General features: G+C 45.1%; 3 protein-coding genes and 1 non-coding gene across 4 annotated transcripts; 3 read left to right on the top strand and 1 right to left on the bottom strand.

The window, feature by feature from the left end:
* The first annotated feature begins 34,868 nt into the window (after positions 1 to 34,868).
* Positions 34,869 to 35,004, top strand: LOC111758201 (U8 small nucleolar RNA). The gene has a single exon (XR_002792423.1). It is a non-coding gene; the product is annotated as a U8 small nucleolar RNA (small nucleolar RNA).
* A 10,960-nt stretch (positions 35,005 to 45,964) lies between these two features.
* On the top strand, positions 45,965 to 99,836 carry Ppp2r5a (protein phosphatase 2 regulatory subunit B'alpha). The gene is made up of 13 exons (XM_003474251.4): positions 45,965 to 46,430; positions 70,099 to 70,295; positions 74,049 to 74,150; positions 86,038 to 86,130; positions 87,758 to 87,888; positions 89,057 to 89,116; positions 90,059 to 90,167; positions 90,944 to 90,997; positions 95,518 to 95,568; positions 95,792 to 95,911; positions 95,992 to 96,119; positions 96,853 to 96,954; positions 98,685 to 99,836. The coding sequence occupies exons 1-13, from the start codon at positions 46,247 to 46,249 to the stop codon at positions 98,815 to 98,817; spliced, it is 1,464 nt and encodes a 487-aa protein (XP_003474299.2). The 5' UTR covers positions 45,965 to 46,246; the 3' UTR covers positions 98,818 to 99,836.
* A 1,076-nt stretch (positions 99,837 to 100,912) lies between these two features.
* On the bottom strand, positions 100,913 to 123,735 carry Pacc1 (proton activated chloride channel 1). The gene is made up of 8 exons (XM_003474211.5): positions 123,550 to 123,735; positions 120,769 to 120,865; positions 111,887 to 112,096; positions 110,752 to 110,903; positions 107,021 to 107,163; positions 106,233 to 106,377; positions 103,660 to 103,767; positions 100,913 to 102,222 (listed from the first exon to the last, which is right to left on the bottom strand). The coding sequence occupies exons 1-8, from the start codon at positions 123,583 to 123,585 to the stop codon at positions 102,061 to 102,063; spliced, it is 1,053 nt and encodes a 350-aa protein (XP_003474259.1). The 5' UTR covers positions 123,586 to 123,735; the 3' UTR covers positions 100,913 to 102,060.
* A 10,147-nt stretch (positions 123,736 to 133,882) lies between these two features.
* On the top strand, positions 133,883 to 141,558 carry Nenf (neudesin neurotrophic factor). Its single transcript, XM_063236743.1, has 4 exons — positions 133,883 to 134,092; positions 138,829 to 138,889; positions 139,715 to 139,818; positions 141,039 to 141,558. The coding sequence occupies exons 1-4, from the start codon at positions 133,913 to 133,915 to the stop codon at positions 141,213 to 141,215; spliced, it is 522 nt and encodes a 173-aa protein (XP_063092813.1). The 5' UTR covers positions 133,883 to 133,912; the 3' UTR covers positions 141,216 to 141,558.
* Positions 141,559 to 142,969: the final 1,411 nt, after the last annotated feature.

Below are 142,969 nucleotides of genomic sequence, written 5' to 3'. Positions count from 1 at the left end.
TAGACTGCCCAAGCCTGGATAATTCAATTCATAAGGAAAAGAAAATTATTTTGCTTCATGATTTGGGAGACTGAGAAGACCATGAGCAAGAGGCCAGCATCTTCTGTGCTTCACTTTGCTGCACAAAGCAGAAGGGCAAACAGGTGCACACGGAAGAAAGGAGGGGCCCAATCCCCAGGGTCGTGTGCCCATTCCCGCGAGGACGTGGACTTGTGATGAGCCCTTCCCCTGTGACCCACCTCAACACCTTCCAGCACTGGAGAAATAAGGGACGCATGGGCTTTGGGGACACACCCAAGCCACTGAAGGTTCATGAGGTGAAGGTAGCACCCACAGGACCAAGACCACCTCTGCTCTTCCAGGGGGAGGAGCTGGGCAAGGCATCCCATCTTGTCGCCTTACAACTTACACAATGGTTGTTTACTCTGTAAATGCTTCTTGAGCACCTGCTGTATGCCAGCTGCTCACTGAAGGCAAACTGAACTAGGGATAGTCCCTGTCCTTATGATGCCAGTCATTCAACACCTGCAAAGTCAGTCCTGCCCAGATCTGGGACAGGCCTATCCCAGGGAGAGGAGGAGGAGACACCTCAGCCTGCAGCCCCCCATGTGGCAGCTTGTCAGCCAGTGAGTAGGATTTGATGGCAGAATCCTGCTTGCCTAGTAACAAATCTGCTTTGTAGTACCAGGACCAAACCCCTGCCTTGAATAATTTAGTGTTCCCTCTCTGAGCTCCAACATTATACTTCCTGCCCCCAAACACAGACACCTCCAGCCTCCATCCCCAACCTTGCCATTGAAACCCTTGTGATGCCGTTAGCTGCTTGACTGTACCTGCCTCTGACCTCTCAGGGCTTTAGACTTGGTTTGGATCATCCTTGGTTAACAGTGATCTAGTCGCATTGGTCTTCCCATGTGTGTCCACCTTTCCAGTGACAGTCCCTGGTCTTGCCCTCATGGCCTAAACACCTGCCGCCCCTTGACCCTGCATAGCTACATGGATTTAGATTTCTGTTCCCCCAGCACTCAAGTTTGGAATCTGAAGGATACAGGCCTGGAGGCTCAGGAACCTTTACCAATGATGGTCTAATGGGAAACCAACTCTTCCTTGAACTACCAAAATCCTTGAGCCTCTTTCAAGGCTTCTGAGGGGCAGTTTGTAACAGAGTGGCCATAGGAAGGCGAGGTAGGGTCTTTGGGGTGCAGGGAGAGTGATGGATGCAGACAGAAGCTTCTTTCCTCTTGGCCAGCTCCAGCCCCAGGGCCATTTTGAAAGCCACTCCACTGGCTGGCTGGGCACAATGCCTCGAACTCTGCCGTCCTGGCTGAAGGCACCGGTGCACCTGGACTCTTCAGGCAGCTGGCGACAAAAGTGGCAGATGGGAGGCTGAGGGAGAGTCTTTTATACATCCTGCTTCTTCACCAGCTCTGCATTTTAGAAGTTTTGAAAGGGTGACACAGGGGGAAGGAAAAAGTTTTTCCAAGTTTGCTTTGCAAGAAGCCATGCATGTTCATTTCCCCCTTATGGTCACTGAGACATAGAAATTTAGGGAGCTGCTGGTCCTGCTGAAGAAATAGAACAGCAGTGAGCCAGGCCCCACATGGGTTACACCAAGAAAACGAGGAGGACTCCAGTGTGTAAACCTGGGCTTGCCTCTGAGTCCTTCGGCCCTGAGAAGGGAGTGCAGAGCCTGGCCTGGGAAGATGCCAGGCAGGAGGACAGACAATGGGGATGGTGGCCAGGCATGATGCCAGACTTTTATCCCGTTGGGCCATCACATCCTGGCAACTTCCAAATATACAACATCCATCTTACGGAGACTCTCGGCTTCTGAGGTGGGCACAAGTGGAGCCAGCCTTTAGGCTAAAATTTTTATATAAACTAAGAGATTTAGAAATAATCCATATTGACATCTTAAAGGAACAACCAACTGATTTATTAATTAGCAATTACTTTTTTTAAAAAAATCAAAGGCCAGTGGAAGGGAGGGACAAAGTAAAAAGTATCAATGTCTAAAGCACATTATAGTTTAGTAGAACAAAATTTTAAATTCTAGGAGGGAAAAAAGCTCAAGAAGACAGAAGTAATGATTGATAGGCAGTAGAGGTATGTTGTTCTGAGGCACTGACATTTTTCCTGTGCAGAGCTGAAGAACACTTGGAAAAAAGCAGAATTTGAGGTTGGCCTGACTGGTTGGTGGATTTAGACTACGGGGCTCCTGCTGCCTGAAGAAGTGGGAACACAGAGATGAACACTTTACAGCTCTGTCACGAAGGAAGCGCTCACACTCTAGCATGGTGAGCTGACGTGAGAACGGAGAACAGAGGAGGGCCCCAGAAAAGGGTGTGTCAGTCATGTGACTGAGGAGATAAGCAAGAGACGTGGTGTGTGTGTGTGTGTGTGTTTGTGTAGAGAGACAGACAGACAGACAGACAGAGTTCTGGGTCGATGCCACTAAGGTCGTAGCATTTGCACTGCATCCAAAGCCTCAGTTCTCTGCGGACCTGGAGGAAGAACATTCCAGACTGGAGGAACAGGCAGTGCAGAGGCTGAAGGTCAGCATGCGGATTCATAGATTCCGTGTGACAGGGACAGAGGTGTGGTGACAGGCAGGTCTGTACCAAGTGGGCAGGACGAAGATCACCAGGGCCTGTGCGTGTGCTTTGTCAAGTTAGAAACTGAGAACTGGGCACGGTTTAGAAAGCAATGGGACGATGCTTTCACTTTGGAAAAGTTACTCACGGGAACAGGGGCCAGAGGAAGCGAGCCCAGCTGTGGAAGGAGGTGAATTAGCTGGAGGTGAACAAGCAGAGACTTTTAAGCCAGGAAATCAAAGCAGCCCTGGACGCTCCCAGGCGCACGCTGTGGTAGAGACAAAGTGGTGTTTAGCGTTAGGGAGACCTTCGAGAGCAAATGTCCTGCAAAAGCTGTTTACGTTTAAAATCCTCGTCCACTACTCGGTTCTCCCCTCTCAGAAGCACTTCTCATCCTGGAGCTGTGAAAATGGCTGTTGTTTCTGTGACCTGCTGAATTTAGAGGAAGCAGTTTCCTTTTCCTCTCTATCAGAATGGATTTTGCCTCATGGGACTCATCAGCGTTGACGGCAACTTTCTGTCTTCCTGTGCTCCGAGACCAGCTGCAGATTGTGCCGTCCCTGGTAGCCGGAGGGAAAGTCTGCGATTGTCACAATACTGTGACTTTTCTGTAAATATCTGAGATCAGCTGGCACAGTTGTGTTTGTGTAAAAAGAAAATTTCAGGGCCATTGGCTCACTGCCGGCAAAGGGACACTTCGGCCACTGTATAATGGTTTGTCCTGGCCTACTCAGGTCTCTCTACATGGAGGTTTTACAAAGTAGCACTGTCTCCCAGAAAAAGGGCCCCAGGAGGAAGTGTTGAGTGTTCTAATGCCTAGGGGCTGGGGATTTAGCTCTGTGGCATAAGCGCCTGCCTTGTAAGCGTGCAGTGGTGAGTTTGATTCCTGATATCCTCCCCACCAAAAAGTGTGTTCTAATGCCCAGTCCCTGGGAGACTGACACTAGCAATACCTGCACCCTCCTGACATTGCATATTTCTCTGATTTTTGTACTTCACACACCGAGACCAAAGCACAGTTTAGTCTGGGATGGATGATTCCACGGAGGATCTGCCAGGCTGGCTGCATGGCTTAGATTTGGCCAGGGGCACAGGCACCAAGGGCAAATGAGGTGAGGTCCCTCTTGGAATTCCAACGAAGTCCAGCTGGCTGGGCACACCCTGCCCTCTGCTCTCCCTGGCCCAGGTCAGAAAGGGAACTGGGTGAGAGGACAGATAGCTCCCAGCAGCTCCCGCTCTCTTAAATTGCATCTGTGCATCAGTACTGGGGACTTCAGATGCAATGAGACTTGCTAAAGCAATTCTCTGGGAAGAAACACCACTAAACCTTTCAGCTATGATTTCTCTCCGGCCCTCACCAGTGAGTTGGAGCAGCAATGGTAGTAACTTTTATACTAAACAGAAAACATTTTCTCAGCTGCTCCTGTCAAAATAACTGGCCTTGGGGTGGGGGTAGCTCAGTGGTAGAGAACTTGCCTAGCATGAATGAGGCCCCCTCAGACTGCCTTGTGGCTTCAGTTTGCAGGCCCATAAGATGAGGCCACATTCTTCTTCTCCTCTTCCTGGTTCAGGGGCATTTCCTGCATTCTCTGGGCCTCTTTTCCCCTGGAAGCCATGGGAGGCCTTTTATTCCCCTAGCAAAGTTGAAAAGGTCCTTGTGACAGTTGTTTGATGGTCCCTGTCGCCATCCTTTCAAGTAAACATTGCATTTTAAGGCTTTCCCTAGAGGCTCTAAGTGGAGAGTGGCAGTTAAGAATGGTATGTTGGTCAGCTTTTTGTCACTGTGACAAAATACCTGAGAAAATCAAATTAGAGAAAATGTTTATCCGGGCTAGAGTTTCAGAGGGTTCAGGCCGTGGTGTATGGCTCCATAGCCCTGTGCCTGAGATAAAGCAGAACATCACAGCGGAAGGCAGGGCAGAAGAAAGACGCTCACCTCGTGGTGGCCAGGAAGCAGAGAGCAGGAGAGCTGGGGAGGAAGAGACGGATAAGATGCAGCCCCAAAGCGCACCCCCAGGACCCATTCCTTTCAGCGAGGCCCCACTTCTGAAGTTTCATCCCCTCCCTACAATGCCGCCAAATTATGACCCCCTGTTGGATGAATCTATTACAGAGGTCACAGCCCTCATGACCCAGTAACCTCCCAAAAGTCCCACCTCTGACACTGCTGAGCTGGGGACCAAGCGTTCCTCGTGGGAATCTTCGGGGGACAGGCCAGATCCAAATCCTAATACACAGGGACTCTAGAACAGATCAAAGCAGGCTGGGATCTGGCTCTGCTGGGTACTAGCTGTGTGCCTTGGGGTAAGAACTTCGCCTTAGGGGGCTGGGGATTTAGCTCAGCGGCATAAGCACCTGCCTTGTAAGCAGGCAGTCGTGAGTTCGATCCCTGGTACCGATTAAAAGGAAAAAGGCAAAAAAAAAAAAAAAAAAAAAAAAAGAACTTCGCCTGGCCACGCCCCAGCTTCTCCCTCTGTAAAGGTCAGGAGGAGGGCAGTGATACTCTGCAGACTGGGGAGAAACCGCACAGTAGCTCCCAGCACCAGCTGGCGCATGAGCAATGTTATCTATGGTTGTTTATTATATGTGATGGGCCCACATATATCTTCACACCATGCTCACAAGTTGTCAGTTTTTGGGGTGTTTGTTTATTTTTGGTCCCAGGGATCCAACTCATAACTTCGAGCTTTCCTGATAGGTGCTTGTGCTGCTGAGCTAAATCCCCAGCCCTCTCAGTTTTTTATTATAAAAAATATCAAACAAGGTAGAAAAGTTGAAAGAAATGCAACACCTAGATTGTACACCCATATAGATATATATCATAGATGTGGCGAAACTTCGAAGACCACATTTTACTGAAATCAGTTGCACGAACCACTGGCTGCCAGATAGAAATGACTCCAGACTCCCCCAGGCCACACCAATAAACGCAGGCCCTGTGATCTGGTTGCATCATTTGGTTTGTTAATTAGCTTTGCTACTTAATTACTTGAGGTTAGGAACACTGCTTTTATCTATTTGTCTGGACACTGCCCTTAATACACAGGTGACTCATAAATGGGACGTACCCTCTTTGATTTGGGGATGGTGGCTCTCTTCAGTGGCCGAGCTGCCTCCTTCCTGCAGGCTCCTTCCCCACTTCCCATGAGGTCACAGCCCTCAGGACCCACTGCCTCGCCTGCCTGAGGACTGCGGGGCCCCTCACACTCAGCTAACTTTGATCTTCTCCCCCTTATTCCAGAGATGAGATTGACATGTGACATTATTAAGAATGCAATCTAAATACGGCATAGTGACACAGGCATGTAATCCCAAGACTCTCAGAGGCTGAGGCAGGAAGATAGCAAGTTAGAGACCAGCCTCAGCAAAGTAGTGACTTTTTGAGACCATGACTCAAAATTTAGAAGGGGTTGGGGTTATAGCACAATGCAAAGCCCATGGATTCAAACCCGAGACTCACACACACAGAGTAATCTGTAGCAGATTATGTTTTCCTCCAAAGTCACAGAATTTCCCAATACCCTGGAAAGCAGTTCTCACATGGCTTCTACATGTGGTGATGAAATTCCTAACCACAAAATACATGGTAAGAAACGCACGCTCTTTGTGGAGAGGGCTGGCGAGGCACCTTCAGGGCACCATCTGCTATAAGGAGAGAGCACTGGTGGTTTAAGCCCAAAGCCTCAGGAGCTACCCTTCAAACACAGCCAGCCACGGCCGGTTCAGGCTTCAGGGTCAAACGCCTGCTTCAGTTCCCTGTAGAGAGAACAATAGCTAGACTGGCCGGCACATGGTTTATACCATGAACTTTCTCTATGCTTTGTCTCTAAGAAGTCTCTAACATTTTGAGTTCAACAAAAACGTGACTCACACAATGAGTTAAAAAAAAAAAAAAAAACCTGAGAAGATGCAGAGAATAAACACAAGAATCTCTAGCTGATTGGCGTGGTGGACCGGCTCTTTTTCATTCCAGGCTGACCGCGTCTGTTTGTTCCTCTGTCACCTCTCCTTGCAGAGCCCTTGGCTTCTGTTCAAAATACACAGGGCTATTTAATTATTAAGCTGAGCAAAACATTATTCGGGAAGTTGCACCCTTGTGCTCCTGTGTGTATGCGTGAGCACACGTGGATACTTTCTTGATTATCTGGCCGTGTTGCTTCACTGTTTATTTTTCTGGACTCCCGATCCTCTCCACTGGAGGAGGCGTCTACAGGGTGATTACTCCCAGTGAACCCCTGAGGCCTTTGGGGCCTGGCCCCTCCTGGGATGGGAGTGGAAGTGTTTGTCAGCTGTGCAGGGATCATGCACACAAGAAGTCCCTGACCTTGGCCATGGAGTGGAGCCAGTATCTGTGACCAGGAAAAGGTTGAGTGTTTGTGTTTGAGGTCAGTTTTATGCCCAGCTGTCAGCAGGGAATACTTTATAGGACTTGTTGATGGCCCAAGGCTCCAGGAACTATCACAATTATTTAGCCAACAATTTTAATGAGTCCAAATAAACTCATTCTATTTTTATATTAATAACAGAGAGAGGGAAGTTGGGAGATTAAATACAGAGGAGGGTGGATTTTAGCTTCACTGCCCAGAGCCACTGGGAATTTTTCTGCAGAATGAGGTCCAGCTTATTATTATTCCCCTCTTCCTAAAGTTGTTATTCTTCCCTCTTCTTCTTTTTTCTTTTCTTCCTTTCTTCTTTACTTTCTCACTTTCCATCTTTCTCTTGTTTTTTTTCCTCCTGCCTTTCCTTCCTTCAGCATGTATTTCATACTCATTGTGCACCAGACACAGCCCTTGGTCCTAGGGACACAGAGATGAACACGTGGCCTGGTCCCCCCTGGAACTCAGTGTAGTGGGGGCAGGGGGCAGAGGGAGACAGATCATTACAATATAATGAGCAAGGACAGAAATAAGCCCAGGCTGCAAGGTGAGGAGGTGACCCTGCCCCCAGGAGGGGCCCCTAATCCAGCTTGGCTTGGGAGAGAAGGTGGGAAGCTTCCAGGAGGGGATCCTCGGCTGGCTGACTGGGGTGGAGCTGCAGGACAAGAAGGGCCCAGCCGGTCAATGTACTCAAGTGGTGTAAGAGAACCAGACCGAGGGAACAGCGTGCGAGGCCTGGGAATGGGGTCTGCAGGTGGAGGACTTCAGATGTGGACGTGTAGCCGGGACTCCTGGCCTCCTACAAAACGAGGTCTAATGTGTGCTGTAAGTCTTGCTGGGAGCTGGAGACCCTGGCGGAGTTCTTTGAGCCAGCAGAAATGCAAGTGACCATGAGAGTTCTTATACCCTCTGAGGGCAGAGCCCTGACATTGGCTGCCCCCCAAATACTTAAAGTGGGACCTTATCATCTCAGGAAGGTGCCAAGAGTCTATCCAGAGAAGCTTAGTCCCTGTTCCTAGGCAGTCTCAGCCCTCCCGGAGAAAGGGCATCGATGTCCCAGAAAGACATGAGTACCATGTCTGAGAATACCGGCTCCACATTGTTAACCGCTACTGTGTGTTGGTTGCCTGCTCAGTGACAAGGCTGTTCATGTATTGTTTACTTTACCCCTCGCAATGACTACAAGATGGTACAGTTTGAATGGGGACATCAAAGTTTGGAAAAGTCACAGGTGCCGAGCAGAGAGGGGGAACTGGAGAGATAGAGACAGAGACAGAGACAGAGACAGAGACAGAGACAGAGACAGAGACAGAGCTGGACCCTCTAACTGTGTCACAGAGCCACATCTGAGCCCAGTTCATCCTGTCTCTTGGACCCATGCTCTTAAGGGCTCACTTTGCTTTGAATCCCCAGGGAAGCTTGTCTTGGACCTGACTTTAAGACCACAGCCCCTCAGAGATGGCAACTTTGAGAGGCCCTGGAGAGCAATGGACTGCGTTCCTATCACACTATTGATTGTGAAGATGCATAATTAAAATGTTTTCATTCCTACAAAGTATAAGCATAGTGCATTTAAACAATTTTAGCCAAGAACATAAAACCTGGGAGGGAAAACCACAGATGAGGAAACAGATTCTTTGAAGTCTGCTAGTTTTGTAGTTGTTATGGACTGCATATTGTGTGTCCCCAAAATTCCTAAGTTCAAGTTGGAGCCCTACCGTGATATAATGTGGAAGGCCTTTGGGAGGTAACTGGGTTCAGATGCAACCCTGAGGTGGAGCCCTGATGGGTGGATAAGCATCCTTTTAACAGAGGTAGAGACCAGATCTCTCTCTCTGTGTATCTCTCTGTGTCTCTGCCTCTGTCTCTGTCTCACTCTCTGTGTACAGTATGCCAAATTGATCAGGAGATTTCTGATCTCATTATAAAAAATATTGAGTTGGTAACAGTTTTGAAAACTACAACCAGGCTTGGTGGTGCACTTCTGCAATCCTAGCACTCAGGAGGCTGAGGCAGGAGGATGATTGCAAACTCGAGACCAGCCTGGGCTACACAGTGAGCTCAAGGCCAGTATGAACTGTGTAGCAAGATCCTGTCTCAAACAAACAAATAACAACAATGAAAGGGAGTCAGGGAGATGCACTGCAGGCACCCAGGTGTATGTGACGGTGCCAAGCAAGTTCCACCTAGTTTATTCTTGAACTATGCTTTCTTCCTGCACCTGCTCTTTGCACCTTTGCATGGCTTTAAATCCATGTGCTTCCTCTCTTGGAGGCACTTGTATTTCCAAGTCGTTCTCTCTGTGGACAAGATGAGACGTATTCTTTGTTAAAGAGGCTAACTTGTCTCCTGGTGGCTGGTTCTTTTATGTACCTGGCCGCCAGAAAGTCACAGCCGGGCAGGTGTCGCACCACCTGCCACTTCCAGGCTCACAAATGACACCCCGGGGGGGGGGGAGGAAGCACCCGGAGAAGGCCACCAGGAGAGCCTGCGGTGTTGGCAGGGGACCAGCCCAGCGGCCTGCAGCTGCCTGGGGTCCTCCCTTGGCACAACTTCCTCGGTGGCTTTGGAAAGTAAAATGAAGCAACCGCAGCCTGGGACGTGCTGGTGACTTCTGCTTCTGCTTCGTGGAGGGTGCCCTGCGTGGGAAGTGTGGCTCACAGAGTTGGTCAGGACTCTGGGCCCAGGATTCACAGGTTTCCAAAATTAGCAACTGGTGCGTACACCCATGAAGCAGTTGGACACTTCCCATTCAAAGCCCTCGATGAGATAAACACAGAAAGAAAGAGAAGGTTAAAGAACTGCTGATGGTCGCAGCTTTTCTAGGTAGTCTGGAATTCGTCTTCCTCTCCTTGATTTCTGTTTCTCTTTGGGAGAATAGAGTCCTTCACCATTAGTACCTGTGCATTCCCCTCATCCATGCAGGGTTTGGGGGTTGGGGTGCTGGGGCTGGAACCAAGTGCTCCACCTCTGAGCTGCACCCCAGCCAAGAACTTTTCCTGGACTCCCTCCTTGGCCTGCTCCTGGGAGACGCCCAGGAGAAGGTGATCTTTACTTCTGTGAAGCTCCCCACTTGGTGGATTGCACGGCTCAGGGACTTGGTCTCTCGTTCTGTGATGTTCTCATCTTCGAGATGGAGATAACATTCCTGATTTGTTGGGTAATGTGTACTTGGCTCTCTTCAGGACAGCTGACCCTTGGTAGACATTTAATTAATATTCACGGTTAGCTTCTATGGAGAAACAACTAGTGTGGGTCTAAGATTATCAGTGTCCTGGTGTCCCCGATGGTGCCACCGTCACAGAGCTGTTCCTGTGGGCTTAGAGCCCCACTGGCGCCACAGCTGGCCTTGGTCAGACCTCAGTCACCCAACCTAAAAGGAGTTGGGCCATCATTTAGGGACTAAAGAGGATTGTAAAGATCGATCGGAGGCATAATTCAAATTTATAGTCATCTTTCGTTTCCTCTTCAGGGTGGGGAATCACCCAGGCAGCTGCACAGTGACATAAAGCCTGGGAACGTCAAGGTGTGTCACTGATTGTAGTCCAGGGAAAGCCAGATAGCAACACTCACACGGCCTGCCTTTAGTGGAGGGACCATGCTACTGCCCAGGTCTGCAGCTTCCTGGGCTGCTGTTCCCTGCCGGGGTCTCCTCCTTGGTGAGGTTTCTGCTCCCCACAGGGTGCAGGTAGTTTCTACTTTAAGTGCCTGCATGAAACTCCCTGCAGGTGCCTGTCCCCGCAGTCTCGTAGTATTGCCCTTAGCTGTATGTGAGCCCCGGAAAGATGCTATTCATTTCTGTACTCCTGGTAACCTTCCCGAGAGCTCCTGTGGGTTCAGGAAAGATGGGCAGACCCCTCCATCCTCCCCAGTGAGGAGCTGGGTTGCTCTTCATGGCAGCAGGAGCCAGGGCACAGGGCCATCTTTAAGTGGCTTTAAAGCAGACAGCGGCCACTGGATCCTCAGAGTTCTTTCCAGGTCTCTGATAGTTGGGTCCCAACAACCTGGAGCTGAAGACAGCTTGAAACTGGGCTGAAAACCTCCTAGAGGGAGAGGACAAAAGAAAATTAAACATGAGATGGCTTAGAAGGTGCACAGGGAAGGTGCCAAAAGACTTAAAATGTGTCCAATTGACACTTGGTGGTGTTCAGAGTTTTGTCAGCGTTACAAGGTTCATCTGTCTAAAAGGCCCTGAGAAAACAGCTGCTCTAGGATTTAAAGCAGCCAGGGTGGCTAATCAGCGCAGCTTGGAAGCAGCAATGTGGCAGGTGACCAGAGGTTTGGCTCCTGAGCCCCTGCCCTTTGCCGTCCCTGAGTGCCACCTCCAGCAGACCTGATTCGCACAATGCCGACTCTTGAGGTCTTGCTATTGTCCCCTTTGCTAAGTCCACCAGGCTTTTCTCTGTCACTCTGCAAGGTCTTCTCTCCACAGCGGGGTGGAGTGGAGCCAGACAGGCCTGGCATGGTGTCCACCACCTGTTAGTTATGCAACTTAAACATGTTTAACCTCTCTGGGCTTCAATTTTTTCACCTCTGAAATGGGGCCAAGTTCTCCCCACTTATTGAGTTGCTCTAAGAATTAAACATACACCTGAATACACTATGCTTTTGCAACTTTTACTGAAAAGTTTTCGAGGAAGGACAATGTGCATAACCAGATATCCCATTAGGCTACTCTGACATCTTGGACAAGAATGGAGAATATCACTACCCATCTCAAAGTTCTTTTTATCATGATGAACTGAGTTTATATGTGTAAGATGCTTGGCATAGCCACTGGCAGGTGTGTGCTCCCCGTCTTGGCTGGAAGTGTTATTACTCAGCAAGCAGGCTCAGCGGTAAGTAATGCTAAACAGAAAGAAAATTGAGCCCTTGTCCCCTGGTACCTTGAGTTCTAGCTTTGCTGCAAGTCTGCAAGACTAGGAGGGGCACCTTCCTGTCCCTCTTCCCTATCTCCTAGACCTCTCTTCAGCAAACATGAAACTGGGGTACTGGTAGATGCTGGGCAATTAGGCCCAAGTTAGGTCGACAAGTGTCCGGAAGAGACCAAAGGGATAGGAAGGTTCAACAACATGGACAAGCTTCATTCCTTTACTTAGCTCGGGGTTCTAGGTTCAAGGACATCAAAGAGGGAACTCAGAGTGGGCAACCATCTGAGGAAGCAGACAGGCATCCTACCCCCTGGAAGGAGGTGTCCCCCACCCTGCCACCACAGAGTGCACCTCTACATTTTGTCAGCTCTGGGACAGGCCAAAGGAGCTCTAAGTTAGTGCTAGGGGTCAGGGGGGACATTTTCCTAAGTCTGCAAACCCAAGAGGGGGCCACAACCTCCGGGCCCAGGATTTGGCTGTGCATACAATGTTTGCTTGCTGCAGAGGCTGCTGGTGCTTTTCCCTCAGGGAAAGCGGCTCAGGGAAGCCTGCCAGGAGGAAGCGGAGCCAGGCTGCTGGCCTGGCTGCCCGCAGCACCAGGCCAAACCGGCTGTGCTGGGTGTTCAAGGAAAAGGCATTCATGAGTGTGCAGAACCCATCACAGACCGAGCACCTGGTCTGTGCAAGGCATGGTGGCGGGCACAGTGGGGTGTAAGACACGGGCCAGGCACTCTAGGGTTTCGCCAGCCTGCTGGAGGAAACGACAGTGCTCACACAGCAAACTAATAATAGGATCTCTGAGGTCATCAGTGTGTCCTTGCAGATAGCATTGACCCCTGAGACTCGGAACTCCTGAGTTCTAGGTGGAGCCCGCTTACTAGGCAGGCATAACAATGCCTGCTCTAGACTAAGCTTCTGAAGGCTTTCACTTATTCACTTGGCATTTATTTTGCACCTTTTGTACTAGGGATCTCATTTGCAGCTGGGGAGACTCAGGAGCAGGAAGGTGAGGGCTAAACCAAAGATCACACAGGTAAAAAATGATGGAGCCAGCTCCGGGCTTCACCCAGAGCCTTCACGCCTTTACCCACCCGAGTTAACCACCTGGGGCAAGGGAGGGGGCTTTGAGAATAACCCTGGGAAAGATTCCTTCCTTTCTCAGATTTCTGGGGGACCACAGGTGACCTCGGTGGGTGGCATTTAACCCACAGCATGCCCCGTGCCTGCTCCTACCCTTGATGGTGGCCCCTGGGGGGCCATCTGCTCAGCCTGCCTGTTGCCCTCTAGCACAGGAAACTCTCTTAGGCAATGGGTGTCCTGCCAGACCCCTCAGAGGCTTTGGCTGGCTTCCTGCTGGCTGCCTTGCAGGGAAAAGAGGATGCCAGCGCAATCAGCTGTGACCGCAGAGGTAGGGGCTGTGTGCAAGAGGAGAACCAGATGGATCCCTGTGACCCAGGAGCGCTTCTGAGCCCAGAGCAAAGGGGCCTGGTTTCTTCACGTCCCTGATCAGCTGAATTGTGGCTGGTTGTTCACCTAGAAGCCTTAAAAAACACATTTGTTTGCATGAAGTATATTTATAAGATTATTGATACTACTGAACAATAAATCTGGCCAACTACCCAGCCATAGGGAACTGGTTCTATAAATTCAGGTGCACTGTAATATCAGATTACCACATAGCTACTAGAGGTGAAGCTATATATGTACAATTTCATAAAAATGTTTGTAAAGTGTCTAATTTTAACATAAAAAGATGTTAAATGTGAAGATCAGCTTGAAAAATAGAATGGACAGTATGACAATTTTATAAGACAAATGTGTCTTATTTCATTTTCTGTTGCTATAACCAAATACCATAGACTGGATAATTTATAAAGATGAAAGGTTTATTTGGCTCATGGTTCTGGAAGTTTAATAGCATGGCTCCAAATGTGCCTGGCATCCCACTGAATCATTACATGGTAGAGGGCATCACAAGGTGAAACCAAGGAATAACTCATGTTAGCTAGCTTGTGACTCTGTTCTCTCTCTCTCTCTCTCTCTCTCTCTCTCTCTCTCTTCTCTCTCTCTCTCTCTCTCTCTCTCTCTCTCTCTCTCTCTCTCTCTCTCTCTGTCTCTTGAAACAGAGTCCCTTTGTGTAATTCAGGACAACCTTGATAATAATCCTCCTACTTCACCCTCCCACGTGTTGGAATTACAGTCACCACACCTGACTTCTGTTTTTCCCTATAAAGCCACTAACGTAACATGGGGGCCTCACCCTCACCCAGTGCTAATTATTTCTCAGAGGTCCTGCCTCCAAATGTAATTAATATTGGACTTTGATAATTAAATGTCTAATTCATAAAATTTGAGGGATACATTCAAACCATAGCATGCATATAGAAACATATCCTCATCTATGCACAAAATATTAATACAAGTTATCTTTCCTAGAAAGAATTATAGGTTCTTGAAATTTCTTTTTGCTTATTTACATTTATAATTTTCTACAGAAAAATGTGCATTTCTTATATAAGAAGCCTGTCTTTTTCAGTTCCAATGACATGTGAGAAATAACCTTTATTTGTTAAAATGGGCCAGCTCCCCTTCAATACAAAGAAAGAAATGGAAGGCAAATACTCTTCACCTTGGAGAATGATTCTTGGGCAGCAGTTTACCTTCGAGTCATGAGAAGAGAGCTGCAAGGGATTTCCTAGGGTCTCCAGCCCAATTCTCTAAGTAACAGAAGATGAACTGAATGCAGAGTCAGCTCGTTCCAGGGCTTTGCACCTGCCTGGACGACACCAGACAGGACAGGGGTCACCAAGCGTGGAGTGTCAGCTCGGCACAGAAAGGTAGACAGCTGGTCTGCCCCAGGCTCTGCTGAGTGGGAAACCGTGGATCTGAGCCCCTGCAGATCGCTGTGGTTGGAGGTGGCAGGTGATCGCCATAGTCTTTTCAGGAGATCTGCTCCAGGGGAGCGTGCATGGCACTCTCGGTGAAGACAGAGGCCAGAGCGCAAGCCTTCACTCTTCTCCTCCTCAGCTCTGGGATCCCAAGGACTCCTGGGGTGCCTCACTCTTCCCTCCACTCATCTTTCTGGAAAGTGGAGTTGTAAGTCCTAAACCCTTGCAGGACTGAGATGCTACTCTGATAACATCTCCTGGTCCGCGTTCCCGCAGAACCCCTGGCCCCCACGGTGTCAGTCATGACTTTAGTTGCCAGCATCTGAAACCCCACTTGACTTAGTGTTGGCAAAAGAGAGAAATCATTAATTAGTTCATGAAACCCATGGGAAAATTGAGTTTACCGACTAAGAGGAGGTAAAAAGCTCAGGAGGCAGAGGCTTCCTGTGCTGAGCTGGGACTTTGGCCTCTTGTCTCCTGTGAGAACCATCAGACGGTGAGAATTCTGAAGAAATCAAAAGTAGAATCCTGGCCAGGCACATTCTTCTTCTCCTTTTCTGCCAATGTTTTCACATCCACTGGAAAAGAATTGCAGTGAATCTCTCCTTGGCTGGATCCCTAAAGTGTCACACCTGGGTATTTTAAGGCCCAAGTCAAGTTTGAAGAGCTGTGTTCCCTCTTCCCAGCCCTCTCGTCACAGAACTAAGCCACAGGATAACAATCCTGTAATTTTAACTGTATTTATAAATTCCCGATCCTTTATGTAGTGCCTTTTCCGCCACTCTGTGCTTAGCCCGCATGTTGCTATTTTCACAGAGGAAATCAGAGAAAAGAAGCTGTAATTACAGGTCAAACACTAACTCTGGAAGCAGCAAAAGCAGCAGAAAGTCCGGGCTCCCTGCCCTCTTCCGAGTTACACCCCAGCACCTCCGCCTCTTAGGTCAGCTCTGCACCGCTGTCCCTGTATCTTTGCTGGCTTTTGTTTGCCTGTCCAGCATAGCACAAGACAAAAAGGGAAAGTTAGAACTGAAAGCCAAGGAGTTAAAACTCCTGATCCTCAGGGAGGCCTGCCTCTTGGAGATAATTCAAATAGAAAAGAAAAAAAAAATTTCAGGTCATTGGCCTTTTTAAACAGACCGCCGGCAATATTTACTCCTCCTGAAATAGCACAGTCACATGAAATCAAGCCGAGCTCGCTAAAGCCTGCAAAACAAAAGGATGGTTTAGAGGCCGTTCAGGCTCTGAGAGCCCTCTGTTCGGCAGGGCCTCTGCTTCCGGGCTGCCTGGCCACCTTCTGCCGGAGGCCCACAGGAGGCCTGCGGGTCAAGGTCAGACCGCCATGGAGATGCTGCCCAGGTCCCTGGGTCCACGCTTGTGGGCACTGCAGGAGCCGCTGCCAGTGTGTCCCTCACTCTCCAGGATGGCCACCTTTCGGTCTCTCATTTCTGCTTTCCATTTGCCTTCTCCCCAGCAGCTCAGCTCTGCTAAGGACCTTCTGCACCTTTATTGATTAGTCCTGCTGGGACCACAAAGTTCTGCAGCATCTACTAATGTCCGGGTTCATGAAGGCACAGTCACAGACCAGGTCTGGTGTCACGGTGAAGTCCTCCTTAGGACTCAGACTTCCCTGAGGGAAATTTCTCAACCTCACTCTTTAATCTCTTCTCAGTGGTCCCTGATTTCTTCTAAAAATTCAAAAGGTGCCGGGTGCATGCCAGTATCCCAGCATTTTCAGAGGCTGAGGCAAGAGGATCATAAATCCAAACATTTGTTTGACACCAGGAGTCGAGCTCAGGACCTCATGCTCGCCAGGCAGGCACGGTGCCACTGAGCTACGTCCCCGATCCCATCCAAGCAATTTAGTGACTTAGTTACTTGAGACTGTTTCAAAATAAAAAGGCACCGGAGGTGTAGCTCGGTGTGAAGCCTCTGGGTTCCTCCAGCCCAGGACTGCAAAATAAATAAATAAATAAATAAACAGTCAAAAGTCATTTGCAAATACATTATATTCGTGAGCTCCTTGTCCTTCTCCAAACCCTTTCACGTCCACTGCACCATTGATGTCAACTTTCAAGCACCTTGGGAGCCGAGCAGAGCAACTGAGGAAACAGAAGACCAAGCAGGGTCAGTAGCATGCCCAGGGCAGCCGGCGAACTATGAATAAGACCAGGACACCAAAGGGGATCCTCTAGCAAGGGCGACACCAGCCTGCACCCCGGCTCATCAGACATTGAACGCTTTGCTGACAATGGAGTCGGTAACCTGGAACTTCAGGGAGCAGCTTTCCCCGAGGGTCTAAGTTTCCTTCTTTTATATAAACAATCAAACTGGTTTCATTTTCTTTTATGCATGCCAAATGGTATGCTAAGTGGAAAACAGTTTGCTAGGCATTTTTTTTTTTAAGTGATGACCATACAGAAAACAACTTTAGGCTTGCAGGGAAGTCTGTCTGTCTGCATATGTTTGTCTGACTGTCCATCATCATCCTCTCTCTCTGTCTCTCTCTCTCTATCTATGCAGATACTGAGCGCTCAGCCCTTTGGGAAGCTATGCTGGAGGTGACAGATCAGATGTTAGGTTTGTGGGAAAAGAGACCCTAAGACTGACGTAGCAGAACTGGTGCCTCACTTCTAACAGCCTCATCCAAACGCCTGTGTTCAAGGGCCACTCTGGGCTGCGAGGACCCCCTTCACCTCGGGCCACAGAGAGCAAGGGATCCAGGGCTCAGCCCTGACCAGTGGCTGACAGGTGCAGAGGACAGACAGGCACGCTGACGTCTGACTTATGCTGTCACAGCCCTGCGGGGCCGAGCTCAAGTTACCCTCTGTGGGATTTCCACGGAGGCTACATCCTTTTTTGGAATCTGCTTATTCTCTGTCCTACTTTCCCACTCCCCTACTGGTTTTTCCTGGAAACATCCTTAAAAAGTCACGTTCACAATTCCTGTCTTAGAATGTGCTTCTGGGAAAGCCAGCCAAAGGCAAGGTTTCATTCTTAGGCTCAGCTCCCAGCCCAAGGGGATCAGAGTAAGTGGGAGACATAGAAGAGTGGAGACCAGGTTCCCTTCAGGTGCCAGAGAGCTGTGATGAAAAGCTGAAGGTGGTGCCTTCCTGAAGACCAGGAACAAGGGCAGTGATCGGGCAGGGAGAGAGACCACATCCCCAGGTCTGCATGGAATCCGTCCCCAGAGCAGGGAAGAGAGGACTGATGGGAACTGGATGCCATTTGACAATGGGGTTGCAGAATCCCAGAGGATGAGATAGAGGAAAGAGAACCAGAGAGCCAGCAGCTTCTCCCCGGTGGCTTTTCAGGAGCACATGTCCACGGCAGACTCAGTGTCTGCGCCCATGGGAACCACCATCCGGGACACCAGAAATAACTGGGGAGGAGAGAAGCACAGGCCCACTCTCCAGCATGGATGCGGCCTGGCAGCATCCTGCTAAGGGAGGAAGCCGGACACCGTGGGCCACAGCACCCATGGGCCCATTTATATGAAATGGCCAGCCGGGGATACAGCTCAGCAGCATGAGGGCCTGCCTGGCAAGCTCAGGGTCCTAAGTTTGATTCCCAGCACTCACATACATACATACATACAACAAAATAAATTAAATGGCCAGTGCAGCAAGACCAGGACACCAGCCACAGTGGCCAGTGGCTGTGAGGAGTGATATGGTGGATATGAATTTTTTTTTTTAAGTGATAAAAATGTTCCAAAACTAGATGGCGGTGTTGGTTGTATGACTTCATGAATATACCAAAGTCACTGGCTTCGTGCTTCAAATTTTGTGATACTTAAAAAGAAAGAACTGGGGCTGGGGATTTAGCTCAGCGGCATAAGCACCTGCCTTGCAAGCAGGCGGTCCTGGGTTCGATCTCTGGTACCAATAAAAAAAAAAAAGAAAGAAAGAACTAAAGCCAGGTGTGGTGGTGATGCATGCCTGTAATCCCAGCACTCAGGAGGCCGAGGCAGGAGGAGTGCTGCAAGTTTGAGACCAGCCTGGGATACAAAGTGAGCTCAAGGCCATCCTGAACTGTATAGTCTCAAAACAAAAAAGAAAAAACAAAGAACTAGAAAACCTCAGGATTGTAAGAAAAGGGCTGAGGTCCTGAGTCACCAGAGGAGCCTGCAGGTAAGTGAAGTGTTGGCTGGTCGTGTCACTCCTGCACCCTTGTTTGCTGCCAACATTGCTCCCATTAGGTGGGTGACAATGGGGCCTCTGGTGCTATGTCAGGCAGGGCGAACCAGTGCTAAATTGTGCCACACAAACCCCAATGCTGAAGGAAACCCAGCTGTACAGATTATGCCCGGTACAACCTCCATGTACATGTGCCATACATGGTGGCCTGGGCTGCTTACGTATTTTTTGAATTTCTTCAACCCATAGGGTCTCCACTGCCCATGATAGAATATTGGAGACTTTCTGCTCATTGCTTTCCCAGTGCCCATCTCATTCCCTCAACCATGATTAAACTTTTTGAGAGTAGAGATCATGTCTTTTTAGGCAAAGAGATTCTTTCTCCTTTCCTGCCCTAACGTGGGTGCTGTCTGACACTGTGACCTCCCTACCTGACTCTGGACGTAGACCAGGGTCTGGTACCAAGCTTGCCCTGTGAGGGTCTTCGAACTGGTGCATAGTTCTATTCTATCCGCTCCTAGTCTCCCCTAGATTCTTCCCCACACTCAAGCTTGGTTCCTGGCTCCAGAAGTTTATCTCACTTCTGTCCTAATTTTTCTTAGCATCATTTGATCCCCTGCACAAGAAAGCAAGTTTGGTTTCTGAGATCAATGTGACACCTGATCTTTCTTGGGTCCTGCAGGCTCCAACATGGAGTTGGCTGCATGATAACAGAGTCGATCTTGAACTCCAGCAAAGCGGAGGCCTGAATACCCAAGGCCTGGTCAAAGCCACTGCGAGCTTCCTTGGCTCATGGAAGTGAAAGGAAACTTCCAGTAAAAATGTAGGCTTCAGCTCCCTGCATCCAGTTCCTCATGCATTTCCTAAACTTTAGGGCTAAAATTAAATCGTGATCTGATAGTGGTGAGTTCCATTTCCTCTGAAAGCCACGGTCAGGGAGGCAGTTGGCTTCCCAATGCTTCCGTGTGCTGCTGGGTGGAGCTCCAGCCCCAGGTTCCTCACCTCCCAGCAGCATCTGCATTTCAAGGGGGGGCCTGATCCCACCAGGCTGTGTCCCCAGGCTGTGTGTACACGGAGGCTGCAGGAGCAGGAATGTCACTTCCTGGTTCCAGAGCTGGCGGGGTGCCTGCCCACTCCTCTGCTGGCCTTGCGCAGAGATGGCTGCGGTCTCAACGTGCTCTCCTCACAGGCACATTCTCAATGTCCCCAGGGTCGGGTGGCATCTGGACCAGAGTGTCTGCCTCCGAGGGCATGTGTGTGTGTGTGTGTGTGTGTGTGTGTGTGTGTGTCACTTTCTGTAGGACTCGTGGGTTTGCACGTGTGCCTTGGGGCTGGGTGTGTTTGTGTGCGTGGATGGGTGTGTGTATTTTGGCAGTTGAAATAGTTGTGTATATATAAAAATCTGTATCTATAGTGAAACAGTCAAGCCATAAAGAAACATATAAGTAAATATTAGTAAGAAACCACCCTATCATCACTGTAGTAAACATTTTCCCTAAATCTCTACACAAACATATATAGTTGTAATTTTCCATAAGTGCTACCCATACAGCGGAGGGCTGTTTGGTAAGTAATAATACTAATGTAAGAATGCACAGTTACTGGTCTCAACACGGATCAATGTCACTTAATTGTCTATGGCCACTCCGTGATGCCAGCGCTATCCTGATTCCCATTTTTCAGATGGGGGGACTAAGCCCTAGAGAGAGGTGATAATGAGTCTCCAGAGAGTGGCCATGTACTACCAGGGCAGACCAAGATTTGGGCCCAGCCAACTCCAGGGCGTGGTCATGACCACTGCCTCATAAGAGATCATGGTGCTGGGACTCTGGAAAGAGCTGAGGGTGCACACTGAGCAAGGGGGGCAGCACGACTGGGCAACGGGCCCAGAGTTCACCCTCATTCATTCATTGTCTACCGAGCACCTGGCCTGCCCGGGGCATGGGAGGAATTATGAACAATATGCGGATCTTCTTGAGACTCTACAGGTTTGGGGGAGATAAATATGGAAATAGATTCCTATAATTCAGAGGAGAAGCCATTCATATTACCTGGGAATCTGTGGAGGCACATTTTAACAAGGCAGAGAAAGGCACAGAGAGAGAGAGAGAGAGACAGAGACAGAGAGAGAGAGAGAGAGAGAGAGACAGAGAGAGAGAGACAGAGTGAGAGAGACACAGAGAGAGGGAGAGACAGAGCAGATAGACAAGGGTGGGAGAAGGGAGGGAGGGAAGGGAAGAGAGGGGAGCAGAGTTTGCTTCAGCCTTCGAAGCCCCTGGGGTTTACCATTCCCAGCCACAGTGTGGAAAAAGGGTGGAAATAATACATAATTTTTTAAAAAGCAGTAAGAAATCACTAGTTGATAATTACATATTGTCCTCTTACAAATAGTTGTTGAGGTTACAAAAGTGAAGCATACAAAGTAGACATTTAAACAACAAGACTGCAAACACTTCTGTACAATGACCCAACAAAAACTTAGTAATATGATTATCAATCCTACACACTTAAAGATACATGCAGTTATATCCTTTAGAGCACTTTTTTCCCTCTCTTTTTTACAATAGCAATTACACACTTCGGGTTTTATTACTCCTAAAGTTCTTATTACTTTTTACACTAGAGATACAATGTGATATTCATAAATATGATTCTTAATTTATTTCACTTATGTGGATAGTCTCAAGTTGTCTCTGTTTACCTATGAAGGCCTCAAGATCATCCTTTTTATAGCTGAGTAATATTCCATTGTATAAAAATACCACATCTTTTTCATCCACTCTGTGGCTGATGGGCATCTTGGTTGTTTCCAAGATTTAGCTATTACAAATTGTGCTGCCATGAACATGGGTACACACATATCACTGTGATCTGGCCTTTTCAGTTTTTCTGGGAAAATACCCAGGAGGGGAATAGTTGGGTTGAATGGAACTTCCAAACCTAGTCTTCTGAGAACACTCTATACTGATTTCCATAGTGGTTGCACCAGTCTTCTATAAAATGGCAAATAAATACATGAAGGAATGTGGTTTTTAAAGAACTGTTTCTATCTGTACATGTCTGCGTACATGATTCCATTCCTCACGGGGAGCTGGTGCATACACACACCAGTTGGAAATTCTTTTTATTTCTCCTTCCTCTCTTCCCTGCCCTCCTCCCTCCCTTCATCTCTCAGTCACCTTCTCTTTTGCAAAAGGCCCATCTCTTATTTCCTATTATAAGTCTCTTATCTTGCTCTGTAACTTATTACTATTTTGGGTTTCTCATCTGTGAGAAACCACACAATGTTTAAGCTTATGTGTCTGGTTTATCTCATTTAAACTTATGGTCTCAAAGTGCATCCATTTTCCTAAAACGACTCAAGTTAATCTTTCTTTACAGCACAGGAGTATTGTGCACTGTGCACAGTGTAGGCTGTGTGTGTGTGTGTGTGTGTGTGTGTGTGTGTGTGTGACAGAGAGAGAGAGAGAGAGACAGACAGACAGACAGAAAGGCCTCACCTTATAGTTCAGGCTGGCCTTGAGCTCATTTGTAGCTCATGCTGGTCTCAAACTCACAGTGATCCTGCTGCCTCAGCCTCCAGAGTGCTGCGATTACAGGTGTGCACCACCATGCCTGGCCACGGTGTAGGCTTTCAAAGCTCCACAGGTGATTCTGGTTTACCACTCAGATTGGGACGGCATAGTGGCTAAGTACACTGGCGCTTGGCTATTACCCACAAGTTTACTTGTCAGTTTACTTCTCAATGTTTAAAGCCCTCAGTTTTCTTCTCTGTAAGATGTGCTTATGATTAAATCAGGCAAGGTAAAAGTTTGCTCACAGTTCTGGCAAAGAGTGAGCGCTCCCCGGATAACAGAGAGCATTGCAATGCTGCGGGAAAGACATGAGGAGGCCTGGAGCTGGGCAAAGGCAGGGAGATGGCGAGGAGAGCACAGGTCACAAAGCTGTTCCAGGAGTGAAAGGCTGGGGCTTGGTGAGCAGTTAGAGAGAGGGGGGTGAGGAAAGGAGAGCTGGAGAGAATTCCTGAGGTGGAGCTGGAGCAGCTGGAGAGATGGCGGTGGTGTTCACACCGGGTTTGGGGATGCGGAGAGAGCACGGGGATAAAGTACCCGGTGAGGGAAGGGGATAAGGGGGCAGTGCAGGGCTGGGCAACAGGGGATGGGTGAAGGGGACTCAGTGCCAGGAGCCCAGGGCCACAGGGCAGATGCGCCCAGCAGGAAGTTAGAAAATGACAGGGCCATTAAGAGCGGGGTCCGGCCGGGCACCAGCAGGGCAGCCTGATGGCACCTGTGAGAGGGAGGCTGTGGAAACAGACGCCGCTTCTCACAGCAAGTGTGTTGGTGAGAAGTGGGGAGGCTGAGTTCCACATCTGGATGGCAGACACTGGAGCAGAAATGGTGGCCAAGTGCCTCCATCACATCCGGTCCCACGCCGGTCCTTGGACAGCGTGAGTCACTCCCAGGGGCATGGCTATAGGCACGCTTCACACCCAGAGGCCCTTTCAGGACATTCGGGGACCCACTCTGAGGAGGTCCCCCTGCTGTCCCTCTCCTCAAACTCTTGGTGACTCAGGAAGGCAGCTGACCCCTCTCCTGGGCAGAGGAGCAGCTCCTGGCCTCACTCCCTGCATCAGGAGGACCAAAGGGGTCCTCAGAGTAGCTCCTTCCCCATGAAGGGCTGTGACCCAGCTCCCCACCCCCCACCCCCAGACCTCAGCTGGGGAAGCCTTGGAAATCTGTACAGCATCAAAGCTGCAGGCCATGTACTGGAGCTCCCCTCTGACGGTGACGATTCTCAAAGATTGATTCTTGAGCCGGCCCAGCACCTGGGAAACTGCTAGAAGAGGACACCCTCAGGGGCACCCTAGCCTTCACTGCGGGGTGGGGCCCGGCATTCTGTGTGTGCAGAAGTCATCCAGGTGATTCTGATGTGTGTGTGTGAGACTGAGAGCTCCGATCCCACACAGTTAACAGGACTGGAAACACCAAGGGTGGGAGCCTTCCTCTGGATGTCTGTCTCCCTAGAATGCAAGCCTGCAGACTGCAGAGCTCCATAAATGGGTTTAGCAGGTGCTTGTTGAGAATCTAGTTTGTGGAAATCTCATTTAGCAAGAAGTCACAGACACACAGAAACATATACAGGCACACACACACACACACACACACACGTGCATACACGCACCAAACTTCTCTGGGAGTCTTCCACTGTAAGCAGCCACATATTCGTGTACAAAAGTCAGGTCAAAGGCAGGGCAAGGCGAGGCATAGGGCTGCAATGACGCAGCTATAAATGACACAGGCAGCAATCCACCAACCAGGACACAGGACACGACAGCACAGCTAACCTGCTTTATTGTTAGTCAATAGCATCAGAGGAAAAGTAGAAGAGAGATGATTCTAGTTTAAAAGGAGTCAACAGTGGGCTGGGCTGCATCTCTGGGGGAAGAGGCTTGCTTAGCCCTGGGGGGACAGGGCTGGGGTCCATTCCAAACACCCATGAAAAGAGAACAAAACCAAACAAAAAAGTTAAAAGAAACCTGACATCACTGAATGTAAAGAATAAGAGTCTGATTCTGGATCCTAATTAAATCCTCACCTCTAAAACTGATATTTTAAAAAAGATAATTTGGGGAAACTTGAATAGAGACTAATCAGAGTTGATAAGAAGGGCTCAATATCATTTTTGCAGAATGTAATAATAGCAGTGTGGCTGTGTATGCAAACGCCCTTTGTTTATGCTAAAATATGTGGGGTAAATCGAGTCAATGTCTGGAATAGAATTTGCTTAAAGATACTCCAGCCAGAAGAGAGAGTGTGAGAGAGAAAAATAAATGCAATAGTTATGGTGAAGTGCGATGACTGCGTGTGTGTGTGTGTGTGTGTGTGTGTGTGCGTGTGTGTGCACATGCATGCGTATAAGGCTGCAACCCAGGACCTCACCCATGTTAGGCAAGGGTGTATCACTGACCTACACCCTCAGCCCCGCTGATGGCTACTAAAGCTGGCCAGTGGTCCATGAATCATTTCTAATGTAAGTTGGAAATGGTTGTAATGAAAGGGTTTGGCTTTGCTTGGTCTTAATGAGCACCGCAGACACTGATGGTGGAGGAGTTCATAGAAGGTGCCGTGATGAGGACCGGAGCCCTGGTGAAAGTTCCGTGCAGGTGATGGAGCTGTGCACTTCCTTCCTCCTTTCCTCCCTCTCTCCGCTCCTGTGTCTTAGCTTCTCCAAACTTTAGAACCAACTGCAGAATTGAAAGCAGCGAGGCAGAGCTGCAGAGCACTTAGGGGTTTTGGTAGGGAGCAGGGTGGTTGATGGGGGAACCGAACAGGCACACAGCAGAGGGGTGAGGGCTCACAGGGCGGCCTGGCTGCATCTTAGACTTCGGCAGCCCTGAGGCTTCTGTGCATGCAACAATGAGGCAGGCTAGGCTGGGAGGCTGAGTGTGAATGTGCTAAGCAGGAAAGCATAAATTCCAGAGGTCCGATGAAGGGCTCTCAGCCTGGTCCAGGCCTGGGGAGTGATAAAGGCCTGCACTGGGCAGGGGTGACAGCTGATGAGTGTGGCGGTTCAGATGCACCAAGCATCAGCAGAAGCCACTGGTGGTATTTATGAAGCCGGCAGGGTTGAGGCATAGAGAACTTGAAAGGCTGTGTAAACGCTGAGAGATTAGGGTGAGGGGTTAGTTTTGAATGTGCAGAATCTGGAGAGGCCAGAACAACCCTGCTGAGATACTTCCAACAACCGACTGTTCCCCACAATGGCCATTTCAGGGGGGCGATGAGGAGACTCAGAATCAGTGGATACCTAGTGAGATCTTTTCTCCCTTCCCAAAATAAAGCCTGATGAAAGCTTGAAGAAAACAACAGGGGAAAGCGAGTGGTCAGGCAGAGATGAGGGGGAAGCAATGGACAGGAGGCAGCCAGGTACCCCACAGGCCCTGGGGAATTCTGGCTCTGCTCTCCCATGGCTTCTGCTTCCTGCTGTGCTGGAAGACTCTCCTCACATTGCTTGGAGCGCTTGCACAACTGTATAGCTCACGAGGGACAGATGCTTCGGTCTCAGCCCCTGTGGGGGTGGCCCAGCTCTATGACCCTGTCCCAAGGGCTCAAGATGGCCTCGGTAGGTACCTCTGACTTCCCAGGTTCATATCACTCAGAACTGGGAAGCTGTGTTTCTGTCATGACCATTTAATCACTGAGCTAACAAACAAGAGAAAAAAACAGTTCCATAGGGCAAGATTTCGAGAGCAGAGTTACTTCAGTTGCCTGTGGAAATCACACTACATTGTGCAATCAGGCTTCTGGGTGAAAATGGACATTCGATCTTGATCTGATGGTCTGACCCGTCTGTAAGAAACCCCATTTTTCCTTGCATGGAGTTGCAGATCCATTGATGATCTGCACCCCACCATCACCACCACCACACAAACAGAAACCAGACAAAGGGCCGATGCTTTGTGATCTTCTAGAAACCATACCATCGGCTCTTCTTCCTGATTTGTTCTTTTCAGAAAAATGACACCAACAGGCCAACAAGACATAAGGTGGGTTTTTTCTCAACTTCCTTCCTTCTGGTCGAAAACCTCTCAAGTTCTGCCCACTCTTTATTCTACCCGCCACAAACCACTTCCTCCCCAGAGTGCTAGCCTCCCCACCAACAGCCTACTCCTCCTCTGCCCTTCTCTCCTCATCCCACAACCTGGCACCAGTCCAGGGGTCGTGGTCAGGCAGCTGGACACTGGCCAAGCTTCTTACTTCAGTCCCCAGCCCTGGACAGAGCTGGCATCGCCACAGTGGGTCACCTTGGGAGAAGGCAGGCAGGAGTCCCTGGTATTGTGGTCCAAGGTATGGCCAAAGTGGGGCCTGTCTTGTAATTGCTTTACATATGGCTTTCTCTTGTAAGAGACTGTAGGAAGAACAGATAGATACCACTGAGTGAATGTCTGCTGCCTTCCAAGCACAGAGCTAAGCTTATTCCATGTAATTCATTCAATTTTCTCAGTGAACCCCAGCGAACCTGTGGAGTGGGTGCCATCACCATCCCCTCTGAAACGTGAGGAAGTATGGTTTAGCGAGGTCAAGCAACCTGCCTGAAGCGAGATAGCGCCATGACAGCGTGGGAAGGCAGGTTCTGTCAGCCTGAGTCCCAGCCCCTGCTCTGAACCATGCTCACACCCTGCTTGGAAGGCATTGGTCGCTCATCATCACCTGTGGAAAGGGAAGACCATTTCCAACAAGAAGGCATTTTAGAGGGAATCTGGTCACCAGGGCCCAAGGGTCAGGCTGCCCGAGAGCCATGGGCACCTGTCCCTGGTCATCTGCAGTGCACTAATTCTTTCTCAATCCACCTAAAAGCCAAGCTCCATGGTCACCAGGCCTCTGGGCCCACATCCTACTTGGTTTTGTGGTAATAGGGCGAAGGTCATAAAGCTGATTCCTTCTATCCCAGCCTCACAGGCGGTGTTCCTAACAGCCAGCATTTCTCAAGTGCAGGCCACTGGGTGAAAAAATAGTTTAGCACAGCCCTCTAATTATTACTTTAAAGATAAATAAGTACCCCATGAAAGCACATGCCATGTAGATAGATGGTGAAGAAGTATGACCTTTTCTACAAATGGCTTCCATTTGCAAAGCAGAGAGTGATTCAGTGAATCCTCATTCCTGAAAAACCAAATTCCAAATTTACTCCTCCTCCTGCAGGAGGAATTTAGGATGACGGCAGACGTGCTCCAGCTGAGTTGAGATATCACTTTCTGTTTTCCTGTTCTGAGTTTGCGGCAGTCAGGACAAACCACCTTCCCATCACTTCTGTCTCAGAGACAGAAGTGAAATCTCAGGGGTGCATAACTCAGCGTGGTACAGAGCTAAGGAAACAGTGGGAATCTAATAGCTACGCAGAAAAGCTGTGAAAATTGGCCTCTTTCACAGTGGCTGTGGACAGTAGGAAGTATGAATGAATCCAAAACAGGCTCTGGGGAGCAAAGGAAGCAACCGCCAACGCACACACAGCACTGTGGTGGGCTTGGCGCAGTCCTGGGGAGCACACACCCATGCATGCGGAAACAGACACGGAAGCAACACATCTCCAAGACACCGCACAGATTATGATACGGGGAAGAGAGAGGAAGGGAAAGAACCACGTGCATTCTAAAGGGTACAGACCTGAAAAAGAGGGAGCGCATGGAGTTCAGGGTTGAACAGTTGAGTGTAGGTGGAGAAAATAATGTGGGTCTGTGTGTGGACGGTGCCCAGCTCCTAGGGTGCCTTTGGAGCTCCGGGGCATACCCAGGAGAAGCCTGGAGATGAGGCCTGTTATATTCCACAGCGATATGCTGATGCCATTTGGTCGGTGTGGTTCTATCCCTGCCTATGCCTATTTAACGAACTCTCCAACCTTTATCAAGCTTTTACAAATGACTGGCATTGTGCAGGGCAGCAGAAATACAACAATGATTAACATGTAGTCACCACTTCAAAGAACTTAGGGTCCAGTCTAGCTGGGGAGACAGAAAAGAAAAGGATGATGACAGTGCCCTGTAATAAAGGCTACATAGGGACCTGTCTGGATGGCTGAGAGGTAATGGGAGGAAGACCAAGCTCCAAAGGGCATCAGAGATGGTGGCACCTGAGTCATCTTAAAGAACATGGAAGGTAAGGAAAATGAGAGAAGGTACTCAGAGAGAGAGAGAGACAGAGAGAGAGTTCAGTCTAGAATGTCATTAAAAGGAGAGAGCACATGGGGAACTCCAAATATTTAGGTGTGGCAGGGGATTGAGCAAAAACATTTGAAGATTCAGGAAGGATCTGATTTAATTTGAATTTCAAACCAAGGATTGAATGGGAAACATCCTTGGTATGAAAGGTTTTAAGCAGAGAAATAAGTCTGTGCTTAATCCTGCAGGGTGAGAAGCTAGAGTCTTTTATGGAGTCTGCCCTTTCTCCTAGTCCCCCACTACCCCAGAGTCTCCCTTTCTCTTGCACCTTGAGCTGTTCAGGACACTCACCAAGCATGTTGGAAGGCAGCATGACCCCACTCCAGCAGAGGAACACCAGCAGGCCTGGCGTAGATGAATTTCTATAGTTTAGTCCAATTCAAGGTCCCCAAAAGTCACCCAGGAGACCAAGATGTGACTCGCAAGGAAGATGCCACTCAAACTCATCCAGACATCTCTGGCTGAGCATTTCAAAGTCCAGGAAAATGTCAGGCACTGGGCTGGGGATGTGGCTCAGTGGTAAAACATTTGCTTAACATTATCTGAGGCCCTGGGCTCCATCCCCACCCAGCATCAGAAGGAAAAAAAAAATAAAATGAGGCAGTAGGAGTCAGCATATTGGTGGCTTTTTAATATTAGCTCTTAACAGCTGAGGACAGGCAGGAAGAATAGCTTTAAAGGCAAACAGGTCATCCAGCACTAGTGTAGGTTCACAGTCACGTCCGACTGCCAGTCACTGTCCTTACTGTCTCTACTGTAAGGACTTCAGCCTACTTGCATCCTTGCTTTTTCTTTAAAATGGTTAAAATGCTGATTTGGTGGCCCACACAGTAGGTATTAGGGGACAACGTCAAAAGGAGATTTTTCTCTTTCCAAACAGGAAGTAACACTGCCCAAGTTCATGAAAAGTCAGCATCTCAGAACGCTTACGGAGAGTCTAGTGATGCAAACAGATATTGGCTTGGGAACTGAAATGAAGTTAGAAGAGACAGACGGGGTCCGACTACTTGGTGAGATGGAGAGAAAGTCTGAGCGAGTGGGGAACCAGGTGGGTCTGTCCCCGCCAGTGCTGCTCTGCCAGACCCTTGCCCTTGAGCCTAGGGGCCAGGCTGGCCAGCTTGCTGTGTCCTACTTCCCCGAATCCAGTTAGTGATCCTTTCCCCCAGGATCACTGTGGGTGCACTGTGCCCAGCGACAAGAGGTTAACTTCAGAATAACAGAATCTTGAGGTGGGAAGGTACCTTCGTAATTTGCAACCCCAAGTGAGTTGATTCCTGGCCCAAACTCACACTGTGGCTGAATCACACCTTTCCAGGCTGTCTCCTTTTCTTCTTGCCAATTCACCAAAACGTGGGAGCCATAAAAATACAACACAAAGTTGAATCTTGTGCATGAGACTCAACCTCATGGTTGGGCAGTAGCTGATTTCTCTCCGTGTTGGATGTGGTTTTCCCTCCAAATGAGAATGAATCTTGTGACATTCAATCAGTTAGTGGTTACGGGGTAGGCAGTGTGCTTAGGGATGGCATTGACCAGATGGTAAGGTGTCTTCAGGTAGAGCACCCCGACTTCCTGTAGGAAGAAGCACTGCCCAGCACTCTACATACCTAGGTATGGGGAAGGCTCCAGGAAGGAGGAAGGAAGCCCTGGGAATAAACAGTCTGAGATCAGCAGAGAACTGGCTGAGGTCTCATGGCAGATTCTAAAACTGAGTGTGGCCAAAAATAGCTGTCGGAAGGAGCGGCCAAGGAGGAGCTCTGCTCTGAGTTCCAGGACAGTCCTGCAGGCAGGTGTCCACTTGGCTCTCTGACTCTGTCCTTACCCATCACCTTTGCCTGTCTCAGTGTCCCTATCAGCCCCTTCATGAGCAGCTCAAGCTTTTACATAGAATTTCCTCTCTTCTGTGATGCTTTTTGTTCTTTGTAGAGAATACCAGGATCTCACAGGTCAAAGTCCTCTCTTCCCCCTTCGTTTTTCCAAATGTTCCCATGGCTGGCTAAATTTTTTTTTGAGCAATTATCATGTGTCATTGGGGAGTTTACAAATTTTAAAACCCTAATCTGAACAGAGAGATGGACACAAAAATTCTATAAACAACCATACAAGGAAGCATAGGACTAAATGCCTTGTACCTGCAAGGGGCAGGAAATGTCTCAGCTGCTTAGTGGAGAGAGAGATGCCCTGGCTGGAGTGCACGGAGCAGGCTCATAGACAAATAGTAGGAGGGGAGCTAGAGAGACCCCAAGCAAGCTGAGTTCAGCCAACATGTACCCACGAGAGGAACTGCACCATGCAGAATGGTAACAAACATTTAGTTACCAAAGCACCTCGTGGTTGACCATTTCTTTCCCACACACTATTGAAGAGTGGTGAGCTGAGCAGGACTATAGAGATGTCCAAAGGGCAGTGACCATATGCCAGATTCCCCAAGCTTCCAGAGGTAGAGTATCTCATTTAATTCAAGGAGTGATATTGCAAGGTAGATGTTATAATTTTACACCTGAGTTAATTAATGGTTAAAGAATCTCTCGAGATTAAATAATAATAACAAATAATAATAATAATAGCAATTATGTACAGTAATTACTATGCATCCAAACTAAGCGTTCTTTATTTTTGTCATTCTTGCTTTTTCTTCTTTTCTTTCTTTTTCCTTCCTTCCTTCCCTCTTTCTTCCTCTTCTCATTTTGTTCTCTCTTTCTTTCCTTCCTCCCTTCTTCCAGTAATGGGGATTGAACTCAAGGCCTTTGCACTGTGTTACATCCCCAGTCTTTTTTCATCTCTTAGTTTGAAACAAGATCTCACTAAGTCACTAAATTACCCAGGCTGAGCTCAGACTAGCTGGACTCTTGCCTCAGCCTCCCAGAGTGCTGGGGTTATCAAGATGGGTACCACACACACACCCCCAGTTAAAAATTCTGTAAGAATTATTCTTAGCCCCATTTTCTATGGGAAAAAATGGATATGTTTTTAAACTTGTCTAGTATATACAACTAAGGAATGTCATAGACCAGACCAGTGATGGCGAAGCTTTTAGAGCTTTTGATGATAACAAACAGCCCGCTGGTACACGTGTGCTGTAATTTCATTTTCACTGTACTAGACCTTTGATTCAAGTTGTCTACTCTCAGACCACAGTCTCTGAAGCTCTGAAACAAAACTGCCAACAGAAATATAGTGTGAGTACACACCTAATTTAAATGTTCTGTTATCTATCCACATTAAAAGGTAAAATTCACCTTCAATAATACATTTTATTTAGCCAAAAACCCCAAAATATTATCATTTCAACATATAGTCAATACAAAAACTATTAATTACAAACTTAATTTACATTCTTTTTATGTAAAATATTCTCTTCTAAATTAATGTATATTTTTAAATTGAAAGCATATTTTAATTCAAATACTAAGTTTGCATCACAAACCTTGATCTATATTTATATTTCGCATAACTTATAGTTGAAAAAGTAGATTCACATACCCAGTTTACTCCAAATGTACTTAACAGTCTTCCAATAACTGAGTCAAGTACCAAAAATAATTTTCTTGTCTTAATATTTGCATCCATACTGTCAGATCCAATTATTTTAGAATTGGCTTAACTTTGAAGCTAAATGCTATCATTTTAAAAATTATGTTTAAGTAATTCGCTAAATTTTGGACCAAGTCAGTATTACTAACACTGAATTCAAGAACGTGTTGCGTAAGCTGGAAAGCAACAATAAATTCATCAATACCGTATGACTAATGTGTCCTTCCTACATTTTTGTCTTTGCAACTAATTTGCATAATGGTCTTGACTACAGTGAAAACCTGCCAATTAATTTGTGCTAATCAAATGTTTGAAATTGAGACTGGGGATATAGCTCAGCAGTGCAGTGCCTGCCTAGCAAGTGTGAAGCCCTGAGTTCAATTCCTGGAATCAAAAAAAGAAAAAAATGTGTAAATCTGATAGCAATGGATAGTATTAAAAATTTCAATTTCAACAAAAATTCTTGTACCTATCAGCTAAGTCACCCAAAGGCTTTTCCTTCTCTTAGAACTTCAAATTTAGCTCATTCATATGCAGTGCGAAAGTAGTGAGAAAACACAAATCACACTGCTGTCTTTGGTTATTGAATATTTGGCAAATACTCCTTTGTTTGAAGAAAATCTTAAGAAGTAACAGGATAATAAATCTTTGTCAAAATTCCTCTATTTAACCAGTGAACCTTGGCAAAGAGCACAAGATCATCATATTAACTTTCTTCTGTTTCCTTTAACAATTCCACAAGGGGATGATTCATAGCATTTGCATGTCTAGAAAACAATTTTAGGGCCAGGGATGTCGCTCAGCCACATGGCACCCGCCTGGCAAGCACGAGGTCCTGAGTTCGATCCTCAGTACCAAAAAAAAAATTAATGACCATAGCTATAGCACTGTTAAAACATCTGAATACAGATATCTTCAGTATGAGTCACTTAAGAGGATCAAAGCAATAGACAAAAGATCAGTTTTGTGGGGGAGTTTGCTCCAAAATTACAATAAATACAGATTTTTTTTTTTTTTTTTTTTTTTTTTTTTTTTTTTTGGTACCAGAGATCGAACTCATGACCTAGCACTTGCCAGGAAGGCACTTACGCTGCTGAGCTATATCCCCAGGCCCTGTGTGTGTGTGTGTGTGTGTGTGTGTGTGTGTGTGTGTGTGTTTTAATAAATCCAGATTTTTAACATACTTACAGCATTCTTCCTTATGATGGAAGTTACATTTTTCATGTTTGGCTTAAGATTTTGACTGATTTTTTAAAAGTGCCTACACGGATGAGTTCAATTTATAGGCTGCAAAATTATGCTTTTTGAGAAAATTAATTTGAAAAAAAAGTCTTCCCCAATAAAACACATTCCAGGTATTAAATGAGCAGTATCTCAGTAACTAAGCTGAGGAAAGTCCTTACGAGTTTTCAACCTTAAATCAATTGAACTTTGATATCGATGGTGATTTTGCAATCCGTGGACAATCGTTCAGGTGCTTACAGGAAGAGCATTCAGCTTTATGGAGGTCAGATTGACAAACACAAATCACATATATTCAAGATGTGCATCGTGATGATTTGATACACATTGTGAAATACAATGATTACCAAATAAGTAAAATAGTCATCCTCTCACTCCCCTGCCTTTGCCATGTGTGCGTGTGTGTGTATGTGTGTGTGTGTGTGTGTGTGGTGAGAATACGGAAGATCTAGTCTATTAGCAAATTTCACGTCTACGATATATTATTAACTATAGTCATCACGTGGTACATCAGCTCTCCAGAATTTAATCATCTGATAAATGAAAGCCTATGTCTTTCCACCAGTATCTCTAATTTCTCTTACCTCCTAATCCTCAGGAACCACACTTCTTTCCTGTTCTCTGCGTTTAACTTTTTTAGATTCCAGATATGAGATCATGCAGTATTTGTCTTTGTGTGCCTAGCTTATTTCACTCAGCATAATGTCCTCCAACTTAGCAAATGGCAGGATTTCTTTCTTTTTTCAGGCTGAAGCATATATTTTTGATACGATATATAATCACATTTTCTTTCCCCATTCATCCATCAAGCGTTTTAGGCTCTTTCTATATCTTGTCTATTATGAATAACGCTGTAATGAATGGTGTCCAGATAGCTCTTCGAGACAGTGTTTCACTTCCCATGAATATATACCCAGAAGTGAGACTGCTGGACCATATGGTAGTTCTACTTTTAATTTTTTGAGGAACCTCCAAACTGTTTTCCATAATGGCTGTGCCAAGCTTTCACTATTTGTAAAATATCTTTCGAATTTTTTCTTATACTTTTCCAACAAAATTCCACAGCTAAAATAGTAATTTTTTACTTCTTCTCCATTTAAAAATGGTTGCTTTTTTTAAAATATAAGAATCCAAGTTTTCTTATGCATAGCTTGCCAACATTACAAGCTCAGATCCTGCTCAAGTTTTTAAAAAATAATATTTGTTGGGTAGCTAATTCTCATCTCAGGCAACTAATATTGAGTCTATTAACTACTGAAAAGAAACTTCTTATCAAATTCATGATGTATTTGCTGAAAATATCTCCTGTAGTTATCCATTTTATGTCTAGGATTTTTAAAAATTGCACTTGCCGTTTGTCTTAGTCTGTTTGCTGTTGCTATAACATAATATTATGGACTAGAAAATCTATAAAGAAATGTATTTCTTGCAGTTTGGGAGGTGGGGATGTCTGAGAGTGTGGCACCAACATTGTTTACGGCACAGTGGAAGTGGAACAAGAGAACACTCACAGGGTCAGATGCAGTAATTCTTACCTGTTCCTTCTTCTGGAAGGCAGACCAGAACGTGATCACTGGAGTTCCCATAATATGTAATTAAAATCTCCATGTAATCAAGAATTGCAATACCCTGATGGCTCCTATCTTCTTCCTGGGTAAAGAAAAGAAAAGAGTTAAAAAGGAGATTATACTTGGAGAGATTGCTTTTACAACAAAGACATTCCTGGGATAACTAATCTACTTTCCTAGCAAATGTAAAGGTCCACTCCAGGCTCCTTTATTCCCTTGAGTTTCTTTTCTTACTCCGCAATTTGTCTGCACATTCCAGTATTTGGTTCCTCCAGATGGGTCTCTTCTTATTCTCTATTATTTTTCGTGTTTGGGCCTCCTAAATTTCTACTTTTCCATACCCCAATTTGTATCCTTCCCTATATTTTGCAAAACATTCCCTTTCCTTACTGAACTAGTGCCATTCATAAAATCTCTGTATTACGAGAAAATTCTGAATGCACTTTTTGTGTGTGTGATGCTGGGGATGCAACCCAGGGTCTTGGAAAAGCTAGGATCAAATCCTCTCTAGGCAAGCATCCAACCACGGAGTCATGCCCCTGGCCTCTGGAATGCACTTTCTGTCTCAATTGATTTTTACCCTATTTAGGGTTGGTTGAGTTTCTTCAATTTAGGTGATTATAGTTTTCATCAAGTTTGGAAAATATTCTGTTATTATTTCTTTATCTGCTGGCCTTTAGGATTCCAATCAAATTGTGTTAATCTGTCATATTCCCATGGGTCACCATGTGCCTATTAATTTTTTATGTTTAGTATTCCTTTCTGTAGTCTGGGTAGTTTCTTTTCTTTCTTTCTTTTTTTGTACCGGGGATCCAACTCACAACCTTGCACTTGCCAGGCAGGTGCTCACACTACTGAGAGCTAAATCCCCAGCCCCTGGATAGTTTCTGCTACTGTATTTTTGAGTGCACTGGTCTCTTCTTCATTGTCCATTTAGTAAATGTTTCATTTCAGATATTGTACTTTTCAGTCCCCAAAGTTCCATTTGGTTCTTTTTTTTTTAGAATTTCTATTAGATTCTTCTACTCTTACGGCTTTTGTTACACTCTTTAGCAATTTATAATAGTATGGTTATGACCTTGTCACTCAATAACATACTCCGTAATATTTCTGCTCTGTTTATATTGACTGTGTTTGTTTTGTTTATAAACCACATTTTCTTCCTTCTTTAGATTTCTAATAACTTTTGCTTGGATGACTCCAGCGTCAGGAAATGTGTTAGGATCCAAATGATCGAGAATAACATAAAAATCAGTTTTTGTTTCTAATAATGGGTACTTGAACTTTATGGAGGAAAATGATGAAGCTCTGGTTGCTAGATTTGGTCACAAAGGTGATGCTTTGGGGGCCATTTCTGGAGATCATTTTAAGGCTTTGTTTTGTTTTTGTTTTTGTTTGCGAGTACTGAGGATTTAACTCACAGCTTCATGCACGCCAGGCAGGCACTTGTGCTGCTGAGCTAAATTCCCAGCTCCTTAAAGTAGCCAGTGTATCTCTTTTGGCTCTTTACAAAGGCAAGAAGCAAAGATGGAGATCATAAATTTTGATGATGAAAAGACATTAGTAATAAATTTTCATATTTAAAAAAAAGACTTTGAGTCTTTTTTTCTGCATGCTTTACAAATTCCAGCTACCTCAGTCTCCCCAAACTCTGATACTTTTCCCCATATCTCAGCAAAACATCTTTGTCTACTTGGATTTCCTTCCTTCTGGCCCAGAAGTGGCCTCTGGGCAGAGAGCCGGGAGTACTGTAGAGTTCATTTCATTTATTTTCTCTTCTTTGAGGATCCCAATCCTGCAGCGTGTGTTGTCTCAAGAAAGCAACTATTTCACACATTTTGCTCAATTTTCTAGCTATTTAGTGGTGAAAGGGCAAGTTCAATTCCAGGCAAAGTTCATGTCTGGAAGTAGAAGTTTTTTCACAGAAATTGCTTTTTTTTTGGTCCTGCCAAATTTATTCTCGCTACGATCAGTACAAATATTTTTCTGGACAAGTCAAACTGTCTTCTCTTTCTACTTTCTTCCCTGCTGTCCCTCACAGGCGATTACTTCCTCGCTCATGCTTTCATTCTCCCCAGGAACCTAAGAAATTGCATTTCCTTTGTTTTCATTTTTAGCAACCCATCTGTTCCTCTAGCTTTTTCTGCTGCTGGTGTTACTTCACTGTCACTTTTTTTGTAGTAGGTATCCTCTAGGGAGGTGCTCAAGACTGTTTCTCTTCCTCTACCCAGCTCTTTTTGGGAATCCCTATTTAGTACTTGAGGGTTGGCAGTCTGTCTGCTGGCTGAATCAAATGCAGGCAGCAAAGGATTCTCTCCATAGCTGGTTTCCCTTTGGGCAAGAGCCCAAATAGCTCCTCAAGCTCACCGTTTCTGAAATAGAGACCTTACTCTCTGCATTTTAAAATGTAAAAATACATAGGTGTAGAACTATATGATTTATTTCCTACATACAAATGTGTAAATGATAACATAATAAATATCTACCCATCCTATATGCAGCTTAAAACATATACATTACAGATATAGTTGGAACTCTCAAGGCATCTCTTCCATTTGTATTTGTCTTCCCATCTTCCTCCTAGGAAGTAACCAGTTTTCTGAGTTTGATGTTTTTAATTAATTCCCATTCTGTGTGTGTGTGTGTGTGTGTGTGTGTGTGTATGTGTTGTTTGGGGACACAGACATATAAAGTTTTACATGTATGTATCTGTACACATATTTATAGTCTCCGTATAACCTTAAGTAATAAGCAGTATTTTTACGTATATTTAGCTCCTTTCATTTATCCATCTAAGGTAGTTGCTTTTCTGAGCTGCTGTGTCTGGACACAGAAAACAAAACAAAGAGACATTCAAAAGAGCTGTAATTACCAGGATTACAGACTCTCCCAGGAGAGAGGTTACCTTAGGGGGAAAAGTAGTCCCTATGACCACTTGTCTCAATATACAGCCTTGTATATTGTAGTATATATAGCACCCGGTCGCCTCAGGGGAAGGGTGATTCTGGCTACAGTAAAACTTTGCAATTTGGTTTGGTTTCCTGAACTCATGGCTAAATCCCGGCAAGAACAAAAGAGCTACAAAGAAGGACTATAATAATCCACCACCTTGCATGCTGCTACTCTCAATTAACTGCCTTGTGCCTAGTAGGAGTCGGGTTCTGTGTGTTTGTAAAGCGTTCTCTCTGGTCCCCCACATGATCCTCAAAGTAAGCATTCAAGTTCCTGTTTCACTGATGAAGAAACTAAGGCCACAGAGATCTTAACTGTACTTTCTTCCTGAATACCAGACCCTCATTCCGAATTTTAATGAGCACTCTCACCTGGAGAGACATAGAAATGTTGAAACCCACATGGCTAAAGTTTTTCTCTGCCTGTCATCCCTCCCAGTTAACACTGCAGGATTAAACCTCTTAGGGCCAGGTCTGATCCAGGCCACCCCCTTCCAAGCCTTCCATAGCTCCCCAGCACCCAAAGTCTTCACCTTGGCATTCAAAGTCCTTCTTCATAGCCCCCCAACTTATGCTCCTAACTTTATCTCCTACTGCTCCCCTAAACCCCAGCCAAACTAAACTATTTACTGTTCTTCAAATGGCCACGTGCATTCCTGTCTCAGTGACCTTGTTCTGCTTCTATTGTCCTCCCTCAACATATCTACCCACTGAGAGTTTATGCACTCTTTGAAGCCAAATTTAAATTTTCAGCTCTTCCCTGTGACTTGTTCTCTATTCCTAAATCAGAATATTATTTTTCTTCTTTGACCTACCTTTGTCTCGGTGCATACCTTCTTGAATTATCCCATGAGTCTCTGTGTGTTTGGTTTTTCCACCCATGAAACTATAAACTCCAAGAGCACATAAACCATTTCCTTCTCACCATTCGTTAACTTCTTCCTAACACCTGTGAGATCACTGAACTGCTGTAGCCCTCTCTCTCTTTAACAAAACCAACATTCACATAGTTCTTGTTGAAATACAGAGTCCAACATGCAAGGAATTGAACTACATCTTACACAGAGCGAGGTCATTGTCTGCTTTCACTCCATACCCTCGCCCCAAGTCAGCCAGAAAGACCCTGACTGTAACTCAGTGTGGGAGGGGATGCAGTTACTGAGCTCAGCATGAGACCTGAGCTAATCAAGAGTCTGGGAAAGCTAGAGTTTGCTTCCTCTGTAAGAGGATCATGAAAAGAATGTTTGAATGGTGGTTAGGAATTAGGAATACAAGGAAGGTGAGTGAACAGGGTGTGTGTGTGAATGGAGGTGTTCATGTGTAAGCCTGTGGCATATCCAGAGAGGTCACTCAGCCTTGTTTGTGTATAATGAGGGCTGGTTGCCTTGTTCCTTGGCTCTGGCCACTGCCACAGCAGTGGGTAGATAAGAGGTGCTCTGGGCTCGGGGTTTTCTCTTGTGCAGCCTTACTGACCGCTAGGCGTGATAAAACCCTCAGACTCAGTGTCCACACATTTGCACACATCTATTTGTAACTTGATTTTTTTTTCCTTAAAGAGGAACACGAAGCTCGTATTGTTTGTATAATTTCCTTCTCTGCTCTGGCCTACTCCATGCTGTCAGCCGAGTCTAGTCTTCTTCTCTCCCCAAATTAATATACATGTCATCACTTCTTTGTCAAAATAAAGATTCTGTTCTCCAGCTTTCCCGACCTTAAAAAGTCTGTGAACTCAACATGTATAACCTTGGCTTCAGCTTTGCTCGCTTTTCCCCTTTCCTCTGATATCCCTCTCCTCTACCTCCTGCAAAAGAAACCTGTCTCCACATTCGGGCTTTTTTGTTCAAGGCTTCCAATTCATTTGATCTTCAAAACCTTGGTATCGTTTCTAATTCTTCTTGCGTTTCTAATTCTTCTCACTTGCCTCCTCCAACCCTATCTTTAATCAAAACTCCCTAGTGCTTCTGGTGTAACATCTCCTCACATCTATTTCCAAGGCCGGACTTAGCTTAAGCCCCTCCTCACCAAGGAATGGGGGATCGATCTTTCAGGGTTAGGAAAAAATTTTTCCCCAAAGTACTCATTCTGCTTTTTCCACCTCAAGATTCTTATTTTCCTGAGGGATTTAGGGATGGAGGTGGGGCAAATCTCCGTGAGAGGCTGGGCGTGGTGGTCTGTGCTTGTCATCCTGGCACTCTGGGACGCTGACACAGGTAAGATCACAAGTTTGAGCCCTACCTGAGTGACTTAGGGACTTAATGACAGACTGTCTCAAAATGAAAAAACAAAAAGGGCTAGGGGTGTAGCTCAGCATGAAAACTCTGGGCTCAATCCTCAGTACGAAAAACAAAACAAAAGAAAGCTCTATGGGACCTGCTGAACACACAGCTAGCTACTCATTCCACACCCTGGACACCCGCACCATGGAATCATCTCCAACCAGCCCCTTTGGTTTCCATTTCTCCCACCCAATGTTCTTAAACCAAGACTTTGAGCATAAAAGACTTTGAGCATAACATCTTTCATTCAAACATTCATCAGCATCTCCCCTCTCTCCTCAGGACCAGGTACAACCCTATCTATGATCTCGTACCACCTTCATTCTCTGCTGCTTCCACAAACATGAGCACCTGGAGGGCGGAGTCTCTCAGTCTTCCCTCCTCCTCCTACACACTTGGCCAAGAGAGCAATAGTTTTCTTGGAGCTCCATTTATTCTCGGTGTCCTGATGACTACCAAATCACTACCCTCCCTCTGATCTCTTTCCTGCCCAACTGCACAATCCAATTGCTTTCTGTGCGTCTCTCAACTGTAAAGTGTCCACCTCTTCTTCCCTTCTCTGAATGGCAGTGCTGTCCACTAATCACTTAACGCAGATACCACAGAGTCATCCTTTCCTCTTCTCTGTCCCTGCCACCTATGCACAGCCAGTGACTCGCCAAGTCTTTTACCCGTCTGTCCTAGCTCAGTTTGATCTCTGTACACCCTTCCAAAGATTCCTTCTGCCAGTGCTCACTATGCCTCACCTGGCCTGCTGGTCCCCAGCCTCTGGCCTCAGCTTCTGCAATCACCTCATCCTCCACAAGGCAATAGTGCAAGTGTCCTAGAATGCAAATTGGATCACACCACTCTTGGGCTGAAAGCGCTTCCTTGTGGCCCCATTGCCTTGAAGATAAAGTCCCACCCCTGCTTTAAGTCTTGCCCTGTCCTAGTTACTTTTCTCTTGTTGCTGAGATAAAATATTCAATGCTCAAAATTAAGGAAGGAAAGGTTTACTTAGCTCAGTTTGTGGAGGTTTCAATCTATGGTTAGTCTCCGGCTCCAAGGCAGGGTGGCACATGACAGAGGGCAACAGTCCATGGAGGCCAGAAGACAGCAAAAATAACAAGAGCAAAAAGGAGAGAGAGAGAAGACTCCCTGTTCCTTATATTATAGGTAGGCCACAGCCACTCCAAGGTGGGTGTAGCACTCACACTCAGAATCCCAGAACCATGAATCAATCAAAATTCCAGAAGCCGGCCCCCATGACTGCATGAGGCTTTGGGGGACATCCAGACACAAACCATAACACATAGCTTCTTAAAATGTGAATTTTAAACCTGAATGATTATTCATATGGATCATTAAGACACTGATACAATTGGTTGCCATCAAGGTTGGGAGTAGAGACTAAACGTTAGGATACAGGGGTGGGAGTAAGACTTTCCTATTACCTCGTTACTCCTTTTGAATTCTAAATAATATGAATATATTCAAATAAAAATGAGGCAGTAGCATTAATATTATGATATATCGGATATTACCTTAATTTAGATTCTGGTATAGTAAAGTGGCAGTAAAAACCAAGTATTTTAAAACAGATACAAGGGAGAAATGCTATTTTTGTGTATTTCAAAAATGCTACTTTTTTTGTGTGTACTAGGAACCAAACTCAGGACCTTGCACTTGCCAGGCAGGTGCTTATGCCACTGAGCTATGTCCCCAGCCCTAGTTGGTTATTTGCTTCTACAGATAGCACCTTGGTTTGATGTTTGATTGGAGCTCAGTTTTGGATTCATCACTTTTTTTGAGTGTTACTAGGGATTGAGTGTTACTCAGGGCTTGTGCACAGAGTTACATCAGTAGCTCCTTTTTATTTTTATTGTGAGATGAGATCTTGCCAAATTTCTCAGGCTGGCCTTGAATTTGCAATCTTCCTGCCTCAGCCTCCTGAGAAGCTAGGTTTACAGGCTGTCAATGTGCCAGACGGGAATCCCAGCACTTAAGTAAAGAGAATGGCGACAGTGTGTTTTGCTTGGGTACATGTTAGAGAAATTCACAGTGATCTGAGTGGAACATTCTCTCTGACACATTCTGTAAAACCATGAAGGGTGTTGGAGATGTGGCTCAGTATAGTGCTTTCATGAGGAGGCACTGGGTTTGATTCCCAGCACAGCAAAACAATAAAACATTAGTAGATCATCACTTTGGTATTATGGATATTGTGACTTTGTGAACCATTTTCCTACAATAAATTTAGCATCATGAATAAAAAAGAAAATCACAAAGTATGCATATAAGTGTTTATGGAATGAGGAGGTGAAATCTTGTGAGAGCCAGTCAAGGACTTTGTCAGTGGCTTCATCTTGCCTCTGAATTGCATCTATGACAAAGATCCTCATAGTGGACTTGTGACCCTTTCTGCCTCCGGGAAACACATAGGTAAGCACTGATCAGGAAGTTCTCTATTAGACAGTTCTTGAGACCAGATGTCTAAGATCCAGATACCTTAGTTATTTAAGGTAGGGGGTAGAAAACAAGTGTTTGACAAGTAAATGTGCATAAAATTGTCATCTGCATAATTTTCACTCCTCAACTATGTCCTTCATTTATTATGTTTAAAGCCCAAGTCAACCTTGTGAATAAGTCTGTCCAGCCCCCACTGTAGAAATGTGGAGAGTAAGGCTGGCAGGTGGAGTGATGTGATGGGTCATACTTGCTACATAACTCAAAGTCATACTTTTTGAATATCGGAGTATTCTTTCCTCTCTAAAAGATCTGGTGATTTGAATTTGGAATGCCATTCTCTTTTTGGGTTTTGATTCACTCCTTATTTAAAATTTTGCTCATACTGCTTCCCCAGAAGGCCATTTTAGACAAAGCCCAATAGTTTTTCTAATACCTCCCAAAAGTTTATTTCCAGTATCTATTTGTGTGTGTGTGTGTCACTGGAAATCACACTTAGCTACATCCCCAGCCCATTTTTTTTTTAACTTGACAGATTCTCCCTAATTTGGCTAGGCAGGACTCAAACTTGCTATCTTCCTGCCTCAGCCTTGCAGAGTCCTGGGATTATAGGTGGACTACCATACCCAGTTCCAATAGCTATTTTTTCCATTATCTGTTTTCTAGTGCCCACTATTTATTACATTGCAGTATAAATTTTAGTTTTATTGTATTGGTTTATTTCTTACCTTTTCTTGTTATATATAAATTATGGTTATTACAAATAGTACTACTTTCAGCTTCTGGACATTTGCCATATATTTTAATTATATTCAGATGACTATGAAATTATGCTTTCAGACTTCTGTGTATGAATAACCTAGGTTAAAAATAATCTATTTTAAAAATAGATTTTTTGCTGCTTTTCTCATATGTTCAAATTCAACATAGCAGGGGCAAAGCCCACGACTCTACATTTTAATAAGCACTCTGGAGGATTCTGATGCAGGTGATCTAATAACCACACCTCTAGAAACTTTGCAATTCAAAGATGAGAATCAGATTTCCTATATGAGATATCTGTCCTATGCTCAGCAGGCAGTACAGGTGTGCTAAATATCTGAGCTCATGATGTCTTGGTCTTCACAAATTTTTAGGGGAGAAAGAGATATTGCCTAAGAGCCCATGGACAGAAGACCTCACTTTCTGGCCAGAGTATCATGATCAGTTTCATTACAGATAGATTGAGTTAGATTTTGAAGAAAAAATAGATTTTAACAAGCTGGAGGGAGAGGATATTTCAAATGTTGGAACAGCAAGGGCAAAGTTCAAGGAAGCTTTGGGTTATCAGGAGTGAAAATGCTGCGTCTGAGTTGAAAGAAAAAAAAAAAGAAAAAAGAAAAAGGAGAGAGGGAGGGAGAGGACTATGCAGACACTTAGGATTTATACCGAGAAAGACAATTAGGCCTCAGGTTGAAGCCGTGATTTGGATGGTATTCTGTAGGCTCTGGGTGGTTCTTCAAACTAGGTGGTTCTTCCAAACGACCTTTGGAAAGGCCAATTTGGCAGTGACTTTGAAAGTCTGGCACCATCTTTGGGGCTCCGCTACCCAAACTGTCAGGAAAGGCCGCTTTAAACCTTTGTGAAGATCAATTCAACATGACTTGCAGTTTGACCAGGCTGCTGAAGTTTGAACCTTCTAGATTGGGAATGATACATGCTGTATAAGAAGTGTTTTAAGTACTAAGTATGTGTAAGTCTAGAACACTGGAATCTTCTGAGCACATGCATCCAGCCGCTTTACTTAAACACACAGCATTATTTTTATTATGTCGGAAGGAATAGACCTCGTAGAAGAGGACTACAATCTTGGGACCAGGGCAAAGGCAAACTGCTCAGAGCACTTAAGGTTTAAGTACAATTACACGGGAAGCACAGACACAAAACTTAAGGTGAATAGTAGTCCTTGAGAAGTTTAATGTCTAGACGGCCCCTCCAAGGAAGAGAGTCCCAAGAAAAATCTAAATTTTTTAGATCTAAAATCTACAAATCCTCGATCACCGAATTTGTACTTTGTACTGTTGCTGGAGTTCTTACAGGCCTTCTGCTGAAGAAGGGGTGAAAATTAGTTCGCGACTACTCTAGAAATGAGAAATCTGTTTTTGGAGGGCATGGACTTGCAGACCTTCTTCAAGTAACCGCTAACCTGCTCAAACCCTACAAGAGTTGCTCTCAGAGAGTTGCAATGCCTAAACTAAAAATTTGTCCCTGAACTATCAATCATGAGGTTTAGAGCTAGCAAGGCTCCAAGTCCCACCCAGCAGAGCAGCACCTCGGTCTGATTGGGTAAACTCACTTCCTTGCTTAAACCCGAGACTCCTTCGCCTGTTAATCACACTGCTCCTGGGCCCGCCCCGCCGCCCCTCCCCCTGTGACGTAACATGCGGTGCTCGCTCTTTTGCACTCTACCCCTTAAACTCCCCACCCGTCGCTTCTGTTCCTCATTGACCAGCAGGGATGAGGAAAAGGGAAGGATGGTTTATTTTGCTCTTTGTACTGCCCCCTCTAGTTTTTCACTCTTCTCACAAGCTGACAGGAGAGCAACTATAACCGCAGCTGCGCGCAGGCGTGCAAACGTGCCTGCTGCTGGACGAGCTTTTCTTCCCGGGAGAATTCATTACACGGTTGTGACGCAGATGGCACCCGCTCACCGCCTTCACTTGCGATTGGTTGTAGCTGAAGTCCGTCAATCAAACAGCCACGCCCCCTTCTTCAGCCTTCACCTCGCGCCTCCGGACTGCCCTAGAGGCCACACCTCACACGGCTTCAGCCGCTTAGCCCTGTGATTGGCTGAGGCTGCTGGCATGCTTTTCCATCCCCTGCCCCCTCCGGAGCCTTGAGAGGCGGGCGGGACCCCGCGGAAGTTGTCAGTCAAACTCCTCCCGCCCCCCGCCAGGCCTTTCCCCGGGTCGCGCGCCCTGGAGCGCGCGCGCACACGCACACCCCCCCCCATCCCGCGCGCGTACCAACCACCTTCTCAAGTTGTAGCGGTCGCTCGCCGGGGGCTCTCCGTGGGCGGCCGGCGGGCGCGCGGGGGAGGCGTTCGCACCGCGCGGCGCTGCTCTGAGCGAGTGTGTGCGCGCACAGCGTTCCGTGCCGGCGGGGGTCGCCGTCCGGGACCATGTGGGGCTGGCGCTGACAGGGACCGGAGAGCACCGCGGCGGAGCTCCGAGCTGACCCGCGATGGCAGCGCGCCAGGAGGAGGCTCCGGGCCGGGCACACGGCGCTGCCAGCGGGCGCTGAGGCGCTGATCGGCGGGCGAGCGGGGCCGACGGGACGAGAGGGGCCCCCGCCGCGGCCGCCCCAACTTCAGGCTCTCGGCTACCCGCCCCGCGCACCCGAAGTCAACAACTTCTGCCCCCCTCTACCCCTGCTCTTCCCGTCGTCGGCCCCGGACGCTCGGCGCGTGGCGGGGACCCGGAGCCCCGGGCGAGCGCGGGGATGCGGCGCTGAGGCGCTGTCGGGCGGCGAGGACCGGCTCGGCGGCGCCCGGGGCGCGGGGAGCGGGCGGGGGCTCCGCGCGCCTCTCCCCGCCTCCTCCTCCTCCCGCCTCGCTGCCCGCGCGGTGCAAGCAGCAGCCGGAGCCGCCGCCGCGCGCCCGGCCCGCGGAGATGTCGTCGTCGTCGCCGCCGCCGGCGGGGGCTGCGAGCGCCGCCATCTCGGCCTCGGAGAAAGTGGACGGCTTCACCCGGAAATCGGTGCGCAAGGCGCAGAGGCAGAAGCGCTCGCAGGGTTCGTCGCAGTTCCGCAGCCAGGGAGGCCAGGCGGAGCTGCAGCCCCTGCCCCAGCTCAAAGGTAATCACTGGGTGCGGTGTCGGGCCCTAGCCCGGGGAGGGGGCGCGCGCCTGTCCCCAGCCCTGACTCAAACAGGTTCCCTGCGAAGTCTTGTTTCGGTCTGCTCCCTGGTTCGCATTAACTCTTAGCGTCTCGGAGGCCAACACCCCTTCCCACCTGCGCGCTTGCCTAACCTGCCCTTCCTTTCGGGACTCCTGCGGCCCGGCCCGCGAGGCAGAGTTCTGCACTTTCCCCCGGGCCTGGCTCTCTTGCTTGGACGTCGCCAGTCGTCCTCCGACCCTCGCTTTCCCGAGTCATACCTCCTGTTTTCGATCGCTCTTAATCCTTCACTTTTTGTATTAGACTCTGTGCACCCACTCCCCATCCCCATCCCCACTGATTGTTAAAAGAGTCAGACCAGAATCCACATGCAAACAACAGGCAAGAGTTAGCTGGTCTGTAGATGTGTTTATTAAATTAAAAAAAAAAAATTGGGCCAGCGTAGATCAAACTTACAGGATCACGAAAATACTCTGTATGTACACACGGGTCACTTTGGAGGCGTGTGAACCATCAGAGAGTGTTGTTTTGCAGTGGGATGGGCATTTACCTCACTTGTAGGGTTTGCACAGTAATTCAAATTGTTATCCGTGCCTAATGCCTTGCAGAAGAACTTGGCACTCTTTGGCGCACTTACTTTTTCCACTAGGTTGAAAGGCTTTTCAGTAAGTTGTTTCCTGGTGTTCTTGCTTATTCTGCAGGAAACACTGGGTTTTAACTTTATAATTTTAACATTGTTGCTTTTTATGAGGTAGAAGTCATTATGGAACGAGATGATTATGTCTCTAGACATTTAGAGTCCTTGCAATAAAAGAAATCTGATAAAAATCTAGATCATCTGTTTGACAAGGCCAGGAAATAGAAGGATCATGCAAAAATAGATGAATGTCAAGCAGACTTTTCAATCCATTTGAAAAAGATCCAACATCCCTTTCAAGGCCAATCTGGTTCTGATTTGTCTTTAGGTTTATGAATCCAACCTCAGTTTGGCACGGAATCTAAAGAAAGCCCCAGATCAAATCACGGTTGACGAACAGTAGTTTTGGAACCTCATTCACACCCTATATTACACTGCCTCCTGGGGTGCTTCCAAATCAAGGACATCTCATAGCCAGAATCAGACTGGTTTTTGAAAAGAGGTTTTAAGATATATTTAGTTCGTGCTATTGCATTTATGATTTGATTGCTCTTTAGCATACCAAAAGTATTATAATTCATGTGGTATAGTCTATGGTAGATTACGGTGGTGGGCATTGCTAAAGACTTTAATTCTTTAGGTATATTGTAGCTATAAGAGAATATCATCTTATCTGTAAGGATATTGAACTACATATTCATAGATATAAAATTTTACACTTAAAGCATAATTACTTTGATGGTTTTGGTTTTTTTGTTGAGCATCAAATTATTTTTCCTTTTGGTGCTTGCATTTTTTTTTACAATTTTTAGTAAGACATTCTGGTTCTCAATATTGTACTATTAATATTCACTTCTGTTTCAGAAAATAATTCAATATCAAACATTTTAACCGGATGTGTCTTTAATACATCTTATTTTTAAAAGCTTGTCAATAATATGTATAGAATTTGTAGTCATCTAACTTATATAGTGTTTAGTTCAACAAGTGGGAGCTGCCATAATTTTTATTTACAGTGTCTGGTCACTAGAAAAAAAATAAATTGGAACTTTAGGTTGATTCTAGATACTTATATGCACATGTAGTAGTCTTCATAAGAAAAATTATTCAAGATAAATTTATTCAGGATAACTTATGTAGATTTAATTAAGGATATAAGACACCCTTGCTTGTATTACCCACTAATGGGAAAAACTACTTGTACTTCAAGTCCCGAAAATGCTTGAAAAGTGCTTTTTTTTTTTCTTTAAATTCAGTTGCTTCATTTGGTCCTTGACAGTGTACTTAATACCACAGTGCTCTGTGTGTGTGTGTGTGTGTGTGTGTGTGTGTGAGTGTGTGTGTGAGTGTGTGTGTTTTTGCTGTCAGCAGTAGTTTTTTCCATTTGTGGCTTTGACAAAAAACTGTAGACTGCCCTTTAGTATGTGTATGAAAGAGAATTTTTCTTCCTGTGCTGAAATATAATCTTACTGTGGAGTAATTCGGATATCTCTGGGCATCCAAGATCTTTCAAGTGTTTATACCAACTTGCTTATGTTACACTTTGTCCACATGAGTCTAGGCTGGGAAGGTGCCAACTAGTTTTCCTCAAAGCATACTGTGAGTAAGTATTAGCAAAATAATCCAATTTTTTCCTCTATAGGAGGTTTATTTTTGTAAAATCATTTAGTAAGTGAATCACAAGATTTTAATGGTAAAGATGTTGAAGATAAATTGTTTTGTCATAGTATTTAACAAACAAGCCTTGTTCAATTTTGTTTTTTTAAAAGAATTTATATAGGTCCTAAAATTAAATTAAATTATATTTTAAAGCTTAGATTCCCCCCACAAAGATGTTGTCTTTCATTATGTTCATTATATAAGCTACTCTGAGAGCTAGATGCTAGAAAATAAAATTAGGAACATTGTGTCAATAATATTTTTGCATAAAATTTTGCACCTTAAACTTTTCATCTGATGAGCAACAAGTATGAAAACTTAATCTTAAGAAATCTGTTATAGTAGTTTTTAGTCTAACCCATTTTAAGTTTTTGGAAGGTTTGATTTGGAAAAGTAGTTGATAACCTTGTATTTGTTCAGCAGTTTATCATGTTCAAATTATTTTACCTTTTTATTTTTAATTGTAAAATAGTAACCCTCATGACAGACCAAAGACATGTAACTTGGTATCTGTAATCTGCTTTTTCATACCTGCTAAGGAATGCTACTATATCCCATGTCTCAGTGTGTTGTTATCAATATTGTATTTTATTGGGTCATCCTAGTATCTTCTTTGAAGACTAATATTACTCCCATTTTATTGCTGAGAAAGCTGAGGTTCAGTTTGGTTTCAGACTTGTGATTATTTGTTTGGATGGTTTGCAACTGATACTGAGACTCAGTCAGATGATTTCAGTATTTTTGCTGTTAACATGTTTTACATAAATTTGAAGCAATATGATAGAAAAAGTTGGGTCCCTGGGGTTAGTCCTGGGTCAAAGGTAAATTTTTAATCTTTTTGAGTTGTTTTCCTTATCTATAAAAGGGGATAATACCTTCTAACTCCAGGATTGAGGGGATTAAGTGAAATAATTTGAGTGTCTAAAAATAGGTAAAGAATGTTAGTTCCCATTCTGTTTGATATTTGGAAATCCAGATTTAAAATATTTTAAATGAAGCATTGTTAGTAGGATTACTTAAATAGGAAACTTTCCCAGTGTATTTGAAGTAGGATTTTATTGATAATGTTTTCAGATGTGATTTCATGAGTGAGGTAGAGCTATACCTTTTTTCAACCTGAGTGTAGAAATGAAGATAAAGTCAGACTTGGTAATATTAAAAGCAGCCATAAGAATTTTTTTTTTTTAAACCAAGCAAATTGTGTAATGGGCTTGTCTCCTCGGGTACAGCCAGTCAGTGGTAAAGAGCAGGCTGAACTGCTTTTGAGATTGGAGTCCTCGTCAGAGAAGGTAAAGAAGTTCCCAAGTATCACTCAGCTCCTTTGCTGGCCCCTGCTTGGAAGCTGGGTACCAGTGCTGCTGACTGAAGTGCCGTGCTTAGCACTGGGGGGCCGAGGCGGGATGTACGTGTGTTCAACGGAGGTTTGTGTTCTCTGAGTTAATTGTGGAACAAGAGCACAGATAACATCTGAAGTTCTGTAACTTTTTTTTTTTTTTTTTTTTTTTTTTTGGCAGGACAAAACACTAGTCCACTTAGCTTTTAAGGTTCATAGATGTCAAAGTTAGTGTCATTTCATCTAAACACAGGGCCATGTTTGTATTTTGGATGGGATTAAGGGAGAGTTGAAATTCATGTTAAGAAGTTTATTTCTAGCCAGATGTGGTGCACACCTCCAGGAGGCTGGATCACAAGTTCCAGCCAGGGTGGGTAGTTTATTCTGCCTAACCTACCACAGTGGGGTGGAGGGGTGGGGAGATACAGTAGTTCAGGAAAGACTGGGGTTCAGTTCTCATGGGGGGTGAGGGGAGGGCAAAGTAAAACTTTTTAGGACTGTTTTCTTTTAGGACTATTGTTGTAGCTCTTCTGGGAGATTTAATTTTTTCTTTTCACTTTCTTAGTATGTACTTCTTCGAGAAATTGCTAAATATGGTGGCTAATGTTAGTCTTTGCATGAAGGAAAATCTTGTGCTTCCGTCTAACATTTTCAGAGTTCCTAATTTAGGGTCGTATAGTCACGCATTTACCTGTTTGTTTCTTCATTTAATTTTGGATTGTTTAATGAAGTGTCTAATTGAGTAGAGTGATAATCCAGGAATGTGTGTTGGCATTCTGGTATGGCTCTTGGAGTGGCACCCAACCCTGTGAATTCCTACTAGTAGGCTTACACTATCTTCTTCCTTCGTGGTGACTCATAATGGCTTTGGGCTGGTTGTTTAACCCTTTTGAACTTCTGTTTAATCATTTTCACCTACAAAAATAGAATTTTTTCCCTTGATAAAAATCACAAAGGTGAATTAGCCTCTAATGAGTTATTGCCCCTTTGGATTTCAGAGACAAGCTTATCAACAAAATTAATAACAGTTAAAAATAATAGATTTTTGTGCTTTTTTTTAGTTTAGCTTTTTACATTGTAACATCTGGACATAAAGGCCATGGTTATTTTTATGTGGTTGGCATTCTGATTCTACTTGCCTTACACTTAACGAACTTTGAAAATATCCATATGTGGGCCCCACTCCAGAAAGATTATAAGTTAATAGCTGGAAGGTAGAATCCAAGCATGTGTAGGTTTAACGGCTCCCGGGGGAATTCTGGCGGTCAGTTCAGAATCATGGATTCAGCGTTATCTGTCTCTTGATTTAATTCATTAAATGAGAAGTCGTCCTTTTCTCCCTATTCTCATGGTTCATTACCCAGCTTATTAACATTTCCTGCCCTTTCACCTGCAGTATTTACACTTCACTCTTTACTTTGCTGCCCCCTGTGGCTAGTCAGTTGCTTTCCTGAAAGGGACAGTGCTGCCCATTCTTGGAGTTTAGGTATGATGAGATGCTTTTGTCTACTAGATTTTGTTGTATTACTGTAGTTAAAGCCCAGCTATTATCATTGAAGGCCAAGTGGTCTGGTTTTTTCCCTGATTTTTAGAAATGAGGAACGGGGCAGGTAACTTTGAGAACATTTGGTAATGATTTGCCTGGTTTTAAGCCCATTATTCAGAATACAGGTGTTGACCACAACCACTTTGGAGAGTAAAACTGATGTCTTCAACTTAATGTATTCTACTTCTTGCCGGTGTAGACCTATTGGATATACTGAATAAAAGCCATTGACCAAATAAACTATTGAACTTAGCTGTGGTTTGGGCCACGCCTTATATTTGCTTTGTATCAAGAAATACTTTCCTCCACAGTGTTTGTATGTCTTAATGCTGACTACAGGTTTTTATTGAAGGCAGGGCAGTGAGGACCCAGGGTTCCTGTCATTCCATGCTCCGATTTTGTCTTTGGCTTTTCTTTTCATCAGTTTGAATACTGCTGGTATTTGTTGATGTGTTGTTTGGGGTAAGTTGTTCAGTCCTTGATGTAGTTATGTTCTTGCTCCAAAAGGAAATGTGTGTGAAGACAGCTGTCTGCTTTTTCCAAATTCATTATACCATAGTACTAAATACAGCATTCTGGGCCTTAGAGCCAGTAACTTTGGGGGTGGGGTGGTGGGTGGTATGGGGATTGAACTCAAGGCCTCTGGCTTGCTGGATGAGGGCTCTTCCTTTGAGTTACATCCCCAGACCCTGCCCTCGAGTCCTACTTTTTTTGAGACAGGTTTGGTTAAATTGCTCAGGCTGACCTTGAACATGGAGTGTAATCCCTTTTGGCTCAGCCCTTTGAATACAGGGATTATAGGTATGCAGTTTAGTCCTGGTCTTACTTTCCAGTTCAGGTGGGCTTGAACTCTCTATGTAGTCCGGGCTGGCCTGGAATTTGCAGTGATCTCCTTGCCTCAGCCTCCCCAGTGGTGGGATTACAGACAGGTATGCACCGCCATACACAGCTCTAAAATCACTGTTTTGATGAAATTACCTATTAATTTAAGTCAACCTTTACCTCTCATTGATGGTGCTTTTTGCGGTGATGTTTGATGCTATCTATTAGAGATTGACTCTTTTCTGTTCTATTTGTTTTAGTATGTTTATGCCGGAAGCTGGCTCAAGCTTATTTAAAGTAAATGAATTTTGAGTTCTTAACACTTTGATAGGAAATAGTAAATGTGGGTTTAAAACAAAGGCTTGTTTGCTCTTGTATTTCTCCAGTGACTAGTTTGAGTGATAGTTTACATTATTGATTTGTTTCTGGGGAATAATTAATGTATAAGGTTTGTGTGGAAGAGTTATAGCAGGTCGATTCTCAGACATGGACATGTGTATATTTAAAACTGAATAAACAAATAATTAGTTTACATTAACTTTTAAATTTGAGGTAAAGTCTTTATTTACAAGGATGTCCTTAAAGGAGATGAAGGGAACAGATTTAAAATACATAATTACTTTTAGTGCATTATTATATAACAAGGAACCTAATTGCTGAAAGAGTTTTACATGACAGGCTGAGTTTATGTAAAATAAAGTCTGCTTGTCTGGGCAAGATAATTTACTAATAAGCAGTTTCAAGATTATTTTTCATGTATGTCTTTTTGAACTCTCCCCTGAAGGAATTTGTTCGTGTGGGCTTTTTGGTGAGTAATGAAAAATTTTAGAAACCCTATAATTTTGATTCAGATTTCTTAAAGAAACCCATTGGAATTTTGTGTTTGTTTGCCGGCTATGGTAGGCTTAGGAGACTTTCAGAGAACCTGTCTTTGACTTCTGCTTGCCTGCTGCTAGGCAGATTTCTGGGGAACACACTCCTCCTGCTGGAATGGTGACTCTCATTGCACCTAGTGTATTTGACTTTGGCTTCTGATGCTTGTGACCTCAGAAGTCATTCTGTGTATCTTCTTTTGGACATTTGTGTCACTCGCTGTTCTAAATAAAGAACTTTCTAGTAATTTCACTGGAGAAGCTTGCTTTCAAGTAAGGAGGAGAAGACAAGGTGCTTAGCTCTTAGCTACACTCAGGTTTTGCTTAGTTGTCAAGTAACAGCGCAGAAGTGGCCGAAGAGATCAAATGCCCAGAATAAGAGCTTTTTGATGACTAGGCCTGGCTCTTGCAGTCAAGAATACCAAATGGTAATATAGCTTCAAAAATGGTTATTTTGTCTGTTTAGTTTTGTATTTGTTTCAGTTACTGGTAAAGGGCACTCACTATCAGAAATCAGATTATTCTACCTCAGTGTTACTTCCTGAGCTTCCAAACTTGGTAAAAGTGAATGTGAGAGAGATCTTGTAACCCTGTACAGTATTTTGATTAACAAAACTGGATAGGTTTTTATAACTTGACCTTTTAATCAGATTTTTCTAAAGCTAAACATCTGTTGAAGTTACAAGTAAAACAGTTTCTTTAGAAATGTGTATCTTGCACTGTTGTTCTTTTAAATGGTCAATGGAAAAAAATTTGTTTTCCCACTATGGAGTTAGGTGCATTCTTTACTTTGAAAAATGTTAGTACTTTGGTTTCCTTACTGCTTAAAGTTTAGGTGAACTGTTGGGAGATTGAAACTCTACTCACTTAGTAAACAAAAAGACAACAAATGCTTTTTCATTTGAAAGTAGGTGTATTTAGCTTGTAGTTGATAAGGAGTACAGATTTGTAAGCAGGCAGTTTCAGTTAGTGTGGTAAGTGTTTATAAAATTTAGGAGAGGCTGTGAGAGAGCCAACCTAGTTTTCCTCTAAAAGGGAAGGAAAGCTTTCCTGGAGAAAGTGATAGGTAAACTGAGACCTAAAAGGCCTGCAAGTGTCGGGCCAGAATGTGAAGGGGTCTTCGTGTAGACTGTGTAGCGTGTTGCCCAAGTCAGAACTGCCTTGGCCTTGACTGTCAGCAGTTCCCACGCTGTGATGTAGAACGCAGCAGGAGACGGGCTTCTCACAGTGTTCCACGCTGAGAATGGGTATGGGTGCGTGCTGCACTCTGCGGAGCAGTGGCCCTCGGTAGGATGTGGCCTGCAGTCAGACAGGAGGCGAAGGTGGCTCATCCAAGAGGGGATGGGTGGGTGGCATCACAGGCAGGACTTCGTAAGAGGAAGGAATCGATGTTAATGCAGTTCTGAGTTGGGCACCTGGATGTGTGATGGTTAGTTGAAAGGGAAAAAAGGTTAAATGTTTAGGAAGACAAAATAATGATTTTTTTTTTTGTGAGATAGTTTACGTGCATGTGAGAGATTGAAGTGAAGCTGCCTTGCAGGAAGTTACATAATTTGGGTCTTGAACTAAATAGATCTATGCTAGAGATGGTAATAAGCCTTTAGCTTGTAAGTGGCATTTGAAGCAATGTAAATTGAAGTGGCTGCCTAGAGAAATTGTATAGCATGAGAAGAGGCCAAGGAATTCCAACATTTAGATGATGGTCAAAGGAAAAGACAGAACCAGGAGGCAGCGAGAGACCAGGTTTGGGGGGCAAAGCCATCAAAGGAGGAGAGTAGTTTGAGAACTGGAGGCTGGCGGGGAGGGAGAGTTGCACTGAAGAGTAGACAGGCCAAGTAACCCAAGGTTTCCGGGCTTTGGGAATCTTTATGCGTCATTGCTAACCTGCCAGGCGTTTCAGAGGACGGAGAGACTTGACACACAGTACACACAGTGTGCTCGAGGTGAACAGTAAGTGGGAATTGCAAAGGGTGAGTCAGGAAGTCTGACCAGCTCTTTTAGGAAGTTTGCAATCCTAAAGTATATGTAGCTGTGGAGGGGAGAGTGGATTAGAGCAACAAACTTTTGAAGGAGCTCCAGTTAAGAGCTTATTTTAGTGGGCTAGTGAAGACATGATGTAGCTTAGTCTAAGGCGATAGCAGTAGAGAGGAAGAGAGATTTATTCGAGGTATCTCTTAGGGCGACATGAATTATTAGGGGGCAGGAGTAGATGGAGAGGGACAACATCAAGCATGATTCCCAGGTGTGTTTTAGAGTGTCATGTTGGATAGGGGGTGCACACCTGCGGAGACAGGAATATGCTAGAGAAGGAACGGGATATAGAAAAAATCCAGATTTTTATTTTTGGAAACTTTAAATTTGACCTCTCTTTTGGAAATCCAGTTATAAATATCAGGTAGACTTTCAGTATGTGAATCAGAGTACCATTTGGTGTTTCTGTGACTTCTGAACATAAATTGCATTCTTACATTATGGTTTGCTGTGACTCTAATTTTGCTTATTAAAAGGTGTACATAATTTGGTGATTGGCCACTTGGTCAGAGCCAGGCTGGAGTTATCTGTTCCGCCACTCAGCAGTATCGTCCATGTCCACCCGTAGCAGGATGTCTGTGGTATGTGCGTGAAGCAGCTCTTTGTGAAGAGAAGCGTGTGAATAGGGTCAGTGTGGCTTCACTGCCTGCTTTCTGTCTTGAAACCGTAAGTTCAGTGCTTTGAGGTCTGATCATCTGTGTCTTCCTGCACAACATTTGGGAAGTCAGTGTTGTTTTACTATTTACTGAATGAAATAATGGAGCAAAGCCTATTAAACTGATTTAAAGAAAATACCATTTTAACATGTACTTCAGAATTTTAAAATGATTTGTAACTGAGTGATGTCTGTATATGTCAGACTTCTTAGCATTTTGTAGGCAAAGAAACCCAAACCTAGTAGGTTATACAGCATTGTGTATACCATGAACAGCTTGATCTTTGAAATTGGTTTTTTTGTTTGTTTGTTTGTTTGTTTTTTGTTTTGGGATACTGGGGATCGAACTCATGACCTTATACTTGCCAGGCAAGCGCTTATGCCACTGAGCTAAATCCCCAGCCCTTGAAATTGGTTACTGATTCCTTCTCTATAGTATTAACCTAAAGGTGTGTATTAAGTGCATTAAAGCAGATTTGAGCACCTTATGCAAAAGAGAAATATTTGGAACTGAAAAGCCTCACCAAAGGAGATACAGTTTCTTTAGGTGCTGGGCAGGTAGACCATTATGAACATAAATTTTTTTCTTTTTCTTTTTTTCCCCTTTCCCTAAGGTTTTTTCCTTAAAGACCTTTAAAGTAGAGGATCTTTGTTAAATTCTTCTAATAAGCTTTGTTGATTTTTTTTGTGGACCCCCTTTCAACAGTCTCCTGCCCCCTAAAGTTTTTTTCTGAAGATGAGGTAAATTGTTGGTTGTGTAACACATTTGTGTCATCGTAGATTTCTAATTTGGAGTTACCACACATTTAAATTTACAGTGATTTGCAGTTAGACGCACAGAAAAATTACTATGGATTATCAAGCACTGATTAGACTCTACTTTTATATTTCTTTTGGAAATCCTGGTTATACTTCATTGTCCTACATAAGATTTCGAAAAGTTTTCTTACACTGTGTAGACATTAGCAGAACAGTTTCTTTTTTGTTGAATTTTTCCTCATTTGAGAGGAAAATAAGTTGGAGCAAGATCAGAGACACTTGTGTGTGAGAGTCTGTTGGACTGATTTATTATAGTGGTACCTCCGGTCACAGACTTAACTCTTTCCACAGTTCTGGTCACAAACTGAGTTTGACAAGAACCAGATCAAATTCAGTGGTTAGGTTCACTGCAGGCTTTATAGGGGAATTTGGTTTGGTTCTGGTTGAATTTGCTTTGTGACCAGAACTGTGGAAAGAATTAAGTTTGTGACCCAAGTTACCAGTGTATTACTTCATTGATTTTATTCTACTAAACCTTCGAGATCATTAAAATTAGGCAATTAATATGTCATTTCCTTAAGCAGTTTTCCAAATGCTTCTGGAAAAGTGAATGAACCAGCCTAACAGAATCCAAAGTGGAACTAAAGCACCAAGGGTAGCAACAAATTAACTGCTTTTAAGGTATATTTATTTCCTGTAGTCACATTGCCTTTGTTTGTGAAATTTCAATTATTCATGTAAAAAAGGTAAAAAAATAACCCATCTTTTACCTAAATACCAGATTATCCGGGAAATGGTTTTGTGTTTCATTTATTTTATAATCTTTTTAATTTGGATCACCAGGATGACCTACACATATTTTGAGAACTACTTGTTTTTAAAGGTCTAGAGAAGTAGCATATATGGAATAGGAATGACTATTTTAGGGTGCAATACTTTTTTGTGAGTCATAAGTGAGTCTTCGTTTTCATGATTTTCTAAAATAAACTCATTTAAAGAATATACAATAAGATATGTCATTCTTAACTACACCATTTATTTTATAATAGTTTTATTATTTTAATAAGAACATATAGACTGTTAAACCCTGTAGCTCACTCTCATCTTTGTTCTTTCTGCTTTATCAGAAGTGGCTCTTTAATACAAAAGGTAGCAGAACTTTTTGAAATAAAATTTGATCAGTATATTTTAACCTTTCTATGATGTAATACTTGTGACTATACCTACACTTGAATACTTGATTAAAGTATAGAAATATTTATATGCTTTTTTTTTATACCGGGAATCAAACCCACGACCTTGTGCTTACCAGGCAGGTGCTTATGCTGGCCCCAATATTTATATTCTTAAAAGTTTTAGATGGTACTCTAGGTGTTTTCTTGAAATAATATACGCTTGTGTATTAGAATTATCAAACTGATAGTATACGTGTGTTCAAAAATTTTAAAATGTGGTATGTGCAGTTTTTGTCCCCATTTTCAATTTAGCGAAATCCTAGAACCTTCACTAAGTCATATTTAGTCACAGTGCTGTGAGTCATTTGTTAATAAACATTTCCATTATGACTTTATAATGGCCTGATCTCTAAAGTTTCAAATAAAAGCTGATTTTAGACTCTTAGTTATTAATGTTCTAACGGTATTGCCAAAAAAAGCTACATGTCCTATATTCTGTGCCAGTTTCTTAAATTAGAATCTTGGATTGCATCCTCAGCGTGTCACTGTAGTGGTATTGCTGGGTTGCTATGATACAGTGCTTGTTCTATAATTTGTAGCATGAATCTTATATGAGATCTTAGCTTTAGATTTCAAATATTTGAGCAGCGGTTATAATACTTTTTCCTTTAAGGAAAAGTATACCCATTATACTATTGTTTTTGTTACAAATGAAGATATTGCTAAAAAGTGTTAACAAATGAACAATTTGAATAACTTGATAGAAGTTTTAACTTCCCACATTGACTTTAATGAAGATGGACAGGAAGAGGAAGGCTTTATGATAGCTTAATAAAATTTCAATGTCCTACTTGTATTTAAAATCTTCAGAGATATAAATGTAGACTATATTTCCTGGTAAGAGGCACTAGAGATAGTATCAGCAAAACCACATTAGCAGAAAACTCCAAATTACCTTATTTTACTAAAATTTTTTCAATAAGTGAAACGTTCTTGAAACTAACCCTACATAGTCACATTAATGGAATATTATTACTTCTTTCTCATTTTACATGTTGGTTTTGGTATTCTCATTTACATGTTTCAGAATTTTATCTAACAGTGTAAATTATAGGCAGCATAAAGAGAAACGGGATTTAAATTTGTTCCATACACATTTGTGGTAGACTGAAATTATTTATTTGGCAGTGGCATTACCACAAATGATCTTTGATTTTATTGTCGTTCAGTAATGTTTTGGGTATTTGATATGAAAGTACTTAGAAACCAGTACTAAACTACGGGTTTTTAAAAGTTTTATTGAGATATAATTCTCATACCTATAATCCACCCCTTTAAACCATATAATTTAGTAGCTTTTAATATATTTATAGATGTGTGCAACCACTATAGTCAATTTTAGAATATTTTTACCATCTTACAAAGAAATCCCACCTCTTTCAGCAGTCACCCTCTAAGGGGTCCCCACCTTCTCTGCTCCTCAGCTTTAAGCAACCTGGAATCTACTTTCTGTCCCTCTGGATTTCCCTGTTGTGAACATTTCGTGTGAGTGTCCTTTAGTGACTGAGTTTTTCTACTTAGTACGGTACTTTCGAGGCTCATCCTTGTTGCCGCATGTCAGTAGTTCATTTTTACGCAGAATATTCTATTGTATATTGCACTTCGATTCATTTGTGAGTGCTCTTTATTGATGACCTGTATTTGATATAATATTGTTGTCATACCTTTCTTCTTGAATGATGGGGTGCTTTTTTAGTTTGGACATATCTGTAATGGCTGTTTTGAAGTCACAGTCTGTTAGATCCAACATTGATCACCCACAAGTAGTTTTCACTGCCTTTCCCCACGCCCCTTCTGGTCTGTGAGCCATTCTCTGCTTTGCTTATGTTTTTGTGTATGGCGCGTAACTAGAAGTCTTAAGTGATGTGGCGGTGTTGGGTGATGATCCTGCCCCGTGAGGCTTATTTCTGTCACTTCCTTGTTCAGTCACTGAGTGATGTCCCTCAGAGCCGGAGCTTTAGTTGTGCCTGCAGTCCCCCTGGGATGACAGTGGTTTGGCAGGATTCTTTGTCTTTTTCTGACTGTGCTCCCAACTGCTGAGTTCCACTGTTCTCCAGCTGACACTTGGTTGTTCTCAGCAGTGTGGGGCACAATGTGTTCTACTGACTAATCCAATCAAATTTAGGCTTTGAAGGAGTCACTCCTAAGGTCAGTGTTTGATCTTTATTCAGACACCAGAAGGCTCCTGCAGCTGCAGCTTTTCCGGCTTCTCCTGTAGTTGGCCTGCAGTGGAGCCTGTACCTTCATTGACTCTAGAAATCTCCTTGTTCTCTTCCACCATGATCTTTGCTATTTTTTAGGACACCCCCCCACCAGGTATCGAACTAACGACCGCCTGCTTGCAAGGCAGGTGCTTATGCCGCAGAGCTAAATCCTCAGCCCCTAGGACATCTTTAGATTTGAACTTTTTTATGCTTTGTGGCAAATGAAGTTCTGTTCCTTTAGGAAAAGATGAGAAGGTGTTTTTAGGGGATGGGGAAGAAGGAAAGCAACAGCCCAAGGGCTTATGGACGTTCCAGGGCTAGTGTAAATTGGAGCCCCACAATTCCCAGTGGCGGTGCCTACATCTGGCCACACATGGAGACCTCCCAAAAGAAGGCCTAGAAAGCCCTCTAGAAAGCCCTCGCCTAGAACCTTGTTAGCCTTGGTGACAGGTAGCTATGGACAGGATGAGAAATGCCAGGATCTGCTCCTCACTTGAAGGAAACTTATCAGGGAGCTGGAGGAAGAGGGGTCCCTGTGTGCTTGAGTGCACCTCTGAGACCTGTAGCCTACTTGGCTAAGCCAGGGGAGAGGAGCCATTTGCTTCAGATACCACAGACTTACTGTTCCTAGATTTTCATAGATACCCTAGGGTAGATGTTTCCTCATTCGAAGTTTCCCTTGGGACTATTTCCAGAGGCTTTCCTTGGTGGTTTTAAACAGTTTCCCTGAAGGGCAAGTCTGTGGAGCTCCTTTCCCACTCTGTCTCTGTCTCTAGACTACAGCTGTAGCTTGTTTTGTAATAATGGTTAGTACCTAACCCTACTTAAAAACTCACACTTTCAAATGCATAGAATCATGCAAATAAATTCTAAATCTTAGGGGAAATGGGAAAATTCATTTAAATAAACAGCATTCTAAAACTGCCAAGAAGAAACAAAGGTTGGAATATTTGATGTTTATTTGAATTATAAGTAAAAAACCCTGACAAGAACATTAACAGTAAAGAAAATTGTAGGCATAGTCTTCATGAATATAGATTTCAAAATCTTATATAAACTAATTGCATTGAATACCAAAATATATAAATAGGATAATACTGTACATCATGATCATTTTGTGATTTATGCCAGGAATGCAAAGCTATTTTACATTCAAAAGCAACTTACTACATGACTAGAATAAAAGAAAAAAAATTGTATCAGTTCGGTATAGACAAATTAAAAGTTCTTTTCTGTGCAGTTTTTGCCGGGTTTTGGGGTGCTGGAGTCTCCTTCTGGAGGTGGTTTCTATCTTCTTTCTGTCCTGAGTAAAGCATTAGTCAAGACAGCACAAATGATAGCAGTTTTGTTAGAGGTAGTAAAGGCTCTGCAAAGTTTGGATCATGAAAAATAGGAAAAAGGTACTGTACACGCTACAGCATGAGGGTGGCCACCACGGGAGAGTGGACACAGTGGCAAAAACTAACATGGACTGCCACCTATTCCTCAGGCTGATGTCGGGTCCAGGCCGTTCTATGTGTCACCTAATCAAGTTCCTGTGAGAGGTCCCCGAGAGGGCTTTAGGCATCATCCAGTGCCATGCGTCTTGGGGTTTGGTATAAGTCAATACCCTAACTGATTGGCCCACTGGAGCTCCATGGCCTGGGATTTGGTACTTAGCAGGTCACATCTACTACCTCAGCCAGTTTGGCCACACTCTAATCTCCTGTCTCTCAGTGCCTTTCATGTCAGTGCTTTTCTTTGCAAGTCCCAGTTGTCTCAGTATCCCTGACTTCTGTCTGTCTGTCTTTTGAGACAGATGCTTGGTCTGCTTGGTCTTTTGAGGTTTCTGTCTCTGTAGAAAGTGCTGCTAGAGAGACAGTGGGATGTGATTATTGGGCTCACTGTTTTCTCTCTCTCAGGGATTATGACTGTGAACTGCCTGTTTCCCACCATTTGAGAACAGTTGATTTTGTCCAGTTTTTAGTAGTTTACAGTGGGAAGTCTAGTCCTAGAAGATATCTCACTCAAATTCCTTTGTCATCTTTACCCTGTAGGTATAAAATGCTGTATGACATTCTATGCATAGATTTATATATACTGTTTATATATATTTACATCTCCTAGTTTACCAGTGTACTTGAATGTGTTTTATATCTTTATTGGTCATTTGTGTACCATGAGCTTTTTTTTCCTGTGGATTTTATTTGCTTTTTTTCTTACTGATCTCTAGGTGTTCTTTTGTATGTGCTGGATATCAGTCTTCTGTTGGTTATAAAACTAAATGCCTTAACAGTTTTCCTGTTTACATTTATTTTTTCAGTTTTCTTAGAATTTGGTATAAGAGAGAAGAATCTATTTTTCTATGAGTAAGTTGAATAAATTGTTTAAAAACTTTTTAAAAAATCTGTTATGTAATAACCTTCTGTATATGTACTGTGGTTTATTTCTGAGTGCCCTCTTTTCCTCCTAGTGTTCTTTTTTTTTTTGCCTGTTCTTGTACAACACTACCTAGTTTTAATTACTTAATATGGTAAGGTGACTCTTGTTTTATTATCTTCTTAAAAGTCATCTAGGCTATTTCTGGCTCTTTATTTTCCCAAGTGAATTTTTAAGAACAATTCTTTGTTGCCATCAGAACACCAGATTGAGAATTAGATCCAGATTTCATTCTTTACATAGATTGATTGGGGATGATGTTGAATCTTCCCATCCATGAATATGGTACATCTCTGTTTATGTCCTTATTTCTGAAGGTTTTATAATTTTCTTCATTAAAAGTCTTGTGTATTTTGTTAGACCTCTTTGAGTTTTCTTACCCTTAAAATGAAGTCACCATGTTGTGAGGAAGGTTAGATGACATAGCGGTTTTGGTACTATCCTCACCAAATGCTTGTGTCCAAAACTAGAGCCTACTGCTAGGCATACAAATAATTTAGGCTTCATAGAATTAAATCCTTTGGCTTTCTCTTTTTTTAGTTGAGGCCTAACCATCACGGAACTGAGATAAGCTCTCCATGCTGTCTTTTGTCTGAAATTTTGCCCCAGGAAAATGAGATAATAATTATTATTTTAAGTCTCTGAATTTTAAAGATAACTCATTATTTACTTATTATTTGCTTTTTTACTCAGTAGAAAATGCATACACCAGGTATCATTCTGATAATGATTTGACTTACAAGTTTTACTTGTAGGGATACATAATTAGAATATCTTAATATAATGTATAGGGGAGTAATTCCTAAATTAATGTCAGTATTATTTTCTTATGAGGTTGGCTAATTTATCTTTGTATATGATTAAAAAGCTTACCTAAGTCTACAAGGCAGAGAAATAGAGTCAGATGCTGACAGTTCCATCATGAGCACCAGGAAAAACTGGCTCATCTCTCCTGAGGATGAGTTGAGAGTGGGGTTGAGAGTGAGTTTTCATTTTCCATAACATTTCTATAGTCAGATTTAACTTACATGGTTTGGGGGATAGGAGACCAAACTTGTCTCAAAAACTTCTTAATTTAGTACTGTTCTTCATTAGTTTTTATAAATTAACACCAGAAAATGCAATGTCATGTTTCTTAGAAAGATTTTTCTGAAGTTTCTGATTTGCTTCAGAATACTCTTAAAAGTGTGCTCCTATCATGTGGGTCCGTGTGGAACCAGTGTTGTGGCTTGTATCCAGATGTCCCCCCAAAGCTGCATGTACTCATAGGTGGAGCTCTTCAGAACCTGGGCCCAGGGCATGTGGTTCTGGGGTTAAGAATGTGTTGTACTAAATTAGTCTACTGGTTGACATTGGCACAGTTCTGGGTGGCATCACCCAGAGGGCGGGTAGCCTGCCTGGAGAGACGGGCTGTCTGCTAGCTGCTTGCTGTTTGTTGCCATCTGCCTGCCATGCCATGAACTGTTTCAAAACTCTGTGATGCCCCTTTCTGCCACTCTGCCTTGAAGACAGCCAGTGATGGACTGAAATCTCTACAAACTGTGAGCTGAAATTACCCTTTCCTCCTCTAACCAATGGTCCAGTATTTTGCCTCAGTAATGAGAAAAGTGACTGAGACAACCAGGCTGTGCAGCCGGCTTCCCTTACCCTTGGGGAGAATGTTTCAGAACTCCTAGGCAGATGCCTGAAACCAAGGTAATACCAAGCCCTGTACATACTATGTTTTTACTAGATACACCTATTAAAAAGCTAAATTTATAAATTAGGCACAGTGCTTTCTAGTGTAACACATTGTCCTTGAGAGGACACGTTTAATGCCTTCTGTATCCTACATAAACACTTGCTCACAATGTGGCCATAACTTTTACAGTTTGAGGTACAGCAGCAAAATTAGCCTAGATTTCTTTCCTTTCACAATTTCATGGGTAGGTTTGTTCTTATTGTAGATCTTAGCACTTTCAGAGTACAATTTTTTTCTTCAATTGAGGGCTCTCTTGTTTTCCCTTAAGGAACCACTCACTGCATTTTCTCCGTGTGTCTGGATTGTCAGCTCAGTACTTATGTGTTGGTGCCGCCATGATGTATTACTGAAAACAAGCCCTGCAGTAGCTTGCAGTCAATCTGATAACCATGATGGCCGCCAAATGGTTACATAGCACTCACAGTGTAGATACTCTGGATAAAGGGTCAGTTCACGTCTCAACAGATGTCATCACAGTAAAAATAGTGACCAATTTAAAACTCAGAACTATTGTTTGTTTGAATGTTATACTTTTGAACCACAGTGACTGTAAAAAATCTCAGCAGAGACAGTGATAAGGGGAGATTGCTATGTACTCAACTGTGTGCATTGCATTGTTTTTCTGCTATTCTGTGATCCTTGAGGACTTTGTGACTCTTAACCTTCCCATGAAGAGAACCAGCTTGGAAGTCATGTTCTTTACTTTTTGGCTTAGTCCTGTAAGTCATGTAGGCATCTAGGAATTAGAAACTCATACCAGGAAAGTCAGGTCTGGAGAATGCCGGGGCTAGAGTGGAGCAGGAGCAGGTATTGAAGCTGGGCACGGGAGCGTGTGCCATGTGGGTCTGGACGCAGTGCTGCTCATGGTTGGGTTGCACTGTGGGGGCGGAGGAAGAGCTGTGGGATGCGGGATGCGGGAGTCGGGCGCCAGAGGTGGGGCCAGGTCTGAGGACTGCAATACCTGTGCAGGTCTGCGTTTTCACAGTGATGTATTAAATTGTCCCTTTGGGTCAGTTTTTGTTTATTTCATTTTATTTTTTAAAAAAGATTTTAAAAAGATTTACAAGGGCTGTGGGTGTAGTACCGTGGTAGAACACTTGCTCACCATGTGTGAGGCCTTAGGTTCTCTCCCTGGCACCACAAATAAAATAAAAATTCAGCATGTGTTCTCTCCCTGGCACCACAAATAAAATAAAAATTCAGCATGCGTGAGGCCTTAGGTTCTCTCCCTGGCACCACAAATAAAATAAAAATTCAGCATGTGTTCTCCACATGCCCTGGACCCAGGTTCTGAAGAGCTCCACCTATGAGTACATGCAGCTTTGAGGGGACATCTGGATACAAGCCACAACACTGATTCCACACGGACCCACATGATAGGAGCACACTTTTAAGAGTATTCTGAAGCAAATCAGAAACTTTAGAAAAGTCTTTCTAACAAGCCAAGGTGTTCTTCGATGTCTGTTGATCCTTTGTTTTCCATTAATATGTACAAGTAAACAAAAAATTATTTTTGGAATTGGAGTGGCTAGTTTTACTGAGAGTAATTGGACATGTTAACTAGGACTCTTCAATTTAGAAAAAGCCTTTTTTTTCCACCTAGAGCATGAATGACTGTTGAGTACATGCAGATGTTTATCTCAAGTATTTCAGCCTGTGTCTTAATCCCCCCTCTGGTTAGCTCCATACTGCTTAGTCTTGAACTAATCTAGTTAGGACTTTTGTCTGTAATCCCTTTCTGTTTATTCTAGCATGTGACTGCCTTTGTCTTGGTTGTCTCAGTTACTTCTCCTTTGAGTCTTCCAGAAATTTGTTGAAATCTTTTGCTAAGGACTTCTTCTGTTCCGTTACTGTAGATTTTTATGTTCCCCTCCTTGTTTACTGTCATTTTAAAGGGAAAGGGAAGAGATAAACAAAAGGGTCATTTTTTTTTTTTTTTTGGTCTTTTTCTTTTTTATCGGTACCAGGGCTCGAACTCATGACCGCACACTTGCAAGAAAGGCGCTTAAGCCACTGAGCTAAATCCCCAGGCCCAGGGTCATTTTTTTAACTACAGTGCACTGTGATTCTCTGAGTGGATAAGGATTTAGAATATAGCTTTACAAGGAAAATTTGCTATTTCAGAGGTAGTATTCTTACTATGCTTGCATTTAGATGGTGTGAGTCCCAGCTTTATTTCAAATTGGCTTTGTGATCTTAGGCACATTGTATAGTATGGGATCTTGTAGTACTGAATTTTTATTTTATTTGTGGTGCCAGGGAGAGAACCTAAGGCCTCACACATGCTGAGCAGTGGTCTACCACGGTACTACAACCCCAGCCCTTGTAATATTTTACATATTGTAGAACAATGGCTTTTTTTTTTTTTCTAACAGAATAAACAGAATAACAGACATCAGAATAAACAGAATAACAGACATCAGAATAAAGCACGTCTTACTTCCTAACTCTATTCCCATATACAAGTCAATGAAATAATACCCAGGCGTGGTTGGTTCCTTTTAAACTCTAGCTCTTACCCACTGATATGGTTTCCCTGTATGCCAGTCATTTGCAACTCATACTTTGAAATACAGAGATGTAGTTTTCTTTATTTTTTTCCTTTCTTTCTCCTTCGTCCTTCTCCCCTCCCCTCTTCAATACAGCAGTCAGATACTTTGTAATTGTCACTTTCCTTCTTTTAGCTAATTCTGATTTGATTTCGGATTTTTGTGTATATTTGATCTTGTAAACACTCTTAAAATGAAATGTTTTTCATGCCAGGTTGTGTGCAGAATAGGCACATACTCATCGTATATGTGGTAAATGGCAGTATCTTTGGCATTTTGCCTGACAGCATTATCCTATTATGTTTTTATCTTGTCTTCCCAGCTGCCTTTAATCTGTTGAGGATAGGAAATCATCTCTAATTTTCAGAACCTGTTTCAAAGGGTTGTGAGTGTTAATTAAATTAGTACATAAAAACCCTTAGAGGATACTGTTACTAGACAAGAGGAAGGGAAGAAAGGGGAGACAGCAGTGTGAGAAAAGCCAGCGAGGCAGTGGCTGTGAGCAGAATGTCATATGCTTTGCCTGAAGATAAAACTGTGACTGAGAACAAACCAAGTGAACCTTGTCATGGAGGAATGTTAGCGATAGCACTATATTGTATTATATACCACAGCGGACTGCCCAGGAGCGATTGTATACTTACTGGAAAGGTTAGATAGGAAAAGATTTTTACTCTGTAATTTAGATTTGGAAACTCCTATTTTAACCAGGAGACAAAGAAGGTAAAATATTAACTGCCTTTCTATATATTTCTAATGTTTGGAAAAATACTATGTGACCTGTCCAACTTATTAATTAGAGAAATGCTGAGATGCAGTTGTTAGAGGGAAAAAAAAGTTCAAATCTTTAGGCTGAGAGATGGATTACTGTATAAAAAGTTATGAAAACCATTAATTTATACTTGGAGAAGACCCAGGAGCTAGGTGCCCAGTAACATCCTTTTAAATAAAATATATAAGGAGCTTACAAAAAGCAGTAATGTCTATTTTCTGGTTTTTCTAAAGTATCAAGAATAAGGAGACTCTATTAGTCAAAATCAGCTAGGTGTCAATATTAGAAGATATTTTATTAATTGAAATTAAATGCATGTAACTTTTAACTTGGAAGTAAAAACTCCAAAAGACTTAAGGAAAGGGCTGCTTGAAACACAACTGATGTAGCAGAAAATGAGCAGATTCTGCTTCAAACGACTGATAGTATTGAGGGTCCTGAGCACGAGGCTGGTTATGTGTGTATGTATCAAATGAGGCGTCATCTCACCCCCCGATGGAGTGAAGTTCAGTGCAGGGGCCACTCAGTATTAAAACATAGATGCAAATCTAATGGTCTTTCTACAAAAGGGTACACCAAAGTCTTCCCACTTCAAAATAGCTTCAAAGAAGGTGGCTCTGTGTCAAAAACTTACATCGCAGCAATAGTCAAAATGTCATGTCCTTTTAATCAATACTACAAGGTCTGTAAGTGCCAGTCTTAGGAGAGTAGACCTCAGCCTACCTGTACCAGAGGTCCATTGTGGATTTTGGAAGAGATAATGGACAAGTTCTCTGTAAGTGTAGAGCTAACTTACAAGAAGGTTTTACTGGCACAACCATAGATGGGCTGCAGCAAATTCAAACTGTATTTAAAACCTCTGCTTTTTACTTTAAAATTCATAATTCTTCCAAGGAATTATACAGTTCTTTATAATATACTCAAAATATGTTTCAAACTATGTAGTAAAACTGACCAATGAAGTGCTTGGCCTGTGTCTGTAGTCTGACTTTGGATGAGTTAATGTAGAAAAGCTGACCTACTTTCTTTTAGCTATACCTTGTCTAAATCAGTTTGAGGACCACAACGTGAGCACAACTGCTCAGTGATCTTACTAGTTTCCTGTCCCAGAGAAATTTAAAAAGTATATATTACGTTATCATCTTTGTGAAGATTTTTACCTGTGTCTTCATAAAAGAGAGGGTACTAGTTTTAGTGAGAGATTAGTTTTGCATAATGTGAGCTTGAAAATGTGTGGATTAAAACATTTAATCTCAGTAGTATAATTAGGAATTTAGGTAGTTAAGCTAGTTGATGGCTGTTGCTTATAAATTTGAAGGTTCACATTCAAATTGTTATCTTTTTAAACTTTGGAAGCAAAAAGTGGTCATACATTTGTTTGAATCAAATTAAAATAATGTGCTCATATTTCTGTAATAAATAACTGAAACCATGAACCTTTATTGAGTGCCTGTGATGTACTAGGCACAGTGCTAGACTCTATGAAGAGAGGAGAGAGTAAGATAAATAGTCTGGTTCCTGCCTTTAGGGGCCTGGCCTCAGAGTCTAGGTAAGCTGGACATGTGACGTGTAACTGCCATAAAAGACGATGTGTATGATGCACAGTACAGAGGTGTGCAGCTGAAGCGCTTCCCAGTGCAGGAGCAGCCAGCAGGTTTAGCTTCAGCTCCATGAGGAAAGCTGGGAAGGAACTTAATAAACAGAAGGGTCACGGATGCATAGAGCTCCCAGGATGAGAATGCAGAAAGGTGTTCAGCAGAGGAAGCAGCGCGCAGTCTTCAGGAAATTGGTTTACCCAGGGTGGAGCGGCTGTTGCGAAGAGTTGAGAGATGACTTACTCGTGTGTAGCTGTACGTGGTGTACAATCCAGAGGGCTTTGAACTTCATTCTCTTAATTTCTTAGTGCCACTGCAAAGTATTGAGTGTGATCATACTGATTCGGATTTTAGTAAGACTTTAGTCTTTTCAGTAGCTTGGAAGATAAATTGGGATTGATAGTGGTTGAGGTTGAGCAAGCAGAACAATTAGAGTGTTGTTATATCCAGATGAAGGATGATGAGTGTCTAAAATTACAGTGGAAATGATAAGAAAAGGATAGATTACAGGTATGTTAAACAAAGTCAGTCGGGGCTGGGGATTTAGCTCAGCGGCATAAGCGCCTGCCTTGGAAGCAGGCAGTCGTGAGTTCAATCCCTGGTACCGATAAAAAAAAAAAGAATCAGTACCATTTCATGTTTGATTGTAGGCAATGAGAAAAATCCAGTATAAATCCCTAAATGGTAGGATTAAATGGGTAAATTTACCAGTAGGTTTCTGAGGTTTTATTTCATGAGTAACTTGTATAAAATTATATACAAAGGTAACTTCTAATAGAATTTTTCTCTTTTTATTTATAGATGCCACTTCAAATGAACAACAAGAGCTTTTCTGCCAGAAGTTGCAGCAGTGTTGTGTGTTGTTTGATTTCATGGACTCTGTTTCAGACTTGAAGAGCAAAGAAATTAAAAGAGCAACCCTAAATGAACTGGTTGAGTATGTTTCAACTAATCGTGGTGTAATTGTTGAATCAGCGTATTCTGATATAGTAAAAATGGTAAGCCTCTGGACTTCTGTTCCTCAGATTTACATAAATTCTAAGTAAGATCTGAGGAATAATTATGAACTGAGACTGATTTATGATAGGTTACAATAATGAACAGAATGGTGTTTTTAAAATCCCCCTAGGAAGATTTTCCATCCATTTACTAATGTACAGTCCTTGCTTCCAGGAATTTGAGAATTCGGTAGCCAGAGTGGTTAGGGGCTGCCATCTCACGCAGTTCCTGAGCCGCTGGGGAAAGCTACAGGCTCAGAATTGCATGATAATTTCATGGGAGGAAGGGGTCAGTTTTCACTGAGGAAGCCTGCGGAGGAGGAGGAAAAGACCAGTGAAAAACTGGCACTGCATAGCTAAGCAGGGTAAGAGAGGTTAAAACAAATCCTATTTGGAATACGTTAGTATCATACTTGTAGATTATAAAACTTGAAATTTAGGACCTTTAAAAAGTAAAATGATACTCATAATAGAACATCCTGGTCCAGAAGTTCAGAATCTGAAATGCAGAACTTCTTGAGCACTTACAGAACTCCATAGGCGGAAAATTTCATACCTGATCTCATGTAACAGGTTAAAGTCAAAAAGGTACCAGAAAAATATTGTATCAGTTTACCTTCAAACTATGTGTATTAGGAACATATGAAACATAAATGAATTTTGTAGTTAAACTTAGGCCCCTTTCTCAAAATATCCCATAAGATATATGCAAATATTCCAAAGTCCGAAATACGTCTCATTCGGGGCAGTTCAGATGAGGGACACTCAGCCTGTGTAAATAAATGTCTAATGTCAGGAATTGGTCACAGCTAGTGATGGATGTGAGGTTGCTTAAGATGCTGTTGATTAGTAATTCTTCCTCATTCTTCATCAAACAGTAGAAGTTGGTTTAATATTTGGGATTTTTGTATTTTGTTGCATGCTAATAAAATACAGAAATTCATCTGGAGTAATTTGAGTTGCAGAATACATAATTTAAACTTATCCCAGAAAATAGAAACTAACAGTAAGTATAACCTACACAGCTCACAGCTTTCATTTTTTTTCTTTTCTTTTTTTTTTTTTTTTTTTTTGGTCTTTTTCCTTTTTATCGGTACCTGGGATCGAACTCATGACTGCCTGCTTGCAAGGCAGGCGCTTATGCTGCTGAGCTAAATCCCCAGCCCCCACAGCTTTCATTTCTTTCCCCTTCCATAGTATATGTCCTAGGGGAAGAGCAAAGTACATGATTGGAAAAGTAAATTTGGTGCTAACAAACTAGGTTTTCTTTCATCACACTAAAAGGTCTGTCCAAAGGATTTAGGTAAGTTTGTGTATTTTTAGAAGAAAAGCCTTAAATTTTTTAAAAGACAAGCTCTAAATAGAACATTAATCAAAATAAATTTAGTTTCCTTTGCTCCACAAATTATAAAAAGGTGGTGCATTTGAGAATATAAGTATTAAAAATTCGATGGACCTCCTATTTAAAAATAAATATATAAAATAGTATTCCTACTGTGACTGATTTCAAATGGTTTGGTTGTTTTTTTTGTTGCTGTTTTTGTCTTTTTTGGGAGTCTCACTATGCAGTTCAGACAGGCCTTGAACTCACAGTGCAGCCCAAGCTGGCCTTGAACTTGCAGTGATCCTCCTGCCTCGTCAGATCATTTCTGTTCAGGAATTTTAAAAATCAAAGGAGGATATTTTATTTTTCATCTTTATAAAGTTGTCCATAGGCACTGAAAGTTCTTAAGTATTTGAGTCATATTACTCTGTATAGATTAATAAATTATAGGATTTAGTTTACCCATATGTGTACTTTTTTTTTTTTTGTCTTTTTTATCGGTACCGGGGATCAAACTCACGAATGCCTGCTTGCAAGGCAGGTGCTTATGCCGCTGAGCTAAACCCCCAGCCCCTACTTTTTGTTTTTTAAACTTTTGGATACTTTATATTTAGTTAAGAGTTTAGCCATCTACACTTAAATTTTTAAAAGACCTTCTGAATATCTGTTGCATACAGATAATTTTACTCATGGCTACAAAATTAACTTTTTTTTTACTACTGACAACTGTGAGATACATTTCTTTTTTCAACTTCTTTCTGTGACTTTACTGAAATTGGTGTGCATCAAATGGTTTATTGGTTTTACCTGTAGATACTGGCTTTTGAGTTGTAACTGATCAAATTCTAGGTTCTTAAGCTCTGAGTCTTAGTCATAGTAACACTATCTACAGTCGTTTGTCTACCATTATAGCTGCTTGGTAAGAGTAGTTGGAATCCTGTTTATAAAAACATGGCTCCTGGAGACTTTATTTCAAGTGATCAGCCCCTCCGTATTTCACCTTAAATGTTTACTGACCTGTTTGGTCAGTCAGTCATTATTAAAAGAATTGTTGGTTGGGACCCCAGTCTGTTTTTGCTGGTGAGGAAGAACATATGATTACCTTGGTACTGAAATAGGTGATACAGACAGTTAAATTATAAATACCACATTTCACTGAGTCTGCAGTGAATATCAGAGTATATCCTGATATCAGAGAGATTAATATGTTTTTAAAAAGTCTCAGAGTAGATGAAATGCAGTATAAAATAGTGAAAGCCTTTTCTGCCACCCTCTCCTCCCCCTCAGTTTGATATGTATGTACTACTGTATTTTACCACCTTGTCTTGTGTTATAACTATAGAATATTGTTGCATTAGAATATGGCAACAATTGTGAAAATGTGATAAGAATCAAGTTAAGAGATAGGCGAAATTAGTAATTTTTCCCTTTCCCTCCAAATTCTCTCTCTTCCCTTCAGTCATTTTAAGCAAGTCTTGGAAAGAATAACTCGTAGTTTAAGAAAGGTCTGTAGATGCCATCTCAAATCTTTAGCAGTAAGGTGTAAGGAAGTCAGAGTTACTGGGCAGAAAAGACAAACTCTGCTCCCTTATAGCTTAAAGAGAGTTCCAGGTTTTGAACTAAATTCATAACCACAACTTAATATTGTTCTTTCTTTTTTTTTTTTTAACATTTTTTTCTACTTTTTTATTTAAAAAAATATCAAAATTTCAAAACAAGATAATGGGAGAGTAACAATGGTTAGTACATTATATATTGTTATCTTTAAATTAGTTACTCAGAGTACAAGATACAGACCTTAATTGTCCCAGGAATATTCGTACAAACCTTTTCAATGAACTAAGAGAAATTAGTAGTATAACTATCTTAACTATCATATGTGTGTGTGTATGTGTCTATGTGTATGACATACATATATTTTTTTCTTTTCCCTTCCTTTTCGCCTCCTGTTCCAGTTGTTCTGTCCTTGTGAACAGTTTCTTCCTATTTTACAATATCTATTGTACATTTTGAATCTTATTTACTCTTTCAGCTTCGCACATTAGGGAGACAATACAGTGTTTAGACGTGCGTCTGGTTCCTTTGATTATGGTCTCGAGTTGCATCCATTTACCTACAAAGGTCAAGAGCTTATCCTTTTTTATGGCTGAGTCCCATTGCATAAGAAGACCACATCTTTTTTATTCATTCCTTGGTTGATGGGCATTTGAGTTGTTTCCAAGATTTAGCTATTACAAATTTTGGGGTTATAAACATGGGTGCACATATATCACTGTGGTATGATGTTTTTAATTCTTCTGGGAAAATACCCAGAAGGAATGGCTGGGCCAAATTAAACATTTTTTTTAGAGTACTCTTTAAAATATTTTACATTGTGAAATTCAGTTGTACAACAAAGAATGTAAATCTAAATTTACTTTTCTTTACAGATCAGTGCTAACATCTTCCGTATTCTTCCTCCAAGTGATAATCCGGATTTTGATCCAGAAGAGGATGAACCCACGCTTGAAGCCTCTTGGCCTCACATACAAGTATGAAACATAATTGTGCACTGACAGTTTCTACAGATCAGTATTCTGAAGTCATGGTTCTCTCTTTTTAGATTCTAAGTATTATTTTAAAGTATTTGACTTTTAGTATGTTCTTCATATTATCTTCCCCAAAATACTTTTTTGTTTTTTGCTTTAAACAGTTTATTTAACTGAAAATAAATAAATGGACTTCCATTTATTTAATTGAAGTGGCTTCCGTTTTATTTTGATACATTTTTTGCTCATGTTGATTTACAGGATCTCAAAGCCAATATAAATATTTCATAACTATTTGGCCGTTTGGATATACACCCACACAATACCTCAGCAGTATCTTTCAGCAAGAAAAACACTGAAGAGTAAAAGCCTAACACAGTTAACTAGGGAGAGTAAAAATCTGCTCCAAATATTTATTTCTGAGGTAAGGGTACCACACACCTAAAAAAGCCATCCTTACAACACAGGGTGATTTTTTTTTTTTTTTTTTTTTTTTTTTTTGACTAGGGCCCAGAACACTTGGCCGCCAGGTGGGTGCTGAAGGGCAGAGCTGCACCCCGTCCTATGCCCTGAACTCACAGGGAGTGGGTTCTGGCGACCCAGGCTCCTTCCCCTTGCTTCTCATGAAGTGCATGTCTCTGAGCAGGGCAGGCTGGTGCTCAGTGGAACCCCGCTACCTTTCTCTGTGGCTTCCTTCTTTTTCTGATCATTTCCCTTGACAGGTTTTGGATGCTTTTACAACTCTCCAGCTTTAATATGCTCAGTGTGCACATTAACCCTCCTGGCAAGTGTCTTGCCGTCACTTGCTTACTGACGACAGTGCCACTAGCTTTCTGGGTAATGCTGTAGATTTCCTGTTTTGCCATGGTGACATTTGTGCATCTTTCCTTTTTGCACAGTGCCCATTCCCTTCATGTTTACAGCATCACTCTTTTTATAGATCTGCACATGTGTGGCCAGAGGACCAACCCTATGTGTTCTAAAGGCTTAGAGAATGTATACCGGGGGCCCCTCCTCTTGCCCTTTCTATTCTTCATTTTGGCAACACTGGGAGACTGTGGTTCAGGCCGAAAGGAAGGCTATACCATGTCTACAGTAACACAATACGTGTAACATCAGCTCAGCCACTCAGAGGGCGTGATTTAGTACAGTAAGCGCAGTCATCACTGTCTGCTTCTGCAGCTCCTCAGGCCTCCAGGGAAACACTCTTGCCTTCAGCCGTTGTTGCTCTTCGCCTCATCTTTCTTACCCCATACCCACTCATTTACTTCCTGTCTTAGTGGATTTGCCTACTCTGTGTATTTTATAGAAATAGAATCATAATATGTAGCCTTTTCTGTCTTGTTCTTAGGTGTACTTTCAAGGTTCATCCATGTTGTAGCATGAATTACACTTCGTGCCTTTGTATGGCTGCAAAATATTCCAATATGTGGATATGCTACATTCCTTTACACCTTTGTCAGTTATATGCTATTTAAGCTGTTTTCACCCTTTGACCACATTGTGACTAGAGCTGTGATGAACATTCATGAACGTGTGTTTTTTTTTAAGATTTCATATGTGATTTGTTTACATTCATCTAAAATAATATACTAATTTCCTATGTGATTCTTTTTGACCATTAGTTATTAAGGAATATACTGTTTAATTTCTACCTATTTATGATGTCGAATTTTCCTGTTACTGGTTTTTAATTTTATTTTTTGGATAGTATGCTTTGTGCGATTTCAGTTCTTCTAAGGGTCGTGGCTCAGTGTACAGTCTATCCTGAAGAGTGTCTCAGCGGTGCTTGAGAAGAGTGTGTGTTCTGTTGTTGGGTGAGGTGATCTGTGGGAACCTGCTAGGCCCAGTTGGTATGTGGTGCTGGGCAAATCCTCTGTTAACCTTATTGGTTTTCTGCCTGTTGAAGTCTCCAGCTGTTATTACTGAATTGCTTATTTTTCCCTGCATCTCTGTAAGATTTTGCTTGGTGTATCTTGAGTTCCAGCTGATAGGTGCATAAATTTATAATTTAAAAATGTCCTTTGTCTCTAGCATAAATTTCTGTGTTAAAGTTTATATTGTCTGATATTCATGTTGCTACTTCACTCTCTTTTGGTTACTGTTTGCGGGGTTTATCTTTTCCATCTTTTCACATTTAACTGATTTGTTTCTTTAAATCTGAACTGTGTCTCTTACAAAGTAGTATATATATGTATATATATATATATGTGTGTGTGTGTGTGTATATATATATAAGTAGATAGTTGGCTCATTCAGAAAAACAATTTTGACAGTCTCTGCCTTTTTATTAAAGTGCTTAACCCATTTACATTTAATTACTGATAAGGTGGGATTTACAGCTGTTATTTTACCATTTGTTTTCTGTCTTTTTAAATATCTTCTTCCTCATGTTTACCTGTTTTATATTAAATAGATATCTTTTAGGGTATCATTTTGAGTTCTTTGTTTCTTTAACTGTATTTTGTGGGGTTAGTTTCTTGGGGGTGGCATAGTATTTCAGTTAGAATTCTAAAACCATCTATTTTGGTTTAATACTTGATTTCAGTAGTATGTAAATCTTTGGTCTGGGGTCCTCCATCGACTCCCTCTTCTGTGGTATTACTGTTGTTATTGTATATACACCTTTATACACTATATTCCCCCCACCATGGTCTTGTAATTAGTTGCTTTGTATGGCTCCCTTATAGATAAGGAAAATAAAAATAAAATTACATTTATGTGTAATTTATTTTTACCTATGTTTTTATGAGGATGCAAGGTCGCCAAGTCCTCATTCTGTCTTTCCAGAAGTTCATCTCTCAAACACATCTTTGTGGCTGAGACTGATGGTCCCCTGTGTGCTATTATGTGGAAAGTCTTCTACCCGCTACTCCCTGGGAAATTGTTAGTAAAACTTACAGTATAGGTAGAGCCAATTCTTTCATTCCGCCTCCGCTAACTGATCCTGTCTAGCTCCAGCTGCTTCATTCCAGCACCGTCAAGTATGTGACTTTAACACAGTACCATCCAGAGGTCACACAGTAGCATCACTCTGAAATGTTCCTGACATACCAGTCATTAGGGTTCAGGTTAGATCTCCTTATCCCACTTGTGCTGTGTTGTGAAACTGTTATAAAAATTCCGTTATAGTCATAAAATACACTTACTTGTGTGTTTCTTTTGCATATATTTTTACAGTCTCTGATGTTTGTAACAGTATACTTTGGGTTTTATTTTTGTTTCCAAAAATATGTAATAAAAATGCTCTGATCATATTCAAGTGGTATGTTCAGTTGAGAGATACTTTCTTATTTTTACAATAATCAAAGCTCTGAGGGACAAACTAAAAGCAGGTCAAGAGAGCTCTTGAATAATGCTTAACATATAATGTCTTTTATATTTTTAAGATAATATTAATGTCCCAAAATCTGCAAGCAAGCACAGTGAAGTGTTTTTCTAAAGAATTTAACATACTTGCCTTCATATGACCAATTATGTTTATTTATTAGACCATTGTTCTTTACCTAATAAAAGCATAGTGACAATAGGTGCTTTATCAAGTATGTCCTGGTTCTAAAGATAGTAACTGCTTCATATACATTATCTCATTTAACCCCTTCAGCAACACTATAAATATTATTTATATTTTATATATAAACTTAAATAAAAGAGATTAAGAAACTTGCCCAAGATTATACAAATACAGTACTAAGTGGCATAATCAGGTTTACAACTTGAATATTGGCAAAATACTCAAATTGCTGCTTTGAGTAAAAGCTTTGCTGCCTCTCAGGTAGATTCTGTGATGCTATACAGTGATAGTCTGTGGCCCTAAAATAGTTATATATAAATTCTTAAGAGTTTAGTTAGTACCATGTTGGCATCATAGAAACATTAGTGTACTGTATTAGATTTTGTAAGGAATTTAACTGGCTATCACGTTTTCCTTGTTAGCGCTTAGGATTGAGTTATGTACACCTTATTTAAGTGTGGAATGAGAGTTTATATACACAGATTCTAATGAGTAGGTTAAGAAAAGTGTTGTTTTTTCACTTTTTAAAAAATTTTTAAAATTTTTTTATTATTATTTTTTTACCTCAACTTACGAGAATGGATTTTATTTAAATCGGTACTGGAGATCGAACTCACAACTGTGCACTTGCAAGGAAGGAGCTTATACCGCTAAGCTAAATCCCCAGCCCAGAAAAGTGTTCTGATCGCCAGTCTCTAGCCAGGTTCTGGTTTTGAGTGAGACCTGCATTCTCCTTTATCAAACGGATAAAAAGACGTGGGAACTGAATGGGATGATGTAGGAAAACTGTAGTTTTTTTCTGTAAAAGGCGTTCTTTTTGGAACTTTAGAAGAAGTGTATTTCTTTCTTATGACTGCCTTTGAAGTCAGTGTGTTTACAGGATACCTTTGTGTCTGTCTGTGGAGCTACTTTGTTGGTCCCCTATGAGAACAGAATAACAAGGCAGATCTCTTCCCTTTGCGCCTTCTGCCCACATCTAATCTGATGCAAAGTCGCACCCTTTCATTGTCACAGTGACTGTGTGGAGGCTTCTCCTCCTTTCTGTACAGCCTGCCCCATCCCAACTCAGCACTTTTGGTCAGAGTGTTGGCAGCTAAGTGTACCGCGCTCTGTCACCCTTTGCCCCCATTGGTTCGGTTCTGTGGGTGATACATGTGATGACTGCCCTCTCTCCTTGGTCCCACTTTTCTCCCATCATTTCTTGGTGATTTGGAGCCTGTTCTTTAGTAGAAAGGGCCATGAGAATATTATTCCCTGAGTCCTTGCATGTTTAATAGCAGTTATTATAGCCTTTATTTTGAAAGAGGAACTTGATTTAATGTAAAATCCGTGATTGAGCTTCCCTTTGAATAAGTGCTTTTCCACCTTCTGATCTGCATGTGATTTTCTTTACTTTATACAAAGACTTAGTCTTTTTGCCTGAATACCCAAAGGCTGTTTTTCCTTTGATGAGCAGTTGCTTTCCTGGAGCTTTTGCCAGTGCTAGTTTTTCTTGGTCAGTTCCCCCAGTTGATTAATGTTCTTTCGCTCCAAATTTTGCCTTTACTGTGGTTCTGAAAACTTTCTTCAGTAATAATTTTTAGTATATCTTGCTCTTAACTGCTTTGTTTTTCTTTTTGAGCGTGCATGGTATTCATGTGCTGACCCATCATTGCTACTGTGTCTCTTACTTTGCCTTAAACACCATCAAAAACATTTCTTTTGTCTTGGGCGTGGTTTTCAATTTTTTTCCTTGCATCTGTTTTCCCCCTTACACAGTGGGCTGAAAGCGAATGGCTAGTGTTGGCTGCTTCAGACAGGGTTGGGCCGGGCAGAGAACGGGTGTTTGGTGAGCAGGACCAGCGGTGGCCGCAGGGCTAGGGTGGTGGAGGCAGTGTCTGTTTTATGTGAAGCGTTGTGTTCCCCTGGGATGAGCAGCAGATTCAGCGACTTTCCCTGTAGTCCCTGGAGGAAGAGGAGGAGCTTGACTGAAGGTGTAGTGTGGAGGGGAAGCTTTCTTGGGATTATTTTGGGGGGAGGGACAAGTATTAATAATTTTTAGCGACCGTAGCATTTTATTTTTGAAGACAAAGAGAATTACAATTTTTTTTTTTTTTTTTTTTTTTTGGTCTTTTTCCTTTTTATCGGTACCGGGGATCGAACTCATGACTGCCTGCTTGCAAGGCAGGCACTTATGCTGCTGAGCTAAATCCCCAGCCCCGAGAATTACATTTTATACCACCAAGGACGTTTTAAGCAGTAGCTACCTAATTACTTATTAATTTATTCTTTTTGTCTAACATCTACACAAAAAATATGAAGTTGGGCCAGAGATTTAGCTTAGCAGCATAAGTGCCTGCCTGCCAAGCACAAGGTCGGGAGTTCGATACCTAGTACCCCCTCTCAATCTGAAGTGGTAAATTATTTTTAATCGAATTATCCACAAGTTTTCCTGAAGTTTCTTGCCATAGTTGGTTTAAAATTAGTGATAATGTATTTAATAATTAAAAGGATTTAAAAGCAAAAAGGTCTCATTAGCTGATAATACCTTTTTATCATGTGTAGATAGTCTGAAAAAATAGTTCTGAGTCCTTGTGTTTTGTTTTATTTTATTTTGTTTGGTCTTTTTTGAGATGAGTTTTGCGATGCAGTTCAGGCTGGCCTTGAACTTAAAGCAGTCCTCCTGTCTCAGCCTCCCAAATGCTGGGATTACAGGTGTCCCACCATGCCTGACTGTTTTTTTTTAAATATGGTTTTTCCGATAGGATAGTTTTACATGCTTATGTCATAGAATTTCTTAAGTACTAGGAGTTGAGCTCAGGCCTTCACACTCAGCTATATCCCAAGCCTTTCTTTCTTTCTTTTTTTTTAAAAAATTTTCTATTTTGAGACAAGGTCTCACTGAGTCACTAAATTGACTGGCCTGGGTTCAAACTTGTGATTGTCCTTTACTTTCCAGAGTGCCGGCCACTGCACCCACCTGCTCATGCAAATTAGCAGTGCAAGTCATCCAAATAAATGATATACTTTCTGTTTTTCACTGTAAAATTTGAGGTTTCATTTAAATTCCCTGAAACAAGTGATTTTACTGTATTAGGTGTGGTAAATTGCTTTCAAAATTAATTTTTTGAAAAGCGGTATCTTACCTAAGTCATTAACAGGGAAGATATGAATTTTCATTCAGCCAAGATCCCTTGATTAAAAGATTTTGACCTAAGTATTTATGTGTATAGTTTAAAAATCTTTCTAGTTACTAAAATTTGGCATACGGTTTTTAAAAGTGGAAATTAAATGGTCAACCCTGAGCTGATTCACAGGACTTGTCAGTATCTGTGACTGCATACTTAAAGTTTTGTATAATGAAATTTTAAAGCCTGCCTGATAAGTGAGACTGCATAGATTTATCACAGTGAGGAAATTTGCCTCTCCTATAATAAATGTGCTTGAGTCAGTTTGCCTGGATTTTTTTTTTTGTTTTGTACTAAAAGTTTACATTTTATATTTAGCTTATCAAATTCTTATGCTAGAAATCAGTTTGATAAGATAGAAAAATAAACATTCAGCTTAGATGTTAGTGAGGGGAAATAATCAGATAATCTCAAAACTTTCCAAAACATTGTTTCTTTGATCCTTCTCATGGATTTTCTAAAAATGCTAATTTCTCTTCTTACATCTTTTTACACTGTACTGGATATACTAATAAGCAGTGGAATAAAGACAGACAAAAATGGAACAAAATGAAGATTTTCCCACTACCAGGGGACAGGTTATACCTTTCAATTTACTGACCATAGTATTAAATAGTAATTATTAATGTGCAATGGTTCTGAATTATTTTCTCTTTTCTTCCCTAAGGGTTATTGTTTTCTATTTGTTAAGGACCAAGAATATAGTAATTTTCTCACTTACTTTTAGGTAGAGTTTTAGCTTGAATACAGATTCTACGTTGCATATAGGCTTTTCATTTTCTCTTAGTAATGAGCTTGGTGGCATAGATAAATAAGATTTAACTCTGCGAAACCAGGTGCAATCACGTGTACTTGTAGTCCTGGTTACCAGAGGCAGGTGGTGACCAGGACAGGGCCTTTCTGCACAGCCCAGGCCAATCACTGACTCCTGGCTGACTGCACAGGGCAGTGAAGCCGCAGCCCAAGGAGATGCAGCTGTGTGGGGCACTGATGGGACCACACGCCATTTTATGATAATCCGTATTTTAAGGAACAGAAAGATCTTGTCTGTGTTGCCTGTAGTTAAAATTTAGACTAGCACCATACATATTTTACAGTATACACCTTCACATTCAATCAGCTTTTGGCCAGATTCTGTATTTTTAAATATTTCCATGTACTAAGACAGTGATAGGGGCGTAGCCTAATGACTAACATTGGCACAGAAATTAAAAGGTTATCTTTTCATGTAAAGTCAAGAAACATTTTTATTACTTTGACATTTTAAATGGTAACTGTTTATTATTAACTGTCTTTTTAGTTCTCTGTGTGTGTGTGTGTGTGTGTGTGTGTTTGTGTGCGCGCGCGCGCTGTATGTTTAAGATGGGGTCTCTCCAGATTTCCTGAACTTGTCTTTGAGTCTTGGGCTCATGCTGTCCTCCTGCCTCAGCCTCCTGAGTAACTGGACCACATATGTGTTCTACCACATCTGGCATCTTTTTATGGGTAAAGAGCAAAGAGGAAGAAATGCAGGCTGACCATGTTTGTTCACAATTCACGTAGAATCCGTTGTTTTCATAAGTAATACACAGGAAAAAACAGACTTTAGAGAAGTAGTACTGTTTGTCTTTTTGATACAGGGTCTCGCTATGCAGTTCAGGCTGGCCTTGAGCTCACTTTGTGTAGCCCAGGCTGGTCTCGAAACAATCCTCCTGCCTCAGCTGGGATTACAGATGTGAGCCGCCACACCCAGCAGAGACGTAGTGGGATTTACTGTGTCCCTGGTAATTACCTGTACACTTAATGTATAATATCTGTTTGTGTAACTTTATATAGATTAATTCTCCTCTTTTTTCATATATTGAATCAACTTTTTAAATTTTATGTTAAAGAGGAAAAAACAATAAAAACAAAGATACATAATTTCAAAAACAAGATAATAGGAAATTGACATTGGTTAATAGATCACATATTATCTTCAAAGTAGTTGCTCAGATTTAAATCAGTTTTTTAACTTCTTTACACAGCCAGGCATGGTGACACACATCTGTTATCCAGACTCTTGAGTGACAGAGGCAGGAGGATTGTAAGCTCACACCTGGCTTGGGCGATTTAGTGAGATTCCACCTCAGAATAAAAAGGGCTGGGGATATGCCTCAGTGTGAAGGCTCTGGGTTCAACTCCCAGTAACCTCCTCTCAAAAAAAGACTTTCCTCCTACTGTCTTCATGGAGGTTGAAAGTACGTGGTCACCATGCTCCTCAGAAAGAGGCTTTGTTTACTCATACACTGTTACACTTGCTTCTCACGTTTTTTTCCTATCTAGGCCAAACATTTCCATTTGCTTTAGCTTTTTATATAAGTTTTATTTTCAAATACTGAAAACAGATGCATGCTGTTTTCTGTCATACTTTCTCTAAAGTCTTTAATGTGGTGAAGAGCAGAATTGTATATATTTTATTGTAACTGTCTTAGGGAGGTTATGGTCAGCCCTGAGCAGCACAGGAAGAGTACCTTCCGTTCCTGAGACACTTAGTCAGCTGTCCTCTGCAGGGTGTGTTACCAGGGAAGTGATTCCATTGCTGAAGTGTCAGTTACTCTTTGCAAAACTTTTTTTGGATGCTTGGAGTAAATTATTTCTTAATGTAGAACACAGAGAAACTTGAGTAATTAGACATTATTTTTATTTATTTATTTATTGGTACTGGGAATTGAACTCACAGCCTTGCACTTGCAGGCAGGTGCTTTTGCCACTGAGCTAAATCCCCAGCCCTATTTTAATTTATTCAGTAAATATTTATTGAGCATCTGTTGTGTGCCAGACCTTCAAACCACGGACGGTAAAGCACTGAGCTAAGCAGAATCCTTTACATCTATTAAAAAACTACATACTTTACAACATACACCTTTGTAATAATAGTGAATTAATGAATAAATAAAGCCAGAGTGATAGGGCCAGAAGCAGTGATGTGGGAGAAGGGTTTAGGAGCACACGACATGGGACAGGGTTCAGTTTTATGGAAACATAATCTCATGCCATTTTAAGACTTGAGCTCTGCAGGTCACTGTGTCTCTGCCACTCGTCTGAGCACACGTTTCCATAGGGGTCAGCGTCTCTTCAGTGGTTCTGAGCTGGCCACATAACCGCGTTTTGTGTTAACCTTAACTGAACACTTCATGCTCACCGTGTCAGCTAAATGACGTCAATGAAAAAGGTTTAAGAAATCATGTGTGGTGTTTGTGAACGACACGCCTTCCCACTGTGTATGTGGTGCGTCCCCAAAGGAAGACTCCGTTAAATCGTGGGCACGGTATTTCCGACGCAGCTCTTCTGAGCACAGGCTGTGTTTGGCACGGAACCTGGCCTGCCTTGCCGTGGAATCTTTCTTCCCACTGAACTAAGATACCAGGCACCGGCCTGTGCCTTGCACCCTCTTCATCCTGGGACACGAGTCGCCTTTCTGAAAGGCCCCCTCTTCTCTTCCTGGCTTATCTGGAATTGAGCTCAAGGCAGGGTGCAAATGGTAGGGCTCCCTCAAAGTTTTTCTTGCGGGCTCATTGAACAGGGCTGTGGCCCTTTGCTTGGTGTCTCCTGCATTCGTAGTCAGTGCCACATGAATTTTGTGTGTACACTTTATGTTTTCAGTTCTATCTGACCTCTCTGACTGGTAAGTGGGCTTTTTGGAACAGTACAATCAGGGTATTGGGCTTCGTTCTTTTAGACCTTTTGCATATTTGTATCCCAAAGCAAAATCACCCATATTGCTGGTCAATATGAAAATTATCCATAATTGACATCTATTTGCTTGTTATATCCTTAATGTACAACAAAAACAAAGTTAGGTAGTAATAGGCCGGCTCACTGTCATTCCCTTTGTACAGCTGAGCGATGGTGTATCAGACAAAACCATGTTTACTCAAGTGCCAGCGCTCTTGTTAGCCTTAACATATTATTAATTCATAGTGATAAAACTTTGCTGTCTTGTGGTGAATGATAGGGCTCACATCTGTAATGCTCTACATGCTGTAAGGTCCACATTTGATGTAATTTTTTTTCTTTACTTCCCTTCTATGGCCTGACTCCCTGAAGAGATGATTTAATGACTATTTCTACTTTGGGGTCTGATCTTCCCTTTTTATCTTTAGGGTGCTAAGCTGACATGTTTAATAATTAATAAAGAGGGGCTGGGGGTTTAGCTCAGCGGCATAAGCGCCTGCCTTGCAAGCAGGCAGTCGTGAGTTTGATCCCCGGTACCAATAAAAAGGAAAAAGACAAAAAAAATAATAATTAATAAAGGAAGATACATTTTGGGCTAATCTCATGCCTTTCGTAGCTATTAGGGTACATTCAAAAGGAAAAAAAACTTTATAGTTATTTTTTTCCTGAAAGTAAGTGTGATGGTGGCAGATTACCAACACTCCTTTTCATGCTGACTGTGGTGAAAGGTGTTTACTCTGCAGTGGCTTTTAGGCTGCTTGACGCTTGTTAAACAAGAGGCTGCTCACCCTTCTAGCTCACCTGCTGCGGTGTGCACACTCCTGCCCCAGCCCTGCACTTACATAGTTCGGCTTACTTCCAGGTATGGCTAGGATACGCTTTCAGTTTAAATTTTTCACACCATAGTTTTATTGAAAGACTTGACATTTTTCTTTTCTTTTTAAATTGTTGACACACTGCCCCTTCGTATCCCTGTTTGTGTTTAAGGAACCCTAGAGGTAACATTGAGGTGTAGTCCACTGAAGAAGGGACATGTTGCTGACTGGTGTGAACTGCAAAATCATCTTTTTAGATTATACACTCTGTAGGCATTGTCAGTATTTTCTAGATCCTGTAATTCAGCATCTTTCAGTGAGTAATACAATGCAGTGAATCTCATAGTTCAGTGGCTTAGAAGACCAAACTGTAAATATGTAGTTTTACTTTGTTTTGTTTTGTTTTTTGTCTTTTTGAGACAGGATCACACTATGCATTTCAGGCTGGCCTTGGGCTCACTTTGTACCCCAGACTGGTTTTGAACTTGCAGTGATCCTCCTGCCTTAGCTTCCTGAGTGCTGGGATTACAGAAGTGTGCCACCATTTTTAAAAACTATTTACCAACTCAGTATTTTTTGTCATGAGATCAGAAATCTCCCTGTTAATTTGGCATGGAAGTGAATTTTTTATATGAAGTAGAATTTATGGTAGAATATTACAGATATCACCTTAGCTTTTATTTGACTTTCTTTCATAGTTGGTGTATGATTTCTTCTTGAGATTTTTGGAGAGTCCTGATTTCCAGCCTAGTATTGCAAAGCGATACATTGATCAGAAATTTGTACAACAGGTAAGAAACTCTTATGTCTTAAATTTTCTTAAATTTATCTTATCAGTGATTTATGAATTCATGATTAAAATTTGGTTCAAAACTTGGTTTATTTGAGTATGATACCACTTAACATTCTTGCTAGACAGTTATTATAAAAATGTGAAATAGCATTGAGAATACAAAAGTATTTTCATCAGGAGTGAGCTTCTGACTGAGTCCTAAATTCCCATAAAGATCATTCTAGCTAGTTTTTCTGCAGTATCATAACTAAGAAAACTTAGTCTAACCATGAAATCTGAAGATGAAGTTTGTTTTAAATTTTTAAATCTTTGAAATTGAATTTGATGTGTTTCAAGCATTAGAACTTTGGACTAACAGAGTGGAGTGAAGAAAGAAATTAAATCATGTCAAGAATTTGGGCTTTATTTAATTTGAGGACTTTGCGGGGGGGGGGGGAGGAGGAAAAAAAAAATTGGGGCTTTAGGCTCCTTCCTAGCAGAAAGCATCTGTTCCCGTCCCACCTTTTCCCTGCCACCTAAATTCCTAGACCACCTGTAAAATAGGATCATTAAGGAGAAAAAGAGGTAGAGAGAAAAACATGCAATAGGTGTTCTTCTTTCTTTTCATAAAGTGGTTATTAGCTCTGATTTTTAGAACCTACATACTCATAATTTTTGAACAGTTTGGAGCCCTCTTTTTAAATATTTGGATTTGCCTCGCACTAAACAAAATTATGAAGCAGACTGAATCTTTCTAGACCCATTTTTCTCTCTTGATGTACTTATTGGTGTGTAAAACTCGTGAAGAATTCGTCGCTGAAGCCAGTTTTAAAATCATTTCAAGGACTTTTTCTGTCTTTCAGACCACCTTGTGTGCTTACTGTGGATAAGATTCCACAAACAGGAGTTTAACATATTTGGAGCTCATTTTTGTCATTCATAACTACCCTAGCCTTTGTGATCGTTGCTGTGGAATATTGATAAATGCAGGATATCGTTAGTTTTATAAAACTATTAGGTGTATGTTAGCAATAGAATATAATCTCTGTCAAGAGTAAAAATCCATAAATGGAGATGTGTAATTAGGTAATTCAAATGAATGCCCGTTGCCTTGTGTGGTTCTCATGTGGGAGATGCCCAGGAACTCCTGTGGTGCCACATTAAACTGCGTTTCAGACAGTAGCAGGCTAGGGAGAACCTTTAGTGCTTTCTTAGTCTGGAGATTGAGGTACTGGATTTTTCTGTGGATTTGAGGGAAGCACGCGGTCCAGAATTTGCTTCTTGGTACCAAAAACAAAGACCAAAAAGCATTAAACAGCTCTTACGTTTAACTCTCTAAAAACTATAAGCTATGATTAGCCTCAGAAGTTGGTTAGAATTCTAAAATCAGTGGCAAGGCAAAGAAAAAGGTCCTGTTTTTGAAATGTTTAGACTATTACTTATGCCATTTTGAAAGAAATGGAGGTTGGGGAAAAGTAATACTCCCCAGGCTTTTCTTTGGCTTCATTTACTTAGCAAGCCAATCTCACAAGGCCGAATCCTGAAACCAGTTTTTAATCATGGCTAATCTTCATATCAAAATTAGAATAAAGTGAAGTTTTAGCTCGATTATTTTTTAAAAGTAATTTCTCAGATTTTTTTTAAAGCTCCTGGAGCTTTTTGATAGTGAAGATCCCAGAGAGCGCGACTTCCTGAAGACCGTTCTGCACCGAATTTACGGGAAATTTCTTGGATTAAGAGCATTTATCAGAAAACAGATTAACAACATTTTCCTCAGGTAAATTAATCATATATTCATTTGTAGCATTTTTCTTTTTTCTCCTGTACACCTCTTAGTTTAGCGTTAATTTTCAGTATTTGAAATCCATGAGTGTGAGTTACTTATAGTTGATACTGTGGATATCGATTGCAAACTTTTTAGAAACTTGTAACTGACTTTGTGTCTTAAGTGGACAGTGTTAATGAGGACGATTTTTGATGCCATGATTCCTTTAGTTAAGATTCATTAAGAGGGGGCTGGGGATTTAGCTCAGCGGCATAAGTGCCTGCCTTGCAAGCAAGCAGTCGTGAGTTCGATCCCTGGTACCGATAAAAAGGAAAAAGACAGGCTGGGGATTTAGCTCAGCGGCATAAGCGCCTGCCTTGCAAGCAGGCAGTCGTGAGTTCGATCCCTGGTACCGAAAAAGACCAAAAAAAAAAAAAAAAAAAGGAAAAAGACAAAAAAAAAGATTCATTAAGAGGATAATTTATCAAGTCCTCTGTTTGAGCCTTATGTTTACAATTGTTTCTGTAAGTATTCCTTATACCAGCAGCTCTTGGGGTACTTCTTTAAATTTTCTGACAAGGCTAATTAAGATTTTTTAAATATTTGACTTAAGTCAGAAGCTTTCACATTAGTGTCCATATTTGGAGTTTGTCTGAATTAACTGAAGACCTGGCAAAATGAGGCTGGCGCCCCTGTTGCTGCAGCCGGGAGAGCGGAGTGCCAGCTGCCTTTCTCCTCTAGTTCTCTGCTGTCGTCTCCTCAGTCCATGTCAGCTGTGTATGACACAGCCTTGTTGGAGTTTATGATCCAGGCATTAAAGAAGATCCTAGTGTTGGGAAGCTGAGCGGCCTAAGCGTGTGAGGTTAGAGCCATTCTGAGCAAAGGTGGCGGATACAGCTCCTTTCTTCGTGGATTTTCTGTCAGTGAAGAGTTCCTACTTTGAAAAGCATCTATTTGAGAAAACATGTATATCCATTCCCAGGGGAAATGAGACTGTTAAATTATATAAGAAGTGCATATTTTTGTTAAGATTCGTACGAATTAAATGATTTAGGACAAAATGTGAAACGTGCCTGTGTGTTTTCTACTGCTGCCTTTGGGCTGGTTTCTTTATCTTCCTGCCTTTTTCTTAGTTTTCTTACAGTTGATTTTATTACATCTACCTTTATTTTAAATTCAGGTTCATATATGAAACAGAACATTTCAATGGTGTTGCTGAACTCCTTGAAATTCTAGGAAGGTAAGTCAGATTTTGTGTTCTTTTAAAAGAGTAAGTAATTTTGAATATTGCTTATGTACTAAAGGAGCAGATTGAAGAAATTATTTCGTGTTTTAGAATTTAAGTCTAGAAACAATGCAAGAGGCCCTGGCTCAACAATAAACAAACATTAGAACACAAGACTGGGGTTCTCAAATGTTACTATAGGTTTTAGGGGTCGGCATATTGGAATCAGTATTGCCCTTCAAGATCTTTGTGTCAGAGCCCTGTGTGTTTTATACCTGACCTCACTACAGTGCGGCGGGAATTTGCAATTTTGATTCAAAAGCAGTATGTGATAAGCTGCGTGAACCCTTATTAGAGGTACAAGGATCCACACCCACATGTGGACAGGTCCTGATGCATCAGTTCTTTTTGAAAGAATCGTCACTTTTGGTTTTAGTTTGCATGGATGTATTGCCTTCTTTATTCTCTACATACAGTGTAGTATTAACTTCAGAAGATTTAAGACCCTGTGTTACTGTCTAGAGAATTATTTTAATCTACTTTATTATTTAGAAAATTACTGTGGTAAGAACTACTTAATTTCAGATTATCCAGCAAAGTAAGAGAAACAATCCATTTACTTCAGAAAATAATGAAAATCTGTCCATATTGGTGACACTGACTCGCCTGTAGCTTTAGGGAGAAAAATAAAGGCAACAGTGGGTAGTCTTTCTAGGAAGTACAAATTATTTTCTTTGGCTTTAGTTGCCAGTGCTCATTTTCTTTTGAGATCACTGAGTGATTTACAGGAACTAGTGGTAAACAGTAACAGCCTCTCTGAAGTAGTTTGAAAATGAACAGTCACGCGTCCCAGGACTGGTCAGAGCCCTGATCCTCATGTACTGGTGGATGAATGTTAGGGTTTAGAAGCAAAGTAGTAACCACTTAATACTTCCCCTGCCTTTTTTTCCCCTCCAGTATTATCAATGGCTTTGCGTTGCCACTGAAAGCAGAACATAAACAATTTCTAATGAAGGTTCTTATTCCTATGCATACTGCGAAAGGATTAGCTTTGTTTCATGCACAGGTAAGTGTCAGAAATTTCAAAGGAACGCTATGAAGGCAGAGAAGTTGAGAAATACTGGAGGATGGTATTATGATTAAACAGTTTGCTTTCTAAATTGCCCAAAGCACATGTTTATTTGAAGGTTTAAGTATTATATTTACCTATTAAGTAAGACCAGGGACTTTAAGTGTAGATACAGAAGAGATATCACTGAATTTGCTTATGTACTGATCCAGACCTAATCCGCTGTGTGACTTTGAATAAATCCCCCATGTCTGCAGTGCTCTTCTGTTCATTAACATCCTAATTAGAAAGCCTCTGGTCACCTTTATTAGTATTTACAGAATAATAGATCAGCATAGGCATGCATGGGGAAGTACGCTGAAGACTTACCTGGTGGACTGCATACTCAGAGATTGCTGCCACAATGGGAACCTGACACCCTGGGAGGCGGAGCCAGGAGGGCTCAAGTGCAAGCCCAGCCGGGGCAACCTAGCCGCCTGGCCTCTCAAAGTTAACAAAGGGCTAGGAGTGTAGCTCTGGGCCATGCCCTGGGATCAGTCCCCAGTAGACACCCCTTCCCCAAAAAGGCTAAACAAAGAACAGTCTTTAAATTAGAAGCTACTTTCAAGATTAACAAATTACACGGTTGTGAGTTTACTCTTTTTATACATTGAACTAAACTAAAATTTGTCAGAATAGTCTTTTTGTTGGTTAAACATGAAAAAGACTTGGCTCTTTAAGCTGTATTTCACTCAGTAATATTTAGTGTTTATAAACTTTTCCTTCCCGTTTAGCTCGCTTACTGTGTTGTACAGTTCCTGGAGAAAGATACAACACTGACAGAGCCGGTAAGTGTTCTGCTAGTGTTCACCCCTGTGTGTCTGGAGTACTAACGCACTCATAGTATTTCCCTGTAGCTTTCAATACAGTCTCGTTTCCTGGGAGAATGTGGGGTTAACCCACCTTCAGAGAACAGAGCTGGGAGGGGAGGAGGCTTCTGAGTTACTGGGTGTGTCAGGAGTGACCAGTAACACTGGTAGAGAGAGGTAGAAGTGTGTGATGATTGGATCTGATGGCACAGTGAATACGCAAATTCACTGGGAGTCTTTTTTTCATTAACCTTTTAGAATTAAAGTGTGTTGTAAGAGTCCCCACTTATTCCCTTAAAGCTTTTGTTTCACTTTTAGATATAGCATTTTGACTTTTATTAATGATAAACCACAAGATAGGGCTGAAAACATTTTCCTGCTTTTTGTGATTAAGATACAGACTTATAATAAAGGTTGTTTGCTGTATGAATCAACATAGCAATTTAAACTTTGGATTCTGCTGCTTATTATTTGACCATAAAATGAAAATTCAGGAGAGCAAATTATAGTTATTAGGAAAATCAGTAGCTGAAGGAAAGATGAGCTAGGCTGTCCCTGTGATGCTGGGGGAGACGTATGCTTGGTGTTTGCCTTTTATAAAAGAACAGTCTGGCTTTTTTCAGCTTTTTTTACTTTTAGGTTCACAGTTCTTTATGAAAACAGCTTTTACAGTTAAATCAGGAAAAATAGAAGCTTGATATTTACACATGAAAATATATAACCTTCTAGAGGAGATTAATAGAAGAAATCCATGATAGCTCCTCTTCGATTTGAGAAAAACACGAGTGATATCATGGTTCCTGCCTGCTCAGTAACAAACAAACAGTTTTTTTGTTTTTTTTTTTGTTTTGTTTTTTGTTTTTTTGTCTTTCTCCTTTTTATCGGTACCAGGGATTGAACTCATGACTGCCTGCTTGCAAGGCAGGCGCTTATGCCGCTGAGCTAAATCCCCAGCCCCACAAACAGTTTTAAAAGATTGTTTTAGTTCGTAATGATCTCTACAGATTTTGCAGTTTCCACCTTCCGTATTCATTCCATCGCCAGTAGACCTTATTACCAGGGTTTGACCCTTGATACCAGTCCCTGACTTAGTGGCTCACCTCAGCATTTTTCAGCCTTACAGTAGGTGTGAAAGCAGTGTGGATTTGGTAGAACCACACATTACATTTTGAGTCGGGATCCTTTTCCAAGGCCAGCTCCGTGCAGTGCAGTGCTGCGCTCTCCCAAAGCGCTGCCCTTGTCAGTGGACAGCAATCCGCCCGTCAGGCCACCAGTGCGCTCGGCTCAGTACACGTCAGCCGGAGGATGGGCGTACTGGGATACAACCCCAGCCTATGCTGAGGAGCAGAGCCCGGGACACGTGACAAGGAAGCAGCACTTTTGTTGTTTTATGATGTTCCTCTGTGCTGACTCGTGCGTTGAAATGATTGTAGTTTCTAAAGTGGAAATGACTCTGTCACTTCCGTTTGTAAAAGCAGTTGTGTGTTAGGTTGGTTCACGCATTACAAAGTGCTGAAGCACAGCGAAAGTCCTCTGACATCTTGGCTTCTAGAGATAAACACTAAGTTACTGAATACATTTCTAGACATTTTTCAAACATGTGTAATGCATAAGTAGTAGGACAGTATTTGTCACCTAAGATAATGTAGATACCGTCCTACATTAGTCTGTTTTTCATTGGCAGCATAGAATTCCACTGTGTTGGGTTACCGTTTATCAGCCCTCTGTTGTTGGACAGTTATGCAGCTTTTCTACTGTTAGGAACAGGGGCTGAGTGAAAGGTGTGTAACAAAACAAACTAAGCATGTTTAAAGCCTTCAGAACCACACACCAAGAAAGGGTGAAAACACAGAAACTAGAAACAAAAGGGAAACCGCGTGGCTGAGTACCTGTGACGGTGACATAGTCCAAGCTGTGTTCCAGCAAGGTTACCTAATCAATATTCACAAGTTAATATTTTACCCCAGAATGTAAAGGCACCTGTTTTTTTCTAGCCAGTCAGTGCTGAGTGTTGTGTTTCCAGCTCTTAACCAGATGTGATGGCTCCTGCTGTGTCCCAGAACCCTGGAGGCTGGGGCAGAGGCTCAAGCCTGGGCAGCCTATTGACTTAACAGGGGCTTCTCTCAAGATTTAAAGCAAACAAAAGCAGCCAAGGTTTAAAGTGTTTGCTCATCTCATACTGTGAATACTTTAATTTGCTATTTTATTATTATAAGGATTGAGCATCTTTTTTATATCTCATTGGTCATTTGTATTTCTGTGCCTTCTAATCTTTTTCTGTTGTGTTACAGATTTTTTTCATTCATGTGGAGTTTCTCTTTTAATTGTGAATATACTGTTTTAATCTTTGCCTCAACTATATAAAATTGTATGTCCTAAGTATATTTCTTGATGTCATGCTAAGAAAAATCTACTTCTTGAAATTTAAAAATATTCTCCAGTATATATATACAGTATTCTAGGATACACATTCCAGTTATTTTTCTAGTTACATTTTCTCGTTGTTTTCTAGTATATTCCAGGTTTACCTTTTGGTCTTACATCTTTTTTTTTTTTTTTTTTTTCTTTTTGGTCTTTTTGAGACAGGGTCTCACTCTGCTGTTCAGGCTGGCCTTGAGCCCACTTTGTAGCCCAAGCTGGTCTCTAACTCACAGCGATCCTCTTGCCTCAGCCTCCCCAGTGCTGGGATTACAAGCGTGAGCCACCACGCCAGGGTGCTCTTCCATCTTTATCTGAAGGCCTGCGTAGGGAATTAATAGAAACATAATGGGTTAAATCAACACAAATGGGTTCTCTCACAGTTCTGGAGGCCAAAAAACCAAACTCAGGGTATCAGCAGAATCACTTCAGACATACTCAGTTCTATCTACTTTTGTCGTGTGTTAACATCCATATATACATAGATCTTTCCTGTCAGTTTTTGTGCTAACACCATGTTTTAATTGCTAATAGTAGTTTGCAGGTTCTATCCCATTAATCCCCCCAAATAAACTCTTGACTATTGTTTACATATATGAATTGTAGAATGAATGTTTCTAGCTGCAAAGATAATCCAGTTGGCACTTGATTGAAAGTATATCAAATGTATAGGGTTGGCTGTGGTGGTGCACACCTGTAATTCCAGCACTTGGGAGCTGAGGCAGGAGGATCACTGCGGGTTTGAGCCCACCATGAGCTACAAAGTGAGTTCAAGGCCAGCCTAAACTGCATAGCGAGACCCTGTCTCAAAACCAAACCAAAACATTTTTATGCATATATAATGTATAAATTATAGGTTAAGTACAAGAGAAATAGATTTTGTACAATTGTTATGAAAAGCATCTTTTTATTTTCACTTCTTTACTGGTAATAAAAGTATTGACTTACATATTTTATCTGTTCATATATTGAGTTTTCTTACGCATTTTAATAATTGTTAGGTTTTTTAAACTTTAGGACATGTATAAATATTATACAGCTAGCGAGTAAGTGTGATTTTGATATTCCCTGCCATATTATTTACCGCATTCTTCTGTTACAACGGCTCCAAAGCAGTGCTCTTCCGAGTCTTCATTTGAATGAGGGAGAGTTCCTCACTCAGGGCTGGACCTGGTACTAAGTAACCAGAGGAGCTGGCGAAGCTCTCTTCCCCCAGCACTTACAAGGCCAAGATGGGTTTTTAGTTGATTTCTAAGAAACAATTAAGTAAAATGGTTGTTGATGGTTTCTAACAGATTCTTTAGTTTTACCTGAAATAGCAAATAACTGTTTAAAATTATTTTTAAAAAGTAGCTGAACCATCCTGCTATTTCTACAAGTTATACTGTAATTACCCATGTTCTGTGTACTTTTTCGGTATACTTGGGATTCAGTTTATTTCTGCATCAATATGCACTGAAATAACATGGTCCCTTTCTTGTGTTTTATTGTATTTTGGTTAGCTCCATTATGCTAGCCATGAAATTGGCTCTTTTTGTTTGCAGTACTGGGGATTGAATTCTCAGCTTCTGCATCAAGGTCCATCCCTGTCCCTTTTTTATCTTGAGGTCTTGCTAAATTGCCCTGCTGGGCTCTCTAATTTGTGATCCTTTGGCCCCAGCCTCCCACAGTGCTGGGGTTATAGGCATGCGCCACCCACGCCCAGCTGCTTTATAATGGTTTAAGTAATGGGAATTGACTGTTCTCAAGGTTCCTCCCCAAAAAACCTCCCTCGTTCACCCACCAGATTACCATCTTCCCTTGTTTTCTTAGTAACACTTACTACTATTAAATCATTTTATTACACACTTAATCACTTCTCCCCAGTAGAACATCAACTCATAGACTCATGTCAGTGTCTGGCGGCTACTAGGAACTCAGTAAATAACTCAAATGAATAAAAGCCTAAAACCAAACCAAAAAAGATGGATAAACACTTAGATACTAATGTCTGTTTATTCAGAATGAACAGTGACACATTCACAATTACTGAAACTGTCCTGGGATTGGTTTCAATCTCTCATTCATTTCCTGTTGTGCAGGTGATCAGAGGACTGCTGAAATTTTGGCCAAAAACCTGCAGTCAGAAGGAGGTAGGTTTTGTGACTAAAGCAGTGCAGCTCGAGAGAACCTGTCTCAGGCTGCGTCTGTGCAAGCCCCGCTCTGCCCTCTGCTGCGGAGTGGACACACGCAGGAGCCTGCCAGACCTTGCTTCTCCCTCCCACTGGATTTATAATTCAGTCATGCATCTGTATGGTTTCCGGTGTTAAGTGATACAATGTGTCACATTTCTTAAAAGAACTTTTTTTACCCTAGGTGATGTTTTTAGGAGAAATTGAAGAAATCTTAGATGTCATTGAGCCAACACAGTTCAAAAAAATTGAAGAACCACTTTTTAAGCAGATATCCAAATGTGTCTCCAGTTCTCATTTTCAGGTAGGATGCTTTTAGTGACATTATTCTTATTTTATAATTTCTTTTCACTTTGAATTTTGACATTTCTGAATGTCTTTTAGGTTGCAGAAAGAGCATTGTACTTCTGGAATAATGAATATATTCTTAGTTTGATTGAGGAGAACATTGATAAAATACTGCCAATAATGTTTGCCAGTTTGTACAAAATTTCCAAAGAACACTGGAACCAGTAAGTCTTTTAATGTCGTTCATATTTTTCCTGTATTCTCTTTAACCTTTCTGTCATTTGGTTTCCTTATATGAAACCTATACAGATTTGGAGCTTACACCAATGGTTAACATCACAGAGATTTTATTCTGTTGTCTCTTATATACACATAGCTTTTAGGTAGTTTGAGTATGTACACTCTAAAATTCAGGTGACTTTTGGAAACCTCCCTGATGGAGGTCAGTGGGACGAAAGCTGGGGCATCTGTTGTGCTCAGCCCCTGTGGAGGACGCCAGCCAAGACTGGCTGGGAGATGGCCGGCTGTGTGGCAGTGGCAAGCTGTCCCGTCTACACCCAGGACAGCCCCACCTCTGGAGGCCACAGTGTCCCAGTGAGGAGAGTCCAAGGCCAGGGGGCTCTGCAGAGTGAATGCTGTCTCTGTAGAACATTCTTGTCTTGTTTTCTGGTGTTCTTTCTTTCAAGTAGTGGTAATTGGATAATTTTTATCTTCTTTTAATGTTGTCACTCAGGGTTTTAAATGTGAGACTCTAGCACAGAGATGCAGGTTAGCTAGAATTTAGTGTGGTACACAGGAAGGAAGTGAATTTGGGAATCACAGCATCTCTGTCACTGCTGCTGCATGACTTCGGGCACATCACAAACCTCTTAAACATCAGCTTTCTTTAAAATGCATTCAGTGAGTAAGTCAGCACTTTGCCGGCAGTGAGGCAGCGCTGGTGCATTTTCGTTGCAGGACCATTGTAGCACTGGTGTACAATGTGCTGAAAACCCTCATGGAGATGAATGGCAAGCTGTTCGATGACCTCACCAGCTCCTATAAAGCTGAGAGACAAAGGTACCTGACATGTGCGGTGCGTTAACATTTGGTTAGCTGGCTGTGAGTGCATGCACCAGGTGTTTATGAGATCCGTCACAGCAGGCCTAGTCTGAAGGTCTCTAGGACCCAAGTCATTCCCATAAGCCAGCTGAGGCTTTTACCAGTTCATCAGGCAGGAAGGCAGAAACAGCTGTTAAAGCTGTTACATAATTTACTTCCCCTAATGGTTAGATGACAGTTTTAACGTGGATCATAAATCCTGTTTATCTCATTCAGAGCCTTAGATTTCAGCAGTATCGTAGCATCTGCATCATGAAAGTCTGTGCTGAATTTTAAAACCAGTTTATACATTTTTTTTTTTTTGTCTTTGTCCTTTTTGTCGGTACCAGGGATCGAACTCATGACTGCCTGCTTGCAAGGCAGGCATTTATGCCGCTAAGCTAAATCCCCAGCCCCTACATTTGATTTCTTATATTATGAGCATCACGTGAGCACGAGACTCTCCACCTTTTCCAACTCAATACTGTAGTTATCAGAAGGTGGTATTTTAAGGTAGGTGCCGCTCCTCTTTGGGAAGAGGAGCTGCCGACCTGCTCTGGTTCAGGGTCTAGTGACCACGTGGTTCCTCGCATGATGCACATTTTAAGAGGATAAAGGATAGGCCACATCAGCCTTTAGGAACACGGCTTTGAGAAGTTCATAGATTACTATAAAATAATCTTTTAAAAACCATTTCCTTCTCGTGTGTTTATATAAAACATAATGCCATGGGCAGTAACACTGGACCTGAATCCACTATTGAAAGATAACCAGCATTTACTTTAGTAAGAGCGTTGCTTGCTCTGTTTAGAAAAGCTGATGTGTTTCTGTCAGTCCCTACTGACTGTTTTCTTGTGTCATGCAGAGAAAGGAGCTGGCCTTTCCTCAGGGTCACCCTAGAAACTAACTCCCTGCATTATTTCTCTTCAGTAGCAGTGTTCAGGCAGGAATGGGAACGGGCACTTGATTTGAGTCACAGGAAGCAGCAAGAAGAAAGATTAGGCTCATAGGAGACTTAATCTGAGAATGTATATTTCATATAACCATTGGTTCATGTTACCTGTGTAAATCAAATCCTTTAAACAGTTGTATTGTTTTAAACCCTAACCACACAAGAACAAGCCCATGTTTTGTATCTTCGCACAGCCTTGAGAATAGTCTGGTCTGAGTTACTTAGAAATGTTTCCCTTAGAATTAAAACGAAGTAGTTGATGCAACATACAAAATGATTTGGTTATTCATTTGGTACGTGGGAGACAGAAGAGAGTTAGATGCACATGGCGGTGGGCGGTGGCTGAGGGGTGGGCAGAAGGGCGAGTCCTGAGGGCAGGGGTGCCAGCCTACCCTCGGGCTGCCCTCTGGCCTTTCTGTCCGTATGGTGGACATGAAAAGTTAACAGGAAGTCCCTCGTCCACAGCAAAGCCTGGGTACAGGTCCTGGGGGAGGGGCGCTGCCCACACCAGGACAGTGGACAGCACTGTGGCTGCTCCCAGCCGGCGGGAGGGACTGGTGAGGGGCCGCGCTGTGTTCCAAGCTGCCTGCCAGGCAGCACTTTGGCTTCCACTTCTCAAATAGTTTTTTTAAAAATAATTTCTAATTACAAAATTTTGGTTTTCTTTCTTTTTTTTTTTTTTTTTTTTACACTTTTTTTTTTTTTTCCTTTTTACCGGTACCGGGGATCGAACTCACAAAATTTTGGTTTTCTACAGAGAGAAAAAGAAGGAATTAGAACGTGAAGAATTATGGAAAAAACTAGAGGAGCTGAAGCTAAAGAAAGCTCTAGAAAAGCAGAACAGTGCTTACAACATGCACAGCCTCCTGAGCAGCGCCAGCGCCGAGTAGAGGCGGCCTGCGCCCCGTGGTGGCGCAGTGCTCACACACAGCATGGTGTCACCCGGAAAAACTGCGGAGCAACCTCATCAGTATAACACAGTACAAGCCAGTCTCTCCTGGCGACTGTAAATGAAAGCGTGTATGGACTAAACGTAGCCCTGTGCTGTACCCTGGCCACAGTATGCTGTAACCTCTGTCTAATCATCGATGTGTATTGTGTCACTTCTCAAGTTTCACAGCAATGAATGAATTTTATCATCTACGAGTGAGATAATTCTGGGAGTGGTAAGAATTATGACTTGAATTCTTTTTTGATTGTGTTGCACACAGATCAAGTAGTCTGCTCTGTATAGTTTTCCTTCTATAATGTGCTTTTCACATTACTGCAAACCTTAGTTATATCCTAGGACAGAGAGTTTCCTAAAGTAAACTAAGGCACCATCCTCCCTGCGTCTCCCAGAACCACGCGTGGCGGGACCCTCCTGCACCTTCCCACCCACCCCCCGTCAGAGGGGGGATCCTGTGCTCTGGAATGCGAGTTAAACCTTCAGTCTCCAGGCTTTTAAAGCACAAAATATGAATAAAAGCTGGGAAAGTAAACCAAAACTCCTGAGTGTTCCTCACAACACCCCTCACCTGCAGTGCCCACGGGTGAACAGAGGCACACGGTGCAGCCGGGGCCACGGCTGCCCTGGCTGCCCTGGTCCCTTCCCTCCCGGAGGCTGCAGGCAGCGCCTCTCGGTCCTCACCGCCTTGCCCGGGTCCCACAAGAGCACTGCACCGCGCCAGCCGGCACTGCCGGGCTTTGTTTAAAGGAGATGCAGCAGGCTTCCTCGTAGCACGCTGAAGGCTGACCCCGTAGAGCCCGTGTATGTTTCTACCTGGTCAGGTTTTCTCACACCTTTTCTTACCAGACTACCATTCCAGTCTCTTTAACTTGCAGTTGTGTGGAAACTGTTTTGTAATGAAAGATCTTCCTCGGGGGATTGAGCAGCATTTAATAAAGTCTATGTTTGTATTTTGCCTTACGTCGTCTTTGCTTTACTCTGCTCCTAGCGTTCGCATCCAGCAGCCAGCCCCCTTCATGCACATGCACAGCCTGGTTACACGAAATTCAGACAAACAGTAGGACGGACTCTAACTAAACACAGAAGGCCTGTGTGCTCACCGAAGACTGCTTCACAGAATGTATTCATAAACCTGCCATTTCCCTGCACGGAGCTCTGGGCTCACTGCTTCCTGTTCGGGGCAGGGAGGCCAGGCAGCAGTAGGGGTGAGATGTCACTGCACCCTGGAGCAAGAACCCAGCCCACGCCCCGAAGCACTAGGGCATCAGGAAAGTAGCCCCGCTGTGCCCTGAGGCCTTCCAGGACAGTGACAAGGCTGTTACCTGCACTCAAGTAGCAGGAACAAAGCCATTTTCACCAGGCCGAGAGTGGTTCCTCCCAGACCCCCACAGCACCCCACGTGTAGGCTCCACGTGTAGGCTCCAAACAAGCTGTCATCACACAGGGTCAGGGTAAAGGGCAGGAGGAGGGCAAGTGCTGTCCTGCTGGAGAGCAGCCAGAGTGGGCTGTGACAGGTTGCACTAATAAGTGTTATTTTTCTCTGAACAGATAAAAAGGCCCCCTTCCCGACCTAAAGCAGATGACTAGGTCTCTCACCTCCCACAGTAAACAGTGCCTTCATCAAAGCAAATTTCGTTTCAGTGCTACTTAGTAGTAAAGTGATTTGGGAGGTTCAGGGGAGGTCTGTTCCTGCTGGGGCCTCTCACGCATATTAAGCATGTGCTGTACAGAGAAACAAACCTCCAGCCTCAAGAGCAGCTTAATAAAAACCTTGTTCCATGGTTAATGTAATGGGCCTTTGTTTTGGTTTCACTGAGAATGAAACCAGCGCCTTCTGGCTGAGCTGCGTCCAGTTCCTTCTGTCCTGTTTTAAATTTTGATAGTGTTGCACTGAATTGCCCAGCTCTCCACTCCCTGCCAGGGGGCCTCCCAGAGCAGTGCTGGCATTGCCCTGAGCCTGCCACACCCAAGCTCCTGTACACTCTCATGCTTGGCTTTGCATTTGTCCTGCAGTCAGTTTTACAGAGAGACCAGGCTAAAATCTCAAGGCTTTAATATTGCTTTACACATTCACTTATAATAATTCAGCCGAAAAAAAAGCTTCCTGATGCTGTTAAACATGAGCTTACAAAAAAAAAAAAAAGCCATACTTACCCATTAAGTTATTCCTCTTTGTATCAACTAAAGCCCATTTGCAAATTCAGGAAAGGCTGCCACATCCTCTGGATGCAGTGGACATACACATAAATAATTTAAAACTTGAAGCAGACAACATGCACAGCACCTAGTGTCACAGGTGCTCACTGCCAAAGTGTCGGGGGTCACCAGGTAGCCCTTTCTGATGGTGTTGCAGGACACAGTGCCCTGCAGCCAGCTTAGTGATGAAGTTGGCCCGTCCTCTTCCTAGCCACCTGTCACTGGTCGCCGTGTGCACCCCCACACATAGTTGCCCAGCTTGGAGGCGGGGCTGTGGGTGCAGGACCCTGGTGCTCGCCGACTGGCAGATCCTCATCTTGGCACACGCGTTCCTTTCCCATTGAGCCAACCTTTATTAATCTGTTAATGAAATCATCAAGGTACACTGGCTAGGTGCCACTGTCTACTTCTCTCCTACTGCTTCTGATGCATCACTTATCTAAACTCACCTTCGTCAACACAGGCTCAGCCAGCGGGCAGGCGCTGGTCTGCCCAGTAAGAACTGCAATCCCTGCAGTGGCCGTACAGTCTCAGTCAGAGCCTGGACAACAGACGGCAAGCGTCAGCCCCAGGTCTGCCCTCCTTTGTGTACAGTGCGAGCTTCCAAAGCGGGGCCACACAGCTTGCTATGATTTTTGGAGAAAGAAAATCACTTCTCCATTTGAAAAACCATTAAAAAAAGAAAAAACTAAGGAGAAAGTGTTAGGTCTTAATTACCCTGCCAGAGCTTACTACACAGTGAACCAAATGGGAAGAAGAGCACTTCCTCACAAGTATGCAAGGCAACTCTATAAATGTTCGTCAATAACTTAAACGGCTTCCAGGTTGTCCCGGGGGTCTCTCTCTCCGGCCCGCTGGAGCGTCCCCTGGGACAGGCTGCTGCTCCCTGCTGGGTCCCTTGCTTCAAGTGCGTACAGGATTGAGGCTGATGGGGTGGAAGCGGTGAGGACTTCCGTGGGCGTGGGCAGGTCTGGGAGTCGCAGGTGTGTCAGCTTATGTGGTTTGTCGCCTGACCTCTTCTTTTGAGGTGTCGCTTCCTAATTTTGATCATCCACTTCACACTCAGCTTGGCAAACTCGGATGCTTTAAACAATGCCAAGAAGGCCCCGCAAAGAAGAGCGATTGTGTTCCAAGGATTGGCTGTGATTATCTGCGAAAGAGAAACAAGGTCACTGGCTCGCTTCACCAGACACCTTCAGGACCATCGCCACTGCCAGGAAAACACCTGGGCTGCAAACCTTGTCACTGTCCTCCGTCTACCTTTCAGGCCACAGCTGGTCCAGGAGCAGCTATGAGCCCCTCCCTGTAAAACACTGGTTCCGGGAGACAAAAATGGTTTCCTGAAAATCTCTGCAAAAATATATTTAGTACTGAGTTGTTTGTTTTTGCCTGATCCAAATATAAGCGGCTCTGCTTTGGGGTAAATTTCCCTCAAACTGCACCCTGCCCAGGAGGTGGTCAGTTCCTCTCTTCCCCTCCCAACACAGCTACCTCAGTTTCCTGCCGTCTCTGAGACTCCCAGGTCTGCTTCGGCTCCCTCTCCTGCCCATGGCACTGTCCTCCCCTCCTTGGCCCAGTCCAGACCGAGGTGCTCTGTGCTTTCTCCAGCCACCAGGCCCCTGGGCCTCCCTGGGGGCAGCAGGGCTCTCGCCCACAGGCTCCTTCCAGTCACTGGCTGGCATCAGTGATTCAAAGCAGAAGACCGCACACTTGATGCTGTGTGCTTTCCTAAGGCAGGGCACTGCGGGGGTCCACGACTGACTACTGACTGCTGACCTGCTGAGGCCTGAGAGACAGCCCCTGCAGGCACCTCACGCTCAGGGCTCCACAGAGATGGCTGCAGGTCAGCACCTGGCCAACCATGCCCCTCGCAGAGCTAAGGGACAGGGATATGACTCTCATCTCCAAGGAATTCCACCTTGGGTCCACTGTTCACGTATCTAAGCGCCATGCTGATGCCAAGACACTGTCCTAACAGCAGAGTGCCTGCCTGGCAAGCACAGGGTCCTGAGCTCAATTCTTGGCACGAGAAAAAAGAAAAACTAAAGAAATTAAAAAAAAAAAATACAGGTGTGTGATAACAGGAATGCCAGTTACCAAGGACTGGCCCACTGGGTGCCGCATTAATAATGTTCTTTTAGCAAAGCTTTCCAAGTCTCCCTCCCCTTCCCAGATTGAGAGTCTGAGCACGCGGCGTTAACTGATGCTTTAATGATCTGTACCGTTCTGCTTGGGCTGCCCACAGATAAGTACCTGTCCTACAGAGGACTGTAAGAAAGAATGACTTCTACTAGTCATCCAGACAGTAATGCTTTCTGCTTAATTTAATATCTCTATTAAGCAGCTACTCTGTGCTAGGCACTCTGCTAGATACTAGGTACATGGTGAGGGGACAGCAAGGTTCCCACCTTCCCAGAGACAAGTCTAGCAGCACTCAGTTACACGCAAATGACAGCGACGTCAGAGTCATGAGCTCCAAGCTGTTTCATACACTAAGAAGACAAGGACAGCAGGTGGACAGCCTGCGGGAAGGAGCCCGTGGACAGTGCACAGGGCACGGGCCCCAGTGATCATAAATGACACTCACGTCTTGCACTTTCTGGATGAAAGGATCTTTCCATTCGAAGACCACAAAGAACAGCTGGGCGCTCTTCTCAGCGGCCGGCCTCCGGTCATTGTAGTTAACCACGCTGGTCTAGACACAAAGGAGACAGTTACCCAGGGGCCCTCCCCTGCCTGGTCCCAGAAAGGAGGGAACAGGAAAAGAGTCCCATACTGCGGCTCTCCTGACACCAGCTCTGGAGCAGGCGGGCGGGCACCGAAAATCCTCAGTTACACAAGATCCTGAGCTGGGACCGAAGCTAACATTTTCCCATGGTTTCTCAGGTTCTCTGAGAAACATCTAGATCTGGGATGTGAAGGAGGAGTTTGGGATTGTCACTGAAACGTGTGATCAGGCATCCACACTCACTGGTAAGGGGTACATCAGGGTCACAAGTAAAAGCAATCAAAACACCAAATCTTAGAATACTTATCTTCAGAGCTGGGTATTTCAACCCTTCAAAGCTCCACGCCCAGACCCACTCAGCTAAACATCCCTACAAGCAAGCACTTGGAGGTGAACTGTGCATACTGGCATCACGACCTGGACTGGCCGTGCAGCTAACAGGACACACAGACCCAGCCAGACCAGCCCAAAGCACAGGGCCACCGTGTCATCTGCGCCTCAGCGCAGAGGGCCAAGGAATGATCCCAAACTCTGAAGCACAGGTAAGAACATCCTTGAGTTTTGTTCAAAAGAGCTCACAACTTCCAACTTGGTCAATACTGAACGGCATTAAGATTAGGGTTGCCGGTGTTTTCAGCCTTTTCGCTCAGATCACAGGTGGAGCCATTAGGAAAGCCAGGCTATATTTGAAATCCGTATGCGTGTTAGAATCAACCCTAAAAGTAGAGGAAACTACTCTGAGCATGACAGGATGTAAAGGATATCCATACTGGTATGAATCAGTAACAGCTCTCAAATACTACAATGCAGTCAAAGATAAGTTTTTATAAAAATAGGTGATAGTATATTTAACTATAATAAGCCAGTGTTGTCGACAAATCTATTGAAAATAACAAGAGAAAACATAGTAGCTACGGAAGATCATTTATATTATAGTTTTGTAAGTCTTATCCATTGCATGTTTATCTAGGAAATTGTTTCGCTGTCTTGTTATGAATTGGTTTTCCCTATAATACAGAGAAGATAGGAACAAATACTCTGAGGAAGAGACCTGAAAAACTCGAGGCTTATTTTGTAGCATTATAATATAAATTCTAGCAATCTATTGCTTGCTGATTAAAATGACTCTGGACTGGTTTCTTCAGCTCAACTTCAGCATATGCAGAGATGGGGACGGCTATCACAAAGAGAATGAGAGACGCGATGGTAGTTGGAAATGTCTTCCCTAATTTGGAACTTGAGGACCTAAAAAGACTCCATCATCCTGTAATGATTTTATTAGTTCTATAATATGCAATAAGTATAGAAAGTGGGTGAAGTTAGGGACAACTATCTGTAAGAAGCTAGAGACAGTTAGATAAGGTAGATCTCCAGTGGACTTGCTTTGAAATCTGTATTTCTTTAAATTGTTTTTTATTTTTTTTTTTTAATGTTCTGTTCTGTTTTGATATGGTTAACCTTATCCTCTTAGAGATGTAAAACAAATAGGTGGGACTGATAATCATATTACGGAGCTTTTGTTCGGCCATAGAGCAGAATGGTTTGTAGGGTCACTTTTTTGAATGTCATTCTAAATACTTTAATTCTATAACCTAAACAGCCATTTCGAAGAAGACAATTTGTAACTTATCAACTGGCAATTTCTTACCTTTTGTTTGTCTGTAATTTAGTATTATTTTTCTACCCTTTTATTCTTTAATCTCCATGTATTTTTTTTTTTTTCGTTTCCTTTTCTTTAAATAAAAAAAAAAAAAAAAAAAAAAAGGAAAGCCAGGCTAGGTGGGCTGCACCTGAACCCTAGGTAAATAAATCAACACCTCTTTCCCCAGACCCTCGGTGGGGCCAGGTGAGGGCTTGTGCAAGTGTGTAGGACACAAACCCAGGTGACCATCCCAGCTCCAGGCATATCTCCCACACCCCACGCCCAGGTGTCAAGGATCCATCAGGAGACCCCAGCCCCAGGAGACTCCTGGTGCCAAGCAAGGGGACTGAAAGCTTTCTGATCTGACTGCCCGCTACTGAAGACATCTGAACACAAATACACACACGCTTAGGGCTGCACAAGTGACAGAACACGTGCTATCACTGTACTTGTGCTGCACGGATTTGAAAGCATCCAACAACAAAACGATACAATAAACACACGAAGCCAGCCAGGATCTGCTGCCGGCTTCCCCGCAGATCATCACACACAGCTCAAGGCCCTGCTGATCCAATCTCATCCTTGCAAATAATCACTTGCTGCACCATGGGCCATGGGTGTGGCAGCCAGGCACTGGACACCAACGGACAAGAGACTGGCCTTCCCACAGGGCGCAGTGACTGTGGCTGCTTGCCCAGCTGGGCCACTAGAGAAGGCACAGATTCCTGGGGTTCCCTCTGCTCACCCTCTGGACCCTGCTCCATGACGCCACCCGACTCCAGCCGCCTACCTCTTGCCTGAACTCTACCGCCTCCCGCCCGTCCTCCTCCTTGGTCTTCACCAGTGACATCTTGACCCAGGTGCGGAAGCCCCCCGAGAACTTCCAGCTGGAGTAGGCGCTCTCGCAGGCCTGCATGAAGCCCGCCTTGTCTGGGCTTGAGGGCAGTGGAGAGAAGGGGACGCATGAGCAGGCCTGAGGGCAGCAGCTGGTGCCCCCACTGGGAGAACCCTCCACTCGCCCACCCATCCCCATGCTGTAGCAATGCATGTGTGTGCAAAGCACTCAGGACCTACAAGAAGGACTCCAGAGAAGCAGAGTCCACAGCAGCGTTCACTGGCCTCTCAGGAGAGGTTTCGGAGAACCCGGCCATGGGGACACCCACCACGTGGACCTCAGTGCAAAGCACAGGCCCAGAGTGCTTCAAAAGTCCCCCAGGAAGGAACGGGACAGACAGGCTTTAAGCAGCGCAGGGTGGGGGCTGTGGGTGGCACAGAGGGTAAGGAGGACAGAGGCCCTGGTTCCAGGGAGGGAAGGACCAGGGGCAGCAGGCAATGGCCTCCCTGCTGTCTGCGAAGATGCAGAAAAAGGGCAGCGTCTGAGGAGGGGAGGCTCCAAGCGTGGGGAGCAGCTCCTGCTCCACCCAACCGGCCAAGCTCCTCCATCCCAGTTTACCAGAGCAGCCGAGCTAAGGCTATCAGTCCCTGGGCCAGGGGGACCGGTCCAATGCCACCCCCTCCACTCCCAGCATGCAAAGGGCCTTAAGAAAGTGACAGGCCACTGTCCACTGTGACAGCCACCTTTGCAGGAACTCCTGGAAGGAGGAGAAGAGCAGGTAGTCGATGGCACTGAAGTCCTCGCTGCTCCCGTTCAGGCGGAACTGCAGGAAGACCAGCTCCCGCTTCTTCACCTCCTGAGGCCCCCGAACCACCAGCGCAGATTTCTGCAGGAAGACAAAGGCCAGAGTCTCCGCACAAGGAGCGCCACGCAGACCCGTACCCCAGGCGGCCCAGGGAGCCCAGAGCCGTGGCCTCGAAGCCTGCGGAGACCTCGGCCAGAACCTGCTGCCAGAGCGGGCCAGCCTGGGGAGTCATGGGCGCCCGAGTGCCCACACTGCACCTCTGCCCGCTGGCTTGCTGGCTGCACTTGGAACTCTGGGCTTCATTCAGTGAGGAGGGTCACTCATTTGCTCTGGGTGCAAATGCTTCCTTGCAGGCTGCCATACTTCGTTTCCAATGTCACTTGTTACACGGAAGCTTTACATTTAATACATGAAGTCTTTCTTTATGGCTGCTGGGTTTTGCTTGCTAAAGCAAGTCAAAATTAGATCAATAGTCTCGCTATTTCTTTATAGCACTCTTATAAGCCACTGTTACACACAGCGAGTTTTTATGACTTTGGTTTTGTCTGTAGTGCGTAGCAGCAGTCTAACTCCCACCAGCACACAGGACACCGGGTTTTCAGCCCCTATGCCCCTCTCCTTTATCCTAAGTGATGCTGAGGTCCACATGCACTACTCTGCCTGCCACACATGTGCACCTGTCCTGGTGCCAACACACCACCGCGATACCGTCCTCTCACGGTCTAGAAGGTGATACTCACAGGCAGCTCCCCTCCTTGTGGCTCCTGCCTCCCTCACATGTGTCCAGGTCATTTCTGTACATGAGCTCTTATAAATGCACCTTAGCTCATTCAGGTCCACAAAAAGATCTATTAGGACTTTGAACCGTGATGAAACTAAACCGATGGATTAATGTGAGAAAACCTTTATAACTGCTCTACGAATCACTGAAAAAAAAGTGTACTCACAAAATGTTACGCACACCTGTACTCACACATACACCACACTGAGGATTGTATGTGGCATTTAATTCTCATGCTTCCTACTGCAGATCTGGGGCTGGGAATGTAGCTCAGAGGCATAGCGCCTGCCTGGCAGGCCCAAGGTCATGAGTTTGATCCCGGAACCAAAAAATGAAAAAGAAAAGATCTGAAGATGTGTGGGGCATTAAAACCACACTGAAGGAACAGCATTGCTTGTTTCTGACAAGTTTTGTTGAAATCCACAATCACCCTCTGGGCTGTGCAAAAACACTCGTGACTTAAACCTCAGTGGACAGAGCTTGAGCCTCCTGGCAATCTGAGCTGGACACAGCTCTTAGGGCTGTCATCAATGTCACTGCCCATCCTTCAGGTTGTTCTTATCTGTCCATTTATTTCTACCCTCTGCATGGTATTTGCTTTAGCAAAATTGTGACAAATTTGTGACAAAAAGGGCTAAAGGTCCTGTTTCCATCATCCTCCCCTTCCAAGACTGCAGGTCACAAAGGAAGGCGACCCCTATGGTCCACACCATCTCCTCAGCAGGGAGAAACTCACCCTGCACTTCTCACCTCCCTGGCTCCAATGCCGACCACAGGGAGCTGGACAACACCCAGGGCCTGGCAGGGACATAGAGAAGCCACTGCCAGACACAGCACCACCCTGCCCGTACGCCCAGGCTGCTCCTGAGACAAGAGAAGCCTCTCTCCTGTCAGCCACTGTGTCCGGGACGTGATTTGCGCCAGAACGAGGCCTACCTTAGGCTCTGGGCCACACAACCTGGAATCGTGTGTTAAGGCAGCAAAAAAGCCAGATGCGGCATCGGCCTCCCACTGGGTGGCAGGGCAAGAGTGAGCTACGGTGCGGGGACAGACACAGATCTCGTGGGCTGGAAAGGCAGGGCTTTCCACAGGCCAGGGAACAACCATTACACCAGGAGCATGAGAGGCCAGAGAGCCAACAGGAGCCTGAAGATGAATAGAGTTCAGCATGGCGAGACCTCCATGGGGCTGTGTGGTCTGCACGCTTCTGCTCCCTGCACAGCCTCGGGAGGGAGCAGATGGGGTCACAAGCCCCTCCTAGTCTGTGAATTCAACCTCAAAATCACTTTCCAAATGACACAGTGGGAATGGGCAGAGCAGGGCTCCTCCTGTCACTGCAGAAATGGCCACTGGGATCAGGACCAGGCCAGAGCATGAGAGTCTGGGGCAGCAGTGCTTCCCGGCAGGTGGCAGGGCCCACCTCACCCCTCCCCTGCCCCAGGGAAGCTGGAATGCTCAGACCTTAGTCCTCCCCTGTTCATTTGTACTTTTTCCTGAGACAGGGTCTCGCCGCATTGCCCAGGCTGGCCTTGAATTCCTCCTGAGGAGCTGAGCTGGTGGGCAGGACAGACGGGAGGAGAGGAGCTCTTCCTCAGTTCACAGCAGGGCTGCAGGAACTGAAGAAACTAGCCAGCCCATCAGGATGGCTCTGGAGCAGCAACCTCATGCACCCCCTTCTCTTGGGGAGATCACTCTACACCCTCATCACACAGCTCCTGGATAGCTCGGCTATGTCACGGGGTAAAGAGGCCTTGGAGGCCTCAGAGCATCCTTGCTGGAGGACAGGGAGGTGTCCCTAAGGGAGGTGGCTGTGAGTCCTGACAGTCTCTGTGACAGTGTCTTCTAGGTACAACCCCTACACACCACTTTCCTCAGTCTCCCGCTTCCCGAGAGGACCTGGCTTGCTCTCCATGGTCCTCATCTTCTGCTGTTGGCTTTACAGGACCACAACTTCGCTGCTCCGGTACAGCGGGAAAGGTGTGGGTGACGAGCATCAGGATGCAGTCTCCCCAAGCTGGCCCGCTTCTCTGTACTTTTCGCCTGCCTGCAGGGGCCATCATGAGCCACCTAGTGAAGCAGCAGGGCTTCACTGGGGAACAGCACCTCCACAGTCACCCCACGAGGGTGAAGGCTGTGGATGCCTGCGCAGCCCTGCTCTCTGACTGTGCGACTCTGAGCTGGCACCGGGCAGCAGTGGCCTGGGGCCGGGGCTTCTCTGATCTGCTGACTCTGTCAACCCAATCTGCTGCTTGTATTTTGCACCAGTTCCTGAAAATTCTGTCTGCCTGTGACCCCTTCTTAGTGTGCGGGTCAGCGTCCCCCTATCCTATTCTGTTCCTATGCTTTCTGCAGAAATGAGGATTGTGTCAGTAGGACACCCAGAGGGGACAAGTGAGGGAGCCAGTCTATGTGATGCCGGAAGGTCACAGTCAGGACGTAAATCACCCTGAACAAAGCCCCTCTGCAACTCGGACCCTGAGCAGGTGCCACTCCGCCAGGTAACCCAGAGCCTCATCCCGTCACTGCCCCCAGCCAATCACCCTGCTGGGTGACAGCGAGGCCAGGAGTCCTCTTCACTCGTAAACTGGCTCAGAATGTGGGGCCCGGGGCCCAGGCTCAGCAGTGATGGTTCAGCTGGACTCTCACCTGGACACCTAGGGTTCCAGAAAGTATCCGATTCTGCCGAGTGGCCAGGCAGGGGACACACATCGCTGTGTCACAGCAGCCACTCCCTCAGTCCTGGCGTTGGGCTCATCCCACTGCCAGGAGTCCCCGCACTCACACAGAACCCAGTGGGCATCATCTCCCAGCTCCCATGCCCGCAGAGGTGAGAAGGCCTCACAGAAGGACAACGGGCCCTCAGGGCACAGGGTGGGGGTAGAAGTTACCACGGTCTGATTGGAGAGGGGGTGCGTGTAGTTGATCCTCTGGGTGGTACAGTCCATGTCGCCGGGCTGGCCAGGGCTTGTCAGCGGTGGAATGACCTCGTAGTAGTGCTTACAGCTGAGCAGCTGGGCCTGCCCAGGGTACAGGGCAATACCTGGGCACATACAGGAAAGTGAGCATCTGCAGTCACAGTGCCCAGCCACGCCCCTGAAAGCACCTCACAGCCACCAGAAACAGCCTGAGACAGGAAGAGTTTCAGAGAGGAAGCCACACCTGCACCTTCCGAGTCTAGTGGAGGAAAAGGGCCCCACCCCACCTCAGCCTGCAGCCACCCACACTCCCTCCCTCCCTCCTCCACAGTCAGCTCTGTGTCAGAGCCCAGCTGCACCTGCCCCTGGCCCATCATCTACCACGGATGGCCTGGGCACCTCTGGGTCATGGGAAGCCCAGAACCACCTCTGTCTCATCTCTGCTCTGATCATGCAGGTGGCAGCCCAGGAGCATGGCCCCAGCCCAGCCAGGTGCCCACCCCGGCTCCCTGATCACTGATGCCCTGGACTTGAGGCAGAAACGCAGAGAGCAGCACCCACAGCAGAGGTGGATGTTCACAGGGACAAGAGGCCAGTGGGCAAGCAACACCTTAGCAGCCACAGCAGACATGGGAGAGGGGGGTCGGACACAAGACAGCAGGCCAGGCTGCCAGGGAGCCTGGGCAGCAGGGTCCGCCAACTCTGGCCCCAGCCGCTGAACAGTGTGCCTGGGCAGGGCAGGTGGCACGTCCCGGTGCACAGGCCTGGAGCCATAGAGCTCAGGCTGCCCCTCCCTCGTGACTCCAGGGTCCACTCTGGGGCAGGGATGGCAGCCCATGGGGGACCAGACATCCCACCAGGGCAGGAGATGTACTCGCTGTGGCCTGCAGTCCCTCTCCAGGCAGGGCCCTCCTCTCTACCACCCTTCCCCAACCTACTGTCACCACAGCACCACATGTCCCTGCCCAGCTCCTCCCCCACCACAAACCCCACGGCCTGACATGCTCTTCAAGCCCAGCTATGACCCCACTTCTCAACAAGGCTCCCCCAGCACCCACACCCCCACCCTAGCCCTGCCCTGCCCTGCCCTGCCCGCCTATAGCTCTACCTGGCGCCTCGTAGCGATCCACCTCTTTATAGGACACGGACATGACAGGGTGCTTAAGCTTCTCACGGAAGTCCGTGATGGTCTGGTAGACCAGGAAGACAGCCACAGCCATGAGCAGCAGGTAGATGAAGATAAGCAGGACAGAGAAGACGTTCTTCAGGCAGGCCTTGCTGAAGCGCAGGCTGTTGGAGGCCGACTCGCTGTCCAGGCCTGAAACGGCAAAGCCTTGGGGTCTGACCTAGCTGCTGGGGCAGGGGGCCAAGGCGAGGCTACCCCATGGCCACGTCCTAACACAGGGTCCCTGGAAGCCACATTGCACCCTCCCTGCAGGGCAGGACACCACACGGCCTGGGCTCCCGGCAGCAGGAACCTGTGAGCAAGGGCCGGCCGACCCAGGTGTCCCTGCCCTTTGCTCCAATCTTCCTATGCTTTCTGATTTAGGAAGGTATTTTCCAGGGAGTCCTCCCTGACCTGCTCATTTTTGTGGGTGCCCCTTCCTCAATGTCCCCAGGGCATCTGTAAGTCCCCCACTTCATCCCACAGCAATATCCCTAAGTTTTTATTCCCCCAGGCTGTCAGCTCATAAGGGCTAGCACAAAGTCATACTTGCCCACAACCGAATCCCAGGGCTGCCCGCTGCTCCCAGACACAGGGGCCCTTTGCCCCACATGGTGATTGATTAATCGTATCCTCATGTCACCCCTGAAATGCAGCTCCACCTCCCTATCTGCACCTGCACCATCCTGAGCTGAGTCCACTCTGCTGTGGTCTGAATTATGTCCCCAACCCCGAATTCTGACAGCGTGGAATTCTGACAGTGTGGCAGGGCCTTTGGGGAGCTACAGTTCAGTGAGGTTGTAAGGGTGGGGCCCTGATCCCTACGAGAGGAAGGGACCCCAGAACATGTGCACATGGGAAAGGCCACATGAGGACACAGCAAGGTGCCACCTGCAGCTGGCGTCCTGACCCTGGGCATCAGCCTCCTGTGCACGTCCACTGTGTAAGCCTGAGGTGACCTGAGGAAAAGCCCTGCCTCCACAGCACAGCTGGCACAAGGCTGGCACAAGCGAGGAGTCTGAATGCAAGCCCAAAGGCCTGTGTCTTCCAATCATGACAGCTGTACTCCCCTGCCACAGACAGCAATGATAAAATCTGAATACCATCAAAATCGGGGTAAACCAGAGGAGTGTCCACCTTTGGAAAAGAAGAAGTAGAGAGGTGAGATCTGTAAATCTGTAACCTTTTGCCTGAGGACACGTGCCAATCTCTGAGGGACAGGGCTCAGGATGACAGAGTCCAGGCTGGGAGAGGAGTCACAAGATTGAAGAAAAAGCCCGAAAGGGAAGGAGCTGGAGATGGGACAAACTCCCGAATAATTAACATGCTCAAGTCATTTGTGGGTCGAGGTGGGAGTGGGGTCAGAGGCAAAAAATAGGAGCTGAAAACAGAAAGAGAATTGAGTGGTTTCACTGCTGCTAATACAGGGCAACAGGGATTTGAGCCTGAGACTCGCCACACTAACACCTACTAAGACAAAACATCTTCACGAGGGTATAACGGTGCCGAATCTCTACAGCACACACCTCACAATGGCCAGTGTTCAATAAAAAATTACCAGACACCGAAGAAAGGAGAAACTGTGACTCACAGTAAAGGGAAAAAGAACCAACACCAAGATAACCACAGGCAGCAATGAGCAGACGGAACTTCACACTCCAAAGACTTGGGGGAGACTGTGCGGATCCCTGACAGAATTGCTCCACCAGCCCCGCCCTGCCACAGGCTGTCAGCCAGCCCCCAGGGAGTCTTCAGAGGGCAATCTGGTCTCTGAAAGCACCATGGGACCCCTACAGAGGAAGGCGCCTGGCTGGATGCCTGTAACCCTGGGAGCCGGCACCTCGCAGAGAACAGCAGGTTAGGCTTCACCTACATCTCTGGCTTCTTTTCAGGGATATGGTGGGTTGGGGCTTGGTGTCAGTTGCATTTGCATACCATAAAATGTATGCTTTTGAAAACAGATCAGTAGTTTACAGTACATTCATGAAGCGTGCAACCATCACCACCAGCTAATTACAGAACACTTCAGCCATCCCAAAAGGCTGGCCATTAGTGGTCCTTCTTCTCCTAGGGTCTGCAAACACTAACCCATTTCCCATCTCTATGCACTGCCTGCTCCGGACAATTCGCACACACAGCATCACAAGTGTGGCCTTTGACCCTTCTTTCGCGTCAAGCAGTGTTTTTGGGGGTCCTGCATGCTGCGAGCAAGAACCAGTCTGCATCTCTCTGCACTGCTGAACAATATCCCATCGCATGAGTACATTTCTGTTATCCAGCAATCATCAGCTGATGGTATTCGGGTTACTTCCTCCTCTTGGCTTTAGGAATGACGCTGCTGTGTTTGTTCATGTGTACATTTGAACATGGACCCAGCTTCTCATTTCTCTTGAGCAGGTTCTGTGGCGGTATCACCAGGTGCTGTCATCTAAATGTGCCCCCAGTCCCATATTAAAGCCGTGTGCCCCACAGCGGTGCTGTTGGGAGAGAGGGGGTGAAAACTTCAAGCTGGGGGCTGAGGGGGGGGGGGGCTGAGCCCCAGCCCCTCTTCCTCTTTTCCACTTTCCCTCTACCAAGTGTCCCACTACGCTTCCTCACCACACGCCTGAAATCTCCAAAAGCCAAAGTAAACCACTCCCCTCCGTAATCTGGTTTATCTCCAGCATCCCCTACGGTCACACAGCAGATCACGAGAGGGGGCGGTCAGTCCCTTCCAGACACGAAATCTGCACCACGTTCTGAATGTGCGGGCCTCTGGCTCCCCCACCCTGCCTGCCCATGTCACCCATCTTCAGGGTCTCTGATTGTCAGCTGTGCTAAGTGCTACAAAGGAAAACATGAATTTGGGGAAAAGGGGGTCTCATCAGAGAGGCCAGGGAAGGCTCAAGAGAAGGAGGGAGGAGCTTGTCCGTGGTTGCCTGCCTTCTCTCCCCGCGTGTCTCAACTTCCAGCAGGTACACCAGGAGCACCACTACGTACCAGCTCAGAGCAAGGTATTTAACCTCAGTGGTTCAGGATGCATCCCGGTGCAGTGGTGGTGAGCCTAAGGCATGTGTGCCAAAAACAGAGAGGAGGAGGGGAGAGGAGAAGGGCGATGGGGAGGGCAAGGAGAGACTACACTGGATTACCCAGGGAGCAGGAGAGGGTGGCTCAGAGATGAGACTAGAGAAAGATGGCTGAGGACGGAGGAAGAGGCCACAAGCCAGGGACACAGGAAGTCCCTATCAAGCTGACAGGACAACGGATTGTCCCCCAGAGCTCCAGAAACAAACTCACGCTATGGACGTTTAGTTTTAGCCCAGTGACACCTATTTTAGCCCAGAACCAGAAGGTGATAAAATGTCGTTTTAAGCCAGGGGGTTTGTGGCAATTTGCTATGGAAACAAAAGGAAATGAATGCAAGGAGATACCAAAGGCTTCGCTGCCCCAGAAGCCTGGGGGCTTGGGGCAGCTGCACCGCTGCCTGTGGCTTACGAGGCTCCCATCGGAGGGTGCTCACAGAGGTTTGGTGCTCTCTAAAAAATCCTCAGAAGAACAGGTCAGTGGAAAGAGCACGCCAGCCCGCACCTGCCTCCACAGAGAACCAAAGCACGTGTGCACAGCTGCACACCGAGATATGTGGTCATGGGAGATTCTGCAGTCCAGTCAGCAAGACAGAGACTGGAATTTTGTGTGATCTGGGGACCTGGGATGAAAGCATAGGAGAAAAGCAAAATATGCGAGCCTCTGCCCCCCAGCTTCATGGCCCAGGAGGGGCCTTCCTTCTACAGCCAAGGATGAAAGTGTCCCCACCCCCACCCCACAGTGGTCAGTGTGGGTGCCAGCCAGCACAGCTCAGGGGACATTTCCAACCCTCACAGGCTGCAGCCCACTTAACTAAGCAAGCTGCAATCCACCCAGCAGCCTCACTTTGGAAAAGGACTACAATCATCTCCCAGGACACCCCAGGACAGAGCCACCAGCCCTCTGCAAAAGGAGCTGCTGGCTGAGTGTGGGCTGTGCTCAGAGTCAGAACCCCTGTACGTTCCTACCTCTGGACCCGACAGCCCACCACCCTGCCTGGGAGAATCCCCTGGGTCCCACAGACTAACTGACCCAAGCCCATGCACTGGGCCACCTGCATGGTAGGGGACAGGCAATGTAACACAGGAGAAAGTGGAGGATACCACACTTGAGTCCAAGCAGACAGGGAGCTTGGTCTGCTTGAGATGGGCCATGTGAGGACGCACACCCATGCAAGGCCAAGGTAGGTGTCCATGAGGTTCCCACCAGGCCCCCACTTCACCCTGTGCTCAGGACAAGCAGGGAACTGAAGGGCTCTGCCACCGAGGCAGGAGAGGAACACCATGCTTTCTACTGCCACCCTGACACTGCATCTTGGGTGACAACACTGCATTCACGATTAGGTACTGTGGCTCCTGTCACTACCTCTCCTACAGCGTCTGAGCCCTCACCATCGACTGTCAAGGACAAGGCTTGAGGCACCCTCACTGCTGGGGCTGTCAGGCCAGGGGCCCTTCAGTAGCAAAGCCAGCATCAACCATTCACCAGGAGACCCCTGACCTCCTACTCCCACTGGCAATCACAAAAACCCACAGGCTTGAGCCTGAGGAGAGTCAGGGCTACAACAGCAGGTTTCCCAGAATGAAAAGACTCCATGAGCCCAGTGCAAATCCAGGATGGGGCTTGTTATGGTTTGTGTCTGGATTCCCCTCCCCCAAGCCTCATGCAGTCTTGGGCGTGTTTTAGAGGTGGGCTTCTAGTTTGTGACTGATTCATGGTCCAATGCTGGGATCATGGGTGTGAGGGCGGGTAGCCTGCGTACAATAAAAAGGAGGGGAAGAGGCTTGCTTTCTGTCTCCTGCCCTTTTGCTTGGTGCTTTTCTGTTCTCCACCACCAGGAACTGTGGCCCTCTGCCATGAGCCACCCTGTCTTGGATCCAGCAGACTATGGACTGAAACTGTGAGCTAAATAAACCTTTCCTTCCTTCATTTTAGGCATCGGGTAACTTGTCTCAGCAACGAGAAAAAAGTAACCAACACAGGGCTCATTCATGCCATAAATTAACAGAGCTCAAGCCACTATGAAGTACTTAGAAGAAAAATTGAAAAAATGGAAAACAAAGTCAGGGGACTATCAGAAATAAAAGTGAAATCAATTAAAGTTTGAAAAAGTAAAAAAGAAATGAAAACTCTGCAATTTGAGATTTGCTTACAAGGATAAAAGAGTAGAAAGGGTATAAATTGTATTTGAAAAATAAAGAACAGTTAAGGAGAAGAAGAGAGCAATATAATGAGAAGTTAAACAATTTGAAACCCCCTTCGGATAGTAGATCCAGGCTGAAGACTGTTAGAAGTAGCCTGCATCAGACTTGCACTTAAAAAGTCCAAGTGAAAAGTTACAACAGAAAAGCAAGCAGATAAAAAGGAACAGCTTCCAAAAACCTGGTTCAATACACGTAAGGAATTACTGACTATGAAAACTACAGAAACACTTAAAACTACAGAAAAAAAAGATGAAGCAAGTAATAGTCAACCTCAAAAAAAAGAAAAAAGAAGTAGCAAATCTCCAGTGCCGTGGAGAAGAGAGTCTGTTGGAGTGTGGTAAAGCAGGACGATATACAGAGACTGAAGAAACTGCAAGACACAATTCAGCAGATTAAACCATGGCACTGGCCTGCGTCCCTGCCCAGCCAGGGTTGGTTAACCAGCTTTTTCTACAGACAGGAGCCAAAGGGAGAAGTCAGACGGCAGGCAGAACTGAAGATCTGGAGACGAAACACCTGAACTGAAATCTCAAGGATTGTCTTAGAAAGTACAACTGGAAGTTGATCAGGAGATCTGTCTGGAGGACTTGCAAGTTGCAAGATCACTGCTAAGTCCAGAAGAAGGGACTGAGGGGTGGAGGAGATAAGTGATGAGCTTCCTGTGCAAACAGACCTGCAGGAGTGCAAGGCCTCTTGCAGTGGCCTGGGTTGGAATTTGTACTGGCAGGTGGTACTCAGCCAGGTCTATTGCCAGGCAACTTAATGGTTCCCACCTCATGCCCTGGCCTTCAAATGAGAGAATACAGACGCATGAGACCAGCAGGCAGCAAGAGCAGCAAGAAAGTGGAACCAGAGAATTAAACCACTATGCTGCTGAACGTGAAGCTGCACTCCTTACAGCTAGGATCCAAAATTAAGTCAGGACCTACTTGTTGAAACATCTCCGGAATCTGCACGCGTTTTAAAGAAAACAATACATAATACAAAAAGTAAGACTTTATTAGACTGTTTATATACCATTTTTATTGTTTCCCATTAACTATATGCCATGAAAACTTCCTTTAAGAAAAATACTTCTGTACTATATGGTGATGAAAATCCTTATGCTGTTTTCCAGCATCTAAAACTTCTGAGCAGAGTTTGTAAACAAAAGCAAGTACTACTGAGTCTTGCACTCGAGCTGCCTGAATGCCAGCTGTATAAACAGCATCTAGACAACTGCACTGTCATTAAAACTTCGGTGGAGTTAAATATTAGTTTAATGATGGCTTAAAAAAATGAGTGCGTATATCCGAAAAAGGGATCTCAAATAAGTAATGTAATGATACATCTCAAGGTCTTAGAAAACAAGAACTCAACCTGCAATCAGTACAAGGAGCAATAAAGATCAAAGCACACATAAAGGAAGGAGAGACGGAAAGATTAATAACCGGAACATATAAAGAGCTCAAAAAGTTAACACAAAAAACAAGTAATACAATCAAACTATGGGCAAATGTTCTGATACACGCTCCTCAGAAGAAGTGAAATGGTCAACAGATAGATGGAAAAATGGTTCAGAGCTTTGGTCATGTGACATCAACTTCCTGGGATGATTGTGAGCATTATGTATGGCAAATGCACACTAATAAAATAAACCTAATTTTTTTTAAAAAAATTAAATATCTGTAGTCATCAGAAAAGCGTTCACTGTAATCAGAGCAGCTGTTATTAAGCACACACAGACACACATGCTGCTGAGGCTGTCGTTGTGGGGAACAGGAACCCTCATACACTGAGGGTGGATATGTCAATGACTATGGCCACTACGGAAAACAGCACAGCGATTCCCCCAAAAAGCTAAAAACAGAGCCATCACATAATCCAGCTGCCCCATTCCTGGGTAAACACCCAAAGACATTGAGATCCGCACACCCTGGCTACTGTGCTACTGCTGGCAGGAAGCGTGGACTCCGCTCCGAGGCAACTGACAGACGTAGGGGTACAGTAAACACGGTGTCTGTGCACGGTGGTGGAGCAGTCAGATGTAAGGAAGAAACCGTGTACCTGCAGGAACACGGGTGGAGGTGGAGGACACAGTAAGTAAAACAAGCTGGAAAGAAATGAAATACAGGGGCTGGGGATTTAGCTCAGCGGCATAAGCGCCTGCCTTGCAAGCCTGTGGTCGTGATTCGATCCCTGGTACCGGTAAAAATACAAAAAAAAAAAAGAAATGAAATACAGCAGGCTTCCTCTCACACAGCGAGACAAAAAAGATTGTGGGGAGGGCAGGACAATAGAAGAGGGACTTCCACGGAAAAGGAGAGGAACCGGGCACCCTGAAGAGGACAGGCCAGGACAAGGCAGAAGCCAAGGAGGGCAGCTCAACGCAGCAGTGGGTATGACAGAGCCAGCCAGGGCGGGCAGCGTTAGGAAACGTCAGCTGCCTTTCAGCCTTCCCAGTCACACAGCAGACAGGATGACAATTTCATGCCTTATTCTTCTTCCCCACCAACACAGGAAACTATAGGAATGGAGCTCGGCATCCCCAACACACCCAAGAGGCGAAGTCTGGCTGGGTCTCCATTCATTCATTCTTTCACTCAGCAAAGTTCCCTGCATAGCCAGTGTCTGCCCTCCAGGAGCCCCGCTGGAGCAGAAGAGGCGTAAGTTGCAAGTGATGCACAAACACACACACATTCCAGCAGTGACCACGGCAAAGGAGCGGGGCATGGAGAGTGTACTTGAGGATGGGAAATGACATCATGGCCTGGAAGTCAGGCAGGCCTTGCAGAAAAAAACAACCAGCAGAGAGCTAGAGAATGATTAGGCATTAACTGGCGAAGATGGAAAGACATTGCGGGCAGAAAAATAAAATAAGAAACAACTGAAGGGTCCAAAGGCGGGAAGGAATCCACTGCCACGGCCCGAGCAGCAGACCACGCGGGGTGTGGAAGTCTGGAATATCTGTGTGACATGAGAACAGTGTGGGGACACTCAGGGAACTGAAGCAGCAGAACAGGCGTACGTGAGGTCACGGATGGGGACAAAAGGGCCCTGCAGCACACATTCCACATCCAGGGCTGGACAGGGTACAAATGGGACTGATGGAGAAGCTGGGACACAGCCTTCCTGGGATCGTGCTCCAGGGCAAGACAGGCCAGCTGCAGTACAGAATTCAGGACCAAGGAGGCCGAGGTGCCTGGAGGCCCCCAGTGATGACAGTAACCTCCTCACCCCACAGATCTGAGCACTGGGGCCGGGAAACACCCAGACAGCACAGGCCCACATGCTTGCAGCTTCCTAGGGAAGAAAACACGTGCCATTGTGTCCCAGGACCTGGCCTCAGCGCTTGCTCCAATGAGGGAATCAGAAGACATCAGCCCAGGCACCGCCACGTCCTCCGTCTCGGGCTAGTGAAATATGCATGGCTTCAGAACTAGGGCAACACCTGAGACCTGACACCGGGCAGAGGTGGCGAGGGGCTCCCGCACTCCCAGGGCTGCAAGGCGTCTGCACCGAGGCCTCCAGCTGCAGGCACGGCACAGCACACCCACTGCAGGCTCCGAACCCACTCACCTGGGCCAGCACCCGGACCTCGGACTTCGATGGCCTCCTTGTCCCGCTCGTCCGCTCGCTCGGAGTTCTCAACCACCTGGTCCAACTCCTCACTCAGCTATGGGGAGAAGCAAAGTGGGTGAACAGGCTGGTGGCATCGTCTTTGCTTTCCTAGACTAAAATGAGAAAGCAGAAGCTGCTACTTATGTAATTGTCACACACACAAAACCAATGATATGGGGTGTTTTAGGCCAATTCTATAGATCAGGACAATGAAGCTTAGAAAACACAAGGAACTTCCTGCCTACTCCTTTCCAGCACTGCTAAAACAACTTATCATAAAGCGAGCAGCTACCAACGCCAGGACTGTCCTCGCCTGTGCTTCTGGGGGCTGAAGTCTGAGATCAAGGTGTGGGCAGGGTTGGCTGCTCCTGAGAGTTAAGGAAGGACATCCTCAATGTGTCCCTCTGAGCTCCTAGTGATGACAACAACAATGCTCCACGTTCTGTCTCCACTCTCTGTCTTCCTCTTTACATTTTCCCTGTGCCTGTGACCCTCCAGAGTCATCTTTTTTAAGGACACTGGTCATGCTAGATTAGAGGCCCACCCTATTTCAACATGATCTCAACCATACTTGAAATGACCTTATTTCTAAAGAGTCACATACAGCGCCTACCTGGCAAGGGTAAAGTCCTGAGTTCGATTCCTGGTACCAATAAACAAACATCCACAGTCTAAGGTACTGGAGGCTAGAACTTCAATGAATATTTTAGGGGAGGAGTGCACCGTAGGGGGTTCAACTCACTACTGTTTTCATGGCTACAGAGGCAGGAAAGAGCTAGAAAACAAGTCCCCTGTTAGTCCGGTTCCAAAGCCCATGACCTTAACCACTTCCCAAAGCCAAAGGAAATGTGGTTGAGTCTGCTGAGGGAGGAAAAAAAAAAGAGTGAAATTGGTCTGAGCTCTGGAGAAGGCTGATTAAACATCAACTTGGGCTGCAATTGACAGAGAAAGTGGGCAGTCCAGGGGACTGCGCTAATCAGCAGCCTGGTAATCTCGCTATCAGGGCCCTCACCTGTACCATGGGCAGCTGTGCCACTGAGGAAGGCAGAAGGCAAACATGATAATCAACAGTCTCTGGGGTTGAAAGGAGGGGACTGGCAGAGGCGCTATCACTGTGCGGGTGTAGGAGGGATAAGGTGCCCAAGATTTCCTCAGGCTCATGCGTCTTCATTTCAGGTCTTCATTTCAATTGGGGATCCAACTCCAGCAGAAGAGCAGCTGTCATGCATCTATTTTTCTTTCCTCTCCCTCTCCACATCTCCAACTCTGCCCCTTAGACTCAGGTGAAATCTCCTGTTTAAAGCCCACCCCCCACCCCCCACCCCCCCACCCCCACCCCCCGCCAGCATAAAAGCCAACACATGTGAGAGGGCCTAGAGGCCAGGAAAGGCCCCAGGAGGTACAGGTCATTTCGTGGCAGCGCACACAGTAGTACCCCAAAGCCTCAATAACCAAAGGAAGAGAACAATGTGAGTCCCAGGAAAACAGCATTCTTCGATGCCCACCTCACCCAGATGCCCACTGACTTCCCCTCCTGACTCCCTGAAAGCCACACCAGGCCCACCAACTTGCCTGGCCCCAGCCAAATCCCCAGCATCCCCCATGTCCCAAAGCAAAATCTCTCTCAGCAAAGATGCCTAACTCAGAACCAGGTCCATGCTCAGAATGATTTCATTAAGAGAGATGCAGGACATTCTCTGGGCTGTTATGGGACTGAACAAGGTAAACAGAGGGGGCCCTCCAAGGGACAGAACCATGGGCATCCAGCTCGGCGGCATCCCTGCCTGTAAACCTGAGCCGTGCTGGGCGGAGACTGGGAGCTAGCAGTGGACCAGATAGGATCTTGACAAATAAGGATCCAAAGCTCCCTAGAAGCTGGCACTGCCCGCATCCTGAGCGGCTGCTATCTCGAGGCCAGGCACTTGCTGGCACTTTCCATACCCCAGCTCTTTTTTGCACAGTGAGTTTCCAGTGTGGCTAGAGCCCCGGAAGATGAGAAGATGCCCAGGTAATGGGAGATGAGGCATCAGGCCACGCGGCTATGCGGGAAAGTGGACCGTTCTGGGCAGACCAAGGTCAGCAGCATCAGGTCTTACGAACAGAAACTGCTCTGTGGACCTGGTAGGGCCTCAAAGCAAATCTGATCTGTGCTGGAAAACCCTGCAGGGAGAGGTGGCAACATAGTATCACACTCTGCAGCAAATAGCTGCAGAACTGCCTCGCTTGGCGAACCAAGGGGAGCACAAGGGAGGGGACCAAGGTCTGAGCAGGGGGCGGGGGAAGAGGAAGAGGAGCCCGCGTCCCCAGAGACCCGAGACCGGAGGGCTCTGGAGGAAGAGCTGTGTAAAGGAACCGCGTGTGCCCGTAGCACAGGGCAGACAACAGACAAAGGACTGGCAAGTGCACGGCGGGTCCCGGGAGGAGGTGAGCCTAGGGCGAAGGACCCAGAGCGGGGAGCAGCAGCTGGGGGCAGAAGGCGGCCCCTGAGACGGGGTGACGGGTCCCTGTCATTCCGCGGCCAGGGGCCCAGGCCTGGGGCTGGGGGGCGGCGCCCCGCACGCATCCGCTCTCAGGGCGCAGACGCCGCCGCTTGCTGCTGAGAGCCTCGCTCCGCCGCCGCCCGGACCCTCCTCTGTCCCGCGCCAGGCGGACTCGGAGCACGCGAGTCGCCCCTCCCGCCCCACGCCCTACACCCCACACCCCACAGAGTCTTTCCTCCCGCGCCCCACGCGCTCCTACCTCCTGGTAGGATGTGGAACGTTCCTGCCGGATCATGGCACTGAGCAGGCCCAAGGCGCACCTGAGCCCGCCGCGGCCAGGCAGGCGCACGGAGGAGACACTGCTGCCGAGCTCGAGGACCGCCCCGGCTTCGCGTGGCTACTCCGGTTCTGAGCGCTGTCCCGGAGACCCGGGCTGGCAGCGCTCGGCGCATGCGCATGGCTCCCCGCCGCGCGGGGGTCTCCGGGAAATGTAGTTCTGGGTGGGGTGCGAAGCTGAGCCAGACAGGCGCGTGCCTGCGACTGCTGACTTCCTCTCTTTGTTGCTGGGGTACGGGTGGAGAAAATGAATGTGAAGTGGAAACGGCAGGCCTGGCCAGATGAGGAAGCACGCCTAATGTGTAATTACAAGAGGAAGCTTGCGTGGCCTGGCAGTTCATAACCATAATCAGTGTCTGGAGAGAGCTTAGTATGTGTCGTGAACAGGATGCCCTTAATCCTGCAAAGAACCCTGTGAAAGGGGAACGTTTTTCTCCTGATTGTAAAGATGAGACCGAGGCACTTTGTTTTATAAAGGATGGAAGGAAGCAGTGAACAAAATGAATATTATTTGATTCAGGAATATTATTTTTCTGTCTACAGATAGGATCCAAACTCTTCATTACGGTTTAGGCTGTGCCCACCCCCCACCCCCCCACACACACCACCCACAGGCATTGCAATACTTGGAGCCCTGCTAACTTCTGCCTGCTTCACAGGGCCTTAGAGCCCATGCACTGAACCCGAAAATGGCTCATGCACTGAACCCCAAAATCGCTGCTCAACCACAGAAGAAGCCTAGACCCCTAAAGGTGGAGGGAACTTGGGTGGTGGACCTGAGGACCACGGCTTCCTCTCTTCTCACTGCCTGAACAGTTTGTCCGGGTGGTACCTTGGGCAACTCAGTGGTGAGGCTGATAAGAGGCTGCTTATTGTGCCTGGTGAATGCTGCTCTGTGTCCAGGGCAGCTGCAGCTGTGCAATCCCCTCCATTCAGCCACTGGCCTCTTCCCTCCTTAGCCCAAGCTTGGGCACCCAGGCCACATCAGAGCACCGGACCTCCTGGAGTCAGCAGTGGGAAGTCTGTCACCTCTCCAGCCAGCTCCACTGCCCTGACATCCATCAAATGGGACAGTGTGTAACACATCGTAGGCCCTCCACATTTAGTAAGTTTATGAATGAAACACTTATTCCAGCTGAGTTGTGTGCCAAACCAAAAATACAACAAGCAATGAATTAAATGCCTTACCATATTAATACAAGGGTGATTTATATCATTTGCCACATGATCACAGAATTTTTGAACTGAAAAAAAACCCTATTTCAGCCCTATCATTTCTCTCTTCCTTGTTGCTGTAACTAAAGTTGAAAATGATAGGGCTCTACCATTAGAGGAAATATTGGCTAATACAACATTTAACTTGGTTTAACAAATATAATGTTCCAGACCCTGGAGTACAGAAATGAATGAGCTACCCCAGTAGCCTTGCACCTGTGGCTGTTCCGTACCAGTGATCAGGGGCAGCTGGAAACATGTAAACAGTTTCCAGTTCTCTCATTCCCTCGTGATCACACACCCATCAGACCTCAGCCCTCTCCACTGGAACAGAGCTTGTCAAGGTCACAACAAGCCTCTTGCTGTCAAATCAGATGGCCATTTAGCAACACTCCTCTCTCTTGACTTACCTACTGCTTTGGACTGGGCTCAGCAATCCCCTGGGGATACTCTTTTGTCCCCTTGCCTCCAGAACCTGCTTATTCCCACTTTCCTCCTACCTCGTTTGCTGCTCCTTCTCACTCTCCTCACCTCAGCTTTACAGAACGGCCTTTCCAAAGCTAGGTCTTCCATCTCCTTCCCATTTTCTGCCCAGCAGCCAGTCTCAGGGGTTGAACTGTCATCTATACTCTAGAGCCCTGCTATGGGTCAAATGCTGCCCCTGACAAATGTGTTGAAATCCTAGCTCTAGGTCCTTAGACTATTATCTTTCTTAGAAATAGTGTCACTTCAGATGTAAATTGTTGAGATGAGGTCACACTAGGGTAAGGTGATCGCTTATTCCACTATGAGTCCGTATAAAAAGATGGACAATCATGCGCAGACAGGCACCTCGGTAGATTTCTGTGTGATGACAGAAGCAGAGAGTGCAGTGATGCAAGTGTAAGCAAGGAGCCTTCAGTCACTCACTTGCTTCTTACAGGTGGCAGCTCCAGGAGCCACGCTCCAGCCCTTGACCAATAAGAGGCCACATTGCAAAGATTGCCAGTCACCACCAGAAGCTACCACACGGCAAGGAAGGAGTCTACCCACAGAGACTCCTAGGGTTTATGACCCTTAATGTCACATGTCCAGCCTTGAGCATTTTGAGAGACACAGTTTCTGCTCTTTTAAACCATCTAAAAATTCGTGGTTCTTTGGTGGAACAGCCTGGAGAAACTAACATAATTCCAAAGTGTATACAAACTCATGGTTTCCAGCTTCCAGTTTGCCCCTGAGACCTAGGTTCTCATGCCCAACTGCTTGGGTTACTGCACCCCAGGGTGGCCACCTGGCAGCTGCTGAGTGCAGTTATTGAAGCTCAAACCCACAGCCAGGCCACCTGGTTCAGTCTTGGCTCTGCCACTTACAGACTTTGTGATCTTGGAGAATTTATTTAATCACCGTATGCCTCAGTTATCTCATATGGCAATACTGCTACCCATTCTCAGAGCTCTGCAAGGATTAAATGACTTATTGGATAAAAAACTTAGAAAGTCATCCAGCACATGTAAGCAGAAGGGTCATGTTTGTGGTTATCGTCAGGTTCATAGCAGAACGTGGGCTCTTCCTACCCTTAATCTGCTCCCCTCACAGTCCCTCAATGTATTAAACTCTATCTGCTCCTGGGCTCTGGTCCAGATGCTTACAGTCATCTCATTTCTTCCTTTTTTTCTTATATTCCACGTCTAAATCTGCCAATCCTCTTGGCACTACTTTACAAATGTATTCAGAATCTGAGCACTTTTTACCATCTCTACTGCTAGTGCTTTAGTGTAAGCCACTAGAATTTCTCTCTCATTATTTTCCATAGTCTCTAAGCTGGTCTGTTCTGCTCTTGCCACCCTGTAGGCTTTTCCTGCCACAGCAACCAGGGAAAACTTACTTAGTACTCAGATCATGGCACCCTACTACTGTAACCCCTCCAAAGCCAAAGTCCCCACAGTGCCCTTGCATTAGGGATAGGATCTGTCCTGCCCAGAAACCACCTTTTTATTCCTTTATGCCCTCGTCTCAGCTCCTAAAGGCAGAACACATACTATTTAGCCATTTAGCAACACTCCTCTCTCTTGACTTACCTCTTTTGGTTGTCAGACATTGGTTGTCACCTATGCCTGGAATACTCTTCTGGTCATGCATGTGGCTCACTCCCACCACCTAGCTGTTTTTCCAAAGGTCAGCTTAGCACTGATGCTTTGTAGTAGTCAGCTTTCCTGTTGCTGAGACAAAACACCCAACACCTACAATTTAAATGAGGAGAGATTTATTTTTAGCTCACAGTTTCAGGGGGTTAGTCCGTGGTTAGAAAGTGCCCGGGCAGAAAGGGCATGGCAGAAGAAAGTTGCTCCCAACGTGGCATCAAGAAAGCAGAGAAAAACAAGCAGGAGCCAGAAAACTCCAGGTTATACCACCAGTGATCTGCCTCTTACAACCAGACCCCACCTCCACATAGCACAGTAAGCTATGAACTCACAGAGTAATCCATTGATAAGTATAGTTATGCCATATTCCAATCACCTTCCAAGAGCCTCTGCAAATGAGACTTTTAGGGGAATATTTTGATCTAAATCAAAGCATTCCATTCCTGGCCTCCAAAATGTTCGTGACCATCTCATTAGGCAAGATATAAATACTCTGTCTCTAAGAGTTATCAAAGTCTCAACAGTTCCACCACTGTTGAAAAGTTCAAGTCCAAAATCTTCTCTGAGACTCAAGGAAAACTCTTAGCTGAGAACATCTATGAAAATCAAAAAGAAAGTTAAATACTTAGAACATGCATGGCACAGGGTAAATTGTAATGATTGATACATTGTGTCAACTTGAGAAATTTAGAAGTTAGACTAAACAACCCAGCAGGGACCCAGGTCCTTACTGTGCAAGAGTAGGGGAGGGAGACCTCAGTGTTACATCTGCCCTAGGGGATGGTAGCCAACTTACAATGTAAGGGAGAAAAAGAAACTTGCTCTTCCCCATTTTTCTCTTGCTGCTTTTGCCACCTTCTGCCACCTTGAAGTGTTGCCCCTGTGCTATGCCATGCTGCTTTGGAGCCAGTTGATTATGGACTGAAACTTCCACAAACTGTGAGCTAAATAAACTTTTTCTTTCTTGATTTTGGCCACCAGATCTTGTCTTAACAATGAGCAAAAACTAACCAACACAGAATTTGGTACCAGAGGAATGGAGTCATTGCTGTGACTATACCTGTCCATGTAGTTTAAGAGCCTTTGAGAATGTCTTGTACAAGGAATTTGGAAAGGTTCAGGGCTGTCACCTGAAGAAGTATAGATGGAACATCTTAGGCTCTTCTTCATGGGAAATTCTGGTCAGAACTCAGAAGACCAAAAGGCTGATAGAAATCCTGCCAGTAAAGACCAGGCTCAGGAGGGTTCTGCAGGGAAGGACTTCTGGACTCCAACTGATGTATGTTATGGCTTGGCAAAAAGTTTGTATCTTGCTTGTATATAGCTACTTTGTCTCAGAATAAGATTAAAGATGGCAGACCAAGTAATCTGGCAGAAAAAATTTCAAGGCAGTCAAATATTAAGGCTGTGACATGGCTGTTATGAGGGCTTTTAGCTAGATTTATGTTAAGAACCAAGAGCAAAGAGCCAGCAAGATAATTTAAAATGTGAGTTTGGCCAGAAATTAAGCTCCGGTGAAGCTGTGGACTACACTAATACAGCTGAGGAGATCTTGACTTCTGAGAAAGAACAGATGAATATAAAAGATGACCCGAAGGCATTACAAGAAGCAGCAACTCTTCACCCTTTGCAGCCTCAAAACTGCAAAAGTGAAAGACTTTGTTTGCTCTGAAGAAAAAGCCACAGAGCACCATGCTCAGAGTGGTAGCTGCCACACTATGTTTCAGAATGGTGGCGGCATAGGGAATTTGTCATTCAGAATCAGGTTCAGAATGCCCAGTGATCCAGGCACTTGACCCCTACAGCCAAGACAAAGAAAGTCTGGCTACTGCTTCAGATGGCAGCAGATGTTGGCATCATCCAAGGGGTGGTGGTTTTACATACAGGCAGCATGCAAGAGTTCTGAGATTTAAAAGGCTTCCACCCAGATTTCAGAATGCCTAGGTGCCCAAGCAGTGTGCCCCTGAGAAGGCAATGCATGAAGCTGTGAGAGTGAAACCACAGATGCAGTGGAAATCCCAGAAGTTTGGAAAATCCAGGAAATGGATCATCTAAGGAAACATGCAAGGAGGGAGTAAAGCCAGCCCAAAAGAGAAGCTTTGGGAGCTACAACCACAAGAAATGCCACAGGAGTAGAATCACCCAAGCCCTTTGGAATTCCCAGTTTGCCACAGATTGCTTCAGATGTTGGATGTGGAGCCACAAGACTCAATGTTTGCCCTGCTGGATTTTGGACTTGCTTTCATCCCAATGTATCTTTTGGAATGAAAATGTTTATCTTGTGCCACTGAATGTTGGAAGTATTTAACTTTGTTTTCATTTGTACAGGACTTGCAGCTAAGTGTTTGCCTTACATCTCAGAGGAGACTTGGGACTAGGACTTTTCAGCATTGCAAAAATTATCAGGATTTTGCTAACTCTTGCCAATGGACTAAATGATTTTTGCATAAAGGAATGTACATGAGGGTTTGGGGCACCAGGGACAAAATATTATGGTCTTAATGTAATATAATGTTGACAGACTTAATACTGGTTCATAAGGATTGTTAAACCTGTGTTATAATGTTCAAGCTGTGAAATGATAATAAGCATGTCTTTATATCTGGAGACCAATTTAAATGTGTCCCTTGCCAAGCTGACAAGGGCTAGATTTTAATGATCGATACGTTGTGTCAACTTGAGAAATTTAGAGGTTTAACTAATCAACCCAGCAAGGATCCAGGGTCCTTACTTTGTGAAAATTCTCATCTATGCAAGAGGAGGGCAGGCAGATGTGAATGCTACATCTGCCCTAGGTGATGCTTACAATGTAACGGAAAAAAAGAAACTTGGCTCGTCCCCCTTTTGCTCCTGCTGCTTTTGCTATCTTCTGCCACCTTGAAGTGTTGCCCCTCAACCATGCCACCCTGCTTTGGAGCCAGCTGATTATGGACTGAAACTTCCACAACCTGTAAGCTAAATAAACTTTTCTTTCCTTTACTTTAGGTGTTGGGTATTTTGTCTTAGCAATGAGAGAAAAGTAACTAAGACACAGCACCACTCCAAAAGGGAGAAACACAGGAATTGATACAAATAATACCAAAGAAAGACCAAAACCCAGCAGGGCAACTGTTAAATTGTAGAGCTGCACATCCAACATTTAGTGCAAGGTGTGAGATATGAGTTTCAACAGGATTGAGTAGCTCTACCTTTATGACGTTGCTAGATCTAACTCGAGCAGACATTCCACATTCCTGGCATCTCCAACTTTCTGTTTATGCCTCACAGAACTTCCTTTGCAATCTGGGGGAAAGCCTCCATGATGCCACAATTGCTGCATTCTGCATGCCTAAAAAACTAGTACCATGTGGATGATGCCAAGGTCTACCAGTAGGTCAAGCAGTAACCTACACACCTTGGGACATGGCTCCAGTAGCCTCTGAGTGCCTGCATATTATGGTTTGTCTCTGCATATCCTCATACAATCATAGGGCCAGGATTCTAGAATTTGTGATTGTTTCATGGTCCAATGGGCTTGAGTGCTACACCTACCCTAGGGTGTGTAGCCTACATACAATACAAGGAACAGAGTCTTCTTTCTGCACTCTCCTTTTTTCCTCCTGTTACTTTTGCTGCCATGAACTATTGTCCCTCTGCCACACCACCCTGCCTTGGAGTCAGATAATTAGATAATTAGATAATTATGGACTGAAACCTCCACAAACTATAAGCTAAATAAACCTTTCCTCCTTTAACTCTGGGTGTCAGGTATTTTGTCTCAGCAATCAGAGAAAAGTAACCAAGACACTGTATGATTGGGCACAGTGAAATAAAATAATCCTAGGGAACAAATTCCTTAGGGATCCCTTCTGGAAAAGGGTCCCCAGGGGATCTCTTCTCAAATGAAAAGTTATACTTTTGCACCTTTGAGCCTGTGGAGTCTTGCTGATTCTTGACATGACTTTATGTCATCTTTCCTGTTGTCCTGATGTAAAGTACTTGCCTTCTTTTTAATGTTAATCTTTTCAGCAACCACACTCTCCTTTGTCCCAGCTTTATAGTCACTTCCTTTTTCATCAAACTTCATATCACTCATCTCTGCTGTTTGTTCTTGATCCTTACTATCAATCTGGCTTAAACCAGTTGATGATATCCATGCCACAGCTTGAACACCGGCTGCCTTGAAATTTCCTCTGCCAGGTCAATTTGTTTGCTACCTTTAAGTTCAACCTCATGCAAAGTCTTAGATATATGTCTTACAAAATGTAAATACACCTTTGGTCAAAGTGTAACACTCATGACTTCCAGTCGAACTACCAGTGGAGTCCTTGTTCCCAATTGAAAACTCCTGATCTGGCCCTTACTGACAGCAATCTTACCAGCATTCTGATCTTTTGAGCTCCAACCAGAATCACCTATTGAGCTCTATTTACAGTATTCTAGGGCTTATCACCCATATCTCTAAATCTTCCCAAACTCTTCCTACAAATAAAGTTCCATAGGCTTTGGGCCACATGGTCAGACACAGTCATGGCAATGGCCCCACTCCTGGTACCAATTCTCTATATTAGTCAGGTTTCCCATCACTGGAACAAAATCCCTGACACTCATAACTTGAAGGAAGATAGGTTTATTCTGACTCAGTCTCAGTGGGCTTATTCCATGATTGGGAGGTACCAAGGAATAATGGCATGGTGAAAGCATAGCAGTGTAAAGGTGCTCGTGTCAAGGTGGACAAAAAACAGGATGGGAAGAGGAGCCAGGGACAAAAAAATACAACCTTTCAGGTCATTCCCCCAGTGACCTACCTCTTTTGACTGGGTTCTACTGCCAAACAGCACAGTCAGCTGTGAATTCATCAGCGGATAAGTATAGTACTGCTATTATCATCTTCCAAAATCCCTAGCTCTGCATAGGAGGCTTTTGGGCAACATTTCAGGTCTAAACCATAATGTGCCTCCTCTGGATGCCCTTTCAAGGCTGCAAACTCCATCTGCAGTACTTCTGTCTTCTCTGCTCTATTTTCCTCGCACCATATTCTGACCAATTTCTCTTCCATCTCCCTTCACTAGAATAGATACTTCATGAAGACAGGGGTTAGGCAATGTGTTCACTGCTGCACCCCAGTGCCTCAGATACTACTTCACTTTACAAGTAGCTCCAATTGTTATGAACTAAGTAAATGGACAAAACAGCTTCCCATAGCAACAAGAACTCAAAAGAAAATATACAGATATATGATAGGGATTTATAGAACAGGTGCAAGCAAGATGCATTAATTTATCTGAGAAGCATCAAGAGGAGCCTCATGGTGGTGGGGAAGAGGAGGAAGAGAGAAAGGGAGAGAGGCCTCATACTGGTGGTTACTTTTGAATGAGGCCCAAATGACAAGGGGCCAGGACATGTTGCCTTTCACTTCATGGAGGGCCTGGGCACAGTGCAAAGGCCCCAGGCTGGAGCACAAGCAGAAGGCAGGGTGGCTGAAGAACACAGGAAGGAATGCAGGGGCCAGAACCAGGAGGCTGGGCCACGCTGCTCTTGGGCCTATTTGCTCCCAGATCCAGCCTTTCCTTAGCCTGCTCAGCATAGGGTTGCAGGAACTGGCCTGATGGGCTGGACTCAGCACTTCAAGAGGAAATGCTGCCCAGGGTTAGGCGTAGAGGAAACCAAGGCAGTTCCTGAGCCCTCCTGTCTTAGTGATTTTTCTCTCCTTGCGGAGACAAAATACATGACACTCAAGGGAAGGTTTGTGGAGGTTTCAGTCCATGATCAGTAGGCTGCAACAAAGGGTGGCGTGGCAGAAGGATAACAGTTTTAGGAGGCAGAAGACAGCAAAAGCAACAGGAGCAAAATGGGGAAGAACAAGCTTCCTCTCCTTTACATTGTAAGCAGGCTACCAGTCCACCCCCTAGGGCAGGTGTAGTGCTCACACACCTCTGCGCCCTCCTCTTGCACAAGATATTTACAAAGTGAGGACCCTGGTCCCCTGCTGAGTTGCTTTGTTAAATTTCTTTCTTTCTTTCTTTCTTTTTTTCGTGGGGGGCTGGTCTCAAACTCACAGCAGTCCTCCTGTCTCTTCCTCCCAAGTGTTGGGATTATAGGCCAGTGCCACTAGGCTGGGCATTATTAAATTTCTAAACCTTTCAAATTGACACACTATCAACCATCACACCTCCTCTCCCTGCCTTAGAATGCAGCTGCCAACCCTGCCTGGCTCCACCCCTCACGGCAAGGCTTCAGCCAGGTGATCCAGCTCCTTCCTCCCACTGGCAGGATGGCAGCTTCCGGTGGCCCGCTGTCCTCTAGGCTGCCTCGGGTTGTGCCCTCAGCTCCTTCCATCAGCCGTGTGGCCACCCTCCCGTGTCACAGCCAATCTGCTTTACCCGGAGTAGTTTCTGTCTTCCTCGAAGATGACTGACTGATTCCAAGTGCTCTGAACGAAAGGATGTGTGGACTAGTGGAAACCGACAGTCAGGGGCTGCGAACTTGTCCTTCACCTAAAGATTTGTCCTCAGCATGCGCAGGGGCAGCTGCAGGTAATCGGTGGAAATAACTGAGGACCTCTTGGCTTAAAGAGGGTCCTGCCACACAGAACTGAGAGAGAAAAAGAGCTCGATCAGAAAGGCTGCGCGCTGAGTGACAGGGAACAAGATGCCTGGGAAGGCCGCTGATAGTCTACTCTGGGGTCCAGAAAAGAGCATTTTCTGAATAAACGCATGAGGTTAGACTTGCATAAATGTTAATCCCATTGGGAATGGGGGAGGGGTGGAGGCAGGGAGCGAGATCTCAGTTTATAAATAAACTCTCCGCACGCGCTGCAGTGTCACGCACGCACTGGATGCAGGCGCGACCCGGGCAGTGACGCGGCCGGCCGAGCGCTGACCTCCAGCCAGAAGCCGGGGCAGGAGGCGGGGTTGCGGGGCGCTCGCCACGCCCGCGGGAGGAGCCCGAGCCGTGCGCCCCACGTGGTCCATGGCGGGGTCCGCGCCGGGGTGGCGGCTGCTGCCGCTCGCCACGCTGGCCCTGGTCGTCCTGGCGCTGGCCCTAGGGCTGCCCGCGGCCCAGGCCGGCCAGACGCCGCGGCCCGCCGAGCGGGGGCCCCCGGTACGCCTGTTCACCGAGGAGGAGCTGGCGCGCTACGGCGGCACCGAGGTAGGCGGTGGCTGCGGCGGGGGCCGGGCCGCGGGGATCGGGGCCGCGCCCGCAGGGAGCCGGGCAGGGCCTGGCCTCCGCTCTCCAGGGCCTGCAGTGGCCAGTGTGGTGGGCCCTGCGCCCTGCGCCCCGCGCCCCGCCCGGCCGCGGTTTCGCTGGTGACCTTGGCCTTTCAAGGTGGCCTCATTAGGCGGCCACTCCGCCACTCCCTGGCTGGGGAGGAGTCAGGCCCTCCCTGACTTCCTTTTCCTGCTCCTTCCCAGGCCGCCTCCAATCCGCATTTCATGTCTGTGTCTTTGGGGGTGATCTGAGCTGGGAGCCAGGCCAGGGGGGAAAACTGGAGATTAGAGATAAAGGCCCCCCACACACATACACTCACACACACACACACACACACTCTCTCTCTCTCTCTCTCTCTCAAAAATCACAGCCCGTTGCCCCCAGCCAGCCTAGCGGGGTGGTTATCTGTGCAGGACCCCTGGGCTGCTGTGAGAAGTGCCAGGGATTGGGGGTGTGGGATGAGGGTCCCCTCTGGTGGGGAGAGGACGCGGTCTCTGTACCATGGCATTTCAGAGCTGACAGGAATCAGTCTCCTGCTCTTAAGATGGGGAACTGAGGCACCACACGGTGGAGGAGGGTCTGAGGACCTGGGGAGAGGAGGAGTTGTGACACCCTGTGAGTGGATGTTAAGGGACATCTCTGGGAGCAGCTTAGGGAACCCAATGGTGCAGAGTCAGGGGCTTTGAGCAGAAAAGAGGTCACTCAGCAGGCTGCTGTCTCCGAAGCACCTGTCCTGGTTGGTGTCTTTGTTTCCTGTGTTCCCAAGCTGCCCTGTCTAGGAGGGAGGCTCACTGTGCCCAGGCTGGATGCAGGGACAGTGTATTTTATGTTGAATATGGTGCATCACAGCATCCTGCCTCTCCCCCATAAACATCTTGGGTGCTGAGTGTTGGAAAAGTGGGACTGAATCAGATGGAAGACGCTTAGCACTGAGGGGCTTGGAAGGCAAATAGCTTTATTACACTGGCGGATCTATGGGCATCTCAGTCCCAAGTCACTAGTCCCATCTTGGGGTTAGTAAAACATATATATTGCTAACAGGAAATACAAGAAACTAGCAGGAAATACTAAAAAGGCTGACAACAGGACTTTTTATGGTTGGTTGCATATTGTCATATGTTGCTAGGCAACTCTGGCTCAGGTCAGTTAACTGGGGATCTTCTGTTCTGTAGTAGGAAGGTGAAGGCTAGGGTGAGCGGAAGGAATTACATCTTAGACTGAGCCGAGCTGCCTCTGGGTGATGTCCCCCTGAAACCTTGGGACGGGTTAGCATGACAAGGTGCAGTCTGGTCTGAGTTAGACTTTTCTTACCTGCTACAGCTGGCATTGGAACGCCAAGGCTAGCCGAGTTTTGCCGTTCTCTAATTATGGGACCAGGCTGTGCCTGCCTTTCCCATCCTTGAAAATAGTGGCCGACTTACAAGTAAAACTTGTCAGTTTTAAGATTTTCTTTATATTTACAGTCTCCTTTGCAGAGTCTCCAGGGTGCCCCAATCACAAGCACAGCCCACATGGTTGTCTTACTGTGTTGCTGGAGCAAAAGTGTCATCAAGGGAGAGAAGGAGCCCAAAGGGGCTCACACATGGATTCTGTCACATTCCGCCACGTGCTGAGCTCTTCAGATGGGGAGTGGTCCCCCAGCCCAGAGTACAAGGGGGAGAGAGTTCAACAGTGCCGCGTATTCTGATGTTGATGTGATAGCTTGATACTTAACTGAAGCAAGGAGAGAGATGCTTGAAGGGGAAGCAGTTGCAGGAATGAATTGTTTAGGGGTGGAGCCCTGAAGATGCCTTAGCCCACAGGGAGGAGGTGGCAATCGGAGCAGTGTGTTGGGGGTGGATGGAGCGGCCCTTTGTCCTAGATGTTCCAGTCTTATCCACCTGGGCTTTGCCACAGTTTGCATATTGCATGATGGGGTTCCCCTACAGTAGGCCTTTTCCGCTGGGTCATATGTGAGCTGGAGTTCCAGGTGTCCTCACCAGGTCTCCATGTTTTCATCTGCAAGGTGCTTGTGGTAGTTAAAATTCTGCTAGAGAACAGAACCCAAAGGATATACAGAGAACAGACAGACAGGCAGAGATGTGACTTACTGCAAGGAACTGTGCACGTGATCTTGGAGGCTGGCTAGGGAAGTTGGGAACCTGCAGGGCAGCCCCAAGGAAGGGCTGGCTGCACCTGCTCAGGCAGGAGCTGCGGCTGGAGCCTGGAGGTGGGATTTCTTCTTCTTTGGGAAAACTCATGGGTTCCTAAATGACCTGATCCACAACCCCCATGGTCTGCAATAATCCCCTTCCATAAAGGCACCTGAGGGTAGAGATCCACCACGTCTACAGAATACCTCCTCAGCTGCACCAGGGCTCGTGTCTCATGGAATAACTGGGTGTCCCCCACACCATCTGTGCAAAGTGACACACACTGCTGACTGTCACAGTGGTCCTAACAAGGGCTCCTGCTCTCGACAGGCAGTCTGTGAAGGTTAAAGGAGACGGTGATAGGCAGAGGCCTGGCATAATGCTTAGCAGAGCAAACCCTAGTACATATTACTTGCTGTTATTTTTATTAACTTATTGTAAAAGCTAATTGAGAGCATCAAAGGAGAAACCATCTCAGTCTTGTCTATTATTTTCTACTTCCTTGTGGAAAATCTGTTGATAAATTCACCCCTTGATAAACCTCAACATCCTTGAAGAGGTTACCAACACCATCCGTAGTTGGAAAACCTAGCTGCTGAATATTAGAAGGCAGAGGTTCTCCTGCAGACAAAGAGCATCTGCGACCTTCCCTCTTTTCTGAAGAGAAGAGGTCCCTGGAGGAGCCCTTCTGTCCTCGCTGAGGGCTGAGGGTGCTGCAGCCTCAGAGCCTCTGGCAAACAGCTGGATCACCTCCCTGCCCACAGCTCTGGCTGTGGCTTCCTCTGCTTGTGTGTCCACATGGCTATTGTGGCACTGCCTGTTGGCCTCTGCTTGACCACAGACAAGAAGGCGGCTCAGCTGGCCAAGCAACCCCAACATCCAGAGGTGACAGAAGGCCCTCATCTCCTTCCCAGGCAGTGGCCCTGGCTTCCTCGTCTGGCATCTCTGACCCACTCCCTGTCTTTCTGGGTGATTGGCTTCCCCAGAGACTCAATGTAACCTGCTAAGGGCACGCATGGTGAGACAGGCAAGAGGTCCAAACCCCCAAGGTCCAGAGCCCTCTCTCCCTGATCCACTGTGATGGGGACATGACACTGAGGTGGAAAGGGTCAGTGGTAACATTGTTCCTGAATGTCACCCCTTTCCTGTTCAGCCCATAGAAAAGTGCTAAGGGCCAAGGAAAAAGCAGAGAATGGAAGCAGACAGAACACCACAGTTAAATGACAACCGTAGCTTATTTTTTAAATTGCTATAAACACATATAAATAGTCACAGTGGAGGAGGAGAGCAGTAAATCCTCACAAAGACAACTGCAGCTGCTGGCTTGTGACCCATATGTGAAAATTACTCTGTGAGGAGGAGAAGCCAGCCTGGGTGAGGTCAGTGGATGTTGTGGGGGCTGTTGTGGGAGCCCCCTTGTTGTGTGGGCCAGGTGACAAGTAGTTTCCCTCCTGCAGGGTAGGTAGGTGGCATCTTGGGACACTTAGAGAAACTGAGGCCTTGGAGGTGATGCGCCCAGGAGAGATGGTTCCTTGAGTTGGCTGCTTAGCCTCTCTGGCCTCGGATCCTTTCTTAAATGTGCTCATGAGGACACTTGGCCATAAGCTTCGAGATCGAGAGCAGGAACTGGAAGGCCACCCAGAGAGAAGTCATGAACCCAAGATTCATGGAGACCCAGCAGTGACTTCTGTACTGTACTGGAGCCTCCTGCCTGGGTCCCTGCACCCTGATGGGGCTGAGATGGGAGACCAGTCCTGGCCTGAGCTCACGGTGATAAGAGTTAGAAAAGCCAACCATCCCTCCGTTTCCTCATTCCCTCTCTCTCTCAGTGGTAGTGGTAGGCTTTCTGAGTCACGTTTTATACCTGCTAATATAGCTTATATTTTCAGTACTGTACATTGTTTATATCTCTGAAGGACAAACAGACAGGCATGAAGTGGTCACATTGCATATGTAATGTTTGGCCCAGGAATTCCAAGTGTTGAACTAGGCCTCAAGGAAGTCACTGCCCAAATTAGATAGTAATTTGTAGGAAGATATTCATAATGCTGCCATTTATAGTTCCAAAGACTTGGAATCACCCTAACACCCAAAATAGAATCTGCTACTGACGCAGGTGCGGAGTCACTCGTGAGAGAGGTCCCGGGTGGCCCTCTGAGTGACAGCTGTGTCCAGCTCACAGGAATGTTATGTGAGGTGATGCTGCTGCTGCAGAGTGAAGTACAAAGTGGCCGTCTACACCGAAGGCCGCTATGCATGTCCACTGCAGATGCGGGACTGTGGGCTGATTGACACCTCTTGTCGATTAATATTCTTTAGAATTTTATCTGCATAAAGTTGCTTTAGTTCCTGGTCCTTTTAAAAGAGCGATTGTCAGTTTCTTGCTGTGATACACTGTGCCTTTTCCAGGGCTTTGCCCAGTAGGTAGTGAGCTCACCAAGGACTGGGTGGGGGCCTTCAACCATCCCAGAAGAAGCTTTACAGACTCTGCCGCAGAATCGGGGCCCTCAGGGGTATCTCCATGGCTTCTCCTCTGCTTTCTAGGAAGATCAGCCCATCTACTTGGCGGTGAAGGGAGTGGTGTTTGACGTCACTTCTGGAAAAGGTAAGTGGCTTGGAATTTTGAATCTTTATTTCAGGGGCACTCAGAAGCCAGCATGGGCACTTGGAGAGGGAATGCTGGGCAGGTTCTTCTTTCATTTTAAGTGGCCAGATTGAGTTTGTCATTGTCACTGGTTTATTTCTGTCCCCTTACCTGACCTCATTAATGCCATGCTGCTATTCAAAAGTCTTCCATCCAGCCGGGCATAGTGGCTCACGCCTGTAATTCCAGCACTCGGGAGGCTGAGCTGGGAGGATCGCTGTGAGTTCGAGACCAGCCTGGGCTGGTGAGCTCAGGCCAGCCTGAACTGCATAGCGAGACCTTGTCTCAAAAAAGACAAAAAAAAAAAAAAAAACAAACATGGCTCTCCACTGCCTATGCAGTCAAATTCAGATCTGAAGATTTACTCTGGTGAAGCTCTGAGGAAAGTATTTTTCAGCAAGGAGTTGGCATAGGAAGACATTCTAGAACATTCTAATGCCCTTTAGCAGTTTCCCTAACTTGGAACCTACAAAGGAAGTAGTTTGGTAATGTTTGTCTTTTTTTATTCTGTTGTTGAATAGAAGCAGACTTGACTTCCACCGGCATTTAAGAAGGCTGGATATTCTTTTTGTTTGCATTTGACCTTTTCTAAAAATCACCTCAGCCCCGCATTGTGACTTAGCCCATAGTTTGAGTTTGTGGAACCCAGCCTGCGGGATGTGGGGGGCTGGGCTTGTCTTTGCCATCCCTTTGTCTGTCCGCAGGCCTGGAGCCTGTCTCGGCATTGAGTAGGACCTTGGAGTCCCCGTACTCGCACTCCCACGCTCTTCCTTCCTCCCACTCCAGAGTTTTATGGGCGAGGAGCCCCCTACAATGCCCTGGCTGGGAAGGACTCCACCAGAGGGGTGGCCAAGATGTCACTGGACCCTGCGGACCTCACCCATGACACTGTGAGCTGGATGCTGAGCTGTTGTCACTGTGTCCCCTACCTGCAGCCATGGCCATTTTTTTTTTAACGTTTGTGCAATTGCAAAGCTTCTTAATTAACCTATCTCCCTCTGGCCCACTTGGGGCGCTGGCTAACCATGTTCTTGAATTAGATTATCTTGCGTAGAATGCTTCCTAAGGAACTTTCCATGGCTCCCCTTTGCCGAGAGTCATGTTCAAACGCTTGTTAGGTCGCAGTCCTCACAGTCTGGCCCCAGCCTGCCGTGGTGGCCCAGTTGTCCTTACAGCCTCACCCTGGTGGGGCTCCCCCAACCCCTGTCAGGTTTTCTCGTTATCTCTGAGACCCACTCCCGGGCCACTCTTGATAGCTGAGTAGATGCACCAAGTTGAGAAGCAAGGTCTCTCCCATGTCTGTATTTCTGCAGAAGAGAAAATAGCACTGAAAAAAAAAGTAAACCCCACAGTAAGGCTGGTTCATCCCAATGGGGCTTAGCGTTAAATTGACATTGCAATAAAATAGAAATGAGCTGAACTCTTAAGTCACATTACAGAAACAGATTATGAAAAGGGAAGTGTTTTAGTCAGCTTTCCATTCCTGTAACAAAATAAGATTACCTCAAAAAAAGAAAAGATTTGATTCAGGCTCACAGTTTCAGAGGTCTCTGTCCATGATCAGTTGAACCCATTACTTTTGAGCTGTGGCAAGACAACGCTTATCTCATGACCAGGAAGCAAAAAGGAGGAGGGGCTCTTGTCCCATAATCCTCTTCAGGGACCAGGTGACCTGACTTCCTCCTGCTTGTTAGCGGTCCCTCGGCGCTCAACAGCGCCCTCTTGAGCCCACGCACCCCTAGTACAGGGATCTTCCAGGTCCAGACTATAGCAAGAAATGTCCGTGACTTATAATAGGAATGTAGAGTGTGGTGAGATTAACCAGGAAGGAGCGCCCAGCGCACACCCCAGCCCACCCCAGGGCGAGTGTTCTCTGGTTTTTAATTCTTGGATCAGTTAAGCAACAAAAAATGACGCTATTGCTCCCCCACACTATCCCCATCTGCACACACTGGGTTCTTCTAAAAAGCCCATTGTCCATTATTTGTCACTGAGATATTTTTCCCTTGCTCTTGGGCACGGAGAGGACAAGGCGGGGATGAGGAACGGTAGCTGTCACCCACAACTCATTCATACATCCCTGTGCTTCCTGGACCCTTTTCTTCCCAAGACGGGGCTTACAGACAAGGAGCTGGAGACCCTGGAAGACGTCTTCACCACAGTGTACAAAGCCAAGTACCCCATCGTCGGCTACACAGCCCGGAGGATCCTCAACGAGGACGGCAGCCCCAACCTGGACTTCAAACCCGAAGACCAGCCCCATTTTGACATCAAGGATGAGTTCTGATGTCCCATTGGGGGTGCGGCTCCTTGGGAGGTACAGTGGGGGGACAGGCGCTAAATCTCCCACAGACCCGTCGGCCCAGTCTGAATAAAGCAGCTGTTGGCCCAGAGCGGCAGCTGCCTTTTACAGTCCTCGGTCAAGAGCGCTGTCCACCCAGACGTCCCTGCCTGCACACTGCAGGGTCCTCAGCATAGCCACCACCTGCATATCAGCATCGGCCACCTGGGCACTGGATTCTGAGTGACCTTTGAGTCTTTTTTATACTTTTCTGTACTTGGCAAGTTTTCTATGCGATCCCATTTATAATAAGAACAAAAATAAACTTCCTGTTGTTACAAAAATAGAATCGTTCTGCAAGAGCCACCTCCTTGGGGACTCATGATACCCTCTGTACATCTGCCTGTCTGTCGTCCTGCTTTCCTGTCCCCCTGTCTGTGTAGGGACCTGGTATCAGGGCCTGCACAATCAGGATGGTGGGAGAGGAGAGGGGTTGGTGGGGAGGGTGGGCGACGGGGAAGGGAGAGAGGAAGGGTGGGGGCTGTGGCTGGAAAGAGGTGTGGAAGCCAGAGCCCGGCAGGGCAGAGCCTGGCCAGGGTCCTTCCAAAAATGGTGACGCACATCCTGGGCTGCAATCGGATTTCAGGAGGACACTGGGGAAGGTCTGGAGACATTTGCATTTTTGGTTTTCATGACTACAGGAGCATTCTGTAATGCACAAGACCCCCCAACCCCCATCATAGAGAACCTGGTGCAAATGCTGGCCGTGGAGAAGCTGAAATGCCCTGCGTTAGGCTGAACTAGCAACTCCACAGCAGCAGTGGCTTCCTTGGCTGTAACACCTTGGTATTTACAACATAAATAGCAACCACCTTCTCCAAAGAGAATTTCATGTTAAGCAGAAGAAAGTCCATTATGCTAGTTCCTGGGTCTTGCCCCTTGGGTGTATGGTTCAGTGTTTCTGGGAACCGCATTTTTAGTGAGCAGCCTGGGAAAGCATGGGATGCGTGGTGAGAGACACCCACAGGTCCCCTCGGGGAGCACTAGCCTGGCCCCTTCCTGAGCACCAGCCCCGCCTTTGCTTTTCTCCTTAGCTAGTATGATCCAGGGCTGGGGAGTCTTGGAGCAGACACCTGGGTGCCACTCAAGATGCTTCGTGGGCACCCAAGAGTGATGGGCCCAGAACTTAGCAGATAGGACCCTGGCCAGGGATTGTAGAGGTTGCTCGTGCAGCCCAGTTAGCCTGCAGCAAGACATTTTGCCCTCCATCAGGTGATACATGAATGAGCACAGATGGTGTCCAAGCCCTCGGGGCCTCTGGAAAGAGGACCTCTTCCATGTGGGCGCTCACCACTTCCCATCACCATGTCCTAGACCCGATCCGTGTGGCAGGGTGAGGTCTCCAAATTCAAGCCATGCACTTAGAGAACCACTCCCGCCCTTGGCCGCACCATAGCAATTTCCCTCTGGGTCCTGGACACGCTCTGTGGGACTGACCTGTAATGGCCGCTGGACCAGGGAAGGGCCAGACTGTCCCCCCCACCTCCAAGAGAAGGAAGCAGCTGTGGTTATTTTCCTAGGGAAGAGAAGGCTGAGGGAAACAATGGGGCTGTGGACAGGCTGGACACTGTACCTGTCCTCACGCAGGTCCAAGACCAGCATCTCTGATGGACGCTGACACTTGCCTCCAGTCGGAGCCCAGCACATGGAGAGTTGCTGATATCCCTGTCATCTGTGAGATTCCTGCCCAAATCTAAGTT

The sequence above is a fragment of the Cavia porcellus genome, unplaced genomic scaffold, assembly GCF_034190915.1.
Source record: "Cavia porcellus strain 051 isolate PalLab524CR breed Dunkin Hartley unplaced genomic scaffold, mCavPor4.1 scaffold_26, whole genome shotgun sequence".
Taxonomy (NCBI): domain Eukaryota; kingdom Metazoa; phylum Chordata; class Mammalia; order Rodentia; family Caviidae; genus Cavia; species Cavia porcellus.
The sequence above is the reverse complement of the archived record's forward strand: the minus strand, read 5'-3'. Positions and strand labels throughout refer to the sequence as shown.

Bases quoted from the DNA above. Each gene is read 5' to 3' on its own strand.
- Ppp2r5a (XM_003474251.4), top strand. From the start codon at position 46,247: ATGTCGTCGTCGTCGCCGCCGCCGGCGGGGGCTGCGAGCGCCGCCATC. The intron at 46,431-70,098 runs GTAATCACTGGG...TTTTATTTATAG, and splicing joins GCCCCTGCCCCAGCTCAAAG to ATGCCACTTCAAATGAACAA. The intron at 90,998-95,517 runs GTAAGTGTTCTG...CCTGTTGTGCAG, and splicing joins ATACAACACTGACAGAGCCG to GTGATCAGAGGACTGCTGAA.
- Nenf (XM_063236743.1), top strand. From the start codon at position 133,913: ATGGCGGGGTCCGCGCCGGGGTGGCGGCTGCTGCCGCTCGCCACGCTG. The intron at 134,093-138,828 runs GTAGGCGGTGGC...TCTGCTTTCTAG, and splicing joins CGCGCTACGGCGGCACCGAG to GAAGATCAGCCCATCTACTT. The intron at 138,890-139,714 runs GTAAGTGGCTTG...CTCCCACTCCAG, and splicing joins TGACGTCACTTCTGGAAAAG to AGTTTTATGGGCGAGGAGCC.
- Pacc1 (XM_003474211.5), bottom strand. From the start codon at position 123,585: ATGATCCGGCAGGAACGTTCCACATCCTACCAGGAG. The intron at 106,378-107,020 runs GTGGCTGTCACA...ACTGCCCTCAAG, and splicing joins TTCCAGGAGTTCCTGCAAAG to CCCAGACAAGGCGGGCTTCA. The intron at 102,223-103,659 runs GTGAGTGTCATT...TCTCTTTCGCAG, and splicing joins TCATCCAGAAAGTGCAAGAC to ATAATCACAGCCAATCCTTG.